At 55.9% G+C, this 137,197-nt stretch overlaps 9 protein-coding genes and 1 pseudogene across 24 annotated transcripts in view; 3 read left to right on the top strand and 7 right to left on the bottom strand.

The window, feature by feature from the left end:
* Positions 1-9,294, bottom strand: part of SLC4A3 (solute carrier family 4 member 3) — a 13,761-nt gene extending 4,467 nt beyond the window's left edge. The window contains 17 exon segments of the mRNA XM_021075196.1: positions 112-306; positions 480-628; positions 900-1,118; positions 1,305-1,530; positions 2,090-2,274; positions 2,737-2,836; positions 3,286-3,469; positions 3,746-3,881; positions 4,377-4,557; positions 4,702-4,850; positions 6,451-6,650; positions 7,092-7,204; positions 7,359-7,453; positions 7,456-7,635; positions 8,234-8,399; positions 8,723-8,865; positions 9,043-9,294. Coding sequence (XP_020930855.1) covers positions 112-306; positions 480-628; positions 900-1,118; positions 1,305-1,530; positions 2,090-2,274; positions 2,737-2,836; positions 3,286-3,469; positions 3,746-3,881; positions 4,377-4,557; positions 4,702-4,850; positions 6,451-6,650; positions 7,092-7,204; positions 7,359-7,453; positions 7,456-7,635; positions 8,234-8,360 — 2,439 coding nt within the window. The 5' untranslated portion in view covers positions 8,361-8,399; positions 8,723-8,865; positions 9,043-9,294.
* On the bottom strand, positions 20,022-35,013 carry STK11IP (serine/threonine kinase 11 interacting protein). 3 transcript variants are annotated; one of them, XM_021075204.1, is made up of 25 exons: positions 34,895-35,013; positions 34,641-34,726; positions 32,465-32,670; positions 32,188-32,262; positions 31,849-31,944; positions 31,353-31,460; positions 31,168-31,239; positions 29,524-29,650; positions 29,207-29,310; positions 29,000-29,095; positions 28,687-28,728; positions 28,345-28,491; positions 28,060-28,144; positions 27,158-27,493; positions 26,786-26,991; positions 26,372-26,488; positions 26,101-26,275; positions 23,947-24,177; positions 23,758-23,861; positions 22,719-22,816; positions 22,441-22,619; positions 22,155-22,236; positions 21,878-21,948; positions 21,190-21,437; positions 20,022-20,424 (listed from the first exon to the last, which is right to left on the bottom strand). In XM_021075204.1, the coding sequence occupies exons 2-25, from the start codon at positions 34,699-34,701 to the stop codon at positions 20,275-20,277; spliced, it is 3,216 nt and encodes a 1,071-aa protein (XP_020930863.1). In that variant the 5' UTR covers positions 34,702-34,726; positions 34,895-35,013; the 3' UTR covers positions 20,022-20,274. The 3 variants fall into 3 exon arrangements, with proteins under 3 accessions (XP_020930863.1, XP_020930865.1, XP_020930864.1); XM_021075206.1 differs by having other exon boundaries at positions 31,353-31,506; positions 34,895-34,942; XM_021075205.1 differs by lacking the exons at positions 20,022-20,424; positions 21,190-21,437; positions 21,878-21,948 and adding an exon at positions 21,967-22,003.
* Positions 41,827-43,630, top strand: LOC110256921 (annotated as a pseudogene).
* On the bottom strand, positions 53,068-57,241 carry INHA (inhibin alpha subunit). Of its 2 annotated transcripts, none has more exon segments than NM_214189.1 (2): positions 53,068-54,067; positions 56,783-57,111. In NM_214189.1, coding segments are annotated over 2 exon segments (1,095 nt in total). In that variant the 5' UTR covers positions 57,045-57,111; the 3' UTR covers positions 53,068-53,234.
* On the top strand, positions 57,774-79,079 carry OBSL1 (obscurin like 1). Of its 11 annotated transcripts, none has more exons than XM_021076299.1 (21): positions 57,774-59,068; positions 61,144-61,413; positions 61,497-61,748; positions 61,912-62,214; positions 62,406-62,702; positions 64,625-64,897; positions 66,029-66,301; positions 66,946-67,218; positions 70,203-70,475; positions 71,552-71,827; positions 71,906-72,193; positions 72,378-72,653; positions 73,254-73,523; positions 73,677-73,949; positions 74,940-75,206; positions 76,063-76,175; positions 76,726-76,882; positions 77,056-77,217; positions 77,541-77,645; positions 77,953-78,222; positions 78,952-79,079. In XM_021076299.1, the coding sequence occupies exons 1-21, from the start codon at positions 58,057-58,059 to the stop codon at positions 79,062-79,064; spliced, it is 5,796 nt and encodes a 1,931-aa protein (XP_020931958.1). In that variant the 5' UTR covers positions 57,774-58,056; the 3' UTR covers positions 79,065-79,079. The 11 variants fall into 11 exon arrangements, 10 of the variants coding, with proteins under 10 accessions (XP_020931958.1, XP_020931957.1, XP_005672301.2 ...); XM_021076298.1 differs by having other exon boundaries at positions 78,934-79,079; XM_005672244.3 differs by having other exon boundaries at positions 78,948-79,073.
* Positions 79,228-85,402, bottom strand: TMEM198 (transmembrane protein 198). 2 transcript variants are annotated; one of them, XM_021076309.1, is made up of 5 exons: positions 85,056-85,402; positions 84,539-84,742; positions 81,667-82,242; positions 80,488-80,690; positions 79,228-80,114 (listed from the first exon to the last, which is right to left on the bottom strand). In XM_021076309.1, the coding sequence occupies exons 2-5, from the start codon at positions 84,702-84,704 to the stop codon at positions 79,977-79,979; spliced, it is 1,083 nt and encodes a 360-aa protein (XP_020931968.1). In that variant the 5' UTR covers positions 84,705-84,742; positions 85,056-85,402; the 3' UTR covers positions 79,228-79,976. The 2 variants fall into 2 exon arrangements, with proteins under 2 accessions (XP_020931968.1, XP_020931969.1); XM_021076310.1 differs by having other exon boundaries at positions 84,539-84,708; positions 85,056-85,378.
* CHPF (chondroitin polymerizing factor) lies at positions 85,498-91,422 on the top strand. Its single transcript, XM_003359649.4, has 4 exons — positions 85,498-86,210; positions 88,095-88,668; positions 89,186-89,365; positions 89,700-91,422. Exons 1-4 carry the CDS (start codon positions 85,897-85,899, stop codon positions 90,957-90,959), a joined length of 2,328 nt encoding a protein of 775 aa, XP_003359697.2. The 5' UTR covers positions 85,498-85,896; the 3' UTR covers positions 90,960-91,422.
* ASIC4 (acid sensing ion channel subunit family member 4) lies at positions 91,568-119,085 on the bottom strand. Its single transcript, XM_021076308.1, is given in 14 exon segments — positions 91,568-92,442; positions 92,631-92,735; positions 93,071-93,150; positions 93,233-93,324; positions 95,121-95,274; positions 97,178-97,234; positions 97,746-97,908; positions 98,101-98,228; positions 98,318-98,462; positions 115,566-116,077; positions 116,080-116,185; positions 116,188-116,385; positions 116,388-116,474; positions 116,476-119,085. Coding segments are annotated over 14 exon segments (2,307 nt in total). The 5' UTR covers positions 116,842-119,085; the 3' UTR covers positions 91,568-92,328.
* GMPPA (GDP-mannose pyrophosphorylase A) lies at positions 123,789-131,528 on the bottom strand. 2 transcript variants are annotated; one of them, NM_001244657.1, is given in 14 exon segments: positions 123,789-124,075; positions 124,382-124,550; positions 124,651-124,743; positions 124,954-125,000; positions 125,147-125,166; positions 125,169-125,243; positions 125,369-125,503; positions 126,529-126,659; positions 128,240-128,299; positions 128,651-128,837; positions 129,099-129,202; positions 130,356-130,453; positions 130,559-130,613; positions 131,472-131,528. In NM_001244657.1, coding segments are annotated over 13 exon segments (1,260 nt in total). In that variant the 5' UTR covers positions 130,599-130,613; positions 131,472-131,528; the 3' UTR covers positions 123,789-123,974.
* On the bottom strand, positions 132,227-134,258 carry LOC102159110 (CAVP-target protein). Its single transcript, XM_005672245.3, is given in 6 exon segments — positions 132,227-132,282; positions 132,285-132,364; positions 132,566-132,707; positions 133,172-133,456; positions 133,459-133,478; positions 134,106-134,258. Coding segments are annotated over 6 exon segments (711 nt in total). The 5' UTR covers positions 134,234-134,258.

Here is a 137,197-nt window from a genome sequence, read left to right as displayed (position 1 = left end):
CACCCAAGAGGGCTTTCCTCCTTGTCCCCACACCCCTAGCCATGCTCTCCTTCCCAGGGCGCTGCCCAGCCCCTATCTACACCCACCCCCAAGACCTCTCTGGGCCTCCACCTTGTAGAGTTTGTGGAAGGTCTCATAGATGAAAATGAGTGAGATGAGGAAGGCGAAGATCTCCTGGGTGAAAGGCGAGATGTAGCGGACCAGGAAGCTGCCTTCCGCGGCCACCAGGGCAAGGACGAAGACCACCAGCCAGAGGCCAACCCACACCCGGCCCGTGAGGTACTCCAGGTCCTGGGCTCGGCAGAACTGAGGGCAGGAGGGGGGGGGGTCACCCACAGCCATCTGCCCTGGATGCCGGCGCCCCACGCACGGGCAGGAGGTGAACCCCAAGGGAGAGACGGCAGGGGCCCATCACCAAGGCCAGGGGCAAGGGATGGACCAGGCAGCCCCCAGGGAGGGAGAGGCGGGGTGGCGGGCACCTTGAAGAAGGCTTCTTCAAAGACAAGCAGAGGCCCAGAGAAGCCGACCACGAGCAGCGGCTGGGCTCCCAGCAGAGAGAAGAGGACGCCCAGCACAGCCGTGGACACGATCAGCTCAGAAACACCCATCAGCCCCTCCGTCTTCTCCCCTGGGGTGGGCAAAGGTCAGTGGGATGGCCCTGGCCTGGCTCCTTCCACGGGGCCCCTCCTCCTCATCTAGCTTCCCTACCTGGGGACCCAAGGAACGTGGAGCTGCCCCCCAGAGTGGCGGTTCCCAAGAGTGATCGCTGAGACCCCCGATCCAGCAGCTCCTTGTGAGGGCCACGCGGGAGGCAGTCCCCTCTCACCCACCCGCCCCCTGAGCTGATCGCTGGGACACCATGACCCAGAAACCCTGCTGGTGACGCTGAACCGCCTCACCTAGCAGCCCCCCGAAGGTGATGGCAGGGCTGAGGGCAGCAAAGTAGATGAAGAGCACGGCAGCCACGCACTGCGAGTGCAGCGCGTCCCGCAGGTCGCTGGGGTAGTGGGGGTACCGGCGCTTCACATCCCGGACGAGCCCCCCAAACACCGAGCCGGTCCGCAGCAAGGGGTCATCTTCAGGGGCTGCCTCAGAGCCCCCCAACTCCATTGACAGCTCTGGGGGAACAAGGGGCTGCTAGGCCATGGTTCATCCCAGCCTGGGACGCGGCACAGAGACTGGGTCAGGGAGGGAAGCCGGCACAGGGCTCAGGAGTCAGGAGAGGGGCTAGGGTCACAGCCTTGAGCGCTGTGGGGGGGGCCTGTGTGCTGCCGTGGGGGGCTCCGGGCCCCAAAGGGTCTGACCTTTTCCAGGGGCCGTGTAGCCGCCCTGAGTGGTCATTTCAACTTTGGTCTGCTCGCGCTCCCGCCGCTTCCTGAGCAGCTCGCGCTGGAAGGCAGCCACTGAGCGCAGCAGGTCCCGGCCCTCCACCTCGGACGGGGGGATCACGATGCTGCCGTCCAGGAACTCACTGATGGCGCTCAGGAGGTCCTGTCGGTCATCCGCCTGGTAGGCAGCCTCGTGGAACAGCTGGGGGCAGGAGACACAGGGGCTGAGCTCAAGGCCCAGGGAGACCCTGGGAGGGGGCTTCGGCGAGGAGGTATGTGTGGGGCCATCAGAGAACCAGAGGCAAGGTGGATGTGCAGCCACAGCCCTGAACACCAGCCCCACCCTCGAGAGTGCCCTCTATCCCCTGGGAACCTCCAGACTTGTCCACGATTCAGGGGCCATTCTGACTGGGGCATAGGTTGGTGAGTATTTTGAACCTTACCCCTGGCTAGAGGACCCTCCTGTCCAAGCCCAGAAGAATCCACCTCCCTTTCATGTCTCATGTCACATCCAAAACTTCAGAATGTGGGCTTCTTCTCCCCTGTATCTCCCTCCTCCTTCCACAGCCCCAGCCCAGGGCTTCCTTTCCTCCCTCAGCCAAGAGCTTCCTCCACCACTCAGGAGCGCTGTCCCCACCCAGGAGGGCCTCTAGCACCCCTGCATCCGTGGGCACCACTGGCTGCAGTGAAAGGGACAGGGAACAGGCAGGGCTCAGGGGCACAGGCCAAGAACACCCCATCCAAGGGGCTGCCAGACCCACCTTGTCAGACATGAGGGTGGCAATGGAACGCCCAAGCTCATGATAGTCAGTGCTGGTGTGGCTGGGCCCCAGCATCACAAAGAGAAAACGAACGGGCACAGGGACCTCAAGCACAGACTCCAAGAGTACAGCCTCGTTCAGGCGCACAAAGGCTGCCGCTGGCTGCTCCAAGAAAGGCACACAGCCTGGGGGGAGAGTAAGGCACAGGGTGCTGGGCAAAGGACAGCAGTCAAGGCAAGCCCTGGAGGGGATATCTGGGGGATCATGTACAGTTGAGCAGGTTGTGCACTGCATAAAGAAACCCCACTCTAAAAAAAAAGCTCTATTTCTTTATGTTTGTGTATTTCTAACAATTTACCAATGTTATTTCACCAATGTTATGAAAATCACAGGTATTAAGGAAGAAGTGTTTTCTTTCTAATTCTCACAAAGGTGCTATATGAACAGCTGTCCAAGATAGAAAACTGGACAGGCAAAGAGAGGATTAAGGAAGAAAGGGCTGGGGGCAAGATGGGTGGAGAGGAAGAGCAGGGGTAAGGTGGAAGCCTGGCTGGGGTGGAAGAGGCAGCCTACAGGCCAGAGGTCAAAACCATGGCAGAGGCACCCATGCCCCATAGCCCCTGCCCCCAGGGCCCAGCCCTCCTTACCCACGAGCACAACAGTAGCCTCAGCATCTTCAGGGATCTTCTCCAGCAGCTTCAGGCTTTTCCCCCGGTGACCATCTCCCCCAGGCATGTGGAGGGGCTTCTGAGGACGCAGAACTGGAATAGGGCTGGGACCCAGACCGCAGGCCGTGGCAGGCCCTCCCATCCTATGCTCCATGCCTGGACTCTGCCCTCCAAGCCCTGGATCTGGGCCTGCTTTCTCCTCCTCCACCCCCAGCCAAGGTTGAGACTACCGGTGATATGCCCCATATCAGGAGGGGACCAGCCCTGGGTCTAGAGCCCTCCTCCCAGCCCCCCTCCTCTCACCTCAGCCTTATCTTGTTTCAATGGCTCCCCTGGCTCTGCCCCGTCATCCCATTTAACTTCCTATTTCTCCAGGGCAGGGGTTCCTGTCTGCCATAGGTCCCCCCATGCCCAGTATGGTGCCAGGCATCCATCCTTCCTGATCCACCCAAGGAAGTCATCCGTGGCCTCCACGGAAACTGGAAGCCCTCTCTGTCCCCTAGCCCAGGTCAAAGCAAGGCGACTGACCTCCTTGGCCTCAGGGTCATGAGGCCAGAGCGGGGCTGGCTCCCCCAGGTCATCGGCCATGGTCGGCATGGCACCATCAGGGCCATGGCTGGGGGCTGGGTGATGATTCCCCAGGACCGAGTTCACGCTGGAGCTGGACGCGTTTCGGGGAAAGAAGCCACTTTCCTTGTCGTCGTTGGGATGGCTGAGGAGAAGGCAGAGGAGCCAGGGGAGGTTAGCAAGAGAGGCCTTTGTTGGACCCCTGGACATGAGAAGATGAGAAAAAGAGGGTTCCTTCCACCTTGGTATGAGAAGGAACTTTCTAATGGTTGGGACCGTCCAAAGAAAAACAAGGAACAAGCTCCCCATCATGCAGGGTCTTCAAGCAGAGGCTGGAAAGCCACTCGGGAGAATCTGTGCTCCTGGAAGGGCAGCTGAAGCCCCCCCTCCCCCACCCGCCGCAGGCACCCCACCCTGGCACCTGTGTTTCAGCAGCAGGGTGCGAAGGACACTGGCCCTGTCCTCCGGCCGGATCTGGTCAGACACAATCATTGTCTCCACCACGAGATGTGCGATGCCTGGCAGGGTGGTTTGCTCCAGGTCCAGGAGGGCAGCTCCTGGGGGCATAGTCAGGGAGCGGGGGGGGCACAGTCCCATCAGATAGGGAAAAAAAAAACTCACCCCCAGCAGCCTTGCTCCCCAAGGACCAGCAAATGTGCTGGGTGAGCCAAGCACTCAGTGTGCCCAGGTGGACACACAGTTCTATGGGGCCACAGCCCAGCCCGAGAGGGATGCAAAAAGGAGCACAGGGGTGAGGGCACAGCCCCTCCTCACCCAGAGAGGGAGTCAGCTGTTGGTTGACTGCATGTGGACGGACACCCACTGTGCCTCAGGTACCGTGCCAGGTTCCGGGGCATGGCCCCGTCCCTCAGAGCTTACAGCAGCTCAGGCAGCTGGGCCCCACAGTGCCCAAAGTGGCCACCAGACCTCGCCTGGCCCCAGGGCTCCAGGAAGTAGTCCCCACCCCAGAGCTGGGCGGCCTGGCCTAGGCTGAGCTCTGGGGTCTGTGAAGAGGGCATGCAGTGCCCAGGCCAGGCCGGCAGGGCCCCTACCGTGGGCAATGGTCCTCCGGAGCTCCAGCAGGCTGCGGAAGGAGAGCGAGGCCACATGGGGCTTTCCCCAGCGCTCCGTCTCTTCCTCCACGTCCTCCTCAAACTTGATCCATCGGGCCGTCTCCCGCCAGTGGGGCTCCTGGCTGCGGTCCAGCATCAGCTCGTTCAGCTCCACAAACACCTGGGGTGGGAGCCAAGGGTGAGGGCCTGGGGGCCGCCGGGTGGGACCAGCTGTCCTGGGGACGTGGCCGCAGGCCAGGCAGGGAGGGAGGCGGGGAGGAGAGGCTGGAGGAAGCCAAAAGCCCTCCCCCTCGGGGTCCGGTACCTCATGAGGCCTCCGGTCCAGCTGCTTCTTCTTCTTCTTCCTGCGCAGGATGGGGGCCAGGCCGCCGGGGCTGCCCCTCCCGCCCTGCGTCCGAGACGGCTTCTTTACCAGATGCCGCCGCACCCCAGGGTTATCCTCCAGCCGGTGACCTGCGGAGAAGGCGGGCTTGGCAGTCCCGGGACTCCAGCTCAGGGCCTCAGGGTCACGGCAGCCCCTGCAGCACTGCCCAGCCAGTCTACTTGGAGAAGCCACAGTCACCCGGGGGCCACGCTGACAAAACCACATCGTCCAGCATGGCCATTTCACAAATTAAGAGACTGAGGCCCACAGAGGGGAAAGGACAAGTCCAGTGTCACACAGGGCACCCCTGGCGAAGCCACCGTAAAAAGGCAGATCCCCACCTCTGTCCACAGCCCCGCCATGGCCACTGCTTCTCACTCTGCCGCACCATGAGCCCCAGTAAGTTGCCAGGCCCTGAGCCCTCAGCGCTTTCCCTGGGCCCTCTCGGTACCCATGCCTCCCCCACGGGTACCCATCCAGGCAGACTCGGGCACAGCTTCTCTCCCTCCCTTCCTCCCCTCCTTGCAGGCCAGCAGCTGGCAGAAGGCAGCCGTCCAGTTACTCACAAGCCGGTCCCCCCGCCATGGGGCTCAGCAGGCCCCTGATGGATTCCCACAGGTCATAGTCCTCAAGGTCCAGCACGAACATCTCTAAGTCCTCTGAGACCAGGGAGTCTCGAGGGCTGGGGGCCGGAGCCCACCCAGGGCTCTGGCCCTCAGTGTCCCCGGGCCCGGGGCTCGGTGCACCATTGGACTCTGTGCCCTCCTCCAGCGGGCTCGTCATTTCCCCAATGGCCAAGGCCACAACCCCTGCTCCCTCCGAGGCAGAAGCCTGGACCGCAGTGGTCTCTGTCCAACCAGAAAGTGGCCGGGCCTCCAGACCCCGACTCCCCAAGTCCCCAAGCCTGCTTCCTCCTGCTTCCAGCCCTCACCCTGGGTCTGTAAACACGCCCTCCCCCCGCCCCCCATCCCGCTGCCACCGCTGCTGCTGCTGCTGCTGCTGCTGCCGCTGCCATCGGATTGTTCCTGTCCCTGTCCTCAGGCCCTGGCAACTTTCCATGACGTATTGAGCTCCAGCCCTCCCCCGCCCTCCCCCCCAAACACTGTGGTTCCAAGGGGGAGGAGGGCGGGGTCTGCGATGCCCCTGGCCTGGGCACAGAGCCCTGTGGGTGATGACAGGTGGCACAGAAACCAGGGCACTGATAAGATGGAAGGAATGTGCCGAGATCACAGCCAGGCCCGGCCAAGGGTGGTGTCGGGGGAATGGGGGGCCCCTGACATGGGGAGGGGCAGGGCCTGGAAGAGTTGCTAGGACTCAGGGGGCTGGTTCAAATCGGGTAAAAAGAGTTTGCCCCGGAAAGAGGAGCTTCAGAGGCCGGGGCGGGGGTGGGGTACAATGATGTCTCCAATCGTCGCATGGAAGAAGGGCTGCCTTTTTCCGGGGGTGACTCAGAGGACACAATCAGGACGGAAGGGCATAGGTGTCATGAGGGGAAATCTCAGTTCTGGCACTGGAAGAGTGGCTTGGTGAGGTAGTGAGCTCCCCGTCACTGGCCACATTCCAACAGACAGGAATACCACAGAGGGGCTCAGCCCTGGGCGGGGGAGAACGCTGAGTCCCTCCAAGGTCCCTCACACACTGGGCATCCCTGGGAGCAGACCATGGGGGCTGCCAGAGGGTGTCACTCACTCTTCATGTCGTCCAGGTCCGCGGAGCCCAGCATCTGGGCCTCTGCCTCATCAGTGGGCACCTGCTGCTCCGGACCACCCAGGCTGCCCAGGGCACTGCCTGGGCACAGCCGCTCCCGCAGGTCATAGCTGGCCGATGGGCTCCACGGCCGGCTCTTCTCTCCAGCGACTCGGGAGACTCGGGCCCGGGGACTAGGGGAGCTGAGGAAGCAAGATGGCAGCCTTGGACTTGGCAGGTAACCTTGGTGGAGATGGGCCAGGTTAGGGGTTTCCTGTGCCCTCCCCCAGCTTGGGAGGGGGCCAAAAGTGGCCCCCTGGGAACTAAACACGGGCTCCTCCTGGGCAGAGAAAAAGCTCACCCCTACTTTCTTGCCCCCATCACACTGGCCCCCAAGTCCTCTTTGTCCCCATCCTCCTCTTCCCTCAAATAACCTCCCTCTCCTGGAGGACCCTCCCTGCACGCCCTCCGGTTCCCTTGTCCTTGTCCATCATGCGGACAGAGAAGGGGCACACTCCCCGCCCCCATCTCCTCTGTCCCCACGCCTCTCCTCCTCGCTTATTCTCTGGGTTCAGAGCTGGGGACACTCCCCAAGGTCAGGAAGGAGCCTGGGACCTGCTCTGGGCTGAGCTGGGAGCCAGTACCTGACCGAGTGCTGGGGGCTCGCGTCGGAGCGTGGGACCACCGAGGGCAGGGGCTTGGCGAAGGCGGCCCTCCCCGAGAGGGGGCTGTCATCCTCGTCACTTCCAATGGAGAACTGCGGATGGACCGCACACGCCTTGGGTCCCTGCCCCGACTCAGCTCCAACCCCCCACTTGGCCCTGCCTCGATTGCCCGCTGCCAGGCCTCCCTCCCTTCCTGCCCGCACCCCCGCCTTGAGCAGCCAGCCCCCCTTTAGGGGGAGACCCTACCTTTGCCTTTGGTGGGGACCCTGAGGGTGGGGGCTCCGAAGGTTCCACCTCAGATTCCCCCTCCTCTTCCTCCTCCTCTTCCTCCTCCTCATCCCGCCGTTGCCTCCCTCTTCCTGGATGGGAGGGGTCCCCTCGGAGGGGGGCGCGGAGGTTTTCTCTTTCTTCCTTTTCCTCCTGGTTTGCCGGGCAGAGGTGGGGGGCAGTCGCCGCAGCTTGTGGGGCGGAGGCAGGCGCGCCGAGAGCGGGTGGTGGGTGTGGTGGGATGTGTGCCGGTGAACTGGGGGGGAGGGTGCAGGAGAGCCGGTTGGGGCCCCACAGCTGAAGGGAGCCCCTCGCCCCCCCAGGGACACACACACCTTGTTCTAGCTCAAGGCCTCTAACAAGGGCACCCTAGTCCTTCCTCCAGGGTCAGGCTCCTCCCAACACCTGTATCATAGCCTGTCATGGGCAAGGCCTGGTAGAGCAGAGAGATGGAGAGGGGATGTCACGGCAGGGGGTCGGGGGATGAGAGGATACAGCAAGGAAGGGAAAGGGAGAGTCGCAGAGCTCAGGAGGGGAGAGGAGGTGGCAGAGAGAAGAGAACAGAGGTGGCAGAGTGTGACAGCCTTGGGACGATGAAGGTCACCAAGAGAGTCCTCAGGCCCATCTCCCTACCTCTCCCCTGTGTCTCGGGCCCCCGCTCCCCTGACAGGCAGACAGGTGATGGGTGAGTGAGGCAGGATGACTTAACATGGCATGGTGGCCCAGCACAGCGTCCAGCACAGCGTCCAGCATAAGATGGCACCGGGTGACCAAGCCAGTGGTGAGCACGGTGATGGTGGCAATGAAGATGATGGTGGTGAGGCGGCCACGCTAGGGGTCCCCAGGCTACCCACACTCAAAGTCCCGCTCGCTGTAGCTGCGGCTGGGCTTCTCAGGGTCCCAGGCCGGAGGCTTGCTGATGAGGTCCCCAAACCTGCTCACGGCCAAGGTCTTCCCCAAGTCATCATCCTCCTCCTCCATGTCTGGACTCAGAGGGGGCTCCTCCAAGGGCACCCGGACCTGCAGACTCAGACAGCTTTCCTAAGCACCCTTGACCCATGATCACCCCACACCCACCCCAATTCAAGCCCCGGCAGATTCCATCTTCCATTCCCTGTGGCCCAAGAAGGGGTCAACCTCCCAGGCTTCTTGGGTTTCCCAGGAAGAGAAGGGGCAACAGCTCCGAAAAATAACCTGTAAGACCCCCTCTTTCCCCATATCCCAAGCCTAGCTCCATCCCTGTGTCTGGGGTCCCAGGACTGATCAGAAGACACCCCCCCCACCCCGCCCCGCTTCCTCCTTGAGGTCCCTCCCCCTCCTCCGACCCTGCGAGCCTCAGTCACCTGGGGTAGGGGGAGGCGCCCCCGGGCGGCGGGATCACTCCGTTGGCCATGTCCGGAGAGGTGGCTTGGAAGGCTCTGACTCACTGAACGACCCGTGGCCCGGGTGAGAAGAAGGGGGCGCTGCGGGGACCTAGTGGGAAACCCTGGAGAGGGAAGGCGGGGTCAGAAGCCTCGCGCCGCCGCCCCCACCCCCTCCCCGGAGCCCGATGCCCGATGCCCGATGCCCCTCCAGCCCGCCCGAGCACCCTTAGAGGCCCCGCTACGCCCGAAACACCCAGGGCCCAGCCCGGGCCGCCGCGCGCCGCCCCGCCCTGCGGTACCTCTGGGCTCCGGGCCTGCCGGGCCCGGGCCGGCCGCCGCGCCCCATCTCCCTCCTGCGCTCGCTCCGGGGCCTGTCGCCGCGCAGGGTGGACGGCCGGGAGGCGCCCGCGGCCGCGGAGAGCCTGGCGGGCCGGGCGGACGCAGGCGCCGGAGCCCGCAGCCCCGCGGCTCCACCTCCTCGCGCTCAGCTCTGCAGCTCCGCCGCCGCCGCCGCCGCCGCCGCCGCGGGGCCGCACAATGGGAGCGGGCGGGCGGTGACTCACCCCGCACCCGCCGGCCCGGCCCCCACGCGCGGGCCCCCGCAGGACCCCACCTGCTCCCCCAGCCCCTTCTCCCGCACCCCACGCGTTGCCGGGGGCGGGGGCGCCGCTCCCCACGCCCACAATCCCGAGATTCACGCACCACCTTGCTTTTCGCCTCCTCTCCCTGCAAGAGCCCTGGAAGCGACCCCTCCGCAGACGCCAGCCCCTCCAACGTCGGAAACTGAGCTTCGCAGAGCCGGGGAAGCACCCACCACCTGTTCTGTCGATCCCGACAGAGCCCCAGATGCCGGCCTTCTGCCACTAGGCACCGCCCAACGTTTGACCTTGGCAGTTACCTCCCCTCCCTGGGCCTCGGTTTCCCCTTCGTAGCCAGCGGGGCCTGGGCATCGGAGTGTTCGAAAGTTCCGTCGAGCTGTAGGATTCTGTGGCTCAGTTTCCAGACCCCCTCTCTCCCTCTTCCACTCCCTGAGGTCACAGCCCCTTTTCCAAGCGGAAAGGTCTTTGAAAGGAAGGACTGAATCCCAGTTTGACCCTCTGGGGTCTGGCTGAAACCGGACACCTAGCACAATGCCGTGTCCCTAACAGTCCCTCCATGATATTTGTTGAAGCCACGTCCCTGAATCCTTAGGCGAACTTAGGAGGATGTGGGGGGAGAACCCAGGATGCAGCTGAAGACAGGGAGGGTGGAACTGGCCAGGCCCAGGAGAGGGAAACCAAGCCTGCCCCAGGCACAGGGTGATGGACTCTGTGTGGGGGAAGAGGTTTAACCCTGTGACCTTGGAAATGTAATTTACCCTCTCCCGGCCCTGCCCTCACCTGGGTCTCAGCTCAACCCAAAGGCACATTTTTCTTTGCCTCTCTTATGACTACATCATTTCTCACCGTCTCCATCCTTGAATCCTAGAATTAACAACCACAATCATTTCATTACCTTAAATTTAGATACAAACCCCTCGGATATTTGTATTCTCATGAGCACACAACAGCCCTCCTCGGCATAGAGCATCTTGATCATATTTGACAGGTGAGAAAAACAAGGTTCCGAAAGTTTAAATGACTTGCCCAATGTCCAAGGCTTGTGGGAAGGCGGCATGGCTGAGAATCAAACCCAAGGGCTTCTGGCTTCATGTCTAATGTTTATCTGCATGTGCTACAGGGACCCCCCCCACCCCCCCACCTTGGTTGCCTGCCCACTGCTGTGAAACCTTCCCTGCCATGAGCACAGGCTGAAACATACGCCTCACTTCCCAGGTGAACTTTTTAAGGAGACTGCATCTTTGCTACTATAGAAGCCATACAGGGGCGTGATCAGGCAGTGCAAGCACATAGCCCAGCTCTGCCATTGATAACTGCATGACCTTGAACAAGTTATTTACTCTCTATGAGCCTCAGATTCCCCATCTGCAAAATGGCAACAATAGCAGGGTTATTGAGAGGATGACAAGAGTTCATCTGTGTGAAGCACTTGGAAGAGTATCTGGCACACAGTCAGTGCTCGAGAAATATTGTTCCTTTTCATATCACTACGAATCAAAGAGAAGCCACCAGAAAGGCTCAGGTAACTTGCAGTTTGAAAAATGATGAAATGTACACGCACGAAATAAGTGGAGGCTGGTTTATATCTCAAAGGGCAGGAAGTCTTCCAGCCAAATTGAGGATCCCAACCACACCTATTCAAAGAAAACAGAAAGATCCAGGACAGCTTTTCCTCCACGAGGGTAGATTCAGACTGTCCTTGGCCAATGACCCATTCTTTACACTTGTATTCCTAACGTGGCCAGCTGAAGAGTTTCTGCAAGAAAGTAGGGGGTGGGTTCAGGTAGCCCCACGTTGTCACTGAGCCTTGCCTGGAATTCTGTCTTTCCAAGAGTATCTCCTCCCTGCTGCCCAGAACAGAGCACTCAGTGTGCTATGCTGTCCACTGGCCTCGTGGTAAGACCTTATTTTATTTTTACAAGAGAAGTAGCATGGCTTTGAGAAAGAGCCCAGACTCTAGAGTTAGAGATGCTATATACAAGTACCAGTTCAGTGCTTGGCACAGAGTAAATGCTCAATAAATGTCTTTTTTGTTTTCTTCTTAGGGCCACACCTGCGGCATATAGAAGTTCCCAGGCTAGGGGTCCGATCGGACTCCAGCTGCCAGCCTACACCAATAGCTCACAGCAACACCAGATCCTTAACCCACTGAGTGAGGCCAGGGATCAAACCTGCATCCTCATGGATACTAGTTGGGATCGTTACTGCTGAGCAATGGTGGGAACTCCCAAATGTCATTCTTCTTATTTACTATCAATTACTCTGCAGGGGGTTATCCCATCATAAGCCATGTGTTCCTCAGTAAACCTGGACTCAGCTTTGAAATAGACCTAGTCCCAGGACAGCACCGCCCTGAAGTTTCTCTCGCCCCTCGGAGCCCACCTTTCTTTCGGCTCCAGAGGTGCAGATTCATCTGTGCTAGGATGACATTTTGATCATGAGATATGACCTAGGGCCTTTCACTCTCCTCCCCCCATTCCCACTGAGCTGTTAGCTTTAGATTTTGTTGCTTTGGAAGAAAGCTGGCAAGCCTTTCTGCCTTTTGTTCATCCAGAGCCAAAGTCTCTGAAAACCTAGGGAGGTTTGCAGAGGAGGAAAAAGAAAGGGTTAGCAAGACCCAAAGTGTCTTCCCAGAAGTTGGGGGAGAGTTGAGGGGGGTGGAGGATTTTGTCCTCTCCAATCTGCAAAGTAGAAGGATGGCCCCCCCCAACCAGACAACCTGAGATGTGGGGGAGGGGGAGATCAGTGAGTCCTGCCAGCCCCAGGCGATGGGGGCTTGAAATAAAAGGTTGTTTTGAAAGTGTTGCAGTGTTTCCTGCACTCCCAAGTGTGTAAACCAAGAGCCACACACTCACGCTACACTCCACGCCAGGTGTTGGGTTGTATTTATTTATTTATTTTTGGCTTTTTAGGACCGCACCCATGGCATATGGAGGTTTCTAGGCTAGGGGTCTAATCGGAGCTACAGTTGCCAGCCTATGCCACAGCTCACGGCAACGTCAGATCCTTAACCCACTGAGCAAGGCCAGGGATCAAACCTGCAACATCATGGTTCCTAGTCGGATTCATTTCTGCTGCACCATGATGGGAATTCCGGGTGTTGGGTTTTACATCAGTGAAGAAAACCTGACATGGTCCTGCCCTTGGGCAGGTTACACACAACAAACAAGCAAATACATAAATTGATAATTATGAAACATAGCAAGTGCCGGGGGGCAGGGGGAGCACGTTTATAGAGAACATCCAGGTGGTATAGTTAAGCACATGCTCTGTAAGGAGGGGACAATTAAACAAAGACCTGAATGGTACAAAGAATCAGCCAGGCAGCGAGGGGTGTGTCGGGGAAACAGGAGAGGGGACGGCATTCCAGGCAGAAGGAAGAGCACAGGAAAGTCCCTGTGGCAGGAAAGAATGGGATCTGTGCGGTTATTTGGGTGCTGAGGATCTGGATCCTGGTAGGATATGGTATCCTCAGAACCTGGTGCCACAAGGGGACAGATTGAGAAGGACCAGAGGGTGAACCAGGGTGGGCGTTCTAGAAGGTTTAAGATGCAATACAGTGTCAGCGAAAAAGAAAGAGGGCCCGAGTTTTGAGATCCAGTCATCCATTCAGTGAGCATCACCTGTCTTAACCTGAGCCCCAGCTTCCTCGCCTGTAAAAAGAGAGATCAGGAGTTCCCGTCGTGGCGCAGTGGTTAACGAATCCGACTAGGAACCATGAGGTTGCAGGTTCGGTCCCTGGCCTTGCTCAGTGGGTTAACGATCCGGCGTTGCCGTGAGCTGTGGTGTAGGTTGCAGACGCGGCTTGGATCCCTCGTTGCTGTGGCTCTGGCGTAGGCCGGTGGCTACAGCTCCGATTCAACCCCTAGCCTGGGAACCTCCATATGCCGTGGGAGCGGCCCAAGAAATAGCAACAACAACAAAAAAAGACAAAAAAAAAAAAAAAAAAAAAAGAGATCACACTTTTCCTGCAGGCTTGTACCAAGTGCACTGATGTGAGTGAAATGATTCGTACAAGGCAGATGCTCCAAAATGGCCATTATGATGATATTCTCCTACTACAATCTTTCCCATCCTCAGGACCCAGCTCCCGGTGCCTTGTCTCACTCCCTCCCGGGGCAGTAAGCTCCCTGAGAGCTGGAGCATGTATGTTTCATCCTCCTATCCCACCCCCTCTGCTCGCAGAGAGGCTGGCACGCTTTATGAGCTCAATAATACCTGTGGCCATGAAGGCAAGCACACAAGTAATTATAGTAACTAATAAACTGAAGAATGTTTTTGTGCAGGGCATAGAAGTCACTGAGTCCAAGGTGATCAAATGACCGAGGATGGGCCAGGAAAAAACATGCCATGGCTTGCTTGCATCTCTGGCAATGTCTGAGGCTCCCTCCGAAGCACACTGGAGAAACAGTCACTGGGAAACACCCGGGCAGGAAGGTGTGGGCTTTCCCTCTCTGCTTACAAAGGGCATTTCTAGGCAACAAAAGCAGGTCCTAACACCTAACAGGCAGGTTATTTTAAAACAAACAAACAAACAAAAAAAACCCACAGCATTTATTTAATTTACAGTTCACATAGCACTTATATGTACATCATGGGACTCAACAATTTTGTGAATTGGATACGACATTGATTAATTTCATCTCCTCACTGTAGAAAAAAGAGCCAAGGATCAGCAAGGGGCAAGTAAGTGGCTTGCCTGTGGTTAAACAGTGAGAGACGCAAAACTCAGGCATAATCCTGGATTTTTTTGGCTCTAATCCCCTGTGCCTTTTCCTCTATGACCATCACACCCACTGACTCTTGAGTACGAGGATTCAAAATGCAGAAAGCAGCCACACAGAACCTGGACTGAAGTTCCAGCCACAGCTCATCACTCTGGGTGGCATCTTGGCAAAGGAGGAGGAAGGACGTCACCCCTCACTCCCTGTGAAGTGACTCATCAGCAAAGGTGGACCCTCTTCCATTGAGAAAAAGGAGGCGAGTCTCCAAGCTGACCTGCTCCCCCTCTTCCAAAGTCTTAGAAATTGAAGTTTACACCACTCAGCTTGGCCACTGACCATACCACCCCCCAAAAGGGCCTCATAGAAGTTTTTAATATAATTTTTGAATCAAAATACATTGAGATTTAAAAATATCTCTCAGCTAAAATGTAAAACAAAAACAAACACCTCAGAGCTCCCTGACGGCACAGTAGGTTAAGGATCTGGCATTGTCACTGCGGTGCTCGGGTTGCAGCAGTGGTGCCAGTTTGATCCTGGCCAGGGAACTTCCGCATGCTGTGGATGTGGCCAAAATGAACCAAAAAAACCCACCTCAGTATCACCCCTCTTCCCCTTCTGCCTAACATCTTCAACCCCCCACCACCAATATCCATTTATTCCCTCCAGAATGTATTCACACAAATATTTATACAAATGTATTTATTTATTTATTTTCCTTTTAGGGCTGCACCTGTGGCATATGGAAGTTCCCAGCCTAAGGGTTGAATCATCTGAGCTGCAGCTGAGGCCTATGCCACAACTGCAGCAACAAAGGGCCCAAGTTACATCTGTGACCTACACCGAAGCTTACAGCAATGTTGGATCCTTAACCTACTGAGCAAGGCCAGGGATCAAGCCACAGTGAACCACAATAGGAACGCCTACACAAATTTATTTACACAAATGTGAATATATATTTTACCTCCCCCCCAACCTGGTTTCTATAGAAAATGCAGCATAGGAGTTCCCGTCGTGGCACAGTGGTTAATGAATCTGACTAGGAACCATGAAGTTGCAGGTTCGATCCCTGCCCTTGCTCAGTGGGTTAAGGAGCTGGCATTGCCGTGAGCTGTGGTGTAGGTCGCAGACACGGCTCGGATCCCACGTTGCTGTGGCTCTGGTGTAGGTCGGCGGCTACAGCTCCAATTAGACCCCTAGCCCAGGAACCTCCATATGCCACGGGAGCAGCCCAAGAAATGGCAAAAAGCCAAAAAGCCAAAAAAAAAAAAAAAAAAAAAAAAGAAAGAAAAAGAAAATGCAGCATAGTACTCATATATAATCACAGGGAAAGAATCTTTTCCCTCTGCTACCTCAGGCCTTCACTGCCAGCAAGCCCAAGGCCAGACAGGTCATCGATAAACCCTCGTTGGAGCAGAAAAGCCAGACTGAGAAGACAAATCCATCTCTGAGGTCAGTCCAGGTGTGTAAGGTAAGTCCCGCCAACTGATATCTCTGTACAGGTGTCAGTGGCAAAGCTGCCCTAGTTGCTCAGGGTGTGGCAGGGTCCGAAGAGGAAAAGTGTCCCAGCACCTAAAGGTCAGAGACACCCAGGAGTGGTAATGGCCTTGGCTGGCAACACCAGCATCTCTGTCTCCGGCTCACCACACAAAGAACACCCGCAGGACAAAGGGTGCAGAGGACATGGTTGAATTGTTACAGAAAACAAAGATGGGCCCAGAGATTTTAAGCACACGGAAATGGGAAATCTCCTCTTTCAATACCCCCAGCCTCCCACTGCCTTCCAGATACCCTAAAATGACCGGAGGCTATTCTGCACCCCAGCCACACTGTGACCCGACAGGGCTTCCGGAAGGAAACAGCCCAGCCTTCATGGAAGGTAGCTCTGGGCCAGAGGCTGGATGCGGCCTTCATCAGGCCCAGCACTGGCTCTCATTTGCAGGGAAGGGGGTGTGCACACTGCCAAGAAAGGGGACTCATATTTTTGGGAAGTTTTAATTTGCTTCAATTAAAAATTCAGGCCAGCTCCAAGCACAACAGAAGTAGGTGAACTTATTTCCTGAACCTCAGCCCTGTCCTTACTGGCCCCTCCACCTTCCCACTGAGAGGCCCCCATCCCGGCCAGCATTTTCCCATCTGGCCAGTTCCAAGAGCCCCACTGTCCCGCCAGACCAGACCAGGGCCCTGCTGGGAGGGGAGAGAGAAACCATCTGGCCCCAAGTGACAGGAAAACCCTGTTTCTAGGGCCTCAGCACCAGCCTTCCAGGTCTGGGTCATGTGCCTATACACTGAGGGCTCTTGCCTTGAACTTACTGGCTCTGTATCTTACGACTCAAGGAATATGAGAAACAGTTGGGGAGAGTACATGCTTTAAACCATGCAAGGAACACAGCAAGAGCCCACTAAGCCACAGCTATTGGATTTTTATCTTCATCATCATTTTATTTTTTAATTTTTGGCCATGGATTGGCATGGGATCCCAGTTCCCAGACCAGGGATTGAACCGGGGCAGCAGTGAAAGCACCAAATCCTAACCATTAGACCGCCAGGGAACTCCCCATCTTCATCACTATTTATGGGTGTTCCTCTATAAGTCTTCAACAGAGACTTAAATACTAGCCCCACTGTTCCCTCCGTGCAGCCCTGGCCCAGAGAAAGTAGTTGTTTTGTGGGAGCAGTTTATGAGCCACTGGGGAACCCCTGCCACCCTGACATAGGCTCTACTGGGCTCTGTGGGAGAACCTGTGTCCTATTAATCCCTGTCAGGCAAGGAATAGAAAATAAATGCAGCTGTTCAGTGTATTTATGAATAAGTACGTAACACATGCTTCAGGAGAGGAGCAATGCTGACCCACACGGAGGTCAGAAAAGGCAGAACTGGGAGCTCCTGCTATGGCACAACAGGATCGGCAGCATCTTGGGAGCGCTGGGACGTGGGTTCTATCCCTGGCCCAGTACAGTGAGTTAAGGATCCGGTGGCATTGCCACAGCTGCAGCTTAGTTTGCAGCTCGACTTGGATCTGATCTAACCCAGGAGTTCCATATGCTGCAGGGCAGCCAAAAAAAGAAAAAAGGAAAAAGGAAAGGCAGAGCTGCTAAGAGTGGCCCTAACCATCCTACCACCCTCTCCCTGCTGGGGCCCTCCTTGGAATCCAGCGCCCTCCACGTGGACTTTCAGTCACTGTGAGGAAGGCTGAGGCTGATGGACTGTCATCTGCAGCGCGGATTCCTTCCTACCTGGTTCCAGCCACCACCCCACCCCGGGGGATGCGGGTGGCTCAGGTTTGCAGAGGGCTGGCAGGGTCAAGGGCGGAACAGGACCCCAGGAGGAGTTAAGTCTTCTCCTGGCCTGCTACAACCAGCCTCCCTGCCCCAGGAGGTCCCACCTTGGACTTCCCAAAGCTTTACAGTGAGGTACACACCCCTCCCCCCAGGAACCCGGGGTTGAAGGTCTCTAATGGGGAGAAGAGAGTCCCCCCAGACCCCTGGGAAAGAACCTTTTTCCTTGTGCTCTAGCCCTCAAGGTCGCCCTTTCCAGTGGTAACAGATATGAACTCCAGAAATGTGGTGGCCCCCCACATTTGGGTCTGTAAAAATAGAACTTTCTTCTCAGTAACTCAGCTTGGTCTTTGTAATGAGTCTCCACTCCAATCAAACAGAAAGGTTAGCCTGCTAACATTCCAGAGAACTCAGCCGACTCGGTGATTTAAACACAATCAGTTCAGGAGTTCCCCTTGTGGTTCAGCCGTAGCAAACTGGCTAGCATCCATGAGGATGCAGGTTCGATCCTGGCCTTGCTCAATGGGTTAACAATTGAGCATTGCTGTGAGCTGTGCTGTAGGTCACAGACGTGCCTTGGGTCTGGTGTTGCTATGGCTGTGGTGTAGGCCAGCAGCTATAGCTCCAATGCAACCCCTAGCCTGGGAACTTCCATATGCTGTAGGTGCAGCTCTAAAAAGACAAAAAATAAAAATAAACTCAATCAGTTCAAGTCTAATTCGGTGACTTCCCCATTTTGGGCCTACCCGTGCTCCTGCAGCGACTCCGGCACCGAGTCCAGGACCCCATCAGCTAACTCCTTGCCCCACTGCAGGCCCACAGGAAGCTCTGGGCCACCTCCCTTCTCCAGTCAAGAGAAGTCTGGGCAAGTGTCTCCAGCCCTATCCTGCCAGGTCCTTCCAAACTCTGCCCTATCTCCATCTTCACTAGTGGCCTGCAGAGTATCTGAGAGGTCACTAGTTCCCCAGGGTCCTTCACCCTGAGAGCCCCCAATGTCAAGGGGGTTGCACCTATGCTGCCTCTAATACTCTTCTCTAAAAACCCTCCCCGCCTCCACTGCAGACCTCTCATCTAGTACTGATCCCTTTCGAATCTCTCTTCGAATCTCTCTTCGCGGCTTAGCCCTTTCACTTAAAACTGGAAAATCCAGCCTCTCTATTCTCTCCAGTTCACCTGGGGATGGGGGGTGGGGGGAGGGTGAAAACCACTCAGGAATGAATGCTTCTAACATCTCATCACACTCTGGGGGAAAGAGAAACTTCAAATACAGTGCACCTCAGGGCCTGCTTGTCCTGGGCAAGTGTAGGATTATTCAGAGACCCCCGGCCCAGGGCAGGGTGGGCGGCCACCCCTCCCTAAGCGTGGCTGGTACAGAGGCCCAGGCACTGCAGAACAGGGGGAGGCAGGGCACCCGGTGGTTTGCTGATGGCTCAGGTTTGAAGTCACACCAGCCTGGACTTATCGGGCCTCCTCCACGTACAGATGGGATCTTGGGCAAGTCATTCACCTCCTCTGAGCCTCAGTTTCCTCACCTGTAACAAGATGCCACCGCCTCCCGGGACCCCTGGGTGGAGCAGACACGGAGCAGTGAACTTAGCGCCAGGCATGTACGTGCTCCTGAACTGAGACCCACCTGTTAGTTCTCAGACCTCCCACCCCCCCACACTCAGCCCCAGCCGGGCTTTGGGGCTCAAAGCAGTCCCAACACTCCCGCCCCAAACCCTCTGACCAGGGCCTCTCGACACAAGTACGAGGGTGCTGCTACCCACCTTTTGTTCATCTTGGGTGCAAGCAACAGACCCCTACTCAGGCTGGTTCAACTGAGAATAAGGCCGCATGCACTTAAGATCCTTTCAGTGGCTCATGTTTGGCTCAAATCAGCTTAAGCCAAAAATTAAAAAGCAGGGGGTGGGCTTCAGTTCACATAACCTAAAATTCCTGGAGTATCTGCCTCCAGGCACAGGGGACCAGGGACTCCACAGACAGCACAGGACCTGTTCCCGCTCACTCCACCTCTCAGCTCCATCTCCCTCTGGCTTCCACCTGCCCTCAGGGCCTGCAGCCGCAGGCGTGAGCTCTCAGCAGCCCTCGTGGGGGAAACTTGCCTCCTTCTTGGTGGTTCCAGTAAAAGACCAGGACTGGGCCTTGGTAAGACCACACCTGGACACAGGGGCGTCCCTGAACCAGTCACTGTGGCCATGGAGACACAGGCAGAGGAGTAGGGTCAAGGCAGCCAGGCCTCTGGGTGACCGAAGCAGTGCTGAGAGGAGAAGGGAGGAATGGAAGCCACCGGATCTCTGCCCTCCCTCCACAGCCCGCTCCACGCACCCGCGCCTGGCACACTCATTCAGCTCCACTGCCCATCTCCGGAGATTCTCAGTAGTTCTCAACTGAAACTCGAGAGGGTGAGACTCTAACCGGTCCAGCTGTTTGTTAGGCAGTGATTTCCACGCCCACCTGGCCATGTGACCCGCGGTGGCTGAGGAGCAGTGCCGGTGCCGCGGGCAGGAATCCTACTTGATCCCATCAGCGGGGTCAGCGCAGGCTTAAAGAGCAGGTCTCACAGCTCTAACAAAGCCACTGGACCTGTCCTTGGGGAAGAGCAACGGTGGGGCAGTTTCTGTTAGAAGCAGGGGACGGCAGGCCTCCCGAGTGACACGTCCAAGTACACCCGTGACATCTGGACTGGAAACCACTTTATTGATACCTGAAAAAAAGTGCAGGAGAAACATTCCTACGGATCACTCAGCCTGACCCTTGGGCCAGGTCGTCTGGAGGCCAGACCAGTCCTCTCACCCTAGCCTTGAGTCGTCGGTCATCTGGGGCCTTGCCGACCAACGCCCCAAAGCCAGAGGAGGCCGCAGCCAGAGTCTGGAGAGAGAACGTCCGTCGCCGTGGCCCCAGAGTCGGGGATGGGGCCAGCATGGCAGCCTCACTGGTCAAGGTCTAGCGCCTCTTGGGTCACAGTTCGGAGTCCAATGGAAAACAACTCCTCCCAGGGCTCCCGGATCCAGGCCAGCAGGGCCGTCAGCTGCTCTGGACACACGACACGGAGTGCCCAGAAGCTCTCCAGCCGGGACACCTGGCAGACAAGCAGTGGTAGGGGACACTCATGAGGGTCCCGCCAGGGGGGTGGCAGGGGGGCCTCAGCAGGACCCACACTCCTCCCTGGCTCACGGCCTCTTCTGTCCCCAAGCCCGTGTCACCCCTCCCCCATACCAGGTCCTGACTGACTTCTTTTGGCCATGCCCAAGGCACAGGAAGGTTCCTAGGCCAGGGACTGATCCCTGACCACAGCAGTGACAATGCCAGATCCTTCACCACTAGGCCACCAAGGAACTCCCTGACTCAGCTTTTTAAACAGAACCCAGTCAACCCTGACTGAAGGTTCACATTTACTGTCTGGCTTCTTTACTCTTCCCTCTTTCTAGAATGTCAGCTCCAAGGAGTTAACTGCTTGGGGTTAAGTTCCTGGCTCTACTACTTGTGACCTGAGCACACTGGGTAACATCCCCAAGCCTCAGTGGCCTCACCTGTAATTGGACTAATAATCATAGTACCTCCTCACGTGGAGGCCGTAGCCACCTGGCTGGCACACGGGCCCCAGCAAACACAAGCTCAAAGTCGCTGGGGCTTCTTTAGGGCCTCCCAGCTAACACCAGCCCCAGCCAAGTCCAGGGAGTTTCCACTGCCCCCCTCCCTACCGCCCAAACCCAGTGACAGCCTCCAGTTCCCTGCACCCTAATTCTCTGGGTGCTCCCACCAGGACTGCCACGGCGGGGTCCACTCAGCCCCAATGCCTTGCCTTCCTCTCACCCTCATGCCCCCCCGCCACAAGCTCCCACACCTCGTCGTAGAAGACCAGCCGCAGGTGCTTTGGGTCCACGCGGTAGAGCAGCACGGAGCTCAGGCTGCTGAGTGGCTGCTGCTCCCTGACGCGCACTGAAGGGCCTGGCCCGGAGGGTGGGGACTTCTCAGAGGCTTCACCCGATGCTGCTGGAAGCGGGGGCTCTGCCTGGGACCCTATGCAGTCCTCCTCTAACAGGTACAGGGTGGACTGAGTCAGCAACAGGGACACAGGGCAGGTAGCAGGGCCTGGAGGGAAAGAGGCGGGGTGAGGTCAGAGGGAAGGCCACAGAGGAGCCCAGACCCCGGGCTGCTCGGGAGAAGAGATGACCGCACTGAGGTGGCCACAACGTGGCCTGTGCCGCTGGAGGCCAAGACCCTCCCTTTCCTAAAATCCACGGATCTCCAGCCTCCAAAACCTCTGAGGCCCAAGACAAAGGGAACCTGCCCCACCACCCACCCCATCAGAAAGAAAGACCGACTCCCGCCTTCTCCCAGAAGATCTGCTCCACTTCAGAGAAAGCCTGGCCCACAAGCAAAGGTCTCTGCACAGCAGAGGCCTCAGGACACCTCCTGGCCCCCAGAGGCCAGGAATGCCCAGACTGCTATTTGGCTAGGAAGTCCGCATCCCCAAACTAAGAGCCGCTACAGGGGCACGTGGAGGGCTGGAGGCTGGGCAGCTGCCTCACCTTCGACCAGGAACACCCGAAGGTAGAAGAACTGGGGCGGCTCTGAGGAGGAGTCTCTCTCCAGCAATGGCCTGGGGAGAAGGCGGCAGGCCCGGGAGGGGTGGTCAGCCAGAGAGTGGGATGGACCTCAAGGCAGAGAGCAGGGAGGAGGCCAGGCCTGGGTCAGGAGGCCCAGGCGTTCAGGGCCCTAGCGGGGCTGGGACTCATGGAGAGAGGCCTGTGCTCCCAGGGCAGCCGTCCCGGCCTTGGCCTGGCTCCCACCTCCTCAGCGACTCACCAGAGCCGGTGCTTCGGTGTCACCTCCTCCTCCGTGGCGCTGATGCTGCTCCTCCGGGTGGGGGGCAGGGACTGCAAGACATCTGGACAGAGCCAGCCAGGGCCAGGGAGCCCTCGAAGACTCTATTTCTTCCAGCCCCACCTCTTAACACCTTCCCATCCTCCCACCGCCCAACTGTGGAGAGGGATGAGGCCTGTCACCCAGCTGTCTCCACCACAGGCACCAGGAACGGGGCACCGGGGCTCAGCCTCTGGCCCGCCCCGCTCCTCCCCCTTCCCTCTCTCACCAGTGAGCTCCTCCAGGAAGGCCCTGCAGCGCTTGGCATCTCGGGGCAGCAGGACACAGGTGCCCACCCCTGCCACCCACTCCAGCCGCAGGCTCTGTGCTGCCAGGCCCAGCTCTACGCTCCTCAGATCCTGCAGGGGAATGGCCAGGGTCGGCTGCAGCCAGCCAGCCGGAGGCCCTCTGTGGACACAGTGAGGGCGGAGTGGCAGAGAGCAGTGAGCACAGGCTGAGACCATGGGGGCCCTGGACCCTTCCCTGGCCGAGGCCCCGCTCACTCACCTGATCTCCCCTGTCACCTTCAACACATACAGCCTGTGGTCAGACACAACCACGAGACAGAGAAACTCCCCTGGGTGGCCTGCCAACACCAGTGGCACCTAAGGGGAGGAGGAGGTTGATGAGAAACAGGGCTATGAGGCGATGGCCAGACTGAGGGTCGAGTGCTGGTGACAGGCCCTGGGCCCCAGCACCCATCCAGCCTCTCCATCGGCCTTGCCCTCCATCCCTCAGGCCCTTACCAGGTCTCCCTGCCTGGCATCTCGCCCCCTCCAACCCACCCTCTACCCTCTGACAGAACGACTGTCCCCAAACACAAAACCAGTCACCAACTCTCTGCTTCCAAGCCTGCGGTGACTCGGGATCAAGTCCAAACTCCTTGGCAGACAAAAGGCGATGCTCCTGAACCACCCTGCCTGCCGGCTCAGACTCCTCTCGGGACACTTGTCCCCACGCCCTGGCTGCCCTGAGCATGGCCAGTGCTCCCCATCAGCTGTTCTCTCGGCCTCCACGCATCCGCTGCTTTGTCTTCCTGGAACACCCCTTCCTCCCCGCTCTGCAACTCATCTTCAAGACCTGCCTGAGCCGTCACCTGCAGGAGGGGGAGGCTTCCCTGGCCCGTGCCGGCTGGACCGGATGCCTCCCTCGGGCCTGAGCTGAGTCCTGCACTTTCACACGGCATCCCGGCTGTCTGCTCCTCGCAGCAGGAGACAGGGGGCAAGACTGATGTGCTCTGGCCTCTGGCATCCTGCCAGTGCTAGGAGCTCCACAGAGAGGCCTCATAGCGCCATGCATTTACAGTAATGGCAGAATCCCTGTTTCCTGAGTGCCAAGGGCCGTGCCAGGCTGGCCGCAGACACGGGCTCCACATCCTCCCATGGTGGAGGGGAGACAACGCAGACCTGAATACAAGGGAGGCACGCACAGCCTCACTGAGCAGCTGCCGGGGCCCAGACCCAGGGGTTCAGAGCGACTGCTGCGGCGGAAACAAGCGGGTGCCCTGGTCAGTGGGGGCAGAGGGCAGAGCCGGGCTGGCACAGACCTTGAGGCAGCACTGGAACTCCTCCTGGGCTTCGCTGAACACCTCGACGTCTAGGAAGAGCCGGAGTCTGTGGTCCACAGAGCGGAGGCCATGGTGCTCAGGCGCTGGGGGCGAGCGGGGGCCGTCAGCCTGCCCAGCCCGCAGCCCCCCCCCCCTGCCCCAACCACCCATCTCTTCAATGATACTCACGGGGGCTGAGGCTCCAACTGTGGCGGTCATGCGAGCCCACTGCCTGAGATGAGATGCCACTGGCCCTGTTGCTGAGGTCGCTGTGGCCAGGAGGGTCCTGGACAGCGCTCGGGGACTGCGAGGAGGCTGACAACTGCTCCCCCTGTCTCTGCTCCCCACTGGGAGTTCCGGGGGACCCAGTCAGGAGAACCACGTGATCACTACCACAGCTGGGACAGACAGCAGGCGATTCTGGAGGGAGAGTGGATGGGCAGGCCCCGTGAGCACCGCCCCCCGCCCCCAGCACTGCACCCCACATGGTGCCCAAAGCGATCCCGCCTCACTCTCAGACTCACCTGGATCCCAACTCCAGCTTCCCAGGCTCCCAACCTATGCAACACCCTCCGCAGGCCCGCCTGCTGACAGATTGCTTCCCACCCCAGGGAGGGATGAATGAGCCTGGAACCTCCTCCGAAACACCCCACCTTCTCATTTCAGGCCGCCTAAGAGAGTGCCAAACTCAGCCAGGCCTGGCTCCAGGCCTTCCCGCAGCCTTGGGCTGGAAATGTACTTGATGTTTGAAAGCCCCACGTTAACAGGCTGGGAAGGCAGGGTGGCAGAGAAGGGTCCAATCCCAGGACCCACCACTTGAAAGCTGTCACCTGAGCAGCTCTGACAAGTCACCTAAGCGCCCTGTGCCTAGTTCCTCATGGGTGAGATGGGGATGATGGCAGCGACTATCCTAGAAGGTTGCCAGGACGAGTAAATGGATTCGGGTAAAGAACACAGATCGGGGACAAGAAACATTCTCTGAGCATCTGCGATGTGCTGGGGACATGCTAGACCTCTGACAGCAGTATCTAAACTCTCCTGACCCCATCTGCAGGTGAGCAGAGCAGAGATCAAAGTTCTGACACATCCTGCCCAAGACGGTGCGCCCGGGGGTCATGCTGGCTGCCACTGTGTGTGAAGGACCCTTGCGTGCCCGGCCCTGTGCTTGGTGCCCTTTTGTCACGTTTACATCTCCTAACATCACAGGGCAAATGCATTTTTTTCTTGCTCAGATGAGGTAACTGAGGCTCAACATCACAGGAGAATGGAGCACACAGGACGTTCATGACTCGTGCCACCACTGAAGGGACCCCCGGGGCCATGTGACCCCCTGGAGTACAGACAGGGTCCAAGACAAGGTGGGGATCCTTGCACTGCACACCCTGTGCTGCTGGGTCTCAGGGCCCCGAGGCTGCCAGAGCAGGTTCAGGCTCATGGATAGAGAGGGCTCAGTTTTCTGAATTAAAAGGTAAAATCCGGCTCCACCACTGGCAAAAAAGACAAGTGACTAACAGAAATCATGCATTTCAACACAGGTATTATCAAGAATATTTCCTCCTCTGGAATTCCCATTATGGCGCAGCAAAAATGAATTCGACTAGTAACCACGAGGTTGCGGATTTGATCCCTGGCCTCACCCAGTGGGTTAAGGATCTGGCATTGCCGTCAGCTGTGGTGTAGATCATAGATGCGGCTCAGATCCTGTGTTGCTGTGGCTGTGGTGTAGGCAGGCGGCTATAGCTCTGATTAGAGCCCTAGCCTGGGAACCTCCATATGCCCTGGGTGTGGCCCTAAAAAGCAAAAAAGAAAAAAGAATAAAGAATATTTCCTCCTCAGTGTCTTCAAAGACATGGCTTTTTGGTTGGTCTACAACAGAAAATCTCCATCTTAAAGAAAGGAACATGCAGAGATGCCACAAGGCACAACTCGGTATCAAGTAGCTCACAAGGTCAGTCAGGCAAGGACGATCTAAGCCAACTCCCTAAACATCCTACTCAATAGCCAGAAGACTTGGCACTGCAGCCAGGGCTCAGCAGGTTTGATGTCTTTTCTGAAACATCAGCCAGCAAGGGGGGAGGGTCTCCAAGTTATGAAAAAATAGTGAGTATGTTTAAATAGTTACAGATGTTGTATTCCCTAACTTTTGCAGGGGGAAGGATGTAATTTCTCCTTCTTCTTTAATTTTTTGTAAATGTGGCAAGAAAGTTTTCATTTTTCCTCCGGGGGAAAAGTAGGTCCCCGCTCTTCCCCTAGAGCTCCCCCTCCACACTCCAGCTCTCAAAGCAAGTTTTCCTGAAGCAGCAGGAGGCGTGTGGGCAGGGAGCTCAAGGGCAGGGCCTGTACCTGTCTTCTGGAACAGAGGCCTCCAGCCTTCCTCACTGTCCAGTCCCAACCTGGGCTCCTCTGGCTTGAACTCATGGCCGCAACGCAGACACTGGAGTCTGTCCCCTGGCAGATCCCTCGCTTCCCCAAGCTGATGCTGAGTGGTAGCTGCTGGGGTCAATGCAGCGAGCAGCTCCTATAGCAGGGCAGGCCGGCCACAGCTGTAAGCAGGACCCCAGCCCGCCAGCTTCAACCTACCCCCAGCCACCTGGCCCCGAGCTAGGCTGGTCACCTGGACGGCCTCCTGGGCATCCGGCTCCAGCACCACATAGCGACGCAACTGTCGGTCAGGGCAAATGTAGGAGAAGCGGAGGGCAAGGACGGGAGCCCCGGGGCGCAGATCGGACCCCTGCACAGAAGAGCGGGTCAGAGGGACCAGGGTTAAACTGAGGCAGGGAAAGACACAGTAGCTCTGGACTCCATTAAAGTGCTTTTGCTGACGACCCTGCGCTCCAGCCCTGAAGCTCTGCTCCTCAGCCCTGCCTCCCAAGCCACCTGGGGCCCTGCCCTTGGCCCCCCAGGGCCCCTCCCTGGTGCTAGGCTCAGCAAGGGACTGTGGGAAACACAGCGCCCGGCGCCTCGCCCCCAACATCGTGCTGTCAGAGTTGGCTCCCGAAAAAAGCCCAGCCCTCTTCCAGAACCTCACCTCCGGCACCAGCTCTCCCTGGGCCTGGGTCTCGGCCTCTATCTCAGCTGCCTCCAGACTCTGGAGCTCAAGCCGTTCCAGGGTTCGAGCCGCCTGGAGTTCCACCTCGAACAGGTGGCCAGCAGTGACCCAGAGAAAGCACTCCTTGCCACGCACGCCTTCGGGCCCCTCCAGGGGACACACCAACATGGGGCGACAGAGCTCCACTGAAGAGAGACCCAGAGAGGAACCCTGTAAATAGGGCGAGGCAGCCAAGACTCTGGCCCCCCGTCCCAAAGGGGTCTGTCAGCCCACATCCCGGCTCTCCTAACTCCCAGACACGCTGCCACCACCCAGCCCCACCCCCCCCCTCCACGGCCACCGAGTGCTCACCCTGCACTTCATTCTGCTCCTGCTCCTCCTCTTCCTCCTTCCCTCCGTCCTCTTTTCCCTGCTCCTCCACCTCCTCTTCCTCCTGTGGCTCCGGCTCCACCCTGACCTCCTCTGCCACTTCCTGTGGTGGCTCCTGATCAGGGGGCAGAGGATCGGCCGTGGGCTCTGCACTCGGGGCGTCCGGGGGCTGCGTGCTGAGGGCAGGGGTCTCCGAAGTCACCAGGACATGGGTCCCAGAGGCCTCCAGATGATTCCTATACTGCAGCCAGTGGTGGCCAAACCGCTCCCGGAAGCTGTTCATGAGCTCCAGTTCCCGATGCTGTTCCACGAACCTTCCTGGGCAGGTGGGGGAGCACACGGCTTAGCGAGTCCGCCCCGACCTTCGATGGCCCTGGCCTCTTCTGAGCACGCTCCTCAGGGTGAAGTAAAAGGGGTGTAAGGGCAGGGGGAGAGGGAGGTCAGAGGGAGCCCAGAGGCCTCCCACAGGCAGACGTCCCCAAGGGTGCTCTATGGCGCACTGCAGTCACGTGCGACTCAGAAGCACGCTGCACCTGCCACTTGGGGAGAATCGAGGGACAAGATACCACGTTAAAGGTCCTGAGACGTCCTGCAGGGAGGACACCGATGTAACTCTGCTTAACCTAGCTGTCCCCAAACTAGCAGGCCACGGAACCCTTCTGTTATATGACCTTTCAACAGCCCACAATATTAACATTCCTTGAAAAACACTCTGGAAACTGCTGCCCAGAGGCAGTTCTCCTTTCCCCAGACTGAAAGGAAATAGGGGGACCAGGAGGCCGCCCCCATGATGCTCCATTCCACTAGAAATAGAAAAGTCCTCCGGACCAGAAGAGGGGAGCACACGGGACTGGGGCCGGGGGCTGGGGGTGGGTTTTGCTCACCAGCGGAGGAGGGGCCCAGAGTCCGGGGCTCCGGGTCCGTATCACTGGGTTCCGAGATGCTTGCCCGCCTCACACGGACTCGAGTCTGAGATGGAATAGAGAGACCACGTTCTGTGAAAGCCAGGGCCTTCCACCTGGCCGGCCGTGGCCACCCACTCAGCCTACGGCCCCCAAAGACCCACCCACAAGCAAGGATAAGCCCTTGCTGTTCCTGAAGCACAGGCAACCCAGAGCCCCAGTGAAGGCACCAACCCCCGGCATGAGGTGGCCCACGATAGCATCTACCTTAACCTTACGAAGCGGCGGCTGGGCCACAACGCCCCCTGACGAGGGGCTGTCACTCAAGTCAGGGCCGCCGGAGGTTTCGGTGGTACTCCCAACTGGCCAGGGCAGAGGTGGGGCCGCGGGGCCAAGCCCTGAGGATGTGGAGGTCTGGCACAGGACAACAGGAAGGAGAGAGAGGTCAGTGGAAGGGGTACCTGGGCCCTGCCCAAGGGCGCCCAGAGCCGGGGAGCCCCCTTTCCAGCTGAGCCGGAAGACCCTTCCCCAGACACCGCTCTGCTTTCCCCAGCCTGCCCCTCCTTCACGTCCTCCTGAACCCATCCCACTGACCCCTAGCGCACAAACCTGAAAATCAGTCACTGACAAGGCCTTTCCGTCAAGAAGGAACTGAGCGAAGATAAAAGGGGGGGGGGGCGGTGTGAGTGGGGAGCACGTACCCAGGGAGGCCCAAGCCGGGGCTGGGAGCCCTCCTAGTCCTGAGGACCACCAAGTTCGGGGGTTGGGGGGGAACAGCATAATAAGCAGGGGGTCCAAGGCCTTTGGCCCCTCACCTGGGGATGGGGGAGGGGGGCAGGCAAGAGGGCGCGGGGGCACGGGCAGGGGAGGGGGAGGACTGGGCAGGAAGGGAAAGCAGTGGGGATGCGGGAAGACCACTCACCCCGGCAGCCGCGTCCCTGGCACGGGATGACAAGTACCGGGCAGTGGCCGCTCGGTGCTCCGGGTGGAACCACAAAGGGTTCCCCTCCAGGTAGAGCTGGAGGGCAAGAAGCGGAGACTGAGGAGGCCTTGGCCTCCCTGTGTGAGGAAGGGCACTGACCACCTCAGCAGGGGAGGGAGGGGCGTGAGGCGGGCTCCCCCTCCTCACCTTGCGGAGCTCGGTCAGCAGCCACAGCGGCGACAGCTCCCTGTGGGTTTCTAGCAGGTTGTAAGCCACGTCCAGGTGCCGCAGGTTCCGAAGCTGCTCTAGGCCTGGGGCGGGGGCGGGGGAGGCAGGCGAGGGCAGAGGGCAGAGGGGAGCACACGCATGTGGATGAGCCAGGTTCGGGGGGGGGGCGCTGCTGGGGGAGGGCACAGCAGAAAGGCCAGCCCAGGTCTCACATCATCTCCATTCCCCTCCACGTTCATCCCCACCCTCCCCTACATCCTGGCCCCCCATCACCTCCACACCCCCCCCCCACATACCATGCAGGCTCTGGAGCTCATTGCCTCGCAGGATCAGGGTCCCCAGAGCAGCCCCCGAGGGTCCCATTCTCGGCACCAAACGCAGGTGGTTATAGGAGATGTCCAGATGGCAGAGCTCAGACAAGTCCTAGGAGGGGGCAGGGGTGGGGTGACCAAGAGTCCTTCCTTGACCAAATTCTAGCCGGGCTCCTCTGAACCCTCTTCTCGACTAGGCCTCAACCTTGGCCTAAAAAGACTGCAGACTCTCAGCGCCAATGACTTTCATCTACCCCTCTACCACCCCCACATTAAGAGACTTGAACAAATCAACCAGTTTCTCTTTTTTCATTTTTTGCCGCCCCCAAGGCATAGGGAAATTCCCAGGCCTGGGATCGAATCCAAGCCAGAGCTGCAGCAACACGGGGCCTTAACCCACTGTGCTGGGCAGGGATTGAATCTCCACAGAAGGGCACCTCCTCAGAGACAAGCTGAATCATTAACCCACTGCGCCAGAGCGGGAACTCCTTGATCAGTTTCTAACAGCTCCAGAACAACAACTCCAGCCCCCTTGCATTGCTGCCCAGAAAAACTCAAGGCTGCGAGAAGAATTTAGTTTGTTCCAGCCAGCACCTAAAGACAGGGCCCGTCTCCCAGCCTCCACGGGAGGATAAGGGCCTAACTTTCGCCAGTGCCAATGGGCAACCCAGACAGGCTGCACGTGAACCAACGCCCCCTTCCTGCTTTTTGTAAATTTCTATTAACTTCGGAGGACCCCAACTAGAGTGTGGCCAAGGAAAGAATCTGCTCAAGCCCCCACCAACGCCCCCGCCCCCACTTTCCCTTGAAGACTCCCACCTTGGAACAAATTAAACTTGAGCTTAGTCAGCTAAGCTGACTGAAATAAATTTACTATTTATTACTGACTAAAAGTGTTACTACTAATTAAATCTCACAAGTTTACTACCATTTTAACTAGTATCCGGCTTTAACTCTGTCAGGGAGATATAGAAGCAGTCTTCATCTTCACCGCAAAAGCTCCCCTTTTCTGAGCTAGGGCCTGCTCTAAGTAACCTTAGACACTCTTCACAATCACTTTAATACTATAAGAACAGGTACTCCTGGAGTTCCCGTCGTGGCTCAGTGGTTAATGAATCCAACTAGGAACCATGAGGTTGTGGGTTCCATCCCTGGCCTTGCTAAGAAGGCGAAGGATCCAGCGTTGCAGTGAGCTGTGGTGTAGGTTGCAGACGTGGCTCGGATCTGGCGTTGCTGTGGCTCTGGCGTAGGCTGGTGGCTATGGCTCTGATTCGACCCCTAGCCTGGGAACCTCCATATGCCGTGGGAATGGCCCAAGAAATGGCAAAAAGCCAAAAAAAAAAAAAAAAAAAAAAAAAGGTACTCCTATGATTTGCACTTTACAAATGAAAAAAATTGAAAGGGCTTAATTTGCCCCAAGTCACACAGGGATCAGGAGTTGAGATCTTGTGTTAGAGGCTGTGCCTCCCAACAGTACTGCCCCCCAGGATGTAGCTCATTTGGGTGGGGCAGGGCTGGGTAGGGGGCGGTGCAGGGCAAGGTGGGAGCAAAACGGGTCCCGGAGAGAGGGTCAGAGCAGAATGACCGGAGGTCCCAGGGCACTGGCCCAGCCAGGCTGCTCACACCCACCATCAGGAAGGCCTCACAGTCCTGGACTTGATTGTGGCTCAGGTTCAGGAAGCGCAGAGCTGACAAGAGACGCTGTGGGGATGGGAAGAGGAAGCAGACAATCAGACGCCCCCAGGCAGAGCTGGCCCTCCTCGTTTAGGGCCCATCTCTGTCATTTCCCAAAGCCCCTTCAGCGGCTCACTCACCAGCGAGCTATCTAGGGCAGTCAATGCGTTGTAGCTGAAGTCGGCAGAGAGCAGAGCCAGCCAGGGCAGGGCAGAGCAGAGGTCGCCACCGCAGGCTGAAAGGAGCTCCTGTGTGGGCAGGCGGGTGCTGCTACCTCCACTCCCCGCGCCCCACCTGCCAAGGCCACACTCTATCACCCGGCCATTCGTTCATTCTTTATATACTGAGCTGGGTCTGGAGATGCAGACTTAAAGAAAACCCAGGGCCCCGTCCCCCAGGAGCTCACTGTGGGGAGAGTGGGGGGGCAGACGCGAGGATATCGAATACAGTATGCTAGGTGGGACTGTAAATATACGGACAGGCACAGAGTGCTGGGGCAGCTCAGCAGAGGGAGCAAGTACACTGTCCAGAGGGAGGAGGGAGGCAAGGAAGGCTGCAGGGAAGGGGCAATGTCAGAGCCAGGCCCTCCATGACCCTCAGGACAAGGCACTTGGGCCCACTCTTCACTCTCCTCACCTCTAATGCCTGGAGGCTCCTGCTGCAAATCAGGGTCTCCAGCTGGGAATAGATGCCACGGAGGCCATGGAGGCAGTGGAGGGGGACGCCTCGGAGCTGGAGCAAGGGAAGAAGACAGAGCCCTCATCCCCACCTCCTCTGACAGAGCGGAGGGAAACGAAGACAAAGCTGCTAATGGTTCAGGGCAGCATTAAATGGAAAGGAGAGTGGGTGGCATGTCACTGCAGAGCCAGGAGCACACTCAGCTCTGCCCTGCATCCCTCCACCAAAAGAGGCCACCTCCTTCCCCTCCCCAAATGGCTGCTCAAGATGCACCAACATCCCCCAACAACCCCGTACCTCCAGCTGCCGAAGGGACTTGAAGGGAAAAATCTTGATGGGCCCTGGGAGGCCAAGACCTGGGACATGGACCAGCTAAAAGAAAAAATCCCTCGGGTCACCGAGGCCCGGCACGCATCCCTTTCCTTGGCCTCTCTTCCTCAGCACAGCCAACCACAGCTCTTACGCCATCTGGATCTGGGCCCTGCAGACACCATGCATTCCTGCCAGACCCCCAGCCCCGCCTCCACTTTCTCCTGGGCTTTTGGTGCATCCTCTCCCATTCCCACCCCAGAACCTTGAGCGAAAGTGTTTTCTGCAGCACATCGAAGAGGAACTGAAGCTGGAGGATGACGGGGGAGTCGGCAGGGTGGGAGGGCAGGGCCACGAAGCCTGTCTGGGCAGGGCCCCATGGCCCCAGGTGCAGCTCAAATACGTGGTTCAGCTGCTGCAATGTGGCAGTGAGCAGGCTCAGGGTGCTACAGCCAGACAGGACCACATCCCCTGCAAGGAGAGGGGCAGACAGAAGGAGGACATAAGGAAAGGCTCTGGTGAGCCCAGGATACACCCCCTCCAATTCAGATTGTAGATCCTCCACTGCAGGATCAAACTTTATATCTTTTCCTCACTCAGTAGCCTCTTCTCTATCTTCGAAAAAATCCTAACTTTTCAGCCTAATAGTAAAGATTGCTTCACTACAAGACTCTGACTTTTCTAAATTTTCCTTCCCCTCTGCTCAAAAGAGCCTAGTCTATTCACAGTACTAGAAATACAGTCAACTTAGTTCCCAGCTTCCTCGTTTTCTGAGACACCCCCTCTTCCCCTTTGCCCAGCTCTCCAGGAAGTTTTCTTGACACATGACACTGCAGAACTTTTCACTATAATCACTCGTTTTACATAAAAGTGGATGGAGTGGATTTCTTTTTCTGATTGCAAAAGTAACATGCACACTTATAGAAACTTTCAATCAACACTGAAATGCATGTCACAGAAGTAACTACTTGTTATAGCACTAAGGTATTGCTATTACTCTCCAGGTTAAAACTGCTTTCTCCAATGAGACTCTTTGAAGGCACCTTTTGGTATTCATTAACTGCCCCTTAAAAAGTACAACTACAAGGGAGACATGGAGAATCTCTTTTAAGTTTTTTGAAAATATAAAGAAAGACTAGAAGAGTTTTGCAGAGGTAGTATAAAAAGATCCCCCAAACCTTTAAAATGTAACCCTTAATGGTTTACATTTTATATGGAGTACCATATCCAAACCAGGAAGTTGGCATTGGTACAATGTGCATATATAGTTCTATGACATTTTGCTATGTGTAGACTCCGGTAACCACCACCACTATCAGGATAAAACCATTCCATCACCACAATACCCTCCCTTCTGCTACCTCTATTAATTGCATGTGTACACTGTGCGTGCACACACACACGCCATCATCCCTAACTCCTGGAACCAAGTCAGATATTTGCTCCATAAATTATCAAATCCTACAACCTTGTACGAAGGATTTTCTATGTACTAGACACTAAGGATAGATATAGACATGGTTCAAGGACTCCCCCCAGCCCTCAAAGAGCCTCCCAGTCTAGAAGAGGAGATAAGACAAGTGCAAGGTTAATACAACAAGCCAGAAAGTAAAAATGGAGTAGAGAGTGAGAGAGGGCAGTAACATTGAGTAAGATGTGCCAGGTATATGTTATTTCATTTAAACTTTATGAGAATCTTCTAAAAACCACTGTAACACCTCCTTACAAATATGGAAATTGGCACTCAGAGAAGTTAAGATTCTAGTTTGAGATCATAGAGCTGCTAGGAAGTTACTACTTCCATCTGATGTTAAAGCCAGGACTTGGTCTACCACAACGAATGCCAACCACTACTCAACAACTACTATGGCTCCACTGCGTCCGGGCTCCAAAAGAAATTATAGTAATTACGACCCATTTTGAGCACTTACTATATATGCAATCATTGTTCTACATGCTTTATGCAAATCGAAATTAATCTCCATAGCAACCTTTGAGTTAAGTACAATCATGCCATTTTGCTAGTGAGGAAAACTGAGGCTCAGAAAACAAAGTTGTTCAAGTTTGAAAGAGCTGGGATTCCGACCCAGGTGGGTCTGATTTCAAATCTCGTGCTTTTTGACTGAACAATGATGATGACCAGTTCTTGGTCTCGAGGGGCTTATAGCCACGTAAGGATCACTTCCTTCTGAGAGTATCAGAGAACTCATGAAGGAAGTGCACAAGAGTTTGGCCCTGAAGGATGGCTAAGGTTTAGACTGTGAAAGATAAAGGACAACAGGGCAAATAAATCGCAGAGGAGTAAAGAAATGAATTCTCTGACACCCAAATGTTCGCGAACCTAACCAGAATGAACTCCAGCACTCTTCAAAGGGCACGTCCCTGGGAGGTAAAAAGCATCCCATCTCGCCCCAGTCCCAACCAACCGGAAGTCCACTCACCAGACTCTCTCAGCAGCCCCGCGAGCTTCCACACCAGGGAGTCCCGCGGGGCGGTCGTCATGGCCACAGGACGCTGGGGGCGGAGCCTGGGGAAAGAGGAAGCGGAAGAGCTTCAGGTGCATGGTCGTGCCAAAAGGCCAGGACGTCTGGGCAAGCCGGAGCTTCGCAGAGAGAAAAAAGCAAAAAAGAGAGCGATAAAGAACTTATCCCTGGTGCCCTTGCAAGGAATATAAGGCCTGCTCGGCCAGACTGACCTTCCTGGGTGATCCTCCCACCACCTCTGCAGCCCGGCGCCTATCAATAATGGACAGGAAGTCCCGCCCCGGAAGATGGGCGCTCCGAAGGGACGGACGGAAAGCAGGCCTCCGCTGCCGGAAACTGCGCCCTAAAGTCGTGCGAACGTGTCGGATGGGGGCGGTGCCCGCTGGTGGGGGCGGGGGCGGGTCTTCTGCGGTCACAGCTGTTCCAGCCCGACCCCATCCCGGAGCTGGGCCCCCGCCGCCCCCGCCACGTTGTGGGCCCCGCATTGCCTGAGACTCCCGCTGGGCTCGGCCGGGGGCCCATCTAGGCCTGTGAGGGAAACTTGACTCGTTGTTTGCAGACTAGGCGGGGAAGCAGAGTTTGGAGAAGAGGAAATTTCTGCTAATAAGAAAGGGGCTCGTCCAAAGCGAACACCGTTTTCCAATTACAGGAGAGCGTATCCGCCATAGGAGTTTTTTGACATCTGTGAAAGAGTTGGGGCTGGCGGAGGTGCCTCTTCCAGGGTTCTTTTGACGGTTTTTCCTTAATCTCCCTCCAGACCTGCTTTTCCTTCTTCTGTCAGTATCGCGCTCTCACTTTAGCGACTGGAAACTCTTCACGTTCACCTTGTACTTTGTTTTTACTGCATTTCGCCTCCTAACACCTGAATCTAAAAGTTGTTACTATTTTGGGCTTGAAAATGAGAAAACAGATTCACAAAGCCTGGGTTACTTGCGAAGGTCGTTCAATAAGTAACAAAAAGCGCCAAGACTGCAAAGTTTCCTGGCTCCAGGTTCCCATTGTAGCTTTCACCTGGCTCCAGGTCAAAGGCCAGTGTTGACTACAGAACTAGATTAAGTAAAAAATAATGTCTCATAACAGTTTTTGGCTTGCGGGAGTTGTTTGTTTGGTTTGTTTTAACGTAGTGCTCAATTTTCTGACTTATTTTCAAAGTAATCGTAAGGCAGTTGAGAGTAGGAATAAGGTCATAGTCATCTTCGTACCAAGTTGCAAACTTTGAAGGATTTATTTTCTGAAGACAAGATATTTGAAATGGCAGTTTCTACCACTAAAGCATAAGATTTGGCAGGTATAGCATTCTATGTGTACTCTGAGCCAAAAGCCTAAAAGGCAGTGAAATGGACTAAAAGGAAGCACATGGTGAACAGTATTTATGAATTGAAAATAGAAGTAGGACCTCAATATATTTTTGTTGAATTATTAATCCCATAAGGGTGATGATGGTCAGTCCCTGTTTTATCAGTCACCTGGAACTTGGGAGGGCAGATTTTCTTACACTGTTACTGCTAATTCTAAACTTTTCACACAAGAAGAGACATTCTTTTGAGGTTTCTGACATTGCAGTGCTTTGATTAGTTTCAAGGGTGCCTCCTAGCCCATAGAGTTTGGCACCATTCATGGATAACCCCTGTACCCAGATTTGTTCTGCAGCCCCTTGAATGCAAAAAAGGGACAAAGCAAAGAAAACTAAGAAAACATCTACTGAGAGAAGCAGCAGCAAGAGACTAAGCAGTTCTTTTTTCCAGCCCTCTGTGAGGCCCACTCCCCTTTCTGCCCTTGGCGGGCAGGAGAGGCCTTGGCTACCTTCCAAAGAATTCTCCCCACCCCTCCCCCTTTTTTCCCTAAGTTGGTTTGAGTGTATTTCTGTAAAGCGCTACCCTAAGACCCTGGACTAAGATAAAACCTTTTCAAAAATTTAAAGTCTGAAAGGGGGGAGGGGGAATTACCCATTCACTATAACAGAATAAAAGAGAGAACATTTTGAGAAACAGGCCATATCTATATGAAGAAAACCAGAGCATTTTAAGGATGTTGGAAATGTCCTAAGTGAATGAAAAGATAACATGTTCCTGATGAGAAGATTCAGTATTATAATGATGTCAGTTTAATGCAATTTCCATCAAAATCTCAATGGGAAGATTTTGGAACTTGACAAGTTGATTCTAAAAAGCCTTCTGGAAGACTAAACACATGAGCACGGCCAAGAAATTTTGAGGGAAAGAAGAACAAGAGGTGGTTACAAGGGCCTTGCCCTACTAGATAGCAAAATGTGCTATAAAGACACAGTAACCAGAGCAGCATGATACTGACAAAGAGATAGATGAATATGACAGAAACAACAGAGATTACATAGGAGGTGTTTTGTTTTTACTATCCAAAATAGAATTGACCTTAATTTTATAAAAAAACGAGTTGTTCAATAGTTTGGGGACAAAAAAAAACAACAATAACTAAGGTCCTTCCCTTACACCATGCGCATTAAATTCCAGGATTAAAGAGCTAAACGTTGTTTTAAAAGTTAAATCTAAGGACTCTTCGAAGTTCAAATTTACTTCTTAAAGAATTATTATCTTTATTAAAAAGACATACATAAATTCCCGTTGTGGCTCAGCGGGTTAAGAACCCTACGTAATGTCTGTGAGGATTCGGGTTTGATACCTTGCCTCCCTCAGTGGGTTAAGTATCCAGCTGGTTAAGTATCCAGCCCTATCTGTGACGTATGCTGTGGCATACGTATGCTGTGGCAGATGTGGCTGGGATGTTGTGGCCTAGGCTGGCAGCTGCTGCTCTGATTCAACCCCTAACCCAGGAACTTCCGTATGCCACAGGTATGGCCGTTGAAAAAACAAAACAAAAAACATACAATCTCTTTGCAAAAAAAAATTGTCTGTAGAAAGTAATATAATATGTAGGGCCTGCTACTGCATAATTTCATATTACCATGAATGAAATTGTGTTTCTCAAAGAAAAGCATGATATTATGCTCTTAATTTATGCTCTTCTGAGTTTATTCCCCAAGAATAACACTCTGCATAAAATCAGAAGTGTGCCTCAGGCTTCACCTTCATGTTATTATTTGAGGAGAAAAGTGAATTGTAAGTGGCTGCCGGTAGCTTCCCTGGCACCCCTAAGTTCCCTGGGGAGCATCTGCAAAATGCTTGTTACCAAAGAAATTTCAGGAGTTCCCATCATGGCTCAGCGGTAACGAACCCAACTAGTATCCATGAGGACTCGGGTTCAATCCTTGGCCTTGCTCAGTGGGTTAAGGATCCAGCATTGCTGTGAGCTGTGGTATAGGTCACAGATGTGGCTCTGATCTGTTGCTATGGCTGTGGTGTAGGCCAGCAGCTACAGCTGTAGATAGACCCCTAGCCTGGGAACTTCCATATGCCTTGGATGCGGCCCTAAAAAGACCAAAAGAAAGAAAATTCACACTTGAAGTTGCATTGTGGGAAGGGAAGGTGAAGTTGGATGATTGACTTGTTTCATCAACTTGGTATCTCCATGTACCTGGGAAGGTAGGGGGCGGGGGTGGGGGGAGGAGGAAAAGGGAAGAAGAGGTGCATATATTACCTCCAAAAGTGGGCTTTATTAAAAGAGTAGGTACTAAAGAAGACTATGTGCCTGGCACCCATAGCCCCAGGGTTGAATGGTCAGAGAGCGTTCTTTCTATGTAACCACACATCATGTTTCTTGGCTCTGCTGCCCAGATCAAGCCACAAACAACTGGCCCAGGAATTGACCGAGTTACCCAAATCAAACATATGGGACCAGTCAGCAGCATTGGTGATCTGGCATGAGAACTCTGTGTTGGGTGGAGACCAAGCAAGCCCATCCAGCCTGACTCCAGGACAGACTGAGTGTGTGGCACACAGAGGGAAAGCCATAGAGGCAGAAGCCAAGTTCAGTGTGAAATCAAAGAAGCCAGGGCCTGGGAATGGCTGGCTGAAAAGCCACAAAATAACAGTATTTCAGTGACCAAGCAGCAGCTGTTGTCACCTAGCCCAAGAGGAATTTGCAGTTCTGCACAAAATACAGTGAGCAGCTTTAGAGTAAACGGGAAGTCATCCAAGGGTGCATTTAATTCTTTTCATTATCTGTCCTGGAAACCTATGGAATCATCTGAGGAGGGGGTTAGAAGGGATATAAGAAAGATCGACCTTGGGCTTAATTCAGGACATAGAAATGATACAATGAGATGAAAGCTACATTCCCTGTTCAGACTGGTGGGGAAACGGCAAAAGCGTGATAGGAAATGTGAGCAAAGGCAGCTATGGTGAAGAGAAGAAAGCAGGCAGAATCTTGGAGAGGAAGAAAAAGTCACTGTTTCAGCCATAACACATGGAAGGCCTGTTGGCAAAGTCAAGCACATATGTGACAACTGTCTTCCATCTCAATCCTGCCTACACACAGGGCTGGAGAGAGGAGAGATCTGGTCCACAGCAAGGAACGAAGCTGCAAGTAGAATAGCAATAAAACCTGCAAAGTGAAAAGACAAGTGCGATCAGAGGCCTTAGGGTCTCCAGGACCAGGGGAAGGAAAGGCAGAGGCTGCCTTGGAATCTCAGAGCCTCTATAGAACCTCAAAATTACAGCAACCTGTCAGTCTTTCATTCGTTCAACAAATATTTACTGAGCCTTGAATATGTGCCAGATCCTATGCTGGATTCCGAGTGACTACAGGCAACAACAGTATGGCTCTTGTTCTCAAGAAACTGGCAGGGTGGTGGAAGAGAGACACCAGCAGTTACATCACAACATTGTATTTGCTTCCTATGGCTGCTGTAACAAATGACACCAAACCTAATTGCTTAAAACAACACACATTTATTATCTTATAATTCTGAAGGTCAGAAGTCCAAAATGGATCCCACTGGGCTAAAATTAAGGTGTCAGCAGGGTTTTGTTCCCTTCTGGGGGCTCCAGGGGAGAAACAGTTTCTTGTGTTTTCCAGCTTCCAGAGGCTGCCTGCTTCTCTGGCTCATGACCCTTTCCATCTGCACAGCCAGCAATGACTGATGAGTCTTTCTCTCATTGCTTTACTCTGACACTGACTCTTCTGCCTCCGTCTTCCACATTTAAAGACCCTTGTGGTTATACTGGGCCCACCTGGATAACCCAAGATAATCTTCCTAATCTCAGGTCAGGTGATTAACAACTTTAATTCCATTTGCAATTTTTTTTTTTTTTTTTTTTTTGCTTTTTCTTTTTAGAGCTGTATCCGTGGCATACAGAGGTTCCCAGGCTAGGGGTCGAATCGGAGCTATAGCTGCCGGCCTACACCACAGCAACAGCAACACAGGATCCAAGCCATGTCTGCAACCTACACCACAGCTCACAGCATCGCCAGATCCTTAACCCATTGAGTGAGGCCAGGGATCAAACCCACATCCTGGAGTCCCATCGTGGCGTGGCAAAAAACAAATCTGACTAGGAACCATGAGGTCACGGGTTCCATCCCTGGCCTTGCTCAGTGGGTTAACCATCTGGCGTTGCCATGAGCTGTGGTGTAGATCGCAGATGCGGCTCGGATCTGGCATTGCTGTGCTCTGGCATAGGCCAGCAGCAACAGCTCTGATTAGACCCCTAGCCTGGGAACCTCCATATGCCACGGGTGTGGCCCTAAAAAGACAAAAAGATGAAAAAACAAAACAAAACCAAAAAACCCACATCCTCATGGATACTAGTTGGGTTCAGTTACCACTGAGCCACGATGGGGAACTCCACATCTGCAACCTTAATTCTCCCTCGCCATGTAGCGTGACATTTTTTAATTGAATAAATTTGACAGATGACAATTGTGTGAATTTAGAGTGTACATGTAACATTTGCACAGGCTCTGGGGATTAGGACGTAGTTATCTTTGGAGGAAGGGGTGTTTATGCTGCCTGTCACGAATATGATGCATATTACGGTAAAGACAGTGCTGTTGGAGATGGTTCCCGTCCCAAACTGCAAACTGAATACAAGCTGCAGATTCTCCCTCTCATCGTGAATGGTTAGAAAGAACAGGAATGATATACAAGTAAGTCAATAAATTCATAATCATCCTGGACAACAAGGAGAGCTCCGGGTGGACTGGAAACCCTGAGGAATCCCCAAAAGATAGATGGTGGGTGGAAAATGGCCAGAAATGAAAAATGCAGCCCAAAGTGTGCATAGCAGTAGACTGCCGCAGGAGTTAAAGACCAACACCAAGAGAACGCCATGCCCAGAGAGGGTGGATCCTGGGAGCTCCCAGGCTCAGGAGCCACCAACAAGGCACTGATTATTCAGCATGCCACAGCATATCAACCACTCCACACACACTCTCCTTTCTTGTGTCCTCGGGTCAAGAAATTCCAGCAGGATTACCTGCCTTCGGATGGGAGCAGTGGGTATAAGATCATTAGGTGGAGAGAAAGGACAGTATTCCTGTGACTGTTGACACATGGGAGGAGAAGGAAGCACAGAAGATGAGCTGCCAAAACACCCTACCCCTTAGTATATCCCCCTGCCAGACAGTTATGGACAGAAGATTATAATGTAACCACGACACTGTCTCATACCCCTTTTGCTAGGTCATGTACAATGGAGAAGGCAAACATCAAACAGGCATCTGAGATAAAGGATGAGCTTTCAACTAAAATAATTCCCAAGCATTGGGAGAAAGTCAACATCTTAAAAGAAATATCAAATCCAATGCATAGAAGAACTTTCATGCTGTGGAATAGATCACAGAGCAAGAATAATTATACATTCTCTGGTGGAAATGGATATCTCCTTGATTTTTTAAAAATTAACCAAAAAATTGAACATGATTTTGAAACACTAAAAATCCCTCACAAGAATGACCAGAATGGGCACAGTTAAACGGTACGTGTGTGATCAGGAAGACTGAGGAAATATGTTTTTCTATCACATAGCGCAAAACAAAATAGGCAAGTTAGTTTATTTTTTCAAAAAGCTGAAATACACAGAGGAGTGATCTAACACTTTCAATATCAGCTAATAGTAAAGTTCTGAAGGAGAAAATACAAAGAATATGAGAGGAAGTTATACTCAAATAAATAAAGAACAAAATATCCCAGCATCGAAGACAAACATGACTCTTCGGTTTGAAAGGGCCCATCAAATGCCAATTGGGATCAGTTTTTCAAACTAACATGCCGAACAACTGTGATGCAGTTTCAGATGCCCTGGTAAGGAGGAACTCTTAAACACTTCCAATGAAGAAAAAAAAAATCGATGAACTACAAAGGTATGAGAATCGTACAGATACTAAGTCTCATTGAAAAACAGGATATAAGAAACAAAAAGGAAAGGGAGAGAGTGTTTCAAAATTCAGAGGAAAAATAGCTTTGACCTTGGAATTATATACACAGCCCAACTATTGTTGAAGTGTGAAAATACAAGACTTTTTTATTTGTGGGGGCCTCAGAAAGTTTATCACCTGCAGACTTACTCTGAAATAAATAATAAAAGAGGATAGATCAATACTAAGAAAAATGAGCCCCCCAAAAAAGTGAGAGGCAAAAAGCAATGGTGAACAAAGACTTTAGTAAATTTGTTCAAACTAAAGAGGACAAAATGGGGGGAAAAAGAGGAATAAAGGAGAAACATTAAAAGGATAAAAAGCCGGGGAGCTGGCAGAAGAAGGCAAAGGCAGCACCTAGTCCACAGAGTAACAGAGGCGGTCTTGAGGGCTGTGGCCTCTAAAGCCCAGAATTTGCAGAATTTGATAAGAATATGAAGAGCCTGCACGGATGATGTATCAAGAAAAAAACTGGCCTTGGGAGTTCCGTTTGTGGCTTAGAGGTTACGAACCCGACTAGGATCCATGAGGCTTCGGGTTCGATCCCGGGCCTCACTCAGTGGGTTAAGGATCCGGCGTTGCCATGAGCTGTGGTGCAGGTCGCAGACGCAGCTCAGATCCCAAGTTGCTGTGGCTGTGGCATAGGCTGGAGGCTGTAGCTCCAATTCGACCCTAGCCTGGGAACCTCCATATGCCTCGAGTACAGCCCTAAAAAGCAAAAAAGAAAAAAGAAAAGAAAAGAAAAAAAACTGGCTCTGGCAGAATTGTATAAAGATGATGTGAAATGCAAATCTTCCTAATCTGATAGACCTTAAATTGCAGTCTTTAAACCCCATGAAAGCCACCTCACATGTTTTCCCACCACTGGGGAGATGTTCACTTGCATAAGGTACTGACCATCGTTCCCTCCATTTACTGTATTCAAGTGAACGTGAGTACAGTAGATTACACATAATTCGATCTCCTGGGAAAATTGTGAGTGAACTTTTCAAAGAGACTAGGGAACATGGGACTGTCTTTCTCAATGAAGTCTCAAGAGCTTTGGGTGATGACATATCTACAGATGGAGGGTATGGAATGAATCATTCCTTTTTTTTTTTTTTTTTTTTTTTTTTTTTGTCTTTTTAGGCCGCACCCTTAGCACATGGAAGTTCCCAGGCTAGGGGTCTAATGGGAGCTGTAGCTGCCAGCCACAGCCACAACCACACCAGATCTGAGGCGCATCTGCAACCTACACCACAGCTTGTGGCAGTACCAGATCCTTTAACTCACTGAGCGAGGCCTGGGATGGAACCCACATCCTCATGGATACTAGTTGTATCCTTACTGGATAGGTCACAATGGGAACTCCCCGATTGTTCCTTTTGTAAGTGATCTGAATGTATCTACGGAGAAAATCAGCTGCAAAATGTTCAGAATCTGCTTAACCTGTGAAGCAAACAGTTTCAGTTTAGATGATGGAAAATCAAGACCTTACAGTGACCCAACAATTGCTCAATTTCTGGAGTCCCTTAAGAGAAAGGTGACTCTTTGCATGCATGCCTGAAATTCAACAACTTATATTAGAAATCTTTAAAAATGGAGTTATCGCTGGCAGAAGATTTCAAAAGAAATTCCCCAGGAGCTTCTACAGCTGGTTCAAGGGGGCCAAGTGAATTTCAGTATGGAGGATCATCAAGATCAGGAATACGTACAACCTAGAATAAGGCTCAAGGCTTTTTGTAGAGAAAGCAAAAACTTGGATGCCTTAAGCCTGAAATAGTCGGTACATCTTCCTTCCCAGAAGAGGAGTCAGCAGTTGTTCCTGTTGACAATTCATTTAAGAAAAATTCCCATCAGGCTGGCGGATGAGGGTCATTCGATACAAAGTTTCAACAGTACACACAGAGTCCAGGGTGTTCCAGACTTTATTATCCAGTCCCATCCTGAGTTTGCAACTCTTGACTTAATTCTTGTGACTTCATTTCCAGAGAGCTCACTGATAAAAGCCTGACACAAGAAGCCTATATTGGGGTTTTGTTTTGTTTTGTTTTGTCTTTTTAGGGCCACACCTGCAGCATATGGAGGTTCCCAGGCTAGGGATCGAATCAGAACTGTAGCCACTGGCCTATGCCACAGCCACAGCAACATCAGATCCGAGTGGCATCTTAGACGTACATCACAGCTCATGGCAACGCCAGATCCTCAACCACTGAAGAAGACCAGGGATCAAACTTGTGTCCTCATGGATACTTCCCAGATTCGTTACCACTGAGGCATGACAGAAACTCATATTCTTTATGCTGTGATATTCCAGCAACTAAAGTAATATTGTTCTTATTCATGCAGTAGCAGATGGCAAAGATAATATGCCATATTAATAAGAAAAATACTTCCAGCATAAAAACAATCAGACTAGTTTTTAATTACTTTTATAATACATTCTGGTTTTATCCTTATTCTGTCTTCCAGCCTTAATACAGATACATTTGGACTAGGAATAGAACTTGAGATAAATATGTTTTGAGTTTTTAGTTGCAGGGTTGGCTTATGTTGATAATTTTTAAACATCCAGGCAAACCAATTTATTACATGCTCAGTGTTAATGTAACAACGTTTATTTGCAGAGAAAAAATGAACAAAACCCTTGATAAATGGTTTGGTAAAATTTGCATTAAAGCTTCTCAATGCTGCATTGACCAACAGCCATTAATAAATCTTTTTGTTGGAGTTTCCTGGCGGCCTAGCAGTTAAGGACTCCTTGTTTTTTGATGCCATGGCTTGGGTTGGATTCCAGGTATGGGAACTTCTGCATACATGGGCATGGACGAAAGAAAAGAAAAGAAAAAAGAAAGAAAGAAAAAAAGAAAGAAAGAAATCTTTTTGTCAAAGTCGAAAGAGTTTTCGTGATATATACTGAAAAGTATTTCTATTCCAAGATTGAATGAGTTTGATTATTCGGTAAATATTTCTCTTAAGATTTTATGCATCTTTTTACTTATTGATTTAGGTATATTTCTAGTATCAAAAAATATAGCTTGGCATTTTTACCCATAGAGCTAAGATCGTCATGAAATAGAAACAAAAAAGACATTAAGGTTGGCAATCCTCGAGATGTGTTAAGTAGCAGTCCCTTTCAGAGCCTGTCTTGATCACATTCGTTTATTCACTCAACACATTTTTCTAGGGGACCCACTATATATACTTAACACTGTTCTAACCGCTCAACCCAGAATATATTCTACTCCAAGACAAAACTAGTGTAGAAATTCAGGAATGTATTTTTTGTCAGACATACTGGATCTAAAGAATGACCAGCATAACATTTGAAATTCTACTAAATATGTCCTGGATGAGGCCGACTACCTCAGGAATGATAGAAAAGTTTTTTTCTTCCCAGACACTACTTCATCTTTGGTCACTATTCCTGGTTAGTTTTCTATTGCTGCCATAACAGATGACTACAATGGTGGCTTAAAATAACACAGATTAATGATCTTACTTCTGTTGGTTAGAAGTCCGAGATGGGTCTCACAGGGCTAAAATCAGACTAAGAGTGGGGCTGTGTTCCTTTCAGTAGGCTCTAAGGGAGAATCATTTCCTTCTCTTCCCAGCTCCTAGAGGCTACCTTGGCTTTTGGCTCTCTTCTTCCATCTTCAAATCCAGCAACAGTGCATCTCTCTGGCTCTTCTCTGTCATCACATCTCTCTGACAACACCCAAGGTAGAGTCTCTCTTTTTAAGGACGTGCGTGATTAAGTTTGGCCCCTCTGGGAAATTATTCACAGTTATCTCTCCCTGCCACCTTAAGATCTTTAGCAACCTTAATCACATCTTCAAAGTCTCTTTGCTATGAAATAACATATCCTAGGCTCTGTCAGGAGGATCCAGGGGGGAAAAAAATCTGTTCTTTGCTTCTTCCAATCTGCAGAAGCTGCTGGCATCCCTTAGCTCAGGTCTGTATCACCCCAACCTCTGCTTCTAACCTGACATCTTTTTTTTTTTTTTTTGATCTTTTTTTTTTTAGGGCTGCACCTGCAGCATAGGAAAGTTCCCAGGCTAGGGGTCTAATTGGAGCTGTAGCCACTGGCCTATACCACAGCTCATGGCAACGCTGGATCCTTAACCCACTGAGCGAGGCCAGGGATCAAACCCGCAACCACATGGTTCCTAGTTGGCTTCGTTTCTGCTGTGCCACGACGGGAACCACAAACCTGACATCTTTTACGACCAACTTTGATTCCCCCACCTCCCTCCTACAAGGACACTAGTGATTACATTTTGTCTACCTAGATAATCCAGGATAATGTCTATATCTCAAGGTGCCTAATTTAATCACACCTTCAAAGTCCCTTTTTCTGTGTAAGGTGACATAGTTGCTGATTTAGGGATTCGAAGACAATATTTTTGGAGGCCCACTATTCTGCATGCCACAGTCCACCTTTTCCCCATAGGTTCACTCCATCCCCAGATAAATCCACCCCTCCCAAAGGTATTCAAAAGACTCAGTCCATGACAGTGTCAACTCAAAGTCCTATCACCAGTTTAGAAATACTAAATCTTGTCATTTAAATTATCTAAATCAAGTATGGGTGAGGATTTGGGTATAATTCCTGGGGGACAGTATCTCTCCATCTGTGCACCCATGAACCTGTAAAACAAGTTCTCTACTCCCAAATACAGTGGTATTTGGGAGTAGAGAACAGATGCAGACTAACAATTTCAGACATTCCCATTCAAAAAACAGAAGATGGAATGAGAAAAGGAGCTACCAGCCCCCAGCAACTTAAAAATCCAGCAAGGCACACTCAGTTAGGTTTCAAGGCCTGGGAGGAATGTGTGGCTTGCAGCTCCATCCTTTGGGTTTGTGACTCCCTTTCAGAGATCTTTTCTTTTTCATGGAAGGTGGCACCGTTTATAGACAACATTTTTAGCAGCTTGTTTCTTGACTGTGGAATGAGGAGGAGGCAGGAAGGTATCCAACTACCTTCTTTCATTTCATGCATTCTCTGACCCTTTCCGTTTAAAATGGCAGTGTTTCTACTGGTATAACATTCTCAAGAAACTTGTGGGTCTCCTCTGCATCTAATGGGAGACAGAAGGCTCCTCCACAGATCTTCCATGGATGGTACCATCTTTATCTCTGGCTTCTTATGAGATGGCTGAGGTTGATCTATGAGTCACACACTTAAACCTTTCAAAGAGCCTTTGAATGACTGAATACTCAGACCTTGTGATTTTTCTGAGATATTAAGAAAATATTGTACAGATGCATCCTCATCTCTTTTGCTAGAGCAAGCTTTCATGAGAGTGAATCTCTTATTTTAGTGTCTTTTGCCTTTTGGGTAGGCTGAGAATTTCCCAAACGGCTTCTTTTTATTTGATAGTTCTGTCCTCAATCCATCAATCTCCTCTCACATTTTGCTATAACCAGCAAGAAAAAAGCAGGCTATTCTTCTCATACTTTTCTTGGAAATCTCCTTAGCTGAATATGTAAGTTCCTCACGTATTTTGTAAACTTTATTTATTTTTTTCATTTTTCCTTTTTTCTTGGGGGGGGGGCGCACCTGCAGCATAAGAAGTTCTCAGGCTATGGATCCAACTGGAGCTGCAACTGCTGTCCTACACCACAGCCATGGCCACAGCCATGGCAACGCAGGATCCCAATCACATCTTCGACCAAGGCTGCCACTTGCCGCAACACTGGATCTTAACCCGCTGGGTGAGGCCAGGGATCAAATCTGCATCCACATGGATCCTAGTCGGGTTCTTAACCTGCTGAACCACCATGAGAACGCCACAAATTTTGTTTTCTATGTAACTGCAGGACACAATTCACCTAAGTTTTTTGCTGCTGGAAAATAAGAATCCCTTTCCTCCAGTTTCAAATGGCATGTTCTTCATTTTCTTCTGAGCCCTCACAAGCAGTGCCTTTAATGTCCTTATCTCTGCTAACAGTCTGTTCAAAATGATGTATATATTCTCTGCGGTGATTTAGGTATTGTCTGTTATGCTCCTTACTTCCTTTGACCATCACTAGCATTAATTTCCATATATCTACTAAGATCTATTCCAAGCAATCTGGTCTCTTTCTGTCATGCTCATCAGACGTCTTCCAGCCTCTACCTACTGTCCAATTCCAAAGCCACATCCACATTTTTAGGTATTGGTTACGGTAAATAGCACCCTACTTCCAGAAGTGCTTCCAGAAGAGCCTGTTATATCTACTCACTGCCAGCTGCCTTGAATGTGCTAAGGGGAGGATTGGAATCCACCTTTCTCCAGGAGCCTGGTTAATTCAAGAAGGTAGATTTACCTGTGCTAGGTGTGTTAATACTTGGAGTGCTACCAGAACTGCCGCAGGATAGAAGGGTCAATCCCAGCAGAACAGAAAAATCATTTTTCTCAGTGTCATAATACAGAGTGAGAAGATTATTCCTGGAGTTTCCTAGTGGCTTAGTAGGTTAAGGATTTGGTGTGATCACTTTCTGTGGCTTGAGCCAGGAACCCTGGCCCTGGAACTTCCATGTGCCACAGATAAGGCGAAAAAAAATAAAATAAAAAGAAAGTCAAAGACTTGCAGCACAATACATAAGACAGATACCATTTTGAGGGAAAAGACTGTTTCCACAAGATATGCGCATGATGTAAATTCATGGAAATATGTGTGGCACCATACTTGCCTCTGTGGAGGCGACTGGAATTGGAAGAATGATTGAGAAGAACCTCAGCAGTAGTTTTGTTTTGTTTTGTTTTGTTTTTCCTAGTCAGATCATGTTATTTTTTTTTTTTTTTTTGGTTTAACAATTTTTTTGTTCCACAAAGATTAGACAGTGTAGCTCATTGATGTAAACCGGTGATATTCCCATTGTAGCATTAGTTTTAACATTTGAATCTTACTGTGAGACTATATATTATTCTACTTATGAAGTCAAAAACAAATAACATTGTTTTAAAAAAAAAATCACCGTCAAGGAATTCCCATTGTTGTTTAGCACAGGTTCCATCCCTGGCCTCGCTCAGGGGATTAAGGATCCGGCGTTGCCGTGAACTGTGGTGTAGGTTGCAGATGCAACTTGGATCCCATGTGCTGTGGCTATGATGTAGGCTGGCAGCTATAGCTCTGATTCAGCCTCTAGTCTGGAAACTTCCATATGCTATGGATGCCATCCTAAAAAAAACGCACACACAAAAATCAACATCAAAAAATGAAGTGCCCAGAAAGTAGTGAGGAAAAGGTGGTTGACTCTGCCATCTTGGGTCTCAAGGGAAGTCACAGAAAGTATGACATCAGAATTGGATCTTTTTTTGGGAGGGGGCCATGTCCCCCGCATGTGGAAATTCCTGGGCCAGGGATCCAGCCCATGCCACAGCTTTAACCAGAGCCACAGCAGTAGCAACGCTAGATCCTTAACCTGCCGAGCCACGAGAGAACTCCAGAATTGGATCTTAAAGAGGCATTGCCTGAGGAAAGGAGACATGCTATAGACATGCCAGCTTGAGAATAAAAGGATGTATTTGAGGAATGACAAGAATTTGTATCAGCAGAGTTTGGGTGTGTGTGGTTAAGTGAGGAGAAGACAGGAGGGGAGAAGTGCTGCAAGGATAGATCTAGGGTCTTGGGGGGTGGGGGAATGCGCTGGGGTTGTGGGATGGAAATCCTATAAAATTGGATTGTGATGATCATTGTACAACTACAAATGTAATAAATTCATTGAGTAATAAAAAAGAAAGAAAGAAAAGTGCTAAACAAAAAATAAAATTAAATAAATAAATAAATAAATAAATAAATAAATAAATAAAACTAATCACAAAAGTGACATCCCATCACCCTTACTGTATTCCATTGGTTAGAAATAAGTCTACACTAGACCCACCCTCCCCTTGAGGGTTATATTAGTGTTCAGGGGTATGCTGTAACCAAAGGTCCCCAAAGGGGACCATCTCAGGAACCTTAATGTCTCATGAATTATCTGCAGGGTTTGCCCAACAACAAATAAGAAGGGCAGGTGGATAAGGAAGAGGAAAAAAGAGTGTTTTCTGTACAGTATGAGTCAGCTGTTTTCACTTGGGATTTCTAAGCTAGCAAGCGTGTAGAGGATAGCTGAGAAATTTTTTTAAAAAAGGATAGATCTAGGGTCTGTTGTAAAGCTAGTTGAACTTGTGTAGACAAGTGCTTAAGTCACCTAAGGGACGAGATCAACAAAGAAGTCGTCCTCTGGCTACCAGATTGGAATCAGAGGTGGGACATGGATTGGAGAGGTAGGGAGTGACTGCTAGAGACTGGTTAAGGAGGCTGCTGAATTGCCCAATCAAGACTTGCCCTTTAGAATGTAAATTCGTACCACCACTGTGGAAAACAAACAGTACAGAGGTTCCTTAAAAAACTAAAAATAGAGCTACCATATGATCCAACAATCTCACACCTGGGCGTATATCCAGAAAAGATGAAAGCTCTGATTTGAAAAGATACATGCACCCCAGTGTTCATAGAAGCACTATTTACAATAGCCAGGACATGGAAACAACCTAAATGTCCATCAACGGATAATTGGTTTAAGATGTGGTGTGTGTGTGTTTGCGTGTGTGTGTATATATATGTGATATATATGTGTGTGTATATATATATCATAGTGTTTGTGAGGATGTGGGTTTGATCCCTGGCCTTGCTGAGTGGGTTAAGGATCCAGTGTTGCTGAAAGTTGTGGTGTAGGTCACAGATGTGGCTCAGATCCAGCGTTGTAGTGGCGGTGGCATAGGCTGGCAGCTGCAGCTCCGATTTGACTCCTAACCCAGAAACTTCCATATGCTGCAGGTATGGCCATAAAAAGAATTTTTAAAAAACTGGAGTTCCCGTCGTGGCACAGTGGTTAACAAATCCGACTAGGAATCAGGAGGTTGCAGGTTCGATCCCTGGCCTTGCTCAGTGAGTTAAGGATCCGGTGTTGCCGTGAGCTGTGGTGTAGGTCACAGACGCGGCTTGGATCCCGCGTTGCTGTGGCTCTGGCATAGGTTGGCGGCTATAGCTCCGATTAGACCCCTAGCCTGGGAACCTCCATATGCCACAGGAGTGGCCCTAGAAATGGCAAAAAGACAAAAAAAAAAAAAAAGTGTGTGTGTGTATGTATGTCATACACACACAATGGGATAGTTCTCAGCCATAAAAAAAAAAATGAAATATTGCCATTTGCAGCAAAATGGAAGGAACTAGAGAATCTCATAGTAAGTGAAGTAAGTCAGAAAGAGAAAGACAACTACCATGTGATATCACTTACAAGTAGAACCTAAAATATAACACAAATGAACTTATCTACAAAATAGAAACAGGCTCATGGAAATAGAAAACAGACTTGTAGTTGCCAACAAGGCGGGGTTGAGAAGGGAAGGATTGGGGGTTTGGGATTAGTGGATACAAACTCTTATATATAGAGTGGACAAGCAACAAGGTCATACTACATCGCACAGGGAAATATTGTAAATATCCTGTGATAAACCATAATGGAAAAGAATATGAAATGTATAGTATAACTGAATATGAATGTATAGTTTAACTGCATCACTCTGCAGAAATTGACAACACTGTAAATCAACTATATTTCAATAAACTTTTCAAAAAAGCATGATATATTGCCATTTATAGCAACATGTATGGACCTAGAAAATATACCATGTGTATATATATATGGTCAGACAGAGAAAAGAGAAATATCATATGATACCTTTATATGTGGAATCTGGAAAATAATACAAATGAATCTATATACAAAACAGAAACAGACTCATAGACAGAAAATAAACTTGTGGCTATCAAAGGGGAAACAGAGAGGGCAGAGGAATACATTGGGAGTATGGCATCAACAGATACCAACCACTACATATAAATAAGATAAGCAACAAGGATTACTGTATAACCCAGGGAAATATGTTCAATACTTTACGATAACCTATAATGGAAAATAATCTGAAAATATATACATGTGAATGATTGCATCACTTTACTCTATACTTAAATTATTGCCCCTTAAACGGCAAAATATATGTAGAGAGAGAAAAAGGGCTTGACCTGAGAGATAATCAGGAGGAGGAAGCACCAGTCGTCTTCTCTCAGCATCTACCCCACCTTCGTGTGGTAACTGCACCCCGCTTTAGGGAAGCAAACAAAAACTTCACCTTGTGTTTTAAGCTCAGGACTCCAGGGTAGGACACATGATCTAAGTCATTAACTTGTTTTGTTCCCTGGGCCCCTTTTCCTGGAGGAGCACATGACCCTCATCAGGACAATCAGGCCATCAAGACCCAATTCTGGGACTTCTGTAAGAAATCTCCCCCCTGCTAGATGAAGTGGTGTGATGATGGGAGCCTGGAATGGCCCAGGCTCCCATAGACCTGGGATGGAGCCCCCTACCTGCCTGAGAGGATGTAGAGCCTATAACTGGATCCTGGTAGCATCTTCTGAGCAGCTGAGTTAAGGGGTTAAGATACCCAGGGAACCTCAGGACAGCCAAAGTTTCAAGCTCCTGAATCCCAGTACAGCCGGCCTCACAGAACCTACAGCAAGAGCCAGTGGGAGATTCAAGGCTGTCCCAGGACCCTCGGCAAATTGAATCCTCAGGTCTTCATATCTGTTTCTCTGCCCTTGTCAACTTTCAGATGCTGTCAACTGGCCTTTCCCTTACCTCCCCCCTGCCCCAAGGTCCTGACCAGCTCTGAACATCTCTCTCAGTGGGGCCCCCAAAGTCATGATCTCTAGTCAGCCTGCAAATCACCTGACCTTGAGCTAGATGTCTGGCAGCTAGGGTAGAGTGTGGCAGGGGAGGGGCTTAGGGCCCCTTGGAGGTAGGCTCTATGAGGGGCAGGCAACCCACTTGACAATCAGGTCCGGCTTGTGTGAGAGCCAATTCTGTTTCCAGAGTGGCAGTCTGGAGCTTTGAGCACTTTTTGGTCCCTCTGCCCAACCCTTGTAGCTTCCCACCAGATATACATCGAATTATAGCTCTCGAACCCCGGATTTCCCTGGTCAAGTGAGGCTGAGCAACCTGACATCCCACAATCCTGTGCTCCAGGGACCCAGACCTCCCCCCAGCACACAGACTACTTCAGAGAAGCCTGAGAATGCGCACCGAGTCATCTGCACTATGCTGTTTATTGTCACATTACCCATGGGACAGGGGCGGACAGGGAGGGGAGCCTCCAGGCGGAGAGGCGGAAGGAAAGGGGAGGTGGGAACTCTGCCTTCCTCCAGGCTGGTGCCTGTGGGAGCTTGGCCACCAGCGGGACACCCTTAGATGCAGGCACAGTGCTGGGTGAGAAGGTTGGGCACTGTCTCGTACTTGAAAGAGTAACCTCCATCCGAGGTGGTGCGAACGCGTAGGGACCTCATGGTCCCCGGGAGAGCAGCGCAGCAGGGCTGAGCCCCTGGCACCAACAACAGGGGCTGGACAGGGGTAGGGGGGGCCCCAGGGACAGACAGGGGCAGGTTGGGCAGGGTCGGCAGCCCGCAGCCCCCGTGACAGTAGTGGAAGATGAAACTGGGAGGGTGCACGATCCACCGGTCCCAGCCCAGCTCCTGGAAGGAGATGTTGAGGGAAGCTCTGTGGCAGTCGGCGTGCACAGCGGGTTCCTCCGGGGGCCTCTGCAGCAGGCGCAGCGCGGCGGGGGACCAAGGCCAGGGCAGAGGGGCGGTGGAGCGTCGGGCCCTCTCCCCTCCGCTGGGTGGCCTGGCCCGAGTGTGGGCCACCAGGAAGGGGGTGGCCTCGGGCCGGGCTGAGCAGGAACAGAGAGGACAGCGCAGCAGCAGCACCAGGACTGGGTGGGTCAACAAAGGGAGGGCAGAGGCGGCCAGGTGCAGCACAGCCCAGCGAGGGGGCGCCTGGCCCAGTGACATGGGCACAGCCACAGGACCCCTGGATGATAGTGCCAGCAGGTCCAGCAGGGGCCCAGAGCTATTGGCGGCTGCCATCCCCTGTCTGTCCAGTCCCGTGTGGAACCACAGCTGAGCTGAAGTCACCTGGCGGCTGCGTGTGTGCTGGGACGGCCGGAATACATATGTGAAGAGGCCCTCCTCAGCCTCCCGGGCCAGCTCTCCAGCAGCTGGCTCGTCCCCACAGCGGGCACCTGCAGGAGGCAGAAGGAAGGGAGAGGGCAGCCCTGACTGGCAGAACCTGGGACCCCTCCTCCTCAACAGGCAGGATCTGGCTGCCACTCAGGAGCCTGCCAAGCACTCAGTTCTGCCCAAGTCTTGGGAGAATGTAAGGACGCGCCCGCTCCCCATTTGTTATTCCATTATCAAGGGACTTTGAAAATACCAGACGTGGAGTTCCCGCCATGGCGCAGTGGTTAACGAATCTGACTAGGAACCATGAGGTTGCGAGTTCAGTCCCTGCCCTTGCTCAGTGGGTTAACGATCCGGCGTTGACGTGAGCTATGGTGTAGGTTGCAGATGAGGCTCGGATCCCACGTTGCTGTGGCTCTGGTGTAGGCCGGTGGCTACAGCTCCAATTGGACCCCTAGCCTGGGAACCTCCATATGCTGCAGGAGCGGCCCAAGAAATAGCAAAAAGACAAAAAAAAAAAAAAAAAAAAAAAATACCAGACGTAAAAAAAATAATAATAAAAACTAAAAAAAAGGGAGTCCCTGCTGCGGCTCTGTAGTAACAAACTCGACTGGTATCCGTGAGGACACGGGTTTGATCCCTGGCCCTGATCAGTGGGTTAAGGATCTGCAGTTGCCAAGAGCTGAGGTATAGGTCGCAGACGAGGCTCAGATTCCACGTTGCTGTGGCTGTGGTGTAGGCCAGCAGTTGTAGCTCTGATTCAACTCCTAGACCTCTAGCCTGGGAACGGCCACGTGCCATGGATGCATCCTTAAAAACACCAAAGAAGAAAAAAAAATACATTTCCAACTTCTCTCTGAAGTGGTTTTAGCAATCAGTATTTTCATCAGCGATATGTAGGCGCTTTCTCCGTTCTCCAATGCCTGGAATTGTTAGTTGGATTTAAATTTTTGTTCATCTGAGACTATGAAATGGTACTTTGAATGATGTGCACACAGGCATTTGCTGTATTACTCTTTATATCTTTTTACATGTCAGAAATACTGCATGGAAAATTCTTTAAAATAGGGAGTTCCCTGGTGGTCTAATGGTTAGGATTCAGTGCTTTCACCACTGCAGCCCAGGTTCAAACTCTGTTCTGGGAACTGAGATCCCACATCAAGTCACCACACGCCATGGCCAAAAAGAAAAAAGAAAAGAAATTCTTTAAAAAGACCAGTTAGGATTCCTCCTATGTCTCAACAGGATAGGCAACGTCTCTGGAGAGCTGGGACACAGGTTCAATCCCCAGTCCAGCACAGTGGGTTAAGGATCCAGTGTTGCTGCAGCTACTGAGTAGGTCACAACTGTGGCTGAGATCTGATCCCTGGCCTGGGAACTCCATATGCTGTGAGGCAGTCAACATAGAGAAAAGAAAAAAAAAAAAAAAAAGAAAAAAAGAAAGAAAGCAGGTTAATAGCAAGAGGGAGGAGGAGAAAGGATACAGCTCAGAATAAAGGACAGTTCTTCCTAAGAAAGTAGAGTTGGCATCCTTACCCTGAAAGGCATATAGACTGTACCAAACAGTCATGAACCAGCACTAGCTGAAGTACTGACAATTGGAGCTGCACTGTTAAGTGGATTATCTCATTATAAACCTCACGACAGAAAAATAATGTATATATTTTAAATCTGGGTCACTTTGCTGTACAGCGGAAATTGATAGGACATTGTAAATCAACTGTAATTTTAAAAAATAAAAAATAAAGTCAATCCCTCAAAAATAAGTAATAACTCGGATTTAAATTCCAAACAAAACACAAATAAAATAAACCTCACAATAATTGATCCATTTTGCAGATAAGAAAACTGAGGGTTAAAAAGACGAAGTGCCACTTAACCACTACGTGGCCAGGCTGGGATTCTGCCTGACCCCCTAAAGCCGCACTTTCACTCACTGTGCCTCACGGGTGTCAGAAGCGCAGGGAGGAAGGGAATCCTCTCTGAGAGAAAAGTGGACCAGATTATGAGAGAGTCTATCCAGGAGTTCCCACTATGGCTCAGCCTGACTAGCATCGATGAGGACACAGGTTTGATACTGGCCTCGCTCAGTGGATTAAGGATCCGGCGTTGCCGTGAGCTCTGGTGTAGGTCACAGACGCTGCTCAGATTCTGCATTGCTGTGGCCGTGGCATAGGCCAGAGGCTACAGCTCTGATTCGACCCCTAGCCTGGGAACCTACATATGCCACAAGTGCAGGTGCAGCCCTAAAAAGACAAAAATAAATAAGTAAATAAACAAGAAAGTCTAGCCAAAGGGGGGCTTTACTCATTGAGTCAGTGGAACACAGGGAGGTGAGAAGGAAACTCCCAAGCTTCCCAACTAATCTTCCTCCTGCATTCTAGATACCTTCTCAAGTCTCAGTTACTTGGGGCTAAAGAAACAGTGTTTGGAGTGGGGAGCAAAAGCAAAGATAGAAGGAAAGATGGCAGGAAGGGGCCCACACCCAGATATCTCCTTCTAGAGACTCTTGGCCACCCAATCCACTGTCTCCCACATGCCCCCGATGAGCCACACACTCTAGATGCCCCATCTCACTCCACCCTGAGAGGTAGGCATTACCGCCCATCTTACAGAAGAGGAGACAGAGGCTCAGCAAGGTTCAGTAACTGGTCCATGGTTACAAAGCCAGTTGAGTGGCAGGTCTGGGATTCAAATCCAGACAGGCCTGGCTCCCAAGCCCATGGTATGCCACACTGTTTCTCAAAGTCAAGGTGCCAGTTCCCCACCCTCATTACCTGTAGCCGGGAAAAGGATGGCCTGGGAGACATCCTCCTCCTCGGGCTCAGAGCCCCTGCGCATGAAGCCCCCCACAGCATGTCTTCGGGGCAGACGCCTGACTCCAGGATCCCCACCTTCCCCAGTCACTGCCGGGGGTCCCAAGGCATCCAGGAACAGAGCCCTCACCTTGGCCAGGACAAGCTCCCGGTCCAGCTCCGGGCCCTGGCAGCCATGCCCACTCCGTGGGGCCAACAGCAAGAGGAGCAGCTGAGGCCACATAGCTCACCTGGCCCTGCCAACGGTGAACCCACACCCAGCCCTGTGCCCCTTCTGTCAGGGTCTGCCCAGGGCCTCCCCAATCTCCCCTCCCCATCCCACCAGCCGCCCTCTTCTACCTTTCTCACCCCAGTCTTCCCAGCCCTTCCCACGCCCTGCAGTCCGAGTTGCCCCTGCCCATGGCATTGAGACCTCCTATCTCTGACGCAGATGTCTGTGGCCCTGAGCCTTATCTCCCACTCCCGCCAGGAATGTGGGGGTGGGGGGGGCGGGTGAGGCTTTTCACCCCGAGTGACCTGACCCACACACACAACTCCCTGCCCCCCCCCCCAACACACACACAAAGTTACAACCCAGCATCCAGCACAGAGGTGACATCAGGTGGGACAGGAGTCTGGAAGCTGGGGTCTGCCAATTCCTAACAAAGTTATTTGTCAGGAAGACAGGACAAGCCAGGCCCTCGGACCTTCAGGGTCTCCTTTCAACCAAGCAGCTGCTGGGCCAGTCCTGGGGGGAAGGGCTGGGGCATGAGCTAGAACTGGGGGTAGGGTGGGGGGCAGGTGGTCCCCCCTGCTCTATACTTAGCCTGGAGGAGCCTGTCTGGGCTCTTGTCCTCCAGCTGTGTCATCAGAGAATATTTTTGGGATTGGCAGCTGCAGGCGCCTCTGCCACTCAGGCCCAAGCCTGGCGGGCGGTTGGGGACCTGGCGGCTGGAGGTGGGAGGGAGGAGGGGAAGGGGCCCTGGCTGTGGGAGGGGACTGGGAAGACTGGCTCTCCGGAGCAGGAAGCCAGGCCGCAGGCAAAGGAGGCTGCGGGGCCCCTCGCTGGAGAGGCAAACAGGAAGGACTGCCCCCTGAGCCCTGGGTCCCCGGCCCGGGAATCGCCGCCACCGCAGAGCCGCAGCTCCCGGCCGAGGGTAAGGAGACGAGCCGGGAGCGGGCGGCCAGGGGAGAGTTCCGCGGGCCCCGTCACCCGGTCCCAGGCGAGCCCCGCCTCCCGGGCTCCCGCGGCCGCGATGAAGGCGGGCTCGGGGGATCAGGGGAGCCCCCCGTGCTTCCTGCGCTTCCCGCGGCCCGTGCGGGTGCTAAGCGGCGCGGAGGCCGAGCTCAAGTGCGTGGTGCTGGGGGAGCCGCCGCCCACTGTCGTGTGGGAGAAGGGCGGGCAGCCCCTGGCGGCCTCGGAGCGCCTGAGCTTCCCGGCGGACGGCGCCGAGCACGGCCTGCTGCTGAGCGGCGCGCTGCCCACCGACGCGGGGGTTTACGTGTGCCGCGCCCGCAACGCGGCTGGAGAGGCCTATGCAGCGGCTGCCGTCACCGTGCTGGAGCCGCCGGCTCCCGAGCCCGAGCCCCAGCCCGCCGAGCGCCCGCTGCCGCCGCCCGGGGCCGGAGAGGGCGCCCCGGTGTTCCTGACGGGGCCCCGGTCCCAGTGGGTGCTGCGGGGGGCGGAGGTGGTGCTGGAATGCCAGGTGGGGGGCCTCCCCGAGCCCACGCTGTACTGGGAGAAAGACGGGATGGCGTTGGACGAAGTGTGGGACAGCAGCCACTTCGCGCTCGAGCCGGGCCGCACCGAGGGCCGCCCAGGAGCGAGCCTGGCGCTGCGCATCCTGGCGGTGCGGCTGCCGGACTCGGGCGTCTACGTGTGCCACGCCCGCAACGCGCACGGCCACGCGCGGGCCGGCGCGCTGCTGCAGGTGCACCAGCCCCCCGAGAGCCCGCCCGAGGACCCCGACGAGGTCCCCAAGCCCGTGGTGGAGCCACTCAAGTGTGCGCCCAAGACCTTCTGGGTAAACGAGGGCAAGCACGCCAAGTTCCGCTGCTACGTGATGGGCAAGCCTGAGCCCGAGATCGAATGGCACTGGGAGGGCCGCCCGCTGCTCCCCGACCGCCGTCGCCTCATGTACCGCGACCGCGGTGGCGGCTTCGTGCTCAAGGTGCTCTACTGCCAGGCCAAGGACCGCGGCCTCTACGTGTGCGCCGCTCGCAACTCGGCGGGCCAGACGCTCAGTGCTGTGCAGCTGCACGTCAAAGGTACCGCGGCGCCCCCGGGCGGCCAGAGCCCTGGGGAGGGACCTCCAGCGTCCTCCCAGACCCTCCCCACTCCAACCCCACTCACTGCCCAGAAGATGGCGGGGCTAAGGAAGGTCGAATATTAAAATGCCATTTCCCACCCACCTCCCAGCCCCCAGGGATTCCGATCTAATTGGCCTCCAAGTCCTCCGAGAACATCTTAGCAGCCCCCCCCCCCAAGATTGTGAAGCAGAAAGTGGAAAACCACTCTTTAATAAAGGACTTCAAGGAATGATAGATGTACAGACCCAGAGGGGCCCAGAACTCTTGTAGTCCAGTGGTTTTCAACCTCTTTGTTATTTTCACCGATCCCCCAATGGAAATCCTATCTGGGGCCCCACCATCTAAGGCAGATGAAAGGATCGGTTTATTTTATTTTGCTTTTTAGGGCCACACCCGCGGCATATGGAGGTTCCCAGGCTAGGAGTCAAATCAGAGCTGTAGCTGCCAACCTATGCCACAACCACAGCCACATCAGACCCGAGGGGTGTCTTCGACCTATACCACAGCTCAGGGCAAGGCCAGATCCTTAACCCACTGAGCAAGGTCAGGGATCGAACCTGCATCCTCATGGATGCTAGTCAGATTCGTTTCCACTGAGCCAGGAAGTAATCTCTGAAAGGATCATTTTATAGGTGTAGATTTTTCAGTCCAAATGTAGAACATGTATTTACAAAACGAACCTGTGAGAACAAGGGGTCTTTTTTATTGAATATACAGTTTAACGTCCATAACCAGGTCTAGTCTGTGAGCCCTGTGGGGAAGGCCTAGCTGTAGGCCTCACATTGAGAAACTGCTGATTTACAACAAAGGACAACTTGAGGGAGGAAAAAAAAAAAAATGCCCTGCAGTTTTTGACTATTCTTTCATTAGACTGCTCTCCAGTTTTGCAAGACAAGGAAAGTGAAGGAGAGGAAATTTATATTTCAAAATTGAGTCCCCATCAGTGTCTAATTTAATGCTTACATTGCGCATAAATAGAAAATTCAGGAGGGGGAAAAAAAAAACCTCTCCCCACTCACAGTGAAAGTTAAAGCTCTCCATAAGTTAAACCTCTCCAACTCACAACATTATACCTTCACTAGCTATTACCCAAGGTTTCCCTCAGAGGAAAAAAGTTGGCACATCCCCTGGGTCCTGCCTGGCACACAGTCAGGCATGCAGCACCTGTGCTGCCGTGGTGGCCTCTCAGGTACAGTCAGTGTGCACAAACTAACCCCCTGGACAGAAAATAGCCCACGGTGAAAGCAGAGCTTCCAGAGCCACCCAGCAAGACAGTCATGCTCCCCCAGCAGCCCACCTGAATCCACTGGCCATTCCTATTGTCATGCTTTTTCTTTGTTTGGATTTGTTTGTTTGTTTGTTTTGGGGGCCGTACCTGTAGCATATGGAAGTTCCCAGACTAGGGGTTGAATTGGAGCTGCAGCTGCCGGCCTACACCAGAGCCACAGCAACACCAGATCCAAGCCACATCTGCAACCTACACTGCAGCTCACAGCAAAGCTGGATCCTTAACCCACTGAGCAAGGCCAGGGATCAAACCCGCATCCTCACAGATACTAGTCAGATCCATTACAGCTGAGCCACAGCAGGAAGTCCCACCATCATGCTTTCTTTTTGTAAAATGCAGTTTTGAAAGTAGATAAAATACTTTCACAATGAAATGCAGCTCAAACCCTTGCAGAATTTTGGGCGTGCCTGTGAGGGGCCCCAGGAAACAGTTTGAAAATCACTGATGTGGTCCAAGCCCTTCCATCCCTTTCTCTGCTTTACAAGTAAAGAAACTGAGGCCCAGAATCCCAAAAATGGCCTTAGGCAAGGTGGACATGGCTAGTGAGTGTTAGGGTCAGATGACAATTTGGGGTCGTCTGACTTCCCTTCTGGGGGTTTCTCTGATGCCACAGTGCCTGCTGGCTCTGCGAGAAGAGCAAACTGGCCTAAGCTAATGTGGGTTTAGGCAGTGGCTGATGGGAGGAGAGTCTTTCTCCAGGTCTGGCTCTCTCCAGAGCCTTCTCTCGGCTTTCCGTTCTCCACAGAGCCCCGCTTCCGCTTCACCAGGCCCCTGCAGGACGTGGAGGGCCGGGAGCATGGGATTGCAGTGCTGGAGTGTAAAGTCCCCAACTCCCGCATTCCCACGGCCTGGTTCCGCGAGGACCAGCGGCTGCTGCCCTGCCGCAAGTACGAGCAGATCGAGGAGGGCGCCGTCCGGCGCCTCATCATCCACAGGCTGAAAGCGGATGACGAGGGCGTCTACCTGTGCGAGATGCGTGGCCGGGTGCGCACCGTGGCCAACGTGACGGTCAAAGGTCGGCTGGCCAGCGGGAGGAGGCCGGACCGAGGCAGGCGGATGCCCAGACCGCAGGCTGATGGCCTCCCCTCTGCATCTCAGGGCCCATCCTGAAGCGCCTGCCCCGGAAGCTCGACGTCTTCGAAGGAGAGAACGCGGTGCTGCTGGTGGAGACGGGCGAGGCTGGGGTGGAAGGGTGCTGGACCCGAGATGGGGAGGACCTGCCTGCCATCTGCCAGAGCAGCTCCGGCCACATGCATGCCCTGGTCCTGCCAGGGGTCACCCGAGAGGATGCTGGCGAGGTCACCTTCAGCCTGGGCAACTCCCACACCACCACTCTGCTCAGAGTCAAATGTGAGGGCATGAGAGCCCCTAGGCAGACTCCTCCAGGGCTGGACAGAGGGTCAGGGCAGGCGGGTGACCAGATGCCAGGGGGGGGCTAGTAAAGCAGATCTAAGGTCAGAGGGCTGTGGGAGGCTGGAGCAGGGCTCAGATGCAAACCCTGCCTTTGTCTCAGGCGTCAAGCACAACCCTCCTGGCCCCCCGCTGTTGGTGGAGATGTTTAAGGGCCACAAGAACACGGTCCTACTGACCTGGAAGCCTCCCGAACCAGCTCCTGAGACCCCCTTCATCTACCGGCTGGAGCGGCAGGAAGTGGGCTCAGAAGACTGGATCCAGTGCTTCAGCATTGTGAAAGCTGGCGCTGTGGAGGTGCCCGGAGACTGTGTGCCCTCCGAGGGCGACTACCGCTTCCGCATCTGCACCGTCAGCGAACACGGCCGCAGTCCCCACGTTGTGTTCCACGGGTCTGCTCACCTCGGTGAGTCGGTCCTGCCAGCCCGGCCTATCAGCAGCTGTACCCCAAGTCTTGCCCGCCCCATCACCCTCCTCCCTTCCCTGGCCCTCAGTCCTTGGCCTGTTATCTGTCTTCTACCTGCCGATTTCCCCCTCTGCGCCGCCCCCCCCCACCCCTGCCCCGGTTCTGATGGCTGCAATCTGTCCCCATCTCAGTGCCCACAGCTCGCCTGGTGGCTGGTCTAGAGGACGTGCAGGTATATGACGGGGAAGATGCCGTCTTCTCCCTTCATCTCTCCACCATCATCCAGGGCACCTGGTTCCTTAATGGGGAAGAGCTCAAGAGTCATGTGCCAGAGGGCGAGGTGGAGCCTGGGGCCCTGCGGTACCGTGTGGAGAAGAAGGGCCTGCAGCACAGACTCATCCTGCAAGCTGTCAAGCACCAGGACAGCGGGGCCCTGGTCGGCTTCAGCTGCCCAGGCGTGCAGGACTCAGCCGCCCTCACCATCCAAGGTTGGTGCTGGTGGGGACCAGGGTGGGCAGACAGGATCAAGGACATAGAAATCCCTTTGGCAAAATGAGGCAGATGCTGGTCCCACGTTTCACATCTGGGCAAGGAGAGTACGGAGCACCTGCGGTGAGCTCCGATAGAAAGCTTAGTGACCCAGAAGGCCTGATTCCAGCGCATGCACAGCGTAGAGGGAACTGCTTGTCATTTTCATCAGCATCATTTTGGGGAGCACTTTTCGGTTTGCAAAATTCTGTCATATTTGTCATCTCAGAGACACAGACCCAGGAGGCCCCTGGTCCTTGACTGCTTCGTGTCCTGTCGTGTAATCAATAATGCTATCAGAGCAACTTCCTGTGTGCCAGGCACAGCCCTAGGCACTTTACGTGTGTTAATTGGCACAGTCCTCTCCACAGCCCTCAGGATAGATTCTTTTGTCATCCCATTTTACATATGGGAAAACTGAGGCACAGAACCTTTCAGGGTCTTGGCCAAAATCACAAAGCTAATGAGCTCTAGTGTTGGATTATGGACCCAGGGTGTCTGGCTCCAGAATCACACGCTGTCCCCTGGGGAAACAGGGAGGGCGAGGGAGTGAGGTTTCCTTAAGGACAACAGTTCAAAGTAGGGGTCTGGGGAGTTCCCGTCGTAGTGCAACGGAAGGGAATCTGACTAGGAACCATGAGGTTGCAGGTTGATCCCTGGTCTTGCTCAGTGGGTTAAGGATCCAGTGTTGCTATGAGCTGTAGTGTAGGTCGCAGAAGCGGGTCAGATCTGATGTTACTGTGGCTGTGGTATAGGCTGGCAGAAGCGGGTCAGATCTGATGTTACTGTGGCTGTGGTATAGGCTGGCAGAAGCGGGTCAGATCTGATGTTACTGTGGCTGTGGTATAGGCTGGCAGCTGTAGCCTCTGACGGGATCCCTAGCCTGGGAACCTCTGTACGCCATGGGTGCAGTTCTAAAAAGCAAAACATAAATTAAAACAAAACAAAACAAAAAAGCAGGGGTCTAGCATTTGCCACTGCACCATTGCTGGAGTTTGTAAGGCCAATCAAGGAATTCCTCAGTGCCCACGGGCAGAGCCTCGAGGCAGTAAGTTGCCAGCATCCCGTGAGGGGGGCAGAGTAAGAAATAACCAGCAACCAGAGCAGCATTTCTGAAATGCAACCCAGGGGGATTCTCCTATGGCGCAGCAGGTTAAGGATCTGACATTGTCACTGCAGCAGCTTGGGTTGCTGCTGTGGCATGGGTTCGATCCCTGGCCCGGAAACTCCCACCTGCTGCAGGCGAAGCAAAAAATAAAGAAAGAAAACTAAACTAAACTAAAATGCAACCCAGAGTCGCCAACATCAGAGCCATCTGGAGGGCTGGTTTAAAGTGCAGATTCCCAGGCCCTTGCATGCTCAAGGGGAGGGGCCTAAGAATCTGAATTTTTAGCAGCCTCCCTGAGAATTCTTATGCACACTAAAACCACTGCTCTGAAGAGTTGGTGTGTAAAAGCAAAACTTTTTTTTTTTTTTTTTGGTCTTTTGCCTTTTCTAGGGCCACTCCCGCAGCATATGGAGGTTCCCAGGCTAGGAGTCGAATCGGAGCTGTAGCCGCCTGCCTACACCAGAGCCACAGCAATGCGGGATCCGAGCCGCGTCTGCAACCCACGCCACAGCTCACGGCAATGCCGGATCCTCAACCCACTGAGCAAGGCCGGGACCAAACCTGCAACCTCATGGTTCCTAGTCAGATTCGTTAACCACTGCGCCATGACGGGAACTCCAGCAAAACTATTTTTTAAATCTCAGATGCATCAACAGCAGTCACCTGGCCTGATGTGCCCACCCCCCTACCCTGAACCCAGGCCCCAGAGGGGGTGCTTACTGGGGTAGCGGAGCACAGCTAAGGCGCTGCATGTGACCACGCCTCTCTATGCAGAGAGCCCGGTGCACATCCTGAGCCCCCAGGACAAGGTGTCGTTGACCTTCACGACCTCGGAGAGGGTGGTGCTGACCTGTGAGCTCTCCCGGGTGGACTTCCCAGCGAGCTGGTACAAGGACGGGCAGCGGGTGGAGGAGAGTGAGTCGCTGGTGGTGAAGCTGGATGGACGCAAACACCGCCTGATTCTGCCCGAGGCCCAAATCCAGGACAGCGGCGAGTTTGAGTGCAGAACGGAAGGGGTCTCAGCTTTCTTCAGCGTCACGGTCCGAGGTCAGGGACCACGGTAGCCTGGGCTCCCTCAGCTGAAGCTGATCCTGAGGCTGTGTGACCCCTGCGCCCTGGCCTGCCTGCTTGGGGTGGGGTGTCCCTTCTGGGGAAGGGGTGCCCTGGTGGGCTAAGGGATATGATTTCAGATCACACTGCTCATGCGTGGCCCTCTAGCACACTAGACCCCCACATACCCTCTGCTGGGGAAGAGTGGGGGAAACTCCATTCAATTAAGGGGAGGGGGAGGTAAGAGCCAACATTTGTTGGGCACCTGCTAGCCACATCCTGGGCTGAATACTAAGAAAGTACACTGTCACTTAATCTTCACAACTGCATGTGTGGCAATATAGCTCCAATCACAGGGGAAGAAATTGAAGCTCAGAGAGGTTATGTATCTTGCCCAATGGCACACAGACAGAAAACACCCTAGCTGGGTTCACATCCAGAACTGCTTATTCCACCGCCCCAGGCAGCCAGAGTCAAAGGGAAGCTTTAGATGCAGTGGTCCAGAAGTTCTAGAAGCCAGTCTCTGTTCTGGCTTCTTCAGAACCACCCTGAAAGCCTGTTATAAGTGCATAGCCCCAGGGTCTTCCAGCCTCCTGAGCCAGAATATCCAGCATGGAATCCACTCTGAGAAGACAACTCAATCTTTTCACTTTGAGTGGAAATCCTGTTTCAGCCCCATTGCCGGGAGGTCCTCTGACCTCTGCCTGAATAGCCCCAGTGATGGGGAACTCACTACCGATAGGGCGCACTGTCCCACTGTAGCACTGCTAAGCCATTCTCACCTCCTGCCTGACCTGGGGCCAGGCACTGGGGGCTTCATTGTAAAAGCAGCAGCTAGCATGACCCTGACGTGATGCGACGGAGACCACCTCACAGTCTAGACAAAGGCCTTCTGTGTCCCCACCCAGCCCCCTCTGAGCCTCTGGGGACTCACAGAGCATTCAGGTGCCACGTGACCTCCTGTCCCACCTCACCTGTCGCACCCTCAGTATTCCATGTCCTTGCACAGCCTGGCCTTAACCCTCCCAGTGTCCTCCCAGGAGACTGTCTCCTGGCCAAGTGGCCAGCGTGGGCTCCTGTCTCCCACGTGTGGGTGTCTGCGTGACCCCATCTCTGTTTCCCCCCCAGACCCCCCAGTGCACATCCTGGACCCCCGGGAGCACGTGTTTGTGCATGCCATAACATCGGAGTGCGTCATGCTGACCTGTGAGGTGGACCGGGAGGGCGCCCCGGTCCACTGGTACAAGGACGGGCAGGAAGTGGAGGAGAGTGACTTCGTGGTGCTGGAGAACGAGGGGGCCCATCACCGCCTCGTGCTGCCTGCTGCCCAGCCTCCGGACGGGGGCGAGTTCCAGTGCGTTGCTGGGGACGAACGCGCCTACTTCACTGTCACCATCACAGGTGGGGCTCTGGGTGGGCTGAGGGCGGGGAAGGTGTCCCCTGCCCTTGCCCCCCGCAACTGTCCCTGCTTCCTTCCCCCTAGCTGATCACACGCCCTCCCCTTTTTCTCCCCAACGCACCGTCTGCACCCTGAGGTTCAGTCACCTACAGAAAACGCATTGTCAGAAACATACCAGTCACAGCCGCACAAGTCATAGCACAGGGAAGCCTACCTTCTGTGTTCTGAAGACCCCTGCGGAGGGACCTTTAGAGATGGCAGTGCTACCATGGGGCAGGGTCGGGGGGGGGGGTCCAGGCACTAGAAGGGGTCTGGGCCTGCAGGAGACCCAGTCCATCTGGGCACCCAACCTTCCTCCCCCCAGTCCTGCCCTTCATACTGTCCCTGTCCCAAGCCAGAGAATGTCGTGTTTCTAGAGCTGAGGCTGACACCATGGTCCCCACTGGCCCGCTGTGACCCTGATGTGACTCTGGTCATGCCTCCAGCTATGGGTCCAAGCAGCTGTGAGCCACGGTCCAAGGGAGGCCTCTCTTCTTCAACACGCAGCCCACTTTGCAGGAGTAGGGAACAGGCGTGGATCAGGTGGGGCAGCTGGGCACCTCGGCCCTTGCCCTTGATGCCCGGCCGCGCTGTCCCTGTCCTCCAGACGTCTCCTCGTGGATCGTGTACCCCAGCGGCAAGGTGTACGTGGCAGCCGTGCGCCTGGAGCGCGTGGTGCTGACCTGCGAGCTGTGCCGGCCCTGGGCTGAGGTGCGCTGGACCAAGGATGGTGAAGAGGTGGTGGAGAGTCCGGCGCTGCTCCTACAGAAGGAGGACACCGTCCGCCGCCTGGTGCTGCCCGCCGTCCAGCTGGAGGACTCCGGCGAGTACTTGTGTGAAATCGATGATGAGTCGGCCTCTTTCACCGTCACTGTCACAGGTGTGGACCCACCCCAGCTGCCCAGGGTCACCAGGGGAGCAATTCTGAGCCTTTGGGGGAGCTGGCCGTAGCCCCTAGCCAGGACACTGGGGAGAATGGGGGCGGGACTGCAGGTGCATGGACTGGGGTTTCTGCCAGAAGAGCCCAGGGTCCCTGTGTGAGTAAGCAGCCTCCTCTCCTCGCCCAAGGCCAAGAACAGCTGTGCTCCATGGGCTCATTTACCAAGCACTTGCCATGTGCCAGGCACTGCATCAGGCGGTGCGGGTCACTGGTGCATAAGGCAGCTGCGGTCCCTGTTGTCAGAGAGCTGCCCGTCTAGCTGGGGAGGCAGCCGTTAACCAGGGGTCGCAAACGGGCCGTCCCTAGGGCCCCATCCAGCGCCCAGATGTGTTTTGTTTGGCCTGCAGAGTCTTACCAAAGTCAGGACAGTTCAAATAACAACCCGGAGTTATGCGTCCTCTTGAAAAAGCCGAAGAGCCGGCGTCTCTGGTCCCGCTTCCCCCCGTGGCGATGAGCAGCTGGCGCTGAGTAGCAGCTGCCCCCATAACAGGGGGCCCACATTCCTCGGTCCCATCCTCCCCGCCGTTCCTTTTTTGCCTCCCCCCAGATCGCTTCAGCCACTGACCTAACCTACCTACCTGGCCGCTGTGGGCATTTGAGTTTGCGACCCCTGCGTTTAACCAATAAACACGCAAATAAATGTACAGCGACACCTCGTGACAAAGTGCTGTGAGGGCTGAGGACTCAAGAGGACAGAGCAGGAAGTCAAGGAGGGCCTTGGGGAAAGTCACCATGCCACCTGCAGGCGTCAGCCCTGGCTCACAGACACACACGCACACCTCTGGCAGAAAAGCCAGGCACGATAGAGGGTCTTAGAGTGGGGATTGCTGAGTGTCCCCATAGGGTGCAGTGGGAGCCCAAGGCTGGGGGCTGCTAAGTGTTTAGTGGACCGGCGGTGTCTTCAGATATTTGGAGTAGGGGCTGAGTTAGCTGAGTGGCGGTCAGGGTTTGGGCTGAAAAGGTGGGGAGAGAATGTCCAAAGTGGGGAGAGCCCAGGATGACTGCGGCAGAACTGGTTCAGTGCCGGAAACTGGGGGCTGCAGCCCAAAGCGCCAGTCCCAGTGTGTATGTGACGGGGTGGGGAGTGTGTGCCTAGGCAGGTCTGGGTGGCACAGGAGAATCCCACTGGCTGCACTGGAGTGACCTCTTGCTGCTAGCACCGTCAGCATGTGGTGGCCCTCTCCCCTGCCTAGCTGGGCTCCTCAGGGCCCCCGACTCCCTGCACCCCAGATAGTGCAGCCTGATGCGCACAAGCTACGACATCAGAGACACCTTTCCACACACATTCTTCCCTGTAGTGAGTCCCTTCAGCATCTCCCACCCTAAGCCCTGGCCAGACATAATGGCCACAGCCACACACATGCCAGTCCACACTTGGCCTCCGCACAAAACACCAGATTCTTCACGGGGAAGCTCACACAACACACCACCTTGGCTGTGGACCAGGAGAATCAAGTTGGATGCCAAGCTGAGACCCCACGGCCATGCAGGTACCCCAGCCCCATCACTGCACCCTGTCCTCACGCCACTGCCTCCATCATCTACCCCACCTCTCAGGAAGCCTCATCCTGCAATCTACTGCCCCTACCGGGCCCCAGAGAACCAGCTTGCATCCTCTAGACTCTCAGAACAAGCCCATTTAGGGAGGCAGAGGCAAGGCTGTGGACACGTGCCTCTGTTAACAACCTAGATGGGGAAGCTAGCAGTTCCACAGCCCAGCCACAAGGGGGCGAAATGTTAAAGGAGCCCTAAAGTGTCCTGGAGACTTGATTCTGGAAGACCTCTGAGGTGTGGAAGCGTGGGCATGCCCTGGGCTCAGCTCCAGGATCACCTCCAACATTGACACGGCTCATTTCTGTGGAAGACTGGCCAGTTCAGGGGAGTTGGAGATGAACTCCTAGAATCAGCGGTTAACATCCCTCGGGGAACTCTTAGACAGATGTTGGCAACTCCTATGCTCATTACTGAGTTTCCTGCATGCCTTAGCTTGGAATCCCTACCACTGCTTATAGAGTGTGAGCCTCTTTTACCAGACAGTAGTTCTCCCTCCTGCCCTTGAGTAGGTATAGCTAGCTGCGACCTTGAGGAATTTACTTAGCCGCTCTGTGGCTCAGGTTCCTCATCCGGGAAATGGGAATAAGACTATGTTGGCGTTTGCTGATGCCCTAGTGATTAAGGATTCAGTATTGTCGCTGGTGTGGCTCGGGTTCAATCCCTGCCCCAGGAACTTATGCATGCCATGAGCCCCCCACCCGCCCCCTGCAAAAAACCCACAAAAAATTATACCTACGTCCTAGGATTGCTATGAGGATGTAAGGTGCTACTTACAACTGTTCCTGGAACTTTAGGAAGTAGTACGTAAGGGCTGAGGACTCAAGAGGACAGAGCAGGAGGTCAAGGAGGGCCTTGGGGAAAGTCACCATGCCACCTGCAAGCGTGTTTTGTGCGGAGGCCAAGTGTGGACTGGCATGTGTGTGGCTGTGGCCTTCCCTTAGCCACAATTCTGAAATTAAAAGAAAAAAAAAAAAAAGCCTCGCAATCAAAAGGCTTTCTGTAAATTTGGTATCAAAAGCCACTTCAGGAAAACCTGAGCTTAATTCTCTGAAACTATTGCCAATTTTCGATTATCCTGCTTAGGGCGGATATGTCTGTATGTTACACTGCAGAAGTGTTAGTGTAATTGATTATGGGGGGGGTGTCGCCGTGGGGGCTGAGGGAAGCGATATATGATAAATGCACCGTTTCTGGAACCGGGAGCATTCTGGATTCTGTAACAGGGACTTCAGATTGTGGACTATTGTTCCTTGTTATTATTATCCTTATTACTCTTGTGGTTGTGGGTGACAGGGACTCCCTGCTACTGGACGGCTCCAGGGAGGCTGACAGTGAGTTTGTGACAGCCTGTGGTTGCCCCCATTCTGCAGAACCCCCAGTCCGCATCATATACCCCCGGGACGAGGTGACCTTGGTCGCCGTGAGCCTGGAGTGTGTGGTGCTGATGTGTGAGCTGTCTCGGGAGGACGCCCCCGTGCGCTGGTACAAGGATGGGCTGGAGGTAGAGGAGAGCGAGGCCCTGGTGCTGGAGAGTGACGGGCCCCGCCGCCGCCTGGTGCTGCCCGCTGCCCAGCCGGAGGACGGGGGCGAGTTCGTGTGTGACGCCGGAGATGACTCAGCCTTCTTCACTGTCACCGTCACAGGTGGGCAATCTCTGGGACAGACACCCTAGGGAGGTAGAGAAGCAGGAGGCTGAGGAACAGATACCCAACCCTCCCACTTCCTGCACCTTCTCCCCACCAGGCCCCCAAGCTGGTGCGCACAGCCTTCCTTTGTCCAGTCTTCCCTCCTCCCCCAGGCCCTCCTTCTCAGCCATCAGAGAGCCCTGGCTTGCCCAGAGCAGGGGGGAACAGTGACAGAGGCCTGGTGGAGAGCTCAGCAATCAGGATCATTCGTCCATTCATTTATTCAACAAATACTTTGTGCTCTGCACTGTTCTGGATGCTAAGAGATATAGCAGCGAACCAAGAAGAGAAACCCGTGTTCATGGAGCTTGCAGATAGCAAATAAGTAAAATAGATGGTTTTTCAGGTAGTGATCAGTGCATTGGAGGCAAAGCAGGGAAAGGGGGTAGGAAGTGGGGGCCGGGTAGGGAGGGCTGTGCACTGGGGTCAGATCTGGCTGTGAGTGTGGGTCTGCCTCTTTCTGTCCATGTGAACTTGGGCAAGTCAGTTCCCTATAAAGATGCCTCAGTTCCTCGCATATAAAGAGAAGCCGGGAATTCCGATTGCAGCTCAGTGGGTTAAGAACCCAACTAGTGGTGTTCCCCTTGTGACCTAGCAGTTATCGAATCTGACTAGCATCCATGAGGATGCGGGTTCGATCCCTGGCCTCACTCAGTGGGTTAAGGATCTGGCCTTGCTGTGAGCCGTGGTGTAGGTCACAGGCGCAGCTTGGATCTGGCGTTGCTGTGGCTGTGGTGTAGATCTGATTCACCCCCTAGCCTGGGAACTTCTGTATGCCATAGGTGCGGCCCTAAAGGCCAGCAATAAATGAATAAATGAACGAATAAATAAATAAATAAGTGCCAGTGAGAGGGAGTGTCAGGGGTAGCTGAGAAAAGGGCTGCAGTGTGCTTAGCACAAGGCCCGGCCCACAGTTAAGTGCCCATGGATTGAAGGTCCTTCTGTTCCCAAGAGCTGCACTGCAAAGGGAGAGGGCTGAGAACCTAGTGGTGAGGCAGGTGGAGCCCACTCACCCGTCTCGGTCCACCCCCCAGCCCCCCCAGAGAGGATTGTGCATCCAGCAGCTCGCGCCCTGGACCTGCAGTTCGGGGCTCCAGGGCGTGTGGAGCTTCGCTGCGAGGTGGCCCCAGCTGGATCCCAGGTGCGCTGGTACAAGGATGGGCTGGAGGTGGAAGCATCAGACGTCCTGCAGCTGGGTGCTGAGGGGCCCATTCGCACCCTGACCCTGCCCCATGCCGAGCCTGAGGACGCCGGGGAGTATGTGTGTGAGACTCATGATGAAGCTGTCACCTTCAATGTCAGCCTGGCTGGTGGGCGCTCCTGGCCAGCCCAGGGGAGGGGGGAGGCGGGGCGTTACCGAGTCAACACCACCGCCTCTCTCTGTCCAGAGCCCCCTGTCCAGTTCCTTGCCCCAGAGGCAGCCCCCAGCCCGCTCTGTGTGGCCCCCGGGGATCCGGTGGTGCTGAGCTGTGAACTGTCCAGGGCTGGCGCCCTTGTCTTTTGGAGCCACAACGGGAGGCCAGTTCAGGAGGGCGAGGGCCTGGAGCTCCATGCTGAGGGCCCCCGCCGCATCCTCTGCATCCGGGCTGCAGACCCGGCCCATGCGGGCCTCTACACCTGCCAGTCCGGGGCAGCCCCGGGGGCTCCCAGCCTCAGCTTCACTGTCCAAGTGGCTGGTGAGTATAGCCTGGGCAGGAAACCTGAGAATTGCACCCCCAAACCCATGAGTCTCCCCTTCTCCAGCGCACCTTGCCCTCCTTGCCCCACTACTCTCAGTCCCTTTCCCCATTTTGCTTCCCACTGCCCGCCCCCAGCCCTTGAATCGCTTCCTCACTGTGACCCCCAGCTCTGACCCCACAGAGCCCCCTGTGCGGGTGGTGGCCCCCGAGGCGGCCCAGACCAGGGTTCGCAGCACCCCAGGCGGGGACCTAGAGCTGGCAGTGCACCTCTCCGGGCCGGGGGGCCCTGTGCGCTGGTACAAGGACGGGGAGCGCCTGGCGAGCCAGGGGCGGGTGCAGCTGGAACAGGACGGGGCCAGGCAGGTGCTGCGGGTGCGGGGGGCACGGAGCAGGGACGCTGGGGAGTACCTGTGCGACACGCCCCAGGACAGCCGCATCTTCCTCGTCAGTGTGGAAGGTAACACACCCTTTGGGCCCTGGCCCCCAAAGGACCGCAAGCCTGTACCCTTCTGGGTCCCCTCACCCCCTACCCCACCTCTCTACCTCTGGCTCCACATGCATGCATAGCTTTGGGTGAGAGCTCAGGGCTCCCTTTCCCAGGTACCTGCAAATAGGAGGCAGCCCAGCCCAGTGGTTCAAAGCAGGGCTCTGGAGTCAGAGCTCCCAGGTTCCAATCTGGATTCTGCTTCCCAGTAGCTGTGTGACACTGGCGAGTTGCTTAACCTGTCTGAGCCCCAGCTCCAAAGTGGGGAGAGAGTGCTTGTCCTATAGGGCTGTCGTGACAGTTAAATGAGATAAATTGGGACCATGGTAAACCATCCATTATTATTAGGGGGTCAGAGAGGTGGGTGCCAGGCCAGCATTGAAAGGAGCTGGCTAGGAGTGGCAGGGAGTTGACATCTTGTCTTTTGGGACATCTCATGGCTGACACACAGCAGGTCCTCAGGAAAGTTTTGTTTAATAATTGGAGGATGCAGGCCTGTATCCGGAGGTGGGGATGAGAAGGAGGGAGGGGGGAAGACCCAGCCCGCCTCACCATCTGGCCCTGCCCCCTCAGAACCACCGCCAGTGAAGCTGGTCTCAGAGCTGACACCCCTAACTGTCCACGAGGGTGATGATGCCACATTCCGGTGTGAAGTCTCCCCACCAGATGCCGATGTCACCTGGCTGCGCAATGGGGCTGTTGTCACCCCAGGGCCCCAGCTAGAGATGGCCCAGAATGGGTCAAGCCGCACCTTGACCCTGCGAGGCTGCCAGCTTGAGGACGCAGGGACCGTGACTGCCCGAGCAGGGGGCACAGCCACAAGTGCCCGGCTCCATGTTCGAGGTTTGGTCCTGATGGAGACAAAATCGTCTTGTTTCTGAACCTATTCTCCCAGCCCCAGCCCTAGCAGGGGGACAGATCCCTAAGAGGGAGCAGGGAGGGGGTCAGCTTCCAGGCTCCCCTAAGTTCTATGGCCCCCTCTTCCTTCCTCCCCAGAAACGGAGCTGCTGTTCCTGCGGCGCCTGCAGGATGTGCGGGCGGAGGAAGGCCAGGACGTGTGCCTCCAAGTGGAGACTGGCCGAGTGGGTGCAGCAGGGGCCGTGCGCTGGGTGCGAGGGGGGGTGCCCCTCCCCCCCGACTCCCGCCTGGCCACAACGCAGGATGGCCATGTCCACCGCCTCCTCATCCACGGCGTTGTACCAGCTGACCAGGGCACCTATGGCTGCGAGAGCCACCACGATCGCACCCTGGCCAGGCTCAGCGTCAGGCGTGAGTGCCCCGTCCTCTCCTAACACACACCTGCCCCATGGCACAGCCTCTCCTGGCTGGCCCAGAGCCCCTCAGACCCCCACCCAAGTGCCCCTCACTGCAAGGCAAGTTAGCCCTGGCTGACCCCCAGGAGTGTGACCTGAAGCATCGTGCCCAAAGCAAAACTTTTCTTTTTCTAATGTTTTCTGTTTGCTTTAGAAGTGCATGTGAATTTTGCATTCCATTTCATATGTCCAAGTTGGCTTTGCTATAAACATAAATATTATACTCCAGAAAGACTTGCCGTGTTTATCCCTCAGTTGTCTGCCCGAGGACGCACGGGCCCAACTGGGAAGCAGGGATGGTTGGCAAAGGGCACCCCTACCCCCAAGACAGAGCACACTCTATTAACTGTGTGACCTCAGGCAAATTACTTACCCTCTCTGAGACAGGTCTTGAAAACCATGCTGATCCTTACTTCAAGAGGCTTTGGGAACATTAACTGTGATAATATGAGAAACACTCACCCAGAGCTTCATAAATGGTTTTTGGGGGTGACTTGTATTCTCTGAATGTATTTCACTCATTTAATCACAATAAACCCCATATCTCAATGCTATTAACATTGTGCAGCTGGAGAAACTAAGGCCCAGAGAGGCCAAGCAGTTTGCCAAAGATCACATAGCACACAAACATGTGGCAGAGCTAGGGTCCAGTCCTGATGTGTCTGCCTCCAATTCTGTTCTCCTTCCAGTATCACAGACCCCCCCAAACCTCTCACCCCCCCAAACCACACATCACCCCCTTCCTGTGTCCCCTCTCTTAACTCTCTTAAGCCCCTTTTCCTCACAAGTCAACCGGCTCTGCTCCCTTCTTTCTCGTCCCTGGTTCTGAACTTGGTTCAATTGGGCCTTATGAGACTGGGCCAAGCCAAGGCTTGTGTGGGGCCCCGGGAATCCCTGCCCAGACTTGAAGCATCACCCTCCCTCTTTCCCCATCTCCCCCCACCAGCAAGGCAGCTAAGGGTGCTGCGGCCTCTGGAGGATGTGACCATCACGGAGGGGGGCAGCGCCACCTTCCAGCTGGAGCTATCCCAGGAGGGCGTGACCGGGGAGTGGGCCCGGGGCGGCGTCCGGCTGCAGCAGGGGCCCACGTGCCAAATTCACACAGAGGGCCACACTCACCACCTGGTACTCAGTGGCCTGGGCCTGGCCGACTCCGGCTGCATCTCCTTCACCGCGGATGCCCTGCGCTGTGCGGCCAGACTCACTGTGAGAGGTGCTGCCTCTGGAACCGCCGCCTGCCTGCTGACTGCTCTGGGTGTGGCTCTCCTGATCGCACTACCTGTGTGGCCCCCACTCACCTTGCCTGTCCCAGTGTGGCCCTCACTGACCTCCCTGTCAGAGTGTGACTCCCCTGGCCTTTTGGCCATGTGTGGCCCCAGGGACTGCCCTGCCCAAGTGTGACTCCACTGACCCTCCCACCCCTGTGGACCACTGACTGTGCCACTGTGAGATGCCCATGCCCGTGTGGTCCCTGTTGTCTGCCTGCCTGACTGTGGCCCCCATGACCGCTCTGAATGTGAGCCCACTGACTGTGCCTGCCTGCTGTGGCCCCTCTGACCGCCCCAAAGATCCACTGACTGTGCCCGAGAGTGACTCCACTAGCAACTCTGCTTCAGTGTCCCCCAGTCATGCTTCCAGCCCTGGTGTGTTCCCCACTGACCACAAAGCTCTCAGGTCCCCCATTGCTCCTCTGAGCCTATGGTATCCCCCGCTGGCCAGGGTCTCCTGCCTATTCTGACTAGTGTGTCCCCACTGATCATGCCTGCCTGTGGGTAACTCCACTGGCATCTCTGCCCCAGTTTCCCCCATGCCTCTCTAGCCCCAGCAGGTCCTCCATTGACCACCTTAATTGTGACCCTCGTCTGGCCATTCTTGCCCCCATTGACCAGTCTGATCCTTCTGTGCCGCCCCCCCCCACACACACCCCCACCCCCACTGGGTGGTGTCTGCTTTGGACCACTTGTCTCAGCATGCCCCCACTCACTGGTCCCTCCAGTGATCAACTTGTCTAAAAGGTGCCCGCAAATGACCCCTTGCGCCCAAGTGTATCCTCCTTCTCCTTCCCCCAGAGGCCCCAGTGACCATTGTGCAGGGGCCACAGGACCTAGAAGTGACCGAGGGCGACACAGCTACATTCGAGTGCCAGCTTTCCCAGGCCTTGGCTGACATCACCTGGGAGAAGGTCAGATCTCACCTGGGCATCACCTGGGAGAAGGTCAGATGCCTGCCTGGGCATCATAACAGCAATAACAACGCCTCAACAGAATAGCTAATACTCAGTGAGCAATGTGCTTGGCACTGTGCTAATATTTACTTTACATTTAACCTTCTAACCCTTACAGCAGCCTTAGGCAGCAGGTCTTATTATCTCCATATTATCCATAAGGAGACATGCTTACTGGGGTGAAGCACTGCCCAGGGGCCAACATAGAGCCCATATTTGAATCCGGGTTTCCTGATTCCAGAATCCACGCTCAATGGCTGGTATGGTCAGGACAGGATGCTAGGCTGCCCATCCCTCTAGAGCCTCTTCTCAGCCCTAACGTCCCTAAAGGGTGACACTTTCCCAGTGAGACTCCTGGCGCCGCCTGGAAGAGGCAGACAACTCTATCTACCCCATAGCATAAACGTGCCTCGAAACCGCTTGGCATCAACAGGGGGCGCAGCTGCCTACCGGGGCTGCGGCCCCCTGGTGCCCAGCCGAGTTCACCCTTTGCAATTCCGGCCCCTAGGACGGGCGGCCTCTCACTCCCAGCCCTCGGCTCAGGCTCCAGGCCCTTGGCACACGCCGTCTTCTCCAGCTGCGGCGCTGCGGTCCCATGGATGCCGGAACCTACAGCTGCACCGTGGGGATGGCCCGCGCCGGGCCCGTCCACCTGGTGGTGCGCGGTGTGTACGGGGAGCTGCTCGGGCCGGCAACTGCTGTGGGTGCGGGGTCTGCAGATCTGACTTGCCAGGGGGACCAGCTTTGGTGCTTCTAGGGAAGGGGCGGGGCGTGGGCGTGGTAGGGTTCCGCCCCCTCTCTCCACCCCGCCCGCCTCACGCCCCCTGCTCCGCCCCAGAGCGCAAGGTGTCTGTGCTCTCGGAACTCCGGTCGGTGCACGCTCGAGAAGGCGACGGAGCCACATTCGAGTGCACCTTGTCGGAGGTCGAGACCACCGGGAACTGGGAGCTTGGAGGCCGCCCGCTGAGACCCGGAGGGCGCATCCGCATCCGACAAGAAGGTCTGGCCGACTTTCTACCCACTCTGGCCCCTCGCTGCGCCGCCCCCAGCTCAGACAGACCCCGCCCTACTAGAATAAGTCCCACCTCCAGCTCGAATGGGCCCGCCCCACGACCCAAGGAGCGGTCTCTCGGTCTTTTCCTAGACCCCTGCTCTGGGCCCTCGTCCCAGACCGCCTCTTCCCCATTGGCATCCCAATTCCGCCCAGCCCCGCTCTCATTTACCGCGTCCGAACCGACCCGGGGACCTACTCTGGCCCCACCCTCATCCCCGAACTCCCACCAGAGGCGGCTCTGGCCTCGCTAGCGCCCTCCTCACCCCCAGGAAAGAAACACTTTCTGGTGCTGAGCGAGCTGTGCGCGGAGGACGCTGGTGAGGTCCGCTTCCAGGCGGGACCCGCCCAGTCTGTGGCTCAGCTGGAGGTGGAGGGTAAGCAACTTGGGCGGGGACGGCCTGGAGTGGGCACCATTTCCACCTGGGACTGGCAGGCTGGCGGCTGATCCTAGGAACCCTGCCTCTGGCCACCCCTTCCTCGAGGGGCTCTCCTGGGGCGGGTCATAGAGGGCAGTGCGTTTCCTGGGGAGGAGGAGATTTTGGGTAGAGGGGAGAGAGAAACGGGCTGGTGGCATAGAGATCTAAGACCGGGAGTGGAGGTCGCAGCGGAAGAAAGATGCGTCTCTCCTCTTAGGGACCCTGCGTGTCCCTAGTAACTGGAGCCCTTGTCCTCCACCCCCAGCACTGCCTCTCCAGATGTGCCGCCGCCCCCCTCGCGAGAAGTCGGTTCTGGTCGGCCGTCGGGCGGTGCTGGAGGTGACCGTGTCCCGCTCGGGGGGCCAAGTGTGCTGGTTGCGGGAGGGGGTCGAGCTGTGCCCGGGAGACAAGTATGAGCTGCGCAGCCATGGCGCCACCCACAGCCTGGTCATCCATGACGTGCGACCTGAGGACCAGGGCACCTACTGCTGCCAGGCCGGCGCAGACAGTGCCTACACACAGCTGCTGGTGGAGGGTGAGTAAAGCCGATGGCGCAGAGGTCAGAGAGGCAGGCGGCTGGCCAGGGGGTGTCCTAGGAGCTGGTGGGCTGAGACACACCTCCTGCAGGTTTTCCACAACTTGAGATGGCAAGTTGGCTCTGAGATGTGTTGGAGGTGGGGGGTGGGGAGGTGGGGGATCACAGCCAGGGCGGAGGAGAGACAGCCTGTGTTCTCCACAGGAACCACTTGGTTCCTGCAGCTGTTCCCACCTTTCTACGCCCCTTCCTGTCTGAGTTCCCCTCACTCCCTTTTGTCTCTAGACCACGTTTGGCTCTCCTGAATGCCCCATTTGTACCCAAGTTCCTCTCCTTCCCACCTACCAGCCCCTGGTCTGTGCCCCTGACCTGCCCCTCATGCTCTCCTGCTTTCTGCTTAGCTGGCTTCTTCCTGTCTCAGTGAGGCTCCACATCAGCCTGGGCAGAGGGCTTCTGAGCTGGGCCCAATTTTTTCCCCTCCCGCAAAGGAGATGCCCCACCTTCCACCTGAATTTCTGCATCCCCTTCAGATGCCTGTCTTGGCCCACCTCTACCTGTACCACAGCCACTTTCCTGCCCCCACAGACAGCCTTGACAGAGGCCTAGAAAGAGTAGGGCAGAGGGTGAGGACTCAGCTCTTCTCTGTGGGTGCCCAGGCTCTGCCAGGGGAGAAGAAGGTGGTACCCACTCTCTCCCTAGCCCCACTCGCAGTCATTCCTCTGCAGGTAGCTAGGAGGACCGAACCCGGCCAGGCGGGTGCCCTTGGACAGCGTGGAAGGCGCATGCCCTTACCCTGGGAAGGGGTGGGAGGGAGGGGAACCGGAAGTATTGGGAGACAATAAAAGTGGTACGGCCCCTTTCCTGGCTCTCTGTGTGATGTTGGAGGACAGAGTTTGCCTAGAGCCCCTGAGTAGTGAGTGACACAGGGGACCAAAGGCTGTAGCACTTTCATCTTGGCCCGTGGAAGTGCCAGCCACCAAAGACCACCACTCCTGGCAGAAGCCACACAGTTTGGCACATTTATAAAAGATGTAAAACAGGGTGGGGGAGGGGGAGACAGAAGCATGTCCAGGGCGGCATGACAGACACCAGACATGTGCCGTGCGTTTAAGCCCCCTCCCCCTGACCCCCCCTCCCTAACCCAGACCGGAGCAGCACCCCCCACCCCCATCCCCTGCCACTGCCCTCAGGCTGGTGGCTTGCAGAGGACAGGGGACCAGGGTGAGGGCTGCTGCAGTTAGCCCCATGGACAAGGACAAGAAGCCTTAGATGAGTCTGGCTGAGAGGTGGAGGCGATGGGGAGGAAGGCAGGCCTCCTCCACTTAGACATGCAGGAGAGTGGCCGTGGGACCCCAGCAGTGGGAGAGGAGGTGGGGCCACCCTTGGAGAAGCCCTCCCAATCAGAAGTCTAAGGCAAGGGTCCTAATGCCCCTCCGAGCCCACCTCCCCCCCACACACACACAAACACACATACACATACAGGCAACACACTCACAACCCTGAGCACACCCCGGTGGGGCTCACACTGGAGTCCCTCAGGAGCCCCTCGGGAGCTTGGAGGGGGCTCATTCCTTCGGCCAGGCCGAGCCTGAGATAGGTCCTCCCTCCTGGCAGCCAGGCTGTCCCTCTCCAGAGTGGGGAAAAGGACAGCCAAAGCCACGGGGCCAGGTGGGCTGAGTTGTGGCCCAGCAGGCCTCTCCAAGCTGGCAGAGCTGGTGACCGATGAGCCTAGGTGGGCAGGAGCAGCCAGATTGCTATACCCGCACGGGGGGCCCTGAGCAGGTCGTCAGTGGCCCCCGGGATCCATACTCATAGTCCGCATCTGTGGGCGAGGCCATGAAAGAGCTCAGTGAGCTCCCCGTCTGCCGGTCCCGGAAGCTCTGGATGTAGCTCTGGGGGTTGGGGGGGGGGTAAGTGGAGGAAACACAGGTGTGAGAGTGTCACACAGACCCTGCCCCGACAGCCACCCAGGCAGACCTCCTCACCCTGCACTGTCACAAGCCTGAGCCACATCCCAGTCTGCTGTCGGCCTAGGACCTCACCACACCCAGAGTCCACAGCCCTGAGAGGCTACCGCATAGCACACCTCATTACACTGCACACTCAGGACACCCCTCTCCCCCACCCATCAGGCTCCCGGTGTGGGGATTATCACGGGGGACAAGCAAGCACCAGGCCTCTGGACAGCAGCCAGCGCCCTGGGGAAGGCCCTGGGCTGCTAGGGCAGTCTCCCTAATTTGGACTGGGGGCGCTCAGGGGGCTCACCGGGGAGAGGATGTCTCCATTGAAGCGTTTGATGGGCACTGGCCTGCGCCGATAGGCAGGGTCGGGCGGTCCAGGCCTTGGAGGAGCCCGGGAGCCTCTGGGGGGGGCCCTCGGGGGTCTCTTCTTGCGCCGCTTCTCCTTGCGCTCTTCCTGCTGCCGAATCCGCATCAGCTGCACGCGTCGGCGCTGCCGGCTGATGACCACTGTGAAGGGGTGGGCAGAGAAGTGGCTCAGTGCCTCCTCTTGCCCCAGGCCTCCCTGCCCCTTACAACTTGGGGGCTCTAGGCTCCCAGATTCCCCTTGTCTGAAACCTCCCTCCTTTACTTTCCTGGTCTCCCACCTCCCAGATGGGACCTCCTGCAGGTCTTTTCTTCCAAAGGTCTTTATGGAAGATTCCTAGACTATAGGTTCCTGCTTCCTGGCTGCTGCCTCTCCCCCAACCCAGAGCCATGGACGACTCACCTAAACCCGCCATCACCATTTCTCACCACCTCCTCACTGGTCCCCCTCTATGCTTGCCTTTCCCGATGCTTTCAACACTCAGCAGCCAGAATGAGCATCCCAAATGCTAAATTAGATTTATCCTCCCTGCTTTAAAACCTCCAATGGTATCTCACCGCCCGTCTAATGAAATCCAGAAACTTCATGTCGGCCCACGAAGCCCACACAATTGGCATCCCTCATCCACCACTCCAGCCCCACTTCCCCAACAGGCCAGGCTCAGTCCTTCCGGCCCTCGTCCTTGCTCCTCTAGCTCTGTGCATGGCTGGCCCCTTATCGTTAGGGTCTCTGCTTAAACATCACCTCTTCCAAGTGACCTTCCCAGGCCACGCTGACTATATTTCACATTACCCTGCTTATGTCTTGCATATCATTCCACACAATGGGAATTACCTTGTTAGTGTGAATGTCTATTGTCTGTCTCCCCTTCCCTGAATGTAACTCCATGAGGGCAGGAGCCTTTTCTGTTTTCTGCCTGCTCCATCCATTGCTGTGGGATGAACGGTGGCGCCAAGGTCCTATCTTCCCTGACCCTGAGCCAGCCCACTCTCTAATCCAGCTGAGCCCTTCTACTGCTGGTGTGTACAGCTCCTCCCCCTGCTCCCCAATCTCTTTGCACCCCGACCCAGCCCTGGCCACCCATTTCTCTCATGCCCACCCTGGCCTGTGCCTTCTCACCTTCTGTGTGGGAGTCCCCCTCGGCCGTTACCCGCCATTGCACCAGAACGCCCATCAGGCTGAGCAGGGGCCAAAGTGCCAGCAGGGCCCAGCTCCGCCAGCAGAGGGGAGGCACGGGGGCAGCCCGGAGACGCTCCACTGCGTAGCGCCCCAGCAGCAACAACTCGGCAAAATAGTCTGCGGCGGTGGCGATGAGCGCAGCACCAGTCACGGCAGTGGCCAGGGTGGTGAGTGGGCGGGGCCAGCGCAGGGTGAGCAGGGCGCAGAGCAGGCCGCCCCCCAGCAGCAGCCCCAGGGGACCCCAAACAGAGCCGGGCTGGTAGTAGGGTGCGGAGCCCAGCAGGGCAGCAGCGGCGAGCAGCAGGCCGAGCAGCAGCCCCACCAGGAAGAGGCCCACGCTGCGCACCAGCATGGCCACCAGCCCGCAGAGCAGCCCGATGCCCAGCGCGATGCCTGCACTCGCCCCAGCACTCAGCTGTGTCTCCAGCACCCGCTCTCGGTAACACAGCAGGAAGATGACCACTGAGCCAAACAGCAACCCGGTGAGGAAGAGTACTGCCTTGAAGCAGCGGTAACCTGGAGGGGAACAGGGGCTCGTGAGAGGCCAAACAAGGCCAGCAGGCTGCAGGCAGGAGGTCAGAGGGGTCAGGGACGTGGAATCACAGGGGAACCAGAGGCAGGAGACTAAGATCAGAGAACTGGGGTCACTGAGGTCCTGAGGGAAGCAATGAAGGAACCCCTGGGGTCAAGGAAGATCAGAAAGATAGGTCATTGGGAGTCACTGGGAAAACGGAGACACAGTCATTGTCGGTTTTTTTAAGGGCCACTCAGAGATAAATCATTGGAGTCAAGAGTGAATCAGTGATAGGGTTATCGGGGTCTTTGGGATCATAGGGATCAGAGAGAGGGGTCACTGGGGTCACAAGTGGATGGGCAATGGAGTCATTGGGGTCTTTGGGGAGGGGTTGTTCAGAGAGGTGTATTTGGAAGTTGGAAAGAACTTGAGAGGTGAGATCACACAGGTCGGAAAGATGAGGTCTTTGAGGGGTCACAGGGCTTCAGAGATATGACTTCAATAGAAGGTTACAAAGGGAACAGAGAAACGGGTCCACAAGATGAGGTCCTTTCAGGTCAAGGGGATTGACAGATATGGAATCATTGAGAGTATTAAAGGGTGTCTGAGAGAGGTAATATTGAAGCCAGAGGAATGGAATCATTGAGATCATGTGGGGAGCAATCTGATGATAGGGTCATAGGGGCTATCCCCCCTATGTTAGGAATAATAGAGGGATGGAAGGTAATGAGATAGCTGGGGTGATTAGGGGTCTTTAGGACATACAAGGGGCCACAGGGAGTCAAAGAGGATTGTTGAGGAAATAGTGGTTGTGGAGTTTCAGAAAAATGGAGGTTATAGGGCCATTAGGCCCATTAAGGGTACCTGGAAGTGTGAGGGACTTGTAGAGCTTGAACAGCTGGGAAGATGGAAGTCAGAGATGGGGGGGTAAGGGGTCAGGGAAAGCCAAAGAGAAAAGTCTTAAAGAGGAGAGTTAGTTCTGGCAATGAGGGGAAGCATTAGAGTCTGGGAGGTTCGGGGGCCGGAAAGAGTAGGGCATGCACGAGGGCTCAGAGAATCCAAGAGTGGGAGAGTGGGAGCCTCCAAGAGCGTAAGGTGGCAAGGAAGCCAGGAGAGGGAATGTCAAGCTGCACTGAGCAACTGTAGAGGGAGCGGGTATGAATAGTGGAGGGGGTGAGGTGACACAGACTCCTTGGAGATCTACAATGTGTCCTGAACCCTTAGAGGGGCTCTTCCTCCTGCCCACTCTTCAGTTGTTCAGACCAGAGGTTGGGGGTGGAAGAGGAGGGACCATCTGGCTCCTATCCCTGCCTACTACGCAGCCATTCTAGGGGGAGGCATAAAGTCTGCACAGCACAAGTCCCCCCCACATATCCCACCCCATCTCTACCCAACCTGGAACTCAGAACTTCAAGCTTCCTTTGCACTTCATCCAGCCACCTATAATGCTCTACCTGGAGGCTTTCCTTGGATGCCCAGTCCAAAAGACCAACTCTACTCTCTGAATTTCTACATCTTCTTGCTGGGGAGTCACTGGGCATTTAGTCCACTAGACCATTTGGCATTTTTGTGCAATTTAGGAAAAACTGAGTTCCTCTAGGCAAAGCAGACTTGTGCCAAGGTCTAGAGTTCTGTAAGTGGAGCATGGGCTAGATTTCAGCCCCTACTTGCCTATCCAGCTGAACTCCCTTGTGCAGTATCCATCCTGGACAACTATTTGCAGCAGCCCTGATTACTGGAACCTGCTTTGGACACACATTTCCATGTGTATGACTAATATTTAGCTCCTCTCTAATAGGTATCACAGGCATAAATGGCTCAGAAGACTTTCCCCCATCAGACAATATGCTCGGTGATAAGAGACCATGTTTACTTACCCTGCTAAATGTTTTCAGTGCCTACCTAGCATAGTAACCCAAACATATCTTCATCACAAGAGCTATTATGTATTCAGTGCTTACTAATTCTTGCAACAACCCTGTGTGAGACAAGTATCATTCTTCCCACTGTTCAGATGAGAAAACTGGACCTTAGCAGTTAATGAGCCCAAGGCATCACAATTAGTAAGGTGCAGAGCCAGGTTCAAATTCAAGCATGCCTAACTCAAAAACCTGTGTTCTCTAGGATCTAGAGTCTAAGTTATCTACAAACATTTGTGGGATGGAAAAAGAGAGAGAGAGAAAAGAAAGATAATTATTATGGTGGTGGTAAAGTTCTAAAGAAGGCTGAGGGTGCCTCAGAAAAATAACTTAGGGAAACAGTGGGGAAGCCCCAGTGAGGGATGAGATGAGGTCTCACCGAAGAAGCAGTAGACGACTCCAAACAGACAGCACATGATGCAGACGAGGGCCGGCAGTGCCTGGTACCTGCGTTCCAGGGGCTGTTCACAGGGTGCACCCCAGAAGGCATCATCTGGCTCGGGGGGCAGCAGCTGGAACCGCAGTGTCGCCGCAGTGCCTGGCATAGTGCTGGGAACAGAGGGAGTCACCCTCCCAGGTCAGCCTGACAGAGAGGAAGTTGGGGTCAAAGAGGAGTCCTGGGTCTCTACCACGATGGAGTGAGAATGGGAGTGGGAGAACTAGGCAAGGACACAGTGGACAAAGGAGTGGTGCTCACATCACACAGCTCTGGAAGCATCCCTGAAGTAAGGGGCAAAAGACAAAGGGAAACAAAAGTGCCCGGCTAGAGGGAGCTGGGATGAAGTTAAAAGGGTAACTGGGTTGTGGGGAGATGAGGTCAGTGTGCTGCCAGTGAGAAGCAGGCGGCTAGAAGACTGGTCTGTGGGCGGCTAAATCTGGGATTGTCCAAGATCTACCTGGGCCGGAGGCGACCTGAGCTTCAGAGCGAAAGAGGCTGTGCAGAAGCCGGCGTGTCCGGGGTTGCAGGGTGCCAGGGGCTCCAGCCGACTTGGGTCCGGTAAAAGTCCGCCGTGAGGGGAAGGGGGCCGCTGGGCCGGAGGGACCGGTCCCTGCGCGGCAGCGTCGCCGCTCCGCCTCCAAAACCGGCTAGCACTCCAGGTCCGCGGCGTTCGGGGACTCGGGCTGGGCCTGGGAAAGGGAAAGGAGCGGGAGCAGGGGCTTGGGCTGCCCCAGAGCCGCGGCCCCATGCCCTGAGCCCGCCCGCGGCCTGTGGTGCTGATGGACAGCTCCGGCCTCTGCTCCTGACGTCACTCAGGGCGCACCATCCAGGCAGGGGCGGGCTGCTTCTGACGTCACCCGAGACGCACCAACCACGCCGAGAGGAGGTTAGGCGACTCCGCCCCCGGCGTCTGCCTCTCCCGCACTGAGGAGGGGGCACTTCCGGGGGTCCTTCCCCTTTAACCTCCCCCTTTTCCTCCCTCTCCGGTAGCTGGAGCCCGAGACCACACCCCGGGGGCGGGGCCCTCCCAGTGACACGTCGGACAGCGACGGCCCCCGCTAAGGCTCCCGAGCCCAGCGCCGGGACGGTGAGCGGTACCGAGCTGCGGCTGGAAGGGGATCAGAACGCAGCGCTGGGGATTCGACTGGCACCGCGGGCTCTGCTCGGCGCGGAGTGGGGGGGCCCGCCTGCTTGCCCTGGGCCCTCTGGATCCGCCCCCTCCCCAGTCCCGCCCCCTCGGAGCCTCCTCTAGCTGCTCTGGGGCTGCTCCGAGGCCCGGGGCCCGCGGTCCTGGCGCCATGCGGGCATCGCTGCTGTTGTCGGTGCTGCGGCCCGCAGGGCCAGTGGCCGTGGGCATCTCCCTGGGCTTCACTCTGAGCCTGCTCAGCGTCACCTGGGTGGAGGAGCCGTGCGGCCCAGGCCCGCCCCAACCCGGAGATTCTGAGCTGCCGCCGCGCGGCAACACAAACGCGGCACGCCGGCCCAACTCGGTGCAACCTGGAGCAGAGCGCGAGAAGCCCGGGGCCGGCGCAGGAGCCGTGGAGAACTGGGAGCCGCGCGTATTGCCCTATCACCCCGCACAGCCTGGCCAGGCCGCCAAAAAGGCCGTCAGGTAGGGATCAGACTCGCCAGCCCCACCCCCTGTGAACCGGCCTGGACAGGCGCGCCGTGGAGGCCGACAGGGGCTGGGTCAGGCTCCGGAAGGAAGGGGCTGGCTAGCCAGGAAGTCTTTGGGCCCTGATAATTTCCGATAGCCCTGCTTCTCGGGGAGGTGTGGAGCCCATCTGAGGCCTCCCTGGGCCTCATCCAGGCCTGGGCAGAACTTGCCCACCTCTGTCCTAAACCTGCTTGACACCACGGGCCCCCAGAGATCCTCAGTTCCCTGGCTCGGTGATGGGTGTAGACTGGTATAGAGAGAGGGAAAGAGAAAAGAGAGAACTAGGATTTACCTCTCTTATTCCTGTGTGGAGACCTGGATGGGGAGGTATTGAGGTTCCTGGGGGAAGGGTGATATACCCATCCCATTAATGCCTCTGCCTGTGAGTTGAACTAATTTCTCCTAAGTAACACTGAGTTCAATTTCCAGTTCTGCAACTTACCTTCTGTGTTGTGGAAGGTAAGATCCTGGAACCCCTGAGCTCCCCAAACACATTCACTACATGTCTATGCTATTCATTCCTTTACATCATTTGTGTGACATATTTGTGGTATAATGCCATATATTTAGAAATAAGTATATCCATCGACTTCCCGTTGTGGTGCAGCAGAAACGAATCTAACTGGTATCCGTGAGGATGCGGGTTCGATCTCTGGCCTTGCTCAGTGGGTTGGGAATCCAGCATTGCTGTGAGCTGTGGTATAGGTCTCAGACGAGGCTCTGATCCCACGTGGCTGTGCTGTGGCTGTGGCATAGGCCGGCAGCTGTAGCTCCAATTGGATCCCTAGCCTGGGAACTTCAATATGCTGCAGATGTGCCCCTAAAAAGCAAAGAGAAAGAGAGAGAGAGAGACAGGGAGAGAGAAAGAAAGAATAGAATATACATGATGATGTGTGGAATACCTATATGCCAAGCATTTGGCTTAGTGCTTTAAAGAAACAATCAGCCCTGTTTACAGATGAGGCTAGCTAAGGCTCAGATGGGTTTAGTAACTTGCTCAAGGACCAAACTATTAAGTAATGAAACAGGGAATCAGACGCACAGTGTATCTCTCATCTCTGCCTGGATAGTGCCATCTCCCAAAAGCAGTGTGTAGGTAAGACCAGTATTTCACTTAAATCCTCATGTCCCCGGGGAGAGAGCTGTTATTCTTATCCTCTGATAGGTGAGGGAAACAGACCCAGAGAGGATGTGACCTTCCAGAGCCTATGTATGCTGCCTTTTGCCAGCCCTGTTAACTTTTTTGTTTTGGGTTTTTTTTGTTTTTGTTTTTGTTTTTTTGCTTTTTGAGGCCGCACCCACGGCATATTGAAGTTCACAGGCTAGGGGTTGAATCAGAGCTGTAGCCACCAGCCTACACCACAGCCACATCAGATCGAAGCCGACTCTGCAAACTACACCAAAGGTCATGGCAACGCCTGATCCTTAACCCACTGAGCAAGGTCAGGGATCGAACCTGCGTCCTCATGAATGCTAGTCGGATTCGTTTCCACTGCGCCACGATGGGAACTCCCTTGTTAACTTTTTATGTCTTTTTTTTTTTTTTTTTTTTTTTGCTATTTCTTGGGCCGCTCCTGCAGTATATGGAGGTTCCCAGGCTAGGGGTCGAATCGGAGCTGTAGCCACCGGCCTATGCCAGAGCCACAGCAACACAGGATCCAAGCCGCGTCTGCAACCTACACCACAGCTCACGGCAACGCCGGATCGTTAACCCACTGAGCAAGGGCAGGGACCGAACCCGCAACCTCATGGTTCCTAGTCGGATTCGTTAACCACTGCGCCACGATGGGAACTTCCCTGTTAACTTTTTAATAACCTGGTGCCTCTTCTCCTTCCCAGGACCCGCTACATCAGCACGGAGCTGGGCATCAGGCAGAGGCTGCTCGTGGCAGTGCTGACCTCACAGGCCACATTGCCCACACTGGGCGTGGCGGTGAACCGCACGCTAGGGCACCGGTTAGAGCGCGTGGTGTTCCTGACAGGCTCGCGGGGCCGCCGGGCACCACCGGGCATGGCCGTGGTGACGCTGGGCGAGGAGCGGCCCATTGGGCACCTGCACCTGGCACTGCGCCACCTGCTGGAGCAACACGGCGACGACTTTGACTGGTTCTTCCTCGTGCCCGATGCCACCTACACAGAGGCGCACGGACTGGCGCGCCTAGCTGGCCACCTCAGCCTGGCAGCCGCTGCCCATCTCTATCTGGGCCGGCCCCAGGACTTCATCAGTGGCGAGCCCGCCCCAGGCCGCTATTGCCACGGTGGCTTTGGGGTGCTGCTGTCGCGCACACTGCTGCAGCAGCTGCGCCCCCACCTGGAAGCCTGTCGCAACGACATTGTCAGTGCGCGCCCGGATGAGTGGCTGGGCCGTTGCATCCTCGATGCCACCGGGGTGGGCTGCACTGGCGACCACGAGGTAGGAAGATAAACCACCCCAGCGGTGCCTCCTGTCTAGGCGAGTGTACTTCGCCCTGAGAGGCAAAGAGGTGGTTGGAGCTATAGGCCTGGGTTTCCACGCCAGTTCTGTCATTTTTGTACCCCTGTGACCTTGGGTAAACTACTGAGTCTCCTGTGCCTCAGTATCCTTATTACCAATGGGAGTAATTATTTCTCAGGGTTGTTACAAGGATTAGAAAAAATAAGGGAGCTTTGTACATAGGTGTAGGTGTTGTAGGTGTTTAGGGTTGGCTGCTGTTAATCTTATTTGAGTCCCTGGACTGCTCTAAGATAGATGCGTGCCCATTTCACAGATGAGCTAGCAGAGGCTTACCCACGGTCACACTAGCTCACAACTGGTCAAGATAGACTTAAGCCCACAGGCGTCTGCCGCCAAGTCCACAACAGGTCATAGGATGGGGAGATGAGACACACACTGGGGGAGTGGCGACTGTCCCCCTCCATTTCCCGTTATGGACCCCTTCCCTTCTCCCCAGGGGGTACACTACAGCTACCTGGAGCTGAGCCCTGGGGAGCCTGTTCAAGAAGGTGACCCTCGATTCCGCAGTGCCCTGACGGCCCACCCTGTACGTGACCCTGTGCACATGTACCAGCTGCACAAGGCTTTTGCCCGAGCTGAGCTGGAACGCACATACCAGGAGATCCAGGAATTACAGGTATGGTCTGGGCCGGAGGACGAGGGCAGGGGTGGGGTGGTCCTGAGAGGTCTCAGAAATCCTAGGGAAATGAAACCTTAGCAGTGGAATCACAGAACGAACTTGCTTCCCAGTGCCCGTTTCTGCCTTTTCTGAGGAGCCTCTCCATCAAGCCCTCACTTAAGTCTTAGGTGGCCTCTATTTGGGGAAAGGACAGGTTGGGGCCCTTGGTGGGCAGAGGTGGGCAAAGGCCTGGGGACCCATCCTGAGTGGCAGCTGCTGCCTGCCCAACCCCCCAGCTGCATACTGGCCCCTGTGGTCTATGCCTCGCTCATGGCCTGTTTCTGCCACCCAGTGGGAGGTGCAGAACACCAGCCGCCTTGCAGCCGATGGGGAACGGGCAGCCGCCTGGCCCGTGGGCATCCCGGCGCCATCCCGCCCGGCCTCCCGCTTTGAAGTGCTACGCTGGGACTATTTCACAGAGCAGCACGCTTTCTCCTGTGCTGATGGCTCACCCCGCTGCCCGCTGCGTGGGGCTGACCAGGCCGATGTGGCTGACGTTCTGGGGGCAGCCCTGGAGGAGCTCAACCGCCGATACCACCCTGCCCTACGCCTTCAGAAGCAGCAGCTGGTGAATGGCTACCGACGCTTCGATCCTGCCCGGGGTATGGAGTACACGCTGGACTTGCAGCTGGAGGCCTTGACCCCCCAGGGCGGCCGCCGGCCCCTCACCCGCCGGGTGCAGCTGCTACGGCCACTGAGTCGCGTGGAGATCTTGCCCGTGCCCTATGTCACCGAGGCCTCACGTCTCACTGTGTTGCTGCCACTGGCTGCGGCCGAGCGTGACCTGGCCCCTGGCTTCCTGGAGGCCTTCGCCACAGCTGCACTGGAGCCTGGAGATGCTGCGGCAGCCCTGACTCTGCTGCTACTATATGAGCCACGACAGGCCCAGCGGGCGGCCCATGCAGATGTCTTTGCCCCTGTCAAGGCCCACGTGGCAGAGCTGGAGCGGCGTTTCCCCGGTGCCCGGGTGCCCTGGCTCAGCGTGCAGACGGCCGCACCTTCACCACTGCGCCTCATGGATCTGCTCTCCAAGAAGCACCCGCTGGACACGCTGTTCCTGCTGGCGGGGCCAGACACTGTGCTCACGCCCGACTTCCTGAACCGCTGCCGCATGCACGCCATCTCTGGCTGGCAGGCCTTCTTTCCCATGCACTTCCAGGCCTTCCACCCGGCCGTGGCCCCACCCCAGGGCCCCGGACCCCCGGAGCTGGGCCGAGACACAGGCCGCTTTGATCGCCAGGCGGCCACCGAGGCCTGCTTCTACAATTCCGACTACGTGGCGGCCCGAGCACGGCTGGCGGCGGCCTCGGAGCAGGAGGAGGAGCTGCTGGAGAGCCTGGATGTGTATGAGCTGTTCCTGCGCTTCTCCAGCCTGCACGTCCTGCGGGCGGTGGAGCCGGCGCTGCTGCAGCGCTATCGGGCCCAGACGTGCAGCGCGCGGCTCAGCGAGGACCTGTACCATCGCTGCCGCCAGAGCGCGCTCGAGAGCCTCGGCTCCCGCACCCAGCTGGCCATGCTGCTCTTCGAGCAGGAGCAGGGCAACAGCACCTGACCCCGGAACCCTGGCAAGGCGGCGCTCCGCCCCGCTCCTCCCCCAACGACCCGGAGCCACCTGCCAGCCTCACTGGGCAGGGCTGGCCTCAGCCTCAGACCCCAGGGCAGCCCACTGGCGCCGCCCCTCTCTGGCCTGGGTGGGTGGGGGGGCGGGGCCTTGGGCTCAGGACAAGCCCTGGAGGAGGTGCCCCTGGAGCCACCCCTTTCTGCCCTAAACCCGGTCTCCCTGCCCCCTTGACGCTGCTGATTCAGGCTGTGGCCTCTGAGTATTTATGCAGTGCAGTCTGCCTGACGCCAGCCGCGCCTCCCAGGGTCCCTCCCAGGGTCACCCCAGGAGCTGGGCTGTAGATGAGTTGTTGGGAAAGGGGGGGAGCTGAGAGAGGAAAGTGGGCATCTCCCAACTTCTCCCCTCTGCACTCCTGATGAAGCTCCCTGCCCTTAATAAACTGGCTGAGTGTGGACTAGTGCTTGAGTTTTTGAAAGGGAGGCATGAGGGCAGGGAGGGCTTTGATGATGGAGGCTCCCTTGTCCTGGCTGGGGCCTGGCTTTCCTTTCCCTGGGGACCACGTCATGCCTATGCCCAACCCGCCCCAGCTCCCAGCTTAGTCACATATACACACAGAGAATTCTTTATGCCTCTTTATTCCCAATTTTGTCAGCACTTTATAAAACCCGGCTGGAGGCAGAGAGGCCTGAGAAGGCCCCTTCCCTACCCCCAAGCTCAGCCAAGTTCAGAAAGCTCTGCTTCTCCCTGTGGAGGGGACTCTAGGGGTGGGGTTGGGGTAGGGGGAATTGGGAGCTGGGCCAGGCCTGCTGGGCCGCCCACTCCCCCGACCAAAAGGGGAGCCAGGCCTGGAGAGGAGCAGGAAGCAGGATCAGCCCAGCAGTCCTGAGTCCTGGGGGCCTGCCCTCTCTGTTGACGCTCTAGGGCTGGGACTCTGGCTATCCCTAAGTTACCCACCCCCACAGCCCCACCCACCTTCTACAGCTGAACCCCCACCCCCACCCTGTCCTCCCTAAATATATACAAATGTACAGAGGGGTCCCACCCCTGCTGGCATGGGCCCCTTTTTCCACCTCCCTCTCTCCCCCCCACCCCCCCTCCTCAGGAGCCCATGGCCTGGTCTCCAGCCCTCCCTGGGCACCAGCCTGGGGGTGGAGGGTATGGACAAGAGGGACCTTTGTGCAAAGCAGCTGGTGCCAGGTTGGTGAGAGCAGGAACTGAGTCCCACCCTCCCAGTGAGCACCGCCCCACCCCCTCAGCTTTGCGCTGCCCCCCAGGCCTTCTGTCCCAGGAGCAGGAGGAGACTGGTGGGGGTCCGGGGAGGAGTCCCAGACTCCTGGGTCCTTTAGGACACAGCACCATCCTAGCAAGCGAAGTCTTCAAAGAGGCCTCCTGGGGGGCCATGTGGGTGGTGGTGATTGGGAAGCAGGGTGCCGGCGCCCCCCGCTTCAGCACGGCCGCGGCTTGGGCAGGGACTCTGCAAGGTGAAGAGGGAGTGGGACAGGGAGAGTTAGGCAGTGCCCCCCAGCCAGCCTTTCTTTGTCCCCTGGACAGAGGCCCCAGGGGAGCGCAGGAGCCCCTTCCCACAGGCCAGTTCAAAGTTATGGGGGTGACTGAATCCTGGGAGAGGGTGCTGGCTGCCTGCTCTCCAGAGGCCATCCTCACCTGCTCCTTCAGCTCCTGCAGCCCCAGAGTGGAGATGCCCCCGGTGGAGGTCCGGAGGGGCGTCTTGGGACGACGCCACGCCCGCTTCAGTCGGTCCCAGGACACCTTGGGGTTCAGGGTGGGGGAAAGCAGGGGGCTCAGGAAACTTGCTAGAGGAGGACAGGCCTCACCAGGCCCACCTAATAGGAGCTGCGCCAGCAAACCTCCACGGGGTCATCCCAGTCCCCCTCACCCATCAACCTCTCCTGACTCCTCAGCACTCTCAGGCCTTCTGGCTGGTCTAGGACACTGACGAAGAACCTGAACTTGACTTCCTGCCAGTCGAGCTCCACCAGGAAGGCTGCACGGCACCCCCCATGCCCCGTTTTCCCCCAGCCCCTCCCTCCACTCTCCACTGCCTGTCTGAGTGGCGCCTCCCCCCCCAGGCCCCCATCCCTTGCCTCATAGATGTAGTCAAGGATCTCCAGCAGCGTGAGGATGCTGGCCCCGATGAATAGGCCCATCTGGCCCCCAAGGTCCCCTGGGAAGCATGAGAGCAGGGTCAGAGGGAGCAGGCTGGGCTGGTCCACCCCCATGGAAGTGGAATCGGGGCTGGGGCTCACCCAGGAGGGCTGACAGGCCATAGACGGCTCGCTGCTCCATGGCCTCAGAGGTCAGGGCTTCAAAAAAGACATCTAGGACCAGGAAGTTCTCCCTGCAGAGACAGGAAGCAGGGTATCCCTGAGGAGGCGGCTGCAGGGACATCCCAGGCCCAGCAGATCAGGACATGAAGCCCCTGCACCGAGAACCTTGTCATCACTCTCAGGCTCCCAAAGGCTGTGAGTGGAGGCAGTCCCAGAGGCATGTCAGCTTCACACTTTAGCAGAGAGAGTTAGCAAAGGGCCTAGGAGAACAAAGCCAGACTCCTGGGCCTACAAGGTCCCCTCCTGCCTTCCCTAAAGCAGCATATGGCTTTCAGTTTGCCTCCTCCCCACACCCCTCTAGAACCTTAAGTGGCTCCCTACTGTCCGACAGTCCACTCCAAAATTCCTCTTCCAGGAGTTCCTGTTGTGGCGCAGCAGAAACGAATCCGACTAGGAACCGTGAGGTTGTGGGTTCAATCCCTCGCCTTGCTCAGTGAGTTAAGGATCCGGCGTTGCTGTGAACTGCGGTGTAGGTTACAGACACAGCTCGGATCCCATGTTGCTGTGGCTGTGGCATAGCCCGGCAGCTGCAGCTCCAATTAGACCCCTAGGCTGGGAACCTCCATATGCTTGGCTGCAGCCCTAAAAAGAAAAAAAGAAAAAAAAAATTCCTTTTCCAGAATTTCAAGACTGCCCGTGATCAGCAGCACTGTACCTTCTTATCCAAACTGCTTTATTTTTAGGGCTGCACCTGTGGCAAAGGGAGGTTCCCAAGCTAGGGCTCAAATCAGAGCTGCAGCTGCCAGCCTATGCCACGGCCACAGCAACACGAGTTCCAAGCTGCACCTGCAACCTATGCCGCAGCTTGAGGCAACACCAGATCCTTAACCCACCAAACAAGGCCAGGGGTTGAACACAAGTCCTCATGGATACGAGTCGGGTTTGTTATCACTGAGCCACAACAGAAACTCCTCAAACTACTTTCTTATCAGCTTCTCTCCACACAGCCACCCTGCTGCCTAGGCTGGTCTCGGCATCACCCCATAGATCTTTAACGAGGATGCCTCCCCTCTTTCCTCATGGACCCAAACCCGGGATCCTCAGAGGCTGACACCTTCCCTGTTTCCCCTACTCCACCCGCATGAGTCTCTCCCAGGGCCTAAGAATCAGCACCACACCGTCAAACATGGCCTCATCCACAAACTGTGGTGGAAGTTTTGTGTTGTAATCATCTCTGTTCCCCCGGGACACAGCACTGAGCCAGGCACTCAGAGGATGCCCAGCATTTGTAGACTGGCTGAAGGTACCAGACCCCAGGCTCCGGGCAGCCTCTCCTGCCGGCCTCCTGGTTTCTCCCCCATCTCTCCCACTCCCACCTGGTACAGCATTCACTGGATGCGCATGGCTCCCTCGTGCTCGGGGGAGAAAGACACACAAACAGCGGGTAGGAGTTCCCACTGTGGCACAATGGGATTGGTGGCCTCTTGGGAGCTCTGGGATGCAAGTTCCGTCCCCTGCCGGGCACAGAGGGTTAAGGATCCAGTTTGCTGCAGCTGCGGCTTAGGTCAAAAGTGCGGCTCAGATCTGATCCCTGGCCCAGGAACTTCATGTTCTGCGGGGCGGCCAAAAAAAGAAAAAAAAAATTTTTTTTTTAAAGCCTATAGGCATTTGGACTAAGAAGGGTTTCCCTGGAGGTGGAGACACAGAATATGATTTGGAGGATGGGTAGGGGTTCCTTAGAAGAAAAGGATTGTGAGAGGCATTCCTGGCAGAAGACTCGGTATTAAAGATGTGGCTCACTCTCAGCCTCCACCGGCACCAGGCACCACACACGCACACACGCACATGCACGCACACACATACGTACCGTATATAGGTCTCATTGCGGTTGTACTTTCTTGCCAGGTACCGGGCGGAGCCCCTGTTGGGGATCCTGACCATGGAGATTTCTTTCCCATAGCGGGTCAGGTTGCAAGGGGTAGGGCAGAAGCATGGGCCCTCGGAGCCCCCACCCAGGGAGTCTGCAATACAGAGGCACCAACTGCAGTGGGGGCAGGGTGGCCCCGAGGTCCGCTAGCTGCAGGGAGGAAGCTTAGGGGGCTGTCCTCAGGCCGGTACATCCACACCGAGGGCCTGTTGTGGCCAGTGTTGGCATGGCCTAAAGGAGACTGGCTGGGAGTCCTTTCCAGACCAGCTTCAGACCGCCCAAGCGGGCGGAGGGAACCCCCAGCACATACCCACAGGCTTATCCCTCTGCCTCCCAGCCCTCTGGGGCAGAGGTCCTCATGGCTCAGAGGGAGGGCACAGGCCATCCACCAGAGCTAATCAACTACATGAGACTTCAGACCCACAAGGGGCTTGGAGAGGATGCTGGGATAAATGCAATTTATGCATGTTTTCACATATGCATATGGATGAGTGGGTGGAAGGAGGGATGGATGGATGGATGGATGGATGGATGGACAGCCAGAAGCACAAAAGGATGGGATTCCTATACTCATGCTGGGTTTTTTCTATTCACCGCTTCAGATCCACTGTCTACATTTTGCTCTGTCCCAGGAGACTGATCTCTGCCAAATGCATCACCTAGACTCCCTGTCCTCTGCCTCTGGGTTGGGTTTGGCCCATGGGAGGCAGGAGCACAGGGCAAGGAGGATGTGTCTTCCCTGGCCTCCTCACTGCTGGCTGTAGGTTGGCAGAGGCTGCAATCTGCTTCTCCTGTCTGGTACCAGTCACAGGTCCCTCCCTGGGTACCAGTAGCGCCCTCTTTCTTTGCCCCTTCAGGCCCAAGGGAGGAAAGGGCCCCTGGTGTTGCTAGTTCTGTGGAGTCTCACCAGTGCTTGTGGTTCCCTTATCCCCACTCACACATCTGACCCTTTACTGAACACTCTGCTGACATGTGGACGGAGGTAGTTGCTGTGTGGTACAGAAAAGGGCTTAATGTGACTCTACTGCCCCAGCATCTCAAACCCATCGCCATGGCTCCAGCCTGTGGATTAATGTGGTGCTCTCCTGACCGATCACCTGCTTCTCTCTCACTCCCGCCTAGCCATCACAATGGCCTTGCCTTAGCTACTGCTGGCTTCCCAGAGCCTCCTCCACTCTCTCCCTCCTTTGTTCTCTGCCCCCCAGCGGCACTGACATTTCAGCGCCCAGACGCACGTGCTCTCTCTGGTCACAGGTCTTTAACACAAGCTGTTCCTACTGTCTAGGACACATCCTCCTTCTCAACCTGGCTGACTCTCCCACACCCTTCACGTCTCAGCTCCTATGACACTTCTTCTGGGAATCCTCCCTGCTGGCAGGTGGGGCCGCAGCCCTTTCCCGGGGTCCTATCAGATCCCTGAGCTCCCCCTACACAAGGGCTAACATGCTGCACTGTGATGCCCATCCACAGCCCTGCCAGGCAGGAAGCTCCACGAGGGCTCTCGTTCCCACTCTTACCTCCAGCGCCAGCGCAGGCTGTAAACATCTGTAGAATGAATGAATGAATGAATGAATGAAGTGTGGAGCAGGCGAGACCTATGGACAGATGGGGTTGCCTTATCCACACCGGTAGCCAGCAATGCCTCTTTCCCCACACCAAGGGACAGGTCCTATCTCTTTCCCAGAGAGGCAAGCTCATTTGCTGAACCAAGATGAGAAGCCCAGCTCTTCCCTCTAGGTCCCGGGTTCTCTGCCATGTCCCTTCCCCTCCACCCCCACTGTTGCCTCCACTTTCCCAAGTACCACACCTGCAAAGGTCCTCAGAGCCCTGAAAGTATGGGATAAGGCTCAACCCCCAGGAAGAAACACCCCCCCAAGGAAGAAACTGGAAGGTGGGGAGTCAAGGTGGTGAAGAGGAAGGTGGACAGAGAGATGAAGGCTGGGGAGGTGGGGGGGGGTGCGGATAGAGAGGCTCGGAGGGAAGAAGGCAGCACGGACCCAGTGTGTGGTCGGCACACTCGATGTAGATGTTGGGCGGGCAGATGGTCTCATTGCCTGAAAGGAGAGAAGGTTATTCCTGGGGTCTGCGGTTCCATCCCCTCTCCCCCACCACATTCCCAAATGTGGGCACATACGTGCATGCACACACATGTGTTTGCACAGACACGTGCATACGTGAATGTTCACGTGCTTGTGCAGAGAAGCGTGGAGATGTACACTCATATGCACGCATATTGATGCGACCTTGGGTGCACACGCGTATGCATTCACGTGTTCAAGCACAGGCACACAGACCCCACAAGTACCCAAGTAGAGATGTACATGAAGACTTTTATGCATAAATGCATTTTAACATGCACACAGACATGCATGTGCTCGATCTTATGTGCATATGTGTAAAGATGCAGAAAATCCCAAGTGCATACTGTGTACACTCAGGTGAATAGAAACATGCACACATGTTGTCATACACATGCACCTGTCCCCATGAGCAGTGGTTTGCCCCTGGAGGTTCTGGAGCCTGGCAGGGTGGCCACAGAAGTCTGGCAGGGGGTGGGGTGCCCACCTGGCATGTGCACCATCCGGCAGTGGCAGCGCTGAAGCACGGCCTCCTTTTCACAGCGCAGCCGGCAGGCAGACACACTGTAGGCCGAGTAGCCCTGAAGCTCAGGCTCCCTGAGCCCGCTCTCCGCCCGGCAGTTGCCCCAGGGCTGGGGCAGATAGGTCAGCTGCAGAGGCGGGGCATGATGGGGTCACGCCCAGCAGTCCCGCCCTGCCCTCCAGTGCCCTCTGCCCCAGCGAAGTCCATGAGAGGGCTGACAGGATGCGAGTTTCGGGAGGGCAGGTCTGGTCAGCATGCCCTCTCTGAGTCCAAAGGCCCGGCCCCGTGCCCAACCCAGGCTCCAGCTGGAGGTGCTCACCCGCTGTTCCTGGCAGGACACGAAGGTCTGAAAGCCTGGGGACACACCAAAGCCAAGCTGGTGGATGTACGGTGGCTCCTCCTGGCTGTGGATCTGCACTCGGATGCCAGCTTCAAACGACGTCTCGTCTGCACAGTGGAGATGGGATCTTTGGAAATGCATCCCAGGCAGGCAGGGGACCCAGGCGGGAGCCCCTGTCCCTCTCCCGCTTGCGTACTTGTCTCTCTCCAGATGGGTAGGTACTCCTCCTGCTGGATGTCCAGCATGATTTCCAGGCCACTGCCCATGCCCCCCGCCCGGCTGGGCAGCGAGGTCTGTGGATCTGCATTGAAGGTATAACACTTCCCATAGCGAGTATAGACCTGGGGGTGAGAGAGAGGAGGAAGAGATATGAAAGATGATGCCTTAGGTTTAGGGTTCTCTGTCCCCTGGGAGGGCCACCAGACCTGCCTGGTCACTCCTGTCCCATATCCCAGAAACCAACCTAGAGCCCAGCCTCTCCCTTCGGCTCCTACTTTTCTACTGACATCCTCTCTTAGATGATTACAAGGCATTGCCAGTTAACATGTCAGCGGCAGAACTCTCGATACCTTCCCAAATCCCGTCCCCGACCCATTTTCTCCTCTGGGTAAAGGGTCCCACTGTGTAACTAGTTTCTTTCCTTTTTTCTTTTTTTTTTTTTTTTTTTTTTTTTCTTTTTAGGGCTGCACCCATGGCATATGGAAATTCCCAGGCCAGGAGTTGAATTTGAGCTACAGCTGCTGCCCTACACCACAGCCACAGCCACGCCAGATCTGAGCCACATCTACAGCCTACACCACAGCTCACGGCAATGCCGGATCCTTAACCCACTGAGCTAAGTGAGGCCGGGGATCAAACCTGCACCCTCAGGATACTAGTCAGATTCATTTCCACTGAGGCACAGTGGGAACTGCCTCTCCAAAATCCCCCAAATCTCCCTCTTCCTATAGGCTGGTTGCTAAGATATGGGACAAGGGCCACTGGGCATCCAGTTTTGGGCAGCTGTCCTGGATGATTCTACTTCTGAAACCTATTTAGAATCCATCTACTTTCCTTCATCTCATGTCCCCCTTTCAGCATCCCCTCCCTTGGTCATGGCAGCAGGCTCCTAGCTGGTGTTCCTTCATCCGTCCTTGTCTCTCCCTCCAAGCCTTTCACAGCGCAGCAGCCAGAGTGCTCAACTGCAGAGAGCCAATCACGTCACTTGCCATCTTAAAACCCAACGATGGCTCCCCATCTCCCAGAGAATAAAGCCAAATTCCTTCCATTGCCTGAAGGCTCCATGTGAGGTGACCTTTGCCTCTCTCTCTCCTTCCTTCCCATCCCCAGATCTCCGTGACAAATTCAAACTTAAGGAGCGACTTGCTTTGCCAGGTCTTTGTTCAGGCCTTTGTGAACATGCAGGTTCCTCTCGTGGCATGTTCCCACCCCCACCCCCCAGCCCCCGCATCGGCACGGCAAGCTGCTCATCTTTTAAGCCTGAATGGAAGTGCTCCTTTTTTTATTTATTTTATCTTTTTATTATTATTATTATTATTTTGTCTTTTGTCTTTTTAGATGCCCACGGCATATGGAGGTTCCCAGGCTGGGGGTGGAATCTGAGCTGAAGTTGCTGGCCTACACCACAGCCACAGCAACACGGGATCCAAGCTGCATCTGCGACCTACACCACAGCTCACAGCAACACCGGATCCTTAACCCGCTGAGCAAGGCCAGGGATCAAACCCCAGTCCTCATGGATACTAGTCGGGTTCTTAACTACAGTCAGGACAGGAACTCCAAGTGTTCCGTTTTTAGATGTACTGCGAACCACACGCGGTTCACAATGTCACCCTCCCCCCACCAACGTGTTTATTGATTTGCTCAAAGTACTTATCAAGACCTGAAATGATCTTGCTTATCTATTTGCCTCCGCGTTCAATGTTCATTCCCCCCAACTAGAGTTCATGGTGCACGGGGGCAATGAGTCCAGCATCTGGCCCGGAGGGGGACCCAAGAGATGCTTTAACAGACGGTTCTGAGCTTATCGTCCTTTTCCTCGGCGGAGAGTTCTCCAGCATGGACACCAGATGGCGCTGGCGCCCCGGAGATGGAAGCCCGTGGCTCCGACTGGGGGTAGAGCGGCAGTTGGGAATTTTCAGAAGCAGCTGGGGTGGGGAGGAGCTTGAGGGAGAAGCAGATGGAAGTTCCCCCCTGCCAGGCTCACCCCACAGAGACCAGCCCCGGGTCAAACCTATCACAGGCAGCACCTTCCCTGGGGGGAAGGGTCGGTGCACTCAATCATTCTCTCTCTCCCCCGCCCCTCTCCTTGGAACACTTTCACTCTGGTAAAAGCTGGCAGAAAAGGCATGAAGCAGTGCAAAGGAAAGGATTCCTAAATGCCTAGGTCCAGAGGGAGTGGATAGAAGGGAGATGGCCACGTTGAGGGCAGGGGGAGTGGAGGAGTTTTAAGAACGTGGAGGGGGGAGTTCTCGCTGTGGCTCAGCAGGTTAAGAACCAGACTAGTATCCATGAGGATGCGCGTTCGGTTCCATACCCAGCCTCGCTCAGAGGGTTAAGGATCCGGCATTGTCACAAGCTGCAGTGTAGGTCCAGTGTTGGCTGTGGTGTGGACCGAAGCTGCAGCTCCGATTCCCTAGCCCTGTAACTTTCCATATGTCCAGGTGCAACTCTTAAAAAAAAAAAAAAAAAAAAAAGAGTGGAGGGGCCTAGGGGCACCCTTGTTGTGGAGCATAGGTTAATCACTGCTGTTTCTCCTCTTAGACAGTAAGTCTTTTTTTTTTTTTTTTTTTGCTTTTTAGGGCTGCATATGGAAGTTCCCAGGCTAGGGGTCTAATCAGAGCTACAGCTGCTGGACTATGCTACAGCCACAGCAACATGAGATCCCAGCTGCATCTGCAACCTACAGCACAGCCAGCAACACTGGCTCCTTAACCGACTGAGCAAAGCCAGGGGTCGAACCCTCAACCTCATGGTTCCTAGTTGGATTCATTTCCACTGTGCCATGATGGGAACTCCAGTAAGTCCCTTTATCACCCAAACATCCTGCCTAAGATTCCCAAAACCAAAGCATGCACAAAACAATCACTGTGCCGTTTACAAAACACGGCAATATCTCCTTCTGCCTCATTTCATCTCCTCAGCTGCTATGGGATCAGGCAGGTTTGTTTTGGTTTGGTTTTGGCCACACTCACAGCACGCAGAAGTTCCCAGGCCAGGGATCAAACCTATGCCACAGCTGTACCCAGAACCACAGCCAAGGTAGCACCTGATCCTTAACCTGCTGAGCCACAAGGGAACTCCACAAGGTAGGTTTTATTAGCCTGATTTTACAGATGAGGAAACCACAGCTCAGAGAGGTGGTGTGATTTCCCCGAGATCACACAGCTAGTTAGTGGGAGAGGTGGAACTCCTGGAGTTGCAAGACTCAAGGCAAGGTGTTCCCGTCTGTTGCTGACGACTCCCATGACCCCAGCCTACACTGCCCTAAGCCCCAGTTCCCAGGTCAGCCCCATCCAGCTGAAATGAGAAGGAAGTCTCGGCACCCTTCCTGTTTCCTTCCATCCCTCCTTCTCTTCCACTCCATCCCTCTATACCTTCCTCACTCTTTCTCCATGTCTACTGCCTCCCGACTCACTTCCTCGCCTGTCTCCCCTCCTCCTTCTGCAAATTCATCAGCTTCTAGGTTCCAGTCCTTGACCCTGTCTGTACCAGCCCTGCCCCAGTTCCCTGCTGTGCGTTCATCTGTGGGGCAGGAGTGGGCATCGCCGACAGTCCCAGAGCACTCGCTCTGCCCCAGGCACAGCACTAAAGGCTTAATATGCTCTTTCCAATGGAAACTTCACGCCCATCCTACATCCTACACATGAGGAAACTCAGAAGTTGGCTGATTTGCCAAGGTCTCCAAGATCAGTGCTTCTCAAACTTAAATCTTGTGGTTGTGGGGGTTTTTTCGTTTGTTTTTTGTTTTCGTTTTTTTCTTTTTTCAGGGCCACACCCGCGGCATATGGAGGTTCCCAGGCTAGGGGTGGAATCGGAGCTGCAGCTGCCTGCCTACACCACAGCCTCAGCACCATGGGATCCTAGCTGTGTCTGCGACCTCCACCACAGCTCATGGCAACACCAGATCCTTAACCCACTGAGTGAAGCCAGGGATTGAACCTGCATCCTCATGGATAATAGTCAGGTTCTTAACCCACTGAGCCACAACGGGAACTCCTGGGGATCTTGTTAAAAATGCAGATTCTGATACAGGAAGGAAGTCGAACTGAGATTTTGCAATTCTAACAGACTGAACGCTAGTCCGGAGGACCGAACTTTGAGTGGAAAGGCCCTAGATAAAGAGGCAAAAGTACAGCGAAAGAGCCGACTCTAGACCCTTGCTTTTACAACACGTCATCACTGGAGGGAGGCGAGGCCTGAAGGGGGCTGAGGTCGAGATCCCTGGGTCCTCAGTGGTGTGGGAAAGGCAGATGGGGGGAATCCATAAATATTTGTCCCAAATTACAAAGCATTTACCTTCTTCCTATTTGAGGCCAAGAAGATGCTGGAATCGGCTCTTGCTGATGCAGTCATTTTTCAGAGTCTGTTCCGATTGGGAGCGTGGGCTGCATGGGGGACCCTGGTAGTGAGCTGCTCGCTCATGCCCCCCAGGTATGCAGCACCACCTCACCTGACCCTGACTGCTGGGCCCTGCCTGGTCCCTCCACAGCCTCCCATGGGGCCAGGGACTCCCTGAGCTGAGAGCCCATTTCATCATCTCAGCATTTCCAGAGCCTAGTGTAATTTGCAGAAGGAGGTGGGGGGAGGCAATGCACGGGGAACATCATCAAACATACCAGATTTTTTTTTTTTTTTTTAGGGCTGCACCCAGATCATATGAAGTTCCCAGGCTAGGGGTGGAATCAGAGCTCTAGCTGCCCACCTACACCACAGCCACAGCAACGTGGGATCCAAGCCGAGTCTGCAATCTACACCACAGCTCATGGCAACGCTGGATCCTTAACCCGCTGAGTGGGGCCAGGGATCGAACTGGCGTCTTCATGGATACTAGTCGGATTTGTTACCACTGAGCCACCACAGGAACTCCTGTGCTGGTACTTTTGATCTGTTTTCTCCCTTGGGTCTCCAAGAAAAACCACAGGAGGTAAGCACTGTTGTTCCTGTTTCATGAGGCGAAGGCTCAGAGAGGGAACGTGTGTTGGCTAAGGGTACACAGCAAGTACATGACAGCATAGATTCAAGCAGAACTGAGCCTGATGCCAAATTGGAGTTAGTGCTGATAAAACACCTGGTGGGTGTTCGCTGAATGAACGGGTGTGGCAGGCTCCTGAACCCAGGTGGCGCTGGGGCTGGCTCCCTATGTGAAAACTCCACCGTATACACGCAGACACAGGCCACATGGCACTGAGCCTGGCCCTGCGCTGCAGAGTCACTTGGGAAGGTTTTGGCTCCAGTGGCTTTGGGTGGGGGCTACTTGGTACCCCCGCCCTTGAGGCCATTATGCAGAGTGGGGGTGACAACGGGAGATGGATGAAAGGGCTCCGGGTCTGATGGACAGTGCTCTCCAGGGAGTGGACAGACCAGACTGGCAGGGCCAGGCCACCTGCACAGCCTGGGTCAGACCCGACTGCTGGGCAGAGCAGAGCGTTGCCCTGGAGACCGTCCCTGGGCCAGGCAGGCAGCAGCGGGTGGAGCCACCGGCTCCTAAGTGGCAGAACTCTGGTGGCGGCACAGCCCACAGCCTCTGCCATGGAGACGGCACGGCTGCTCGGCCACAAGGTCCCACCGGCTGTCCATTGCTCTCTCCCCACAGGAGGGCAGATGGACAGGAGTTCGGGGTCCAGAGTCCAGCCACAGAAAGGGGCAGGTCGTGGGCCAGGACATGCACTGATGGGCCCAGGGGCGATTTCTAGACCATCCCCCCAGGCCTCAGCCTCTGGGCCTGTCCCCATGTCAGTGTCCATCTCCTTCTTTGCGGCCCCACCTCGTTCTCCACCCTTTCTTCCAGGTCCACCCCTCAGGACCTAGGCTGCACAGCTTCTAGATGGAATACGGCTGCATTGTAGGCAGACCCGCGGGCCCCTCCACCACCTTCCTTCGGGCAAGCCCTCTGCTTGTCTCTCTCAGACCACCTCTTTTGGTGTTGGCCTGGACCCCTGGTCCACCTCCCTAGCCTCTGTCCCCTGACTTCGGTCTGTCCCCCAAGCCCCCTCTATCCTCCTGGCTTGTCTGTCCTCAGAATCTGATCAATTATCCATCTGGCCTCTGTCTCCATCCCTTGCCCTCTGTTGGGCCTGCCCATCCCCCTCGGCCTCAGCTTTCCTCCCATTGGCCAGATCCCCCCCCCAACCTCTCTGATCCTTCGCCTGCTGCATCTCTATCCTGTTTGCTTTCTTCTCTGTCTATCCTTTGGTCTAAGCATCCAGTCTCTGTCTCTCGTCTTCCTCCTAGATTTTTCCCTGGGCCTGAAGCCAAGGACCCCTCCGCAGGCGCCCTTCCCTCCTTCTCCCTGCCCCCTCCTCCAGGTCTGCCCCTGATGGTGTGGTGTTCAGGGGCCGGGAAGGATCTGTGCAGGGCTTGCTCCTCCGAGTAGTGGCTTCTCTCTCAGTCCCTCAAGTTCCATCCATCCACAGCTCCCACTGCCTTGAAAAGCTCTCCTTGGCTGGCCAGCTGGCTGGCGGGCTTGCATTCTCCTCCATCCCCACCCACCCCCTCATCCTCCCTGCAATCACAGAGCCCACGGGGTTAACAGGCAATTAGCAGGGCCAGGGCTCAGAGCTGTAGGGGAGAGGGCTCGGGGCCTCCAGGAGATAAGAAGCAGCCAGGAGCAGCCGAGGCTGGGCTAATCCCAGAACTAATCTGCGGCCTGGGTTTTATCTCCATTGCCTTCTGGGCACCCCGCCTCTGCCAAGGCCCTGGCGCCTCCCTCCCACCCCTCTTTTCCATGGCAGCTTTATCCCTCCGAATTCCATCAGCCCTCCCCTGATGTGGTCCAGCTCCATGCCTGTCACTTAGGTCTTAAACCTGTAGTGTCCTGGGGTCCAGGGTGGGTTTGTGGAAGGGGGTACATCTTCCAGGTCAGATGGCTCTTGGGCCCAGCTTTTCTCAGGGTGGCCCAAGTGTCCAGGTTCAAAGCCTTCTCCTTCTCTATGCTGGTCAAGGAAGATGGTACCAACTCAAAATGCCTTCGGTGTCTGTACTGGTCAGGACTGGGAGGGCACTCAGTCCAAACCCTCATTATACAAAGGTCAAAGTAAAGGCCTGGAGATGGCAAGGGGCAAATCCGAGGGCATATAGAAAAAAAGAGGGCAAATTTAGAACTAGAACCCAGTCCCCCTCCGCCACTGGCCCCAGCCCTCGCCACTAACCTCCATCACCCCCCTGGGCCTCAGAAGACCCTGGTCCCAGCTCTGGCTCCACCAGCCACAGCCAGTGTAAGCTTGGTTAGTAAAGTGATGCATTGATTTCTTTGGTCCTCAGTTTCCTCATGCATCAAGTGGGGATAGAAATTCCTACCAGACGCATTTCACAAGTTGGTTATGAGTCTCAGAAGAGACGAAGTAGGTGAGAGGCATTTGCAAGGTGAAATCATATATATGAGGCCTTGATATTAATAATGAGTGTTGTGGAGACCAAAAAAAACCACTTAAACTGGGGCTGAGATTGACCACTGGATGTGGTGCTAGAAACAGATCCTCATAAGCTTCATGACGTAGAAAATCGGGTGCCCATTTTGGAGCCTAACAGAACAGGGTTCAAATCCTGGCTCTGCCACCAGCCTTGGACAAACAACTTTGGATGGTGATTTAACCCTTCTGAGCCTCAAATTACTCCTCTGTAAAAGGGCAGTGGTGATTCTTCTTCCTTAGGTTCGTAGTGACGATCAGAGATACGTTCAGAGGGCTGTGTGCTAGGTGTTCAAGAAAGCGGGGGAGCCCATTTGGGAACAGAGCTGCTCACCAAGATAGCGCAGCCATTTGATCTTGGGTCCCCACTGGGCCCATTTTCACAGGGCATCATACACCTTGGGAAAAGCTCTCTCAGCAATTTTGGGAGAGGACAATTTTGCTTCTTAGATGACAGAATTCTGTCAGGGCGAAACCCCCAGGCTCTGAGATATGGCTGTCCTCACAGAGGAGGGAGCAGGCCTGCAGCCCTGTACTTGCTGTCTATGAGATTCGGCTTTAGTCATTTAACCTCTCGGACCCTCCATTTTTTCATCTGTAAAATGGGAATATGGGAATAATAATAGGCATCATCCAAAGTGTTAGAAGGAAAGAGATAAAGCATAATAATAAGAGCAGGAGTTCCTGCTGTGGCTCATTGTAAATGAATCTGATTAGTATCCATGATGACCCAGGTTCGATCCCTGGCCTTGCTCGGGTTAGGGATCTGGTGTTGCCATGAGCTGCAGTGTAGGCTGGCAGCTACAGCTCCAATTCAGCCTCTAGCCTGAGAACCTCCATATGCTGCAGGTGCAGCCCTGAAAAGAAAAGAAAAAAAAAAAAAAAAAGCAACAGCTTACAGTTTTTCAGGGCTTACGCTGAAAATTAACTCCCTAATTCTCACAAAAACCCTCTACTAGAGGTTACCTAACATCTCCATCTTACAGACAAGATAATGGAAGTCTAGAGAGGGGAAGGAGCTGGCCAGTGTCACATGACAGGGCAGAGCAGGGGACCAGGCAATCTGGCACCCAGTCTGTGCTCACAGCCCCTGTGCTGATACACCCCCTGAGACAGCCCCAGCAAACAGTAGGTGCTCAAATCACACTTACTTGTCCAACCCTATTCCTTGAGCCAGTACAATGTGCTTGGTGCTGGGGATGATTCAGAGAATAAAATCTCTGGTCTCTGCCGTGAAGGAGGTGGCTGTCTGGCCACAGAGGCATTCATTCATTCATTCCCAAAGTGTTTATTAAGCACCTGCACTATGAACCAGCTGTCTTCAGTGGAGAACAAAGCACACAAAACCAACAATCCCGATTGGGGCAAATCATTACTAGTTGCAATCGGTGCTATAACAAGGGGACCAATCCATGTCCTCTAACCATATACGGGGGTTCGACTTGGGTTGGAGAGCAAAGGTTCCTGAAGCAGGTGCACTCAGCCACGGAGGAAGGGCATCCACGGTCAGACACAGGGAGAATACCTATCCCCTACCCCAGTAGGCCTGGCCCCACCCCTGCCACAAGGTCAAAGCCAGCACACACCCCCAGCCCCCCCAGTCCCCCCCAGCCACCCAGGTGGGCGGTTTCCTCCCCAAGGTAGAAGTGCTGGCAGGTCTTGGAAGAAATAGTCTCGATGTTCGTTCAAATGTAAATACGTGAGCTGCGGTGGAGAAGGAGACGGTCGGGGCCGCCTGATTCCAGGCTGAGGCCGAGCTGGAGCTGGGATCCCCGAGTGGTTGGGGCCGAGGAAGAACATAGTGATTTCAGGGAACGCCGCGTTTCCCTGGGGGAGGAGTGAGCGGGGCCTCCAGGAGGCAGGTAAACAGCCAAACCTGTTCCCAGGTACCGACCGCACAGGCCTTAAACCCTAGAACGTCGGTTTTGCTGACGGGAATATTTTTAATTGGTAACGAAGTCCTTCCCTGACATTCCAGTCCTCGATGCAAAGTTATTCCTTAAGAGTTTGCTTACACAGTGGATCGCTCCCGCGGCCCGGCAGGAGTTCAGGAGCCGAGCCGAGCCCCGAGGAGGTGGCGGCGGTGGGTCGATGGGTGTGCCATCGCCCCCCACCCCCGTACGTGCACCTGGGCATCTGGGCCGGGCCCACCCGCACGCAGAGGGCGGCACCCAGCGCCTCCCGCTCCTCGCAGCCCCCTCCTCCCTCCCGCGGGGCAGGCATCCATCACGGCGCCCGGGCGCCCTCCCTCCCGTCTCCTCCGGGCTCCTCCGCTCTCCTCCCTGGGTTTGCCTCATTTGCATTCCCCCGGCTCCCGGCTCCTCGGCAAAGTGACCTCCGCACACAGCCGCGCCAGAGGCTTCCACCGCGGAGGGAGACACCGCCTCCCGCCCCCGCCGCGGCCGGGGAGCGGCGAGGGGACGCGAGCTCGGGACAGCGGGGCGGGAGCCCCAGCGGAGGCTGCAGAGGGAAAGGCCCGGTGCCGAGGGGCACCGAGGGACTCCGATGGGATTTGAACCCGCGGCCTCGGATCCTCGGCGGGGCGGGAGTGGGACGTGGAGGTCTTCACAGGCCGGCGAAGGTGCGCCCCAGCCATGGAAACCCTGCTTGGAACCCGGGGCTCCCCAACACCCCGTTTGCTCCCCCGCACCCCCGGGAGAGGATGCCAGCTCTACCAGGCCGTCGCTCAAAGGGCCCTAGCCCTCCCGGGGACCTGCCCAGCCCCCAGGCCCCGCTCCCCAGGCCCGCCGAGCCGCCTCCCCTCCCCCCGTTTGGTATTTACACCTTTCACACATTTGTAAGCTATTATCCTGTCCACGCTTAGTCACCGCTGAGCCAAGCGCCACGGATTTAGCTCCTTTAATCTTTCCTCCTAAATCAATCCTCCATTTCCCCTTAATCATCCCGTGGCTCCTCTCTGAACTCTCTCGCTGCTGCCTCGGCTGCTGCAGCCTCTGCCTGTCTTGCTGGAACTGCTCCCCCTCCAATCCCAAACGGGTGTCCCAAGGGCATGGTGAACATTTGGGGGAGTGGGTTGGATTTTCAGCGCTGCCAGCCTGTGCCTAGGGGCCTGGGAGCCGGGGAAGAACTGCAGACACCCCTCTTTCTCTTTTGGAAAACACGCGGCATTCTGAACCCTCACATCTCCAGCACCGAGGTCTCTGTCCTGCCTTCCCACCGCCATTCATCTGGGATGGCTCCAAGACCTCAAGCCTCCACCAGGATTCACCAAAAAAAAAAAAAAAGAAAAAAGAAAGAAAGAAAGAAACCACCTCGGGCCTGCTGTCCACGGCTCTGACTTTCCCCACCCCCTCTGCCCAGCTGCTCCAAGGAGGTGGCATTGCCAAGAGAGCCTGGAAGGGCAGGGAGGGAAACACTGATAAGAGCCTGAGGCTGCCCTCTCATCCCCTCCTCCTGGGAGGCTGTCCATCTCTCCTAACCACCCTCAGTCTCCACCCCCGCATCCACTCCCTCTCCTCCGCCCTGTGCCACTCTGACTCTGGAGCCTCAACCTGAGTAGCCTGAAGCTCTGCACACACCCAGTGCTCCCTGGGGGTGCTCCTGCCAATCCCCCCCTCCTCCTGGCATTCCGCATCCTTTCTGCCCCCAGCCTGGGCCCAGCAGAGGCAGCCCTGCCACCAGCCGCGAGAGGGAGCAGTTACCTCCCAGAGAGCAGAAGGGCATGGGTCGGGGGGGTGGCTAGAAGGGAGCACAGGAGCACGGGAAGGAGAGAATGAGGGAGGACGGGAGGGAAACGTGGGGGCCATTTCTTCAAATGCTAATCAGCATCTTCCGGCAGTGCCACAAGAAGCTGAGCTGATAATGAGCCCAGCTCGGGGCTGATTCCTGATTAATGAAGAGGCCACAGGGCTGCTGAGTGGGGCCGGGATGGGGCGCATCCCTCCAGGCCCTCCCCCCTTGCCTTTGCAGCCCAGCCCGCAGTAACAACAACAACCCCCGTTCTTGGCTGCTGGGCCGCACTACTCAAATCCACCTCCACCAGCTCCACTGGCCAATAGGAAGCAGCCAGACTGAGAGCGCCCCCTCCAGGAGGGCCTGAGGGGCGGCAGCCTGTGCTGGGGTGGGAGGTGGGGAGGGGTCTGCAATCTGAAGTGTAGGTAGCCCTCAGAAGTATTTTTTGTTTCATTAGGAAAATTTTAATTAAAATAATGAATATCTGAGGCTTCTCTGGACAAACTGGAAGACACCCCCCCCCCGCCCCGCCGCCCCAACACCAGGCATCCCTGACCACAGGGCAGCAGTTAGCTGGGGCTCAGAAGCAGCTGCTCCTTCTAAGGGTAAGTGACCTTCACTTCTCCTCAGACCCCACCCTCCCCTACTGTGTGCCCTCTCTGACCTGACCTGCCTGGCTCCCGAAGGCAGGACCAACCCTGAATTCGATGCGGAATGAAATGTTCTCAAGGGTCCTGCCTCAGGAGAAGAAGATGGGACCAGAGGGCAGAGAGAGCTGGACTGGGTGTGCGGTCCGAGGTAAACTCACCTGGTAGATAAGAGGCCTGGACCAACCTCAGTGGGAACCCGCTCCCTTCCCCGGTCAAGGGGGCAAGGGGCAGCCCTCAGGCCTCTGGAGCCAGTGGCAAAGGTGTGGCGGTGGGATGTTTGTGGAGGAGCCCCTGTGGTCCGGCCTGTAGGTGGTCCTCCTACAGGCCGGACCACCCAGGGAAGGGGTGGGCTCAGGAGGGGCTTGGCGAGAAGGCAGGCGGTCACTGAAGAGCCTTGACCTGGGGGCCAAGGGGGCCAGAGAGTGATGGAGGGCTTGCATGCTGCTCCCTTTGCCTCGGAGCTGTCCTGATGGCAGCTGGGGTGGGGCTGGGAGCGGAGGGAAGAGGGCAGGGAGGGGGACTGCCCAGCTGGAAGAGGCCTTGTCTAATTGTGCCTGATTAGTAGAGAGGAAGAGAACAGGGCGAGTGATTAATAGTCACGGCAGTCACCAGCCTGTGGGGAGGGCGGCTTGGGAGAGGGAGCGAAGCCTGAGAGCTGAGCGAGGCGGGAGACAGGGAAGCCCCCAAAGGTCCTTGGTCACCTGCCCCTCCAGGGTCTGCCGGGACCACATGGGGAGGGACTGGCCCTCCCCCTGCCTCCTGGCGAATTCGCCACCTTCCCCCTCCCTCAGGTTTCCAGACAATAGAATGCAGAAGACCAAGGGTGACGTCCTGCACCCAGGAAGAAAGGTGTGTCTGCCCACGCGGTGTTTCCAGACACCTCAGCGTCCCCGGACAGCTCCGTGTCCCCAGACACAGGTCCCTTTCTCCGCTCGGCCCAGAGGATACAAGACCGGACCTCTGATCGCAGCCCCCAGCCATCACCTTATATCCTTTGATGCCGGCTGGGATGCCGAGCCCTGCCCGTCCTGAGGCCGCCCTGTCCGACATGGGCGCCACTGGCCACATGCAGCTGTTTGCATTGAACGTTCATTCTCTTTGTCACGCTAGTCACATTGCAGATGCTCACCAGCCAGTGTGGCCAATGTCGACCGCGTTGGACGGTGTAGACACAGGACATTTCCATCATCCCAGAGTGTTCTGTGGGACAGCACGGATCTCGAGGGTGCGTGCTCCTCAGACACGTGCACACGCGAGTCTGAATACTGCGGAGTGTTGGATAGAGGATGCTCTAATGGGGTGCGGGGGAGGCCTGAGGGTCAAGAGAGGAGGAAGCCTAGGTGGTGGAGAGAAGTGAAGCTGCTGGCACATGGGTCGGAAAACAGCAGGTGGTGTGGAGAACAGTCATGTTAAAGAGAGCCAGCAGTTGAGGTGGTGGCATGCATACCAGCTGACAATGAGTGCCCACTATGTGCGTGCCAGGCAGTGTGCTCAGCCCTTTATAGCCATCTCTCCTTTTTTTTGGGGGGGGGGGGCTTTTTTGCTTTTTAGGGCCGCACCCACTGTGTATGGAAGTTCCCAGGCTAGGGGTCCAATCGGCCTACACCACAGACACAGCAACACGGATCCAAGCCGCATCTGCGACCTACACCATAGCTCACGGCAATGGCAGATCCTTAACCCACTGAGTGAAGCCAGGGATGGAACCCGCGTCCTCATGGATGCTCGTTGGGTTCATTAACCACTGAGCCACGACGGGAGTTCCTATAGCCATCTCTTTTAATTCTCACAACCACTCCAATTTTTCTTAGGTTCTGATATTCTGTTTAACAAATACAGAAACAGAGGCTCATGGCAGCTTTTTGATCTCTCCAAGGCCACACAGCTTAAAGGCTACACAGCCGAGGTTCAAATCCAGATGGTCTGGCTCGAGAGCCCACACACTTGACCACTCCACTGTGCAGTCCCCAGCTGAGAGGAGATACTCAGTTTTAGAGCCGCATTTTACAGCTGAAGAAACGAAGGCTAGAGGGAAAGAGTGATTTCTGCCCTCTAGTAAGTGGGCAGGCTGAGCGCAAGCCGTAGCCGTAGCAGTAGCCGGGGAAAGTGTAGAGGGGGCTGGGGGCACGGCAGTGGGGAAGCGGATGGTGGTAGAAGGCAGAAAAGATACAGGTGGTGGCGGAAGTGGGAGGTAGAGGCGGAAGTGGGCTGGTACGAGAGGGTGAGTGGGGGAAGGGAAAGGGATGAGATGCGAGGAGCCAGGTGGAGGGGAATCTGGGTGGAGAGGCGGGAGCAACCTGCACCACCCAGGAGCCTGCTCCTCTCTCTCAGCCCCTCCCCTCCCCAGACCTCAGCCTGCCTCAGGCCTTAAGCCTTCCCTGCTCTCTTCAGCCCAGAGTGTGCCTCTCTGAACTCAGGCTCTTACTCTCCATGTCCCGCGCTGGGCAATTAATCCTGGCACCTCCCGACGCTGCTTGCATGGCTGGTTAACTCTTGCATGGTTGATTAAGCTTTTAAGTGTCCCTGTCCCCGCTCCACTGCGAGACTGGAGGCTGCTTGCGGACAGGGACGACGGGGGACCGGGGCTCCCCTTCTTTGTTCTCACACACCTGGCAGGGAGCCTGGCACACAGTAGGCGCTCAGAACTCTGTGTTGATTGAGTGACTGATTGGGTGACAGTGAGGGGATCTTAGGGAGCATGGGGCTGAGAGCGACTGCAGTGGTAGCAGAAGCAAGAGCAGCAGCCGAGGGGACTGGGGGAGGGCGCATTACCCAGAGTAAAAATAGGCTGGAAAATGTGACATTTATTAACTTGGATTCCGGAGGAAAGGTCACAGCAGAGTGGGGAGTGGGAAGGAGGAAACGGGGAAAGCAACAGAAAACACATAACAGCCCCTTACCCAAAGCCTGTCGCTGTCCCTGGCCATCTCACCGCCCACGCCCTGGCAGGCTCCCACCACTGATCCCTGCATCCATCGCCCCTCCATGGAGCCCAAGTCCCTGTCATGGGCTCCATGTTTTCCCCACAGAGTCTCTTATGGCCCCCACATCCTCATCAGAGCCCCCGGGTCTTTGTCTGCACACCCCTTCTCCAATCTTGCCCCCATAACACACCGCCATCTTCCCCATTGCCATGGATCATCCCGTCTCAACCCATAACCCCAGGCCCTGGTAAACAGGCAGCAGACTCAGCCCTGGAATGCCAAGTCCAAGGGGGAGCTACACTCAGCAGAGGCGGGTTGGGGTCTGGGCAGAAGGGTCTGGGGACTAGGCCGGATGGGGGACAATCGAGTAGGGTGCAAGGGGGACGTCCGTCCCTTGTGCTTGCTCTCCTCCTCTGGTCCCTCTGGCCTGCTGCAGCCTGAGCAGAGAACAACAAACTTCTATCCTCTTCTCTCCATCCTCAGAGTATGAGAGGGCCCCGGGGGGCAGCCACCCTCACCCCTGCCCGGCCATCCCCAGCTTCCCAGGGACTCACCAGCCTTGATCAGGGGACTCCCTGTTCTGTATCCTCCAGGCACCCCCTCCTTTACTGGTGGCCAGGCAGGAACCCCCACTTCCCTCACCTTCCCTCCATCTCTCCCCTCCCCTCTCCTCCCAGCCTCCCACCAGGGCTTCATCACTCTTCTCCTTCCCCTTCCACCCCAAGCAGGGGCCTGGGACACAAACTCCTGCTCAGGGACACAAAGCCCCCATTGATTTCTGCCCCAACAACACCTGCTGACACTGGGCTCCGTCCCCCCACCCCCAGCTCAGACCGGGTGAGGATGTTGCACACAGGAGCCCCTCGGACCCGAAAGGCCACATTCACACACTGCACCTTAGGACAGTTGCTTTGAGAGCGGTGATTTTTCCCAGAAGAAGGGGCTCGTAGCTGGACAGCAGGCCAGCCCCCCTGGACTCCTCTCCCAGGACAATCCTCCTCGCAGTCCCTTTCTCCGTTTCTGCCCACCTCCCCCCACCCCCAGTGGCAGGAGGACCCAGAGGCTGCAGGCACGATGGGGGCAGGAACAGGGTTGGAGTAGGTTACCTGGTGCTACTGAGGCAGTGGGTGAATGAGAACCCGGGTGGGGGCTCCAGGCCACAGGAAGGGAAAGCCCCCCATCTGGGGCTGGTGCCAGAGGCTGGGCCCGATGGGCACCATGTCGACGCCATGTATTTGCCTATGCGTTGGGCAGTGTTCACAAGAATGAAAACACACACCTCACACATACACAATGCCGGGAGTAAACTGTGGACCGGGGACAGCATCTCAAGCGCCAGGGATAATAGACATCCTGTGGCGGGGGTGGGGGTGGAATGGAGCACCATTTGCAGACAGACAGACGGCATACAAGACACCTCCCCACCCCCTGCAGCTCACACACCTGATCGTGAGAGGTGTGCACGGGAGGCCAGCCCAAGGCGACACTCCTCTCCCCGACACTCCTCTCCCCGTGAGAGTGTGTTTGTGTTCACACCTAGACAGGGAGCAGGGTTTGAGACAGATGAGGGTGTCACAAGAGGGGACGGCAGCCAGTGTGACCCTGTCCTCAGCAGCTAAGTAAGAGCTGGGACGTGCGCACAGGGATGAGTAGCTCTCTGGGAGTGTGGGTGTGCAGGTGTGCACGTGAGCGTAGTGACAGGGACACTGAGTGTGTGTGAGAGGGTGTGCAGGAAACTGTGTCCCCATGCAGTAGGGGTGCACGTGTGTGCGTGTGTGTGTGTGTGTGCGCGCACGCTCGCGTGTGCTGGGCAGCAGTGAGGGTGATCCAGGCACATAAGTGTGAATAAGTGATTCTCCGCCTAAGAGCCAGAGCCGGGCAAGGGAACAGCAAGAACCAGGAAACGGAGGGAGGGCCTGGAAAGCGGGAGAGGCCGGAGGGGTGGCATGAAAGAAGGATGTGTGAGGGAGTCAGTGAAAGGGGGTGTGTGTGAGAGACACACAGACAAGAGACACTGGCACCCAGTGTATGCAAAGATCAGCTCTATGCAGCCTGCCGGTCGGGCCAGCATCCCCAGAGGCGGCCCCAAGACCCTCCCTTGCCGGAGCCCCCAAACACCCCCTCCCCAGCCCCTTGTTTGCTGGGGAGAAGAATCCAGGAGCCACAGAAGAAAAAGGGCGAGAGAAAAGCAGGGGTCAGTTGGTCCGGCCCCTGCACGGACCATCCCTTCCCTGCAAGCTGACCAGCATCTGGGCCCCGGGGCCCTCTCCAGGACCCCCGGCCCCAGCCCTGGGCACTGCAGTGGCAGCACAGCAGCAGCGGCAGCAGAGCAGCCACGGAGAGGAGCGGCAGCAGGAGGGTAAGCCCCGCGAGCGTCCACTGCTCCACGGCTGGGGAGCCGAGGGAAACACCAGGCTTCGGGGAGACACGAGGCCAGCCTCTGGTGGCGGAAGGAAGGGAAGCCCCGTGGAGGATGCCCCGTGCACCACCATCACCCTCCGCCAGCCTCTAGCCACCCCAGGCCGCGCAGGCCGGCCGGCAGGACTCACCACCGAGAAGTTGCTGGCGGAGCAGTGGTGCCCACTGAAGTTGCAGCTCTTAAGCATGTCGGCGAGCTGGTGGCCGGTGCGGTTGAGGATGTCTACCATGTCGGGCTCCGGGTAGCGCAGGCCAGCGGCACGGTGCCCGTCCCGGTCTTTGGGGGGCAGCCCGGTCAGATTGGCCAAGTGGAAGATGTCGGCGTCGCTGAGTGCCGAGTGCCGGAACCGGTTGATGTTGCAGAGGGTGACGGCCGGGAAGCCCGCCACCGGGGCTGGGGCAGCAGGGTCCATGACCACCAGGTGAGGCCGTGTCAGGTAGCCCCGGGCCAGGCTGGCCGCCTGGTACAGAAAGGCAGCCAGCGAGGTGAGTAGAGCAAGTGCCCACAGGGTTCTGCGCAGTCCATGGGGGCCTGGGCCACAGGCCCGGCCCAGCCCGTGCAGAGTGCTGGTGCTGGCAAAGGTGGCCAGGTCCCGGGGGGCTGCGGGCCCCCGCGCAGCCCCCAGGAGGCTCTGCTCATCCCTGCCTCCTTCTCCTTGGGTTTCGCATCCTCCTCTGCAAATTTGATTTTGCACACAATCTCGATCGGCATCTGTCCCCGGCTGCTGGGACTGGCCGGAGCCTCCTTGCCCCCGTCCCTCCCTGGCCAGTAGCCCCTGATGCCCTCCGGAGTGGCGGCGGTGGCAGCGGCTGCTCTTCTAAACTCAGGGCAAGCAGCAGGAGGATGGGGACAGGGTGGGGGCCCGAGGTGGGGGAGTCACTCCCACTCCCAGCAGCTCCGCAGCCCTGGTGCTGCCTCTGCCGCTGCTGCCTCTGCTGCCGCTTGTCTTGTCTCTCTCCTCGATCGTCTCCTTGTGGCTTCCCTTATCAGCACCAGCACAGCTGTCAGCCCCTGCGTGTGTCCCTGCGAGCGAGCGAGCGAGTGAGCGAGGGAGCGAGCGCTGCTCCGCCACGCCGCGCAGCCCCAGCCGCTCCGCTCAGCATGTGCTCCGGAGCCCACCCCATGCTTAATAATTCAGGACATGTCAACAGCGTTTCACCGGCAGCATGGGCGGCAGGAGCCAGGCCAAGGGGAGGGGGCAGCCCCCAGCCTAGGACAGGGATCCCCTGTCCCTGCCCAGACCTCGTCGGGCCGCCCCCCAAACTCTTGCTATACCCCAGTTGCTCGTGGGGTTCCCCACCCGTCCCCACTCCCAGGCCACGCAGGGAAGAGGGCTGCACCCAGCGTTCTCGGCTCGTTCTGCCACTTTTCTGGACCACGCCCCAGGAGGGGTCAGCCAGCTCCATCTCCCACCTCCTGGTCTCCCGGATTCCTGGATTCCTGACTCGAGCCCAGCCACCACCTGACCCCACTACCCCAGTCACGGCTGCTTCCAGAAACTCCTTGGGAGAGCCACTTGTTTGAATGAGGGAGGGGAGGGGAGGACAGAGGAGGGCAGGCAGGACAGGCAAGGGGACAATGGTGGCTCCACTGAAATACTTGGCTCCCCTAGAGCTTTGCTCCCGACTTAATACCCATCAGACCCCTACCCCCTCTGGCCTCGCCCTCTCCCCACTTCACCCCCAGCCCCAGACTCAGTCTCTCATTTGTCTGGAACAGAGAGCACCCCTGCTGACTCACACATCTGCGGCCACTTTGCCCTCCCCGATGTTTCCTAAATCCGAGGCCAGGCCAGGTTATGGGGGGGTGGGGTGGGGGAGGGTGGGTGGACAGCCCGGGAGCAGAGAGCAGGGATGATGGAGGTGAGAAAGCCCAGACAGGGTATTGGAGGAGTAGAGATGTGTTGGCTTTGAACAGGAGGGAATGCAACCCTAAAGAAACAAGCAGGGGGTGCCTGGCAGAGACGGGCAGGGGAGCCCTGGGTGGCTGCTGGCTTGCAGAGGAGACGCGGGCATGTGGACTGTTGTCACAGGCTGTGGTGGGGCCCCTGGTGGCCAGCTGGGAGATGATGCCTGGGTGCCCCCGGGTTGGGGGTGGTCGCAGTGAGCAGCTAGTGCTCTGGGGGTGGGGGAGGCGTGTGAGTGCTTGAGCCCTCTCAGGAGAGGAAGCACTTGTCCCCTAGAGGAAAGGGGGGGCTGATTAATCGGGGCGCTAATGAGCAGCAGGGAGAGGAAGCTCAGAGGGGCGGGGGAGGCGGCTCCATCGATCCGAGCCGCGGAACCAGCAGCTGAAAAAAAAGTGAGAAGGGAATCGATCTGAGGGAAACGGCAGCTGCTGGGGATTAGAGCCCGAGGTCCACCCGCTGCCCAGCGGCCACCCCTCCCCTGCGGCAGCCCTGCCCTGCCAGTCGCAGCCCCTGCCTGGCCTGGGGTTGGCTCCCCTGGGGGGCAGGGGACCACGCTGTTCGCCCTTGGTTGCAAGGCCAGGTCAGGCCCCGTCCTTCACAAGTCATCCCAGCATGGAGCCCACCCACACACAGCACCCCAACCCCAGGCCTGGTTGGCATCCAGGGTGGGGGTTGTCCCCAGCCTCTCTTTTCAAAGTAGCTTCCTTGGCTGGGCTTCCCCCAAAGCCAGCCCCCCAGACTGTGGAGATAAGACCCCTGGGGTCAGGGGCTGCAGCTGGCGGTGTCCCAGAGGAGAAAGGGGTTGGCACTGAGAGCAGCTGCTGAGTTTGCAGTTGGGAGTCTCCACATGACCCCAGACAGTCCCCATCTCGCTGCCTCCTACCCAGGCAGCCCCCCCATGTTTCCCCCCTCCCTGCTAGACCACCAGACCCTTCCAGCGCTTCCTTCCCCACCTCCTTACCTCCCCAGCCTCTCTCTTCCCCTTTCTCCTGTTATTGATTTTTCTTTACTGGGTTTTTTTAAAAGGTGATTTAATTGCTTTTTTAAGGTTACTTCAGTCTGGGACTCTGCCAAGGAAGCGGGGAGCCGCCCCCTAAGCTCTCCCTAGCACTGGTTGCTGCTCAGGACTCTGTGTGTCCCTAGATTGTCCTGCCATCCAGTGAGATCACCAGGTCATACTCCCCAACCTGACCTCCATCATGAGCCCAAAGCACACCCTCCTCCCTCCCGAGGGCATGTCAGGGAGCCTTCAGCCTCTAGAAGGAATGGGAGCTGTAATCCAGCATGGGAGCTGGGGAGAGCTGGGGAGCCGGTGGCGAGGGGAGTTCCAGGCCACTGGGAAGTGGAACAGCAGTTAGCTGCATGCACCGCCCCCCACTGCCCCACAGCCAGCTGCTTCCAATTGTCCCCATCATACAGTCTCCCAGACTCCAGCGGGAGTCCCCCACCAACCAACCACAAGTCCTTTGAGTCCATCCCTTGCCCCCCGCCCCCGACTCCTCCAGGCCTCTTCTGTGTTCGTGCACCCCCCCTCCCATCCCTTTACACCCCCTTCCCCTCTGGCCCCCGTCCTTTCTCCCCGCCCTCTCCGCGCTTCCCTGCCTGCCTCCCTCTCTGCCCGGCTGCAGTTGGGTGATAATCTCCCTCATTTAGCCTCCCGGCTGCTTCCCCGGCTCATTGCCCAGCTGGTCCCTGGGGCCCAGCCCAGCTTCTTCCCCACCCCCACCCCCAGCCCTGCGCCCCAGCTCCCCCAGCTCTTCCCCGCTCCCCCACCCACTCCCAAGGGACCAGCTGCCCCCTGCAGTGAGCATCAGGGCCAAGTGTGGCTGGCGAGGACCCGAGTGGGGTGTGAGCAAAGGAGGAGGGGCTGCCAAGGACTCCGGGGGTGGGAATCAGGGTGCAGGCTCGGTGGTGGTGGGGGGAACCCTCTGTCCTCCAGTTGTCCACATTCCCCAGGTTTGTTACCAGTCCAGTCCTTCACCCCCCAGGGGGCAGAACCAGCTCCCTGACAGCAAAAATGGTGGACAGACTGAGAAGTAGAGATTCAGTGGCATCTGTAGAGCCGATAGGGCAGGGCAGGGGGAATGGGGGAGGGCAGAGGGGAGGAAGGGCAGGAGCACCTGGCAGGGGGCATGGAGGTTTTATTTGCACAAATTGCTCCAATAGGTAGTTTCGGAGACCGCCTGGAATCCAGCTGGGGGGTGGGGGGAGCGGTTCAAAGGAGCCTCCAAGGCCAATCCAGCACCCAAGCTCTTGGGTTACCTCTTTGCCGGGCAGGGACCCCCAAGCTGAGCAGCATTTGCCCCTTCCCAGCTTTTGTGAGACTCAGACTTCTTGCCTGGGTGGCCCCATTTGTCAGTGACGCGACCCACCCCCCATCTCTTAGATAGCATTTTCCTAGGGAGAGTCCCCAGCCGCCCCTGTTCCCAGAGTACACCCCCTGGCCACCCGCCCCAGCCCAGACACCTGTCCCAGGCCTGGCTCTGGTGCGGAACAAGGCGTGAGCCAGTGTGGGACAGAAGTGGGTGGAAGGGACACGGATGGGGGGGCGGAGGCCGGGACTGGGCCAGGCCAGGCTGGTGAGCGAGCAGCGGTGACAAACGGGCTGTGCGGGGGCCGAGGGGCGGGGGGCGGACGGCGGCTGATTTATCTGGGTTATTTATGCCGCGGACGAGGCAGGAGAAGCGGTTAATGAGAGTCCCAGGGAAGGGGGTGGGGAGGCCTGGACGTGATCTGAGGCAACTGAAGAGGGTTAGCGTCCTGCCGCCAGGCCCTGCCCCCACCGCCCGCCCACACTCTGCGCCCCCAGCCCGGTCCTGGGGCGGGGCCAGCACAGCCCTGACCCCTTTCCTGTGGCTGGTACTCACGACCCTGCGTCTCGTTTCAGGGATGCCCAAGCCGAGGCGGTGGGTCACTAATATTGAAGGGGACCAGGTCCAAGATCGAGGGGCAGCTGGAGACACTGGGGAGGGAGGCTGTGAAAGGGAGAAAGGGGAAGGAAGGAAGATGAAAAATCTCAGCTGGTCAGAAGTGGGACCAAGTCTGTGGGGCTGTGGGGGAGGGTTGGGATGGGAAGAGGCCAATGTGGACGTGGTGGGCAGGTGGCCACATCGGGGCTGAGGCTGGAGAGGGCAAAGGGCATTGGGGTACAGATCCGGTGTCAGCCAGGAGTCATCACGGGGGCCTGAGAGGCAGAGATGGGGGGGTGCTGGTCGGAGCGAAGAGAGAGCTGGGGGGAGGAGGGGGGAAGAAGATCCAGGGAAGGAGGGGGAGAGGGCTTTGCAGCAGCAAAAGCTGCTGGGAGCAGATAAGGCGGCACAGCAGCAGGAGGGATTAAAGCTCCGAGGGGCAGGGGCGGGGGAGGCAGGGACATGGGGTGGGGGGAGGCAGGGAGGCGAGGGTTGAGGGCAAGATACCCAGCCAAGGAGGGGGGGGCAGGATTTAATCAGAGGCCAATGGTGGTCGTCGCCTGGGAAAGAGGGGGGAGAGAAGGGATTCCTGACCATCTCTGCCGAGGAAGGGGACTTTTCTGCCACTGACGGAGCCCCGTACCAGTCCGGGTAGCAGAGCTAAGTGGAGGGGTGCCTTGCCGAGGGAGGGCACAGGTGGATTGCTGCGGGATGGAGGGGAGTGGCAGGGGCCGGCCCTGGAAGCCGCTGAGCTCTGTCTAGAACTTGGACGTGCGGGACACGCAGTGCCTCCTCGAGAGTGTCATGGGGACCTTGACAACAGCCAAGGGTGCCCAGCCAGCCCACCCTGGGATGGAGACTCATCACGTCCAGGGTGACAAGGACCAGCGTTTTGGAGGGTTTCTTTGTGGGGAGGGTGTCGGCTTCCCCAGGTTCAAGCCTCGGACCACCACCCTGCCCTCCTGTCCTCCAAGCCCCCCGGACGGGGGCGCTGGGGGAGGACGAAGCCTCTGCTCCCTCCAGACGGGAGCCAGCCGAGGGTGGTTCGGAGACGGCCAGGGGGGTGGAGGGGAGCCCAGAGGGAAGGAAGGGGAGGAGGAGGAAGGGGCGGGGGTGGCAGGCGGGGCAGAGTAATTGCATGTTTGTCAGTTCTCCCGTCTCTGCACACGAGGGAGCGTGTGGTGGTGGGTGTAACTTCGCCTCGAGGAGTCTCTGTCTGTTGGCAGAGGTGTCAGTGTGTCTGTCTCAGGGGTCTGTGCTCTCCTTGGCCCCCGCCCCCCACTTCATGTTTTGGGGAGCGCGGCTCTGGGCACACCCAGCTGTGCTCCGTGCTGATGCGGCAGATGTGGCGGGGCCCCAGCTGTGCCTGCTTCCCGGAGAGGGGGAGGGGGCTGCAATCTGCTCCCCCGATAATGGCTGCTAAGTGCCAGGGGGAGGGGATGGAGATGGGGGTGGAATGAGGCCCGGGCGGGAGGGAGACGTGGGCCCTGCCCCGCCCCACCCCATCCTGGCCAGCCTCCCCCCAATCTGTGTTCTTGGCTCGGCCTCTCCCTGTGGCTGGCTCCTGAAGCCCATCCAAATTTCTCTCCAGGCTGGTCCCTGTCCCCAGCTCTCCTCCTCTCTTGCCCCACCCAGCTTGGTGCCAGGGACCCACCCCGCTCCCCGGCCCCCAGCTCGCTCCCCCTCGCTGATTTTACAGAATAATCTTTTTATGGAAACCGAAAAAAAGCGCTAATGGCAGGAACGCACCCCTCCCCCGCATCCCTCCCCCCTCATCCCCTCCTTCCCACCCCGGTTCCCTCCGTTCTTGCGGGGCCAGCACCCTCCTACCCCTACAGGGCCAGTGAGGTCCCAGGGGTGGTGAAGGGGGCTTCCGGGACCCTCGCCTCCAGAGGCAGGGTGCCCCCCAAAGTGGAGGGGTGCTGGCCCCTCCCGTGGCAGACTAGGCTGGAGAGGAGGGGGGCCTCACAGCTTCTCTCCTTAGACCCCTGTCTACCTGAGCACACATACAACAGTGACTCCCTCTCCCTGGGGGGGGGCACGCTAGAGACCTCAGGTTCACCAGCCCCCCTCCACTTGCTACAGTGACCCTGTCCCCTTCCAGCGCCTGTTCCCACCCCCACTGAGCCCAAGAGGGGGGTCTCGGGGGCCAGGGCCTGACACAGACTTATTGGATTTCACGGTGTTTTGCTGAGAAAATAATTAAATTATCATATTTATGATGAAGCTGCCATGGCCTCTGCCAACCACTCGGAACAGAAGGGTCACGACTGGGGGTGGGGTGGAGGGAGAGGAAGGGACCCAGCTCCTGGCCCTGTGGCCCGCTCCTTTCCCAGCCCTCCCCTCAGGGGATTGACCCCAGGCCCAGAGTAGGCATCTGAAGGTCCCTGTGGACCCCACACAGAGGTGACAGATCTGGGCTGGAGGAACCAGGAATGAGAACCAGGAGAGGGGCTGAGTCAAGGCGGGTGTGGGGCAGGCTACAACACCAGGTCCCTTCACGTGCGCTCGGACACAGCCTACAGGGCTTACAGGTGGGCGGTTGCCCCTGGCCCAGCTCCTGAGAAAGCGCACCTTCCTAAAGGCCCAGCTCTGAGGCTCTGAAATGCTGGGCCATCCCAGCCCCTGGTGCTGAGAGCCGGGCCCTGGCACCCTGCTGCCTGCCACCCCTGCCTGCTGCCAGGACCCCCTCCTCCCTCCCACCCACGCCCTACCCCCCATTCTCTCCGGGTAATTAGATTCCTCTCAATTAGCAGATTACGATCATTACCAGCTCATCTGGCAGCTAAGCTCCGCACCCACAGCTGGAGAAAGGGGGGGTGCCAGAAGGGCCACATGGGGGTCATGGGCAAACACGAGAGATGGCTGGGTTTCCCTGGGGCTTCAGGAATGTAGAAGCAAAACTAGGACCTCACTCCACCCCTCTCCACAAAGGGCAGAGCCAGGGTGGTGGGAAGGGGCCAGGGTCCCTCCCCTCCCAGAACAGGAGTGTGCGCCTCTACAGGTAAAGGTACTGGCACGGGCCCACCCTTCCTGCCAGGGAAGGAGGAGACACACACCAGGCCTCAAGTGGGGAAGAAACCCCCACCTCGCCAAGCCAGGCTGGGAGCAGATGGAGCTGGCAAAGCAGAAAAAGGGCCGGGGCCGGGGCTCGGCAGGAACCCAGGAGAGCGGGTGCCAGGCGATGCCACCTCGGGCCCACGGCTCCCAACCCCTGCGCCTGCTGCCCGCATCCCACCACCCGACCGAAATCCTTCCCCTCCGGAGCCTGAGCCAGGCCCAGTGAAGAGGAACTGGGAAGCGGCGCTGGGGTAGGGGTGAAGGTGGGGGCCAGCGGGCTGGGAGCCCGGAGGGCCTTCCTCCAGAGCAGCACGCGAGGCTGAGGCAGTGGGAGGGGGAGATTTACCAGGGCTCCAGATTCATTATTCATGAGCCCGCAGCAATGACTCCAATTTAAATGCTAATGTGGGGGGGCCTGACTCAGCTGCCCCCTTCCCCCCTCACCCCCAGCCCAGGCACAAGCGGAGTCCGCGCTGGCTCCAAGGTTCACCCAGGTTTATTAGGGAGTGGCGAGGGAGGCCCCGGTCACCCGTGTTGCTCCCCACGATGTGAAGAGCCTGCCTGGCTTCCTCCAGTCCCTCCTGGACAGAGGCTGGCCTTGCAGGCAGAAGCCTCAGGGGTGCAGACAGGAGAGGAAAGGGGGGGGGGGCTCCTGGCAGCCCCTTCAGAGGATGATCTGGTTGGTGAAGCTGCGGCTCAGCTCCTTGTGTGGCAGAACAATCGAGTTCAGGATGAGCACCTCAGCAGGGATCCGGACACGGCAGCCTGCAGTGGACGAGGGCAGCAGGGGGAGGCCGTGGGGAGGGGAGAGGAGGGAAGGCGAGGGGCCAAGAGCTGGGGGCCACCGCCATCCGGGAGGGATCCTTCCCTGCCCATCTGTGCCCTGGCCTCCTGCCCCCAGTGACTCACACGGGACCTGGCGCGTGGCAGGCACTTGGTAAATGTTTGCTAAAGAATAAACACACACACACACATGCATTCACGCACATGCACACGCAACACATGCTCCCATAGGGCACAGCCATCACCACCTGTGGAGGTTTCTCCCCGCCTAGGGCCCTGGGACCGTACCTAGGATGGTGATAGCGGGCAGAAGCTTCCCATCCTTGAAGAGGCTCTCACTGTCCATGTGGGCTCGGGGGTCGTTGGGATTGGGGTCATTGGGGGTACCTTCCACGCGGGCCCAGCGCCCCACCGTGCTGCCCCAGCCTACGATGCTGTGTAGGACACACGTGTGCTCCTGCCAAACAGGATGATGGGAGGTGCAGAGCTCACAGGTTTGGCCCCTCCCCTCAGCCGCTGGGGACACCACACCCTGCTGTGTGTGTCACGGTGCCTACCTGCAGCGTGGCCCCATGGAGGACAATGCTCTCTCGGAGCCGCACACCCTCGCCCACAGTCACCCCCTCTCCGATGGAGACGTTGGGGCCCAGCTGTGGAGAAGAGAAGAACCATGTGCCTCGGGAAGCCTTGCAGGGCCCCAAATCTACTCCCTTCCTAGAACAGGTAAGGGGAAAGGGACCTGCTATCAGGACAGGCTGTGACAAAGTGGAGGGACCGGCCCTCTGAGCTCAGGGGGTATCTGCGTCGGCCCACCCATCCTGACAGCCACCCTTCCTCCCCAGGGCTGGCCCACGGCTTACCACAGCCGATGGGGCCACCTTAGCCGTCGGGTGGATGTAAACATTTCCTAGAAGCAGAAGAGAAGATCTGAGGGCAAATTCCCCAACCACACCTCATTCAGGGAGGCTGGGGACTGAGGTCAGGGGTCATGGCTCAGAGCCTAGAAGGGCTGGGCTGAGGGGCAAAAGTTAGGAACTGGGGCAGCATGGGTACCTCGAATCCGTGGACCCCCCGGGTGTGCTTGGCCAGGCGTTCTGGGTGAGTGAGCTGGTACTGGCTCAGATAGAGGCGAGAGGCGTAGAGGGCTGAGCTGGGGGCCACAAAATGGAATGCAACTCAGGGGCCAGTGGGGCCTGTGGCCACCACCCCAAAACCTTACCCCCCGCCCCACCCCCTGCCACCCAACCACCCCATCATCAGAAGCCCCTCCCATACCCTGCAGACTTGATCTGGCTCCAGATACCATCGGTGAGGTGCACGTAGATCTGGCCCTGCCCAGCCAGGGCTGCGAACACATCCTGCTCCAGGCGGATGGTCCCTGCCCCTGGCCACAAGACTGAAGAGTCCTCCCTGGCAGAGAGAAGGGATGCTGACATCAGCTACCCAGCTGGGCCTCACAGGCTCTGGAGCATAGGAACCAGAGGGCATCCCACTGCCTCGCCAGGTCTGGTCAAATCCACTCCCAAGGGATGCTCATCCCAGGAAGTTCTCCTCCCACCCTCACCCACATCATCCCCCTCCTCCTGGGGCTGGGGTGCCATCCCAGGGGAGCCCCAGGCACAGACCTGCTGCCCACCCTGCCCCACATCCAGAAGGAGCTCGACCGGACCTGGCTTCCCCCAACCTCTCCCACCCCGCATCCACTCCTCTGAGCCCCGCCTCTGCTCACCCTCCCTCTCACTGGATGGAATGAAACACAGACAGACTCACCCCAGAGGAAGGCAGCTGGTGAGGGCAGAGACAGTCACAGAAAGAGAGGGAGAGAGAGAGATGGTGGAGATGCCAGCTCAGCAGATACAGACAGAGAGATGGAGAGAGAAGCAGAGAGATGGCTGGGAGTGAGAAGATGGCGATGAGAGAATGAGGCATAAGATGGGGAGACGGGCAGGGGAGGAGGGGGTGGAGGCAGGGGTCCACAGAAGAGGACAAGTCCCAGGTCTAGGAGGACCACCCCTGGACTGTGGCTTGTGGCAAGCAGGGCTCAGGGGCACTGGGCTTCCAGGGAAGCCTCAGCCTGAGTGAATTAGTGAGTGTGTGTGTGTGTGTGTCTGCACCCAGGCCCGTGTGCACCCAAGTGTGTGTGTTGCCGTCTGTTCTGAAAGACATCTCTGGGACACTCGGGGCTGGAGAGAAATGGACCAGAAGGGGAGTGGGCAGGTGGTGACAGAAGAGGAACTGGGATGGATAAGGAAGAGGGACAGAATGAGGTTAGGAGGGGCGGGACCGGGAGGCTCGGCTGGAGATGACAAGTGGCGAGAAGGAGAAGGAAGGTGATCGGGTGGAGACGGAGCCTGCAGGGACTCGGGCGGGGGGTGGGGGTGGGGGTCCTGTGGCTGGGGGCACGTGGGGTCCCAGGGCCACGGAGCCTGCCTCACAGTTGCCCATCCTGCTGATTACGCTGGAAGACTTCCCCGAGGGGCTTCAGGGCTTCTGGGGAAAAGAGGTAGATGCCACAGTTGATGATGTCACTGACAAACGTGCTGGGTTTCTCCACATAGTGCAGGACCTGAGGACAACGTGGGCTGGGGTCAGTGCAGGAGAGGCCACTGCCGCCACCCCCTCAGACCCTCTGGCCTCCAGGTCCTCCCTGCTGCTGGGGTGGTCTTTCTGGAATGCACACTGCATCTTGCCACTGGCCTTCACCTTCGAGCGAAGTCTGAACTTCATGCCTCTCCTCTCCCTACCTCCCAGCCCTTCCACACTCAACTCCGTGCTATTGCACACGTGCGCCTGGAGTGCCCGTTCCCATCTCTTCAGCTGGAAAACTCAGCTTTGGCACTAGCACTTCCTCTGTGGGTCCACTCCTGTCTGCCCAAGAGACGGCGTCTCAGGTCGGGGCACCCTGGACCTCTGGCCACGCCTCACCAGCAGCACTTCTATCATTTGTGATGGTTGGTTTTTGACTGTCTCTCCCACTCGTGCAAGGTTCCTGAGAAGCAGGGAGTGCCCTGTGGCTCTATTTCTTTCATACCTAGCTAATGCCTAGCACAAAACTTCAAAATAAAATTCATGTGTGTGTATGTGTGTGTTTATATGTATTGCTTTGTTTCATTTTTTTTTTTTAAGGGCTGCAGGTGCGGCATATGGAAATTCCCAGGTTAGGGGTCATATCGTAACTACAGCTGCCAGCCTACACCACAGCCACAGCAATGCCAGATCCAGAGCCACATCTGCAACCACTGCCGCAGCTTGTGGCAACCCCAGATCCTTAACCCACTGAGGCTGGGGATCGAATCTGCGTCCTCACAGATACTAGTAAGGTTCATTTCCACTGCACCACAATGGGAACTCCTGTTTACATGTTTGTTTTTGCTTTTTAGGGCCACATTGGCAGCATGTGAAGGTTCCCAGGCTAGAGGTCCAATCAGAGCTGTAGCTGCCAGCCTACACCAGAGCCACAACAATGTAGGATCCGAGCCGCATCTGTGACCTGCAACACTGCTCACCGCAACGCTGGATCCTTAACTCACTGAGTGAGGCAAGGGATCGAACCCGCAACCTCATGGCTCCTAGTCGGATTTGTTAACCGCTGATCCACGAAGGGAACTCCCTATATGTGTTTTTAATACTAAAGCTTGAACAAATAAAAGGGGTGCATGGAAGTCAGTTACGCTTAGGGGCAGGAAGCTTTGCACAAACAGGGACAGAGACCCTCTGCCTTGCTGATTATGCTCTGACCTCTGTGATTATCAAGGTGCTATGCTGTTTCCTGCCTCCGGGCCTTTGCACATGCTGTTCCCTCTACCTTCAATGCCTTCCTGTCCCCCTCATCTAGACTAACTGAAAACCCAGCTCAGAGCTTGCCTTGTCTAGGGAGCCCCCCATCCCCACCCATGCAAGGTTGGGCTGGGCCTCCTTTTGTGCTCCCATAGCGCCCTGATCACACATCTACTGGAGCACCACACCCACAGACATTAACTGTTACCCTTCAGTCTCACCAATCTCTCTAGAAGGGATATACGATGAACAGCTGCAACTGTCTGACAAGATGGGCCCACCCCAAAGTGTTCCAGCACTTTCTAGAACAGAGGGATTGGGGAATGACGATTCACAGAGCAAGTGCCCAGCCAGCCCCTCTGCTCTCACCTCATGCGTTTGTGGATTCTCTACGATGCAGCCGTAGTTGAGGGATTGTGTCCTGTTAGCCTGAAAAACAGACACACTGAGACAGTGACCTGCCAACTTCAGGGCAGCGAGGTCTGTTTTCTCTTTTTCTTTCCCTCCCCTGGGGCACCTGGCACGCAGCTCTGCCACGGACAGGCCTTCAGCAAGGGTGAGAACTGACAGCTGTGCCCAGCTCCCCACTGCTGAGCAGCCAAAGGGCTCTCAGTCTCCACTGCCACCTCCACCACTGCTGGGGCTTCTGGCTCATTCCAGCCCTGGTCCCACTCCACACCACCTCCACCCTCTGCTGCCCCTGCCTCCCCCAACACTCTCATTCCAGAAACCTCTCTGGATCACCCCCTCTGCATCCTCCAGCCCTCCTGGGCCCCTCACCGTGGTGCCAAGGAGCAAGAAGGGGTGAGGCCGGTGTCTGTGGGCATCCAGCATGGCGCTCAAGGGGAAGTCGGAGCAGACATCAGCGTTGAGCACAAAGAAGGCCTCGGGGCCTCCAGCCAGGATCTGGTCCCGGAAATGGTAGAGACCACCACCTGTGCCCAGGGGGGCAAATTCCTGCAGGTACCTGTCCCCAGGGCCCCCCAGGCCAGCTCAGTGAGATCAGAGGAGACGGCACAAGCCTGGGCACCTAACTCCTCCTGCTCCCAGGGGTACACCTGTCCAAGGCCCACAGAGAAACTCAATACCCTCAGGGATTCAGAGACCCCAAAAAGGACCCTCCTAGTGTGTGCGGGTGCAGTCCAGCAAACTGACTCAACCCCACCCCTGAGAACCCAGGTTTAGGGCACTGCCCCCTGACCCCCATACATCACGTGCCCACAAACACCTGATTGGAAGGTTAAACTCCTGCTGCGCGGCTTCTAGGAACCGGGTAAGGGGCTCATCAGGTTGGTAGAAGCCAATGAGCAGGATCTCCTGCATCCCAGGGACCTGGGGACAAGGGAAGAGGTTGGGAGAGGAAAATACCCGATAGAAGGGAATGACAGGAGGGAGAAGTCCCTGATCCTGGCCCAGAAGTCTGGTGACCACAGTTTCGTTCTCAGCTGTGGGGCCCCTGGGGACTCACTTTACCACTCTGGCCTGCTTTTCCCTCTGGACAATGAGGAGGTTGGAGGACGTCTCTGCCCCCGATCTTTTACTGTTTTATTACTCTGTTACCCCCTGTCCCCTCATATCTGAATTGGGGCTCACCCTAGGAAAGATTTTTGATTACCAAGCCGTGTTAAGTAAGCATCCATTCATCCCACCTTCCCATGTCGATTATCTGTCAATCTAGTTTGAGGGGAGGATACCATTTATCACGTGCCTACTTGTACAAGGCACTTTACAAACATCATTGCAAGCTTCGCCACCCCACAAAGCAGGTCGAATTACTCCCATTTTATTTTATTTTTTTTGCTTTTTAGGGCCACAGCTGCGGCATATGGAAGTTCCCAGGCTAGGGGTTGAATCGGAGATGCAGTTGCCAGCCTTCACCAGAGCCACAGCAATGTGGGATCCAAGCCGCGTCTGCGATCTACACCACAGCTCACGGCAATGCTGGATCCTTTAACCCACTGAGCGAGGCCAGGGATTGAACCTGCGTCCTCATGGGTGCTAGTCGGGTTCGTTACCACTGAGCCACAACGGGAAGTCCCATCATCAAATAAGGAAAACTAAGACTCAAAAAGGGTGGGAAATTAGCTCAAGTCTTTAGAGCAGGCAGAGAACTGGATTCAAATGAAACCTTGCCTGTCCCAATACCAAAAGTGACAAAGAAATTAGCTCCACGGTGAGCGAGGGTATGAGTTCTGTGCTTTAAGCTACAGTGTTAATCTGTCTCTTAAGTTCCTGCCTGATCTCACAGTCCATGCTTTAAAAACAGGAGTGAAATCTAAGCACACGGCCAGAAGAGAGACCAGGTTAGGGGGAGACAGCAGGGCAGTTGCACTGCACAACTCCTGGGGGCGCCATTCACACTGTCATTTGTTAAATGGCGGTCCCTGAAGTTATGCCTCATGGGAAGGTTACAGCTGGGAAAGGGGACTATATGGCATGAAGATGAGCAGGAAGGGAGGTGGGAGAGGGAAGCCTCTGGCATTACCTGGGCACAAGCCTCAATGTGGTGCTGAATCATAGGGACCCCCGCCACAGGAAACAGGGGTTTGGGCACCTCAAAAGACAGGGGCCTGAAGCGAGTCCCTGGGAGAGAAGAAAGAAGCAAATTTCAGCTTCCTTTCTCCCTCTGCCCCCACCCCATCAACCACTCCAGCCCAACCTCCTTCCCCCATTCCCCTGGCTCCTCACCCTTTTGGGGGCCTCCAATCAGGATCACAGCTTTCAGCATGATGTCGATTGCTACCTAAACCTCAAATCCCAACAAAGTCAGGCTCAGATCTCACACCCCAATCCAGGAACCAGACTCACACCCCAACCAAACCCCAAACCCTAAACGGCAACCTTTAGTCCTCTCCAAGGTTGTAAATCCGAAGTTCCTGTACAGCCCTGCCCTGGACACATCAACTCATAAGTCCCACAAATCTCAAATCCCACCCAGATTCCAGCTGGCCTTCAAATCCCACAGTGATCCCACCAAATTCTGAAATTCACACCCCATTTGGCCCCTAACAGACTTCCCTCTGGTCACAAATTCAGCAACCTCAGAAACTCAGCAAGATATGCCTTCTCAGATCCAAATCTCAAAAAACACCACCCTGTAAACCCAAACCCACAGAGTCCCCATTACTGCATCCTCCTTCTAGATGTTAAGCCCTGAACCCCAATTGTGAACCATGAATACTGAACCTCATATCCTAAGTGAGTTCCAAATATTTAACTACAACCCTAAGAATGAATCCTAAGTACTGAACTAACGCTGATCCACATCTGATGCATCCCAAATCCCAGCAAAAATCCCTGAAACCTAAAACTAACCTTTAGATGATGAACTCTGAATCAAAAGACGGATTTCTTTGGCATCCCAAACACTGAACCTACCAACTCCCTGAGTACCGAAAGTGACAAGTACTGAATCTCTGGACTGACTGCTGACCCTCTGAACCCCACAACTGACTCTGTCTAACAAACGCCCTAGCCTCGCGTAGCGAGGAGTTGTGGGACCCAGCAGAGCGGAAGTGCGGAGAGCGATCAGAGTCGCTCTGTCAACCGGCCGTGCCCGGCCCTCTACCCCTTACACCACCCCTTCACCAGCTCCCTTTACCACTAGCTCTCTTTTGCCAGATTTGTGGCCCGCTGCTGCTTGCTCCTTCCGCGCACGTGTCTTCTCGCAACTCGCGAGAACTCCTTCGCGAAGTCTTCTGGGAATTGTAGTTCCTAATAGTTCCTCGCTTTCCAACCGAGCGATAGGAGGTGGGACTTAAGGGAGATCACGGGGGCGTGGCCAAGGGATTGAGGGGCCGGGTTTAATAGTGAAGCAAGGTGGGGCCTGAGAAGCAGTGGTTGGAATTTAGGAAGAAGAGGACCTGAGCTGTCTGGGAAAGGGCCCAGGGATAGCAGCCAAAACCGAGAGCCAAGTTACAGGGCAGAGCAAGTCTGGAGACCTGAGTGGGTGTGTCCACCCTTGAAATGGGAGGGGCCAGAGTGCCTACCCCCCCAGGAAAGGGTGGGGCTTGAGGTATACAAAGAAGGGAAGGCGAAGTCATGGACTTCTCTGCCAGTGCGTTTGTGAAGTGAACCAACTTTTGGCCATGAGAGAAATCTTATCTCAGATTTACTGTCTGCAAAATGAAGCGCTGGACGAGACCCTCTCCAAATATTCTGACCCCAACATGCTGTGACCGTGGTTTGTTGGTTTGGAATAAGAGTGTGTGCGAGGGCAGGGGCAATGGAGTCTCGAAAGAACAGAACAGACGCGGAGGTTCAGGGAGTGCAGCTTTATTAAGCAAGATGAAGGAGGATTGTCGGTTCCACCCACCCCGGGCCTTGGAGCCAGGGCGAAGGGTCTGAGGGTCCCTTTCAGGCCACGTCTACGCGAGCAAAGCTCTGGTCCATGCCCAGGCTGTTCTCCACTACACCTCGTACTTGCCGCTGTCCTCTGGCGTGGCCCGACGGATGGTCAGCGTGGTGGTGGTACTGCCGATCTTGAAGAACACTCTGGGCGAGAAGAGAGGGTGGGCAGGGCCTTGAGTCAGTTTACAGGCTCCCAGGCCGGGCTAATTAACCAGCTCTGTTCTTTGCCTCCCAGTGCCCCGCCCCCATCCCATTGCCGCCAATTTTCTGGGCCCGGTCCCGCCCAAACTCCCGCCCAAGCTCCCGCTCCAGGCGCTGTCCTTGAGGCAAGTCTCCCCGCCTCGCCTGTCATCCTCATCGAAGTCTACGCCTTCCTTGGCCCAGCCCACGTCCGGCGCAGGTTCGCCCAGGATCTCCGCTGTCAGCGTTACCGTGGTGCCTTTGCGCGCCTTGGTGTTATCCGGCCCCTTCTTAATCTTCGCCGGGACTAGAGGAAGGAAAAGGGAACTCCCCCCAGTGAGGGACCTAGAGGTGAGGCGGGTTGTTACCCTGCTCTAAATACGAGATGGATTTAAGCTCGCTGTGTGACGTTGGGCTAGTCTTTAGCTTCTCTGGGGCTTCATCGCCTCAGTTGTCAAACAGGACTAATCCTGCCCCTCTCAGAAGTGAATGAAGGCTCCAAAGAGATACTACATACAGCAGAAATTGACAGGACATTGTAAATCAACTATAATAAATTAAAAAAATAATTATATAAATATTAAAAAAGAGAGAGAGAGCGAGATACTGCAGGTCAAAGTCCTGGAATGTTCACACATTTCGTGGTGCCTTGGAAATTGCCCTGGGCTGGGAGCCAAAAGACCAGAGCTCAAACCCTGGCTGGACCCGGCTGTGGGCGCCCGCTAGGTCGTGCAGCTCTGCACAGTGGCGCTGGACCCAGAGCGCGCCTACCTTCCACGAGGATGCGCGCTGAGTCGGAGCACTGGCCGAAGGGGTTGGTTATGTTGATGCTATACTGGCCCAGGTCTGCCAGCTCGCCATCGCGCACCACCAGTGCGACTACGTCAGGGTCTTCGAAGACGTAGCGATACTTGGGCCCGTCGCGCAGCTCCTTGCCGTCCTTGCTCCAGCGGATGAATGGGTCCGGGAAAGCGGAAATACGGCAAATCAGCTTGGCCGCGCTGCCCTCGATCAGCACCACATCCTTCAGGGGCTCCAGCACTCGCGGCGGCCCTTCTCGCGCAGCTCCTTCCGGGACCTATCCGCGGGCCCAGCTCTCTGACACGGTTCTGGCCGCCCGCAGCCTTGTCCATCCGTCATCCTCCCCAGCCCGCCCCCTCGGCCCACTAGACCTCTTTAAACAGGGAAGGGTGTGTAAGGAAGTCAGCGACCCCTGAATTGTTACCCTGATAAAAACGATCTACTGGGAGTTCCCGACATGGCGCAGTGGTTAACGAATCCGACTAGGAACCATGAGGTTGCGGGTTCGATCCCTGCCCTTACTCAGGGTTAAGGATCTGGCGTTGCCGTGAGCTGTGGTGTAGGTTGCAGACGCGGCTCGGATCCCGCGTTGCTGTGGCTCTGACATAGGCTAGTGGCTACAGCTCTGATTGGACCCCTAGCCTGGGAACCTCCATATGCCGCGGGAGCGGCCCAAGAAATGGCAAAAAGACAAAAAAAAAAAAAAAAAAAAAAAAAAAGATCTACTCTGTGTCTGTCGGCCGCTTTTCCACACTTCAGTAACAGCTCTCCCTTAAGTCCAGTGACCCCAGTGGTCCGGGACACTGTGTTCTGCCTACCCCCAGCCCCCAAATGCAGGAATGCGCGTTCTGCGCTCCAGCTGTCTTCCCCCCCCCCCCGAAGGTTCCCCAGGGGTCCCCCTCACCTGTGGCCCCGGTAAGAGGCCTGGATGCGAATGGCGGCTTTCTGGACCTGGGGGTCGTTGATATCTAGGGTACATCCCTGAGGTGCGGTTGCAGCCGCCGGTTTTTTGGCGGGAGCTGCTTTGGACATCTGAGGAGCAGAACACAACCAGGAGTTTGGGCTGACACAGAGACTCTGACCTTCAGCCTTTCCCCTTCGGAATCAGAACATTCCCTGAAGTGGGAGTGTCCACGGCTGATTTGAGGATGTAGACTCACTATGAGGGGTCGACTTCGGAACTTGGATCCAACTGGCTGGGTAGCAAGAGGCACGGAGCCCTTCCAGATGGCACAGCAGGGGCACGGGCAGGTGCTCAGCCCTGGGCCCAGGTTTTTTGTTTTTTTGTTTTTTTGGGTTTTTTTTGTCTTTTTGCTATTTCTTTGGGCCGATCCTGCAGCATATGGATGTTCCCAGGCTAGGGGGCCAGTCGGAGCTGTAGCCACTGGCCTACGCCAGAGCCACAGCAACGCGGGATCCAAGCCACTTCTGCAGTCTACACCACAGCTCACGGCAACGCCGGATCGTTAACCCACTGAGCAAGGGCAGGGACCGAACCTGCAACCTCATGGTTCCTAGTCGGATTCGTTAACCACTGCGCCACGAAGGAAACTCCCCTGGGCCCAGGTTTTATAGATCGCTTCCCTCCTTGCCTTGTTTGGCATGGTTGCCCCAAGCCCCTGGGGACCCCAGCCCCTGCCTCCTTAACCCAGGCTGATTCCTTATTTAGCCTGAGGATACCTGGGATGCTGGCTCAGCCACTGGGGCAGCCCCCCCCCCAGGGGGGGAACCCGAGCAGCTCTGGGGTGCCCTATGTGTCAGCATTCTGACAGCTGGGCAGCTGGATGAGGCCTCATCCTTTCCCAGAGCAGGGGTATCCACCCCACTCCCAGGAGAACCAGAAAGGACCCCTGGTTGATAAGAGATTCAGCTCCCTGCTGGGGCAATTTACACTCAGGTTGGTCTCTGGACACTGAGACAAGCTGCCCTTTCCAGAACATAGTTAAGGGGTGAGAGTGTTTGTGGGGATGTCCTTGAATGAAGCCAGAGTAGCAATGGACTTTACTGTCTATCTAGCCAATTATGATCCACGTGGCAATCAGGACAAATCTGGAAATGCCTTACTTCCCTGACCCCAGGAATCTGGGTTGTCATTTCCACACTGTGCCTCCTGGTGGCAAACTGGTATAAACCCAGAGGGAATCTTAGAGATTTTTAAGAGCGTCCCCTCCTGCCACCTCATGCCCAGGCACTCCACTCTATGTGACATGGTAGGGTCTGGCTGGACTACACTGTCCCTGGAGATTGGCAATAACTCCCAAAGTGTAGGTCTGCCCAATCTCTTTCTCCAGACATAAGCTGGGGCATAGGGGCATCAGTCCACCTGGAGGGAAGGGGTTCAGTTAACCCCTCTGGAACTTGCCTCGGGTCCAGTCTGCCCAGGCCTGGGCACCAGGTAAGCCTTACTTCCATTCATTATAACTGCCCGCCCGGGTGCAGAGTGCTGTCACCTTTTGATCAGAGCAACTTTGACATGGCTCTGCTGACATAAATTACCTTTGCTCCTCTGAGTTTGGAACAAGCAGTTCACATGCCATGTCCAATGGAGATGAGCAGGAAGCTCAAGATCAGATGGGGGGACAGGAGAAGAATTTTACCATTTATCAAGATATGAGTTCAGGCACCTCATTTTTATATGAAACCACTTGCAATGTGTAGGGGATTAGAGGTTCTCACGGGCAAACTATATATCTTCATCACTAAGAGGCAGGTGGGAAAGGGGCCTTTCTGGTTCCTTCCAGCTGGTTTTAATAGCCTGTTATTTTTATAATAGTGGAGCTTCCTTCTTCCCTTGGATCTGAGAAGCCAGAGAAGCCGGGCTGGGCAAAGGGTTTGGGCTATAGCCCAGGGGCCCACCACCTCACTCAGCAACACACCAGCACCAGCTCCTTCTACTTATGGTGAAAAGCTTTATTCTTCTTACTTTGCCAAGAACACGGATTTCAAGGGCCAGGGGGAGGGACAGTCCCTCCAGACATAAGAATTGGCTCCCCCTCCTCCCACCTCGGGGCAGTGCAGCTTGTTCTAGGACCTTGTGCAGTGATTCTTGTGCAGCACTGCAGGGGGCAGTGCCTTAGCACTCAGTGGACCCCCTTGCTTCCAGTGGGAACCAGAAGGTCCAGATCGAGTGTTGTGGGGCCCTAGGAAAATTCTCGTTGATGGTGCCATCACAGAGACACACGGACCAGAGCACTCACAGCTGCCCTGTGCAACTGGGGCCCCAGCGTCCTTACCGGGGCTCTAACACTGAGAGCTCGGAAGGCCGGGGGTCCTGTCCTGGTTTCCTCTACAGCTCTTCACACCACCTGCTCCTGCCAATCATTAGGATGAAACTCTCAGAGCTGGCCCATCTCCTGAGCAGAGTACAGGAGGCTGAGCCAGGATTGGGGTGTGGGCTGGTCCATTCCAGAGCCCAGCATCCTCCCAGTTGTAATGTTGGAACATGTAAGAAGAGGTGGTGGTGGTGGTGGGGCACTAGCGTCTGGTTGAAGGGGATTGAGTGGTCCTGCCAGGATTCCAGAAACTTCTGAGGGAGATACAGATCGACTTTGTCCTCCCTCTAGGAATAGGGAAGAGGTGAGGGGCAGGCGACGAGGGAGGAAGGTCCTAAAATGCTAGCGGGTAGACCTTGGCTCCTGCTGGCCCAGAGGAAGCTGGAATGCCCGTCCCAGTGCCCCCAACATTCTGTACCCTCAGCCATCCCTTCCCATAGACCACACACATAGGTCCTGCTGCTTGCCATTTTTATTTTCCTTGTGACAGACGGACAGACAGCTGCACGGACAGCTGGATGGCGGGGGGGGTGGTCAGGACAACATGGGCAATAGGAACTGGATGGTAGTGAGACTTCATAAAAGTCAATAAATAAATAAATATGAATGGGAAGAAGGGTGAAGGCCACGGAGAGGCGATGGGGACATCCTTGGGCTGGCATGGAGGACCCAGAGCTGCATCCACTGGGACAGGAGGAGAGTGCCGCTTGAGTGACCACTACCT

The sequence above is a fragment of the Sus scrofa genome, chromosome 15 (assembly GCF_000003025.6).
Source record: "Sus scrofa isolate TJ Tabasco breed Duroc chromosome 15, Sscrofa11.1, whole genome shotgun sequence".
NCBI lineage: Eukaryota > Metazoa > Chordata > Mammalia > Artiodactyla > Suidae > Sus > Sus scrofa.
Note: the sequence above shows the minus strand (reverse complement) of the source record. Positions and strands in the feature narration are given on the sequence as shown.

Coding starts and splice junctions, on each gene's coding strand:
- STK11IP (XM_021075204.1), bottom strand. CDS start 34,701: ATGACGACCGCCCCGCGGGACTCCCTGGTGTGGAAGCTCGCGGGGCTG. Junction 29,311..29,523: donor TGAGCTCCAGAGCCTGCATG/GTATGTGGGGGG, acceptor CCCCCGCCCCAG/GCCTAGAGCAGCTTCGGAAC. Junction 29,096..29,206: donor TGCTGACCGAGCTCCGCAAG/GTGAGGAGGGGG, acceptor CTTGCCCTCCAG/CTCTACCTGGAGGGGAACCC.
- INHA (XM_021074693.1), bottom strand. CDS start 57,138: ATGGGGAGGGGAGATTGGGGAGGCCCTGGGCAGACCCTGACAGAAGGG. Junction 54,068..56,951: donor GGGAGCTTGTCCTGGCCAAG/GTGAGGGCTCTG, acceptor TGCCTCCTGCAG/GTGCCCGCTGTGGGGACGAG.
- OBSL1 (XM_021076298.1), top strand. CDS start 58,057: ATGAAGGCGGGCTCGGGGGATCAGGGGAGCCCCCCGTGCTTCCTGCGC. Junction 62,215..62,405: donor CCACGGGTCTGCTCACCTCG/GTGAGTCGGTCC, acceptor TCCCCATCTCAG/TGCCCACAGCTCGCCTGGTG. Junction 64,898..66,028: donor CTTCAGCGTCACGGTCCGAG/GTCAGGGACCAC, acceptor TTTCCCCCCCAG/ACCCCCCAGTGCACATCCTG.
- TMEM198 (XM_021076309.1), bottom strand. CDS start 84,704: ATGCCAGGCACTGCGGCGACACTGCGGTTCCAGCTGCTGCCCCCCGAG. Junction 82,243..84,538: donor AGTCGTCTACTGCTTCTTCG/GTGAGACCTCAT, acceptor GTTCCCCTCCAG/GTTACCGCTGCTTCAAGGCA. Junction 80,115..80,487: donor ATGGAGACATCCTCTCCCCG/GTGAGCCCCCTG, acceptor CCCAACCCCCAG/AGCTACATCCAGAGCTTCCG.
- CHPF (XM_003359649.4), top strand. CDS start 85,897: ATGCGGGCATCGCTGCTGTTGTCGGTGCTGCGGCCCGCAGGGCCAGTG. Junction 86,211..88,094: donor GCCGCCAAAAAGGCCGTCAG/GTAGGGATCAGA, acceptor TCTCCTTCCCAG/GACCCGCTACATCAGCACGG. Junction 88,669..89,185: donor GCTGCACTGGCGACCACGAG/GTAGGAAGATAA, acceptor CCTTCTCCCCAG/GGGGTACACTACAGCTACCT.